Source organism: Electrona antarctica, assembly GCF_951216825.1.
Source record: "Electrona antarctica genome assembly, contig: scaffold_448, whole genome shotgun sequence".
Lineage (NCBI taxonomy): Eukaryota > Metazoa > Chordata > Actinopteri > Myctophiformes > Myctophidae > Electrona > Electrona antarctica.
In genome coordinates this window covers 1-102,158 of record NW_027638131.1, presented here as the reverse complement: position 1 = coordinate 102,158, position 102,158 = coordinate 1, and the positions used below count along the sequence as shown (strand labels likewise).

The following is a 102,158-nucleotide window of genomic DNA, read 5'->3' as shown; positions in this document are numbered from 1 at the left end:
AAAACATGTACACCACACACACACACACACACACACACACACACACACACACACACACACACACACACACACACACACACACACACACACACACACACAGGCTGTCCCAGAACATTCAGGGTTCGAATGTTCGCTCGTTAGGGTTGGCACTCAAATCTTAATTAATGGCTTGAACCATTTTTTTATTTTGTATTAAATATATTATTATTATTATTACTATTATTATTATTTTAGGGTTAGTACTATGTTCATGTTGTGTTTACAATAATTTGAAAGTCCTGCATGACAGCAGAAGACACACACACACACACACACACACACACACACACACACACACACACACACACACACACACACACACACACACACACACACACACAGCTGGCGCTTTGGCATGGGGGGTAAGATCTTAATTTTCGGGCCTGTTAAGAACTCTAGTTTTCGCCGGCTGCCGGGCGCGGCTGCACTAATAACTTTGGGGCAGGCCCGTCTAGTTGCCCGTCTAGTTGCTGGCCAATACTGATGACATCAGGGATCTCCATATATGGGCTTAATATTGATGACATCACGTGATGTCACCAGGTATGACCATTATATGGGATGTGACTGACTGACGGGAAATGCACAATTTCATAGTTAACTGCAACAAATCCACATGTATTGAACTCTGTTGTGTCCACTGGAAATATACATCTTTTTACATTGTTCAAATTAACATTATTCCATAAAGTTTACTGCAAGAGGGTTTGGTCAATCTAGAGAAGTGACGCCTCATTTTGTAAAAATGAAATACTAATAAAATAAAACAATTGAACAAAATGGGTTTAGGTTGTCTCTCACAAATCATTTCAGCATGGAAGGACTTCGCACATCTACTCACTTGAGAGTAGCCAGTCCAACAGAGAGCAGCTCCTCTCCTCCTGAGGCCCCGGGTTGGTTGAAGCTCATGTCGAGCTCTTTCATGTGGGAGAGGTTGGAACGCAGAGCTGAGGCCAGGCAAGAAAAGCCTTCCTCTGAGACCAGACAGTGGGACAACCTGCAGAGAAACAAACAGTTTAACTAATTGCTTCTGATATTCACGTAGAGATTCACACAGAGAGAAAACACCATTTTTACCTCAGAATCTCCAGTGTGCAGTTTGGGCTCTTCAGACCAACGGACAGTTGAATTATTCCATGATTCCTTAAGCCATTTGAAGATAGATCCAACTCTGTCAGACTAGAGGAGTTGGAACTGATATGTGAGGATAACTCCTTACAGCATTTCTCTGTGAGGTCAGTTTGTCTCAACCTGGGTTGGAAAAAAGGTTAGACAGACAGACATGTGGACAGGTTAAAAATGTAGGCATTTATCAGACGCTCTTAATCCAGAGTGATTTTGAGTAAGCAAGAACAACACATGGCAATACATCACATACATACAAATAGTCATCAGGAATCACAAGTAAGCTAAGAACCTAACATCCATCAAGATATGTAGAATATCTTTAGAGTGCTATGTCTACATAAAATGCTATCTAAGTTACATAAGTTGAGCCTTTGCATACGCCTGCAAGGTCATCAAGTCTAGGGAAAGTGCTACGGCAAGTTAACATTACAATAGTATTTAATACTATGCCCAAAGAAGAAGATAAAAAGAAAAACAACATATCGACAACCAATCTTTTTAGTGAACAACTAGATAAAATGCCCCTCTGGGCACAGGTCTCCACCAGGCCAGGTCAGGTTGTGGCCTCCTGGTGGCGCTATAATAGGACAGGTCTCCACCAGGCCAGGTCAGGTTGTGGCCTCCTGGTGGCGCTATAATAGGACAGGTCTCCACCAGGCCAGGTCAGGTTGTGGCCTCCTGGTGGCGCTATAATAGGACAGGTCTCCACCAGGCCAGGTCAGGTTGTGGCCTCCTGGTGGCGCTATAATAGGACAGGTCTCCACCAGGCCAGGTCAGGTTGTGGCCTCCTGGTGGCGCTATAATAGGACAGGTCTCCACCAGGCCAGGTCAGGTTGTGGCCTCCTGGTGGCGCTATAATAGGACAGGTCTCCACCAGGCCAGGTCAGGTTGTGGCCTCCTAGTGGCGCTATAATAGGACAGGTCTCCAGCAGGCCAGGTCAGGTTGTGGCCTCCTGGTGGCGCTATAATAGGCCAATGTGAAAAGGGTGCAATTTTTTCTTACGCCTTGGATGGCAATTGGATGATTTTAGTAATTTTGTTCCAAAAATGTGTTTTGCAAAAATACACCTGTTGGTGGTGCTATAACAGGCCAATGTGAAAAGGGTGGGATATATTCCTCAGGCTAGTAGGAAAGTCTGTGAAATATTTCACGTAAATTGCACGCTGCGTTCATGATTTGAGGATTTTTGTTGAAAATGGGCCAATCCTGCAAACTTTGAAAGCTAATGTTGGCAAATTAGGATTGAATATGAAATATCGGACAGATATCGTCTTGAACACATGACTATAGAGATACTGTGTAACGATTTGCAGGATGTTTGGACAGAATCTGGAGGAGTAATATCTAAAAATGTGTTTTTCAAAAGTCGTCCTCCTGTTGGTGCTATAACAGGCCGTTCTGGAACATTTGGGGCAGAGGTTCATCGCGTTAACGGTGCCGGAGATTAGCTGGTAACGGACGGACGGACGGACGGACGCACGCACGCCTTCGGCCTGGTGGAGACAATTAGTGGAATTACTGTGATTTTCTTCTACTAATTAAGGTTACTAAGGTAAGGTAAGGGGGGGGGGGGGGGGGGGGGGGGGGGTTACTTATCCATTAATGAAACAGAAGTTAATCACAGTGACAAGAACAATCATCATCACATTTCTATAGTTATAGAATAATGGAACTCAGCATCACCGCCCACAATCGTCACCATTAACACTTTAATTGCCCGGGGTTATTTAACCCATTACATTAATGCGCCCATTCGACACGGACCCCTTTTCCAGACGGACCGGCGGAAGTTGTTGATGTGTGTGTAGCAGCTAACAATAGCCACACCACTCTAGAGTCGATCGACAACAACGGGAGACAAGAATAAATCTATCGAGACTAGCGAATGGGCCGCAGGGGCGCCGTCTAACACAGGATATTTTTTCATTAAAAAAACGGGATAATTTAGATCGCGAGTTATGAACGTTTTAAGATTTTCGTTTTCATCAGCTAAACAGAGGGGTTTTTCGAGGACGTCTCACTCTTGCGCGTCACCGAGGATTGCCCAGGAGGCGCGCCTGGGCTATATGCGAGCCATGCGATCCGTTCTCATATCAATAATCTTCGTCTTTTGGACAATACTTCGTCCTGGGCAACGGGCGTTACTAATAGAAAGGACAAAGTACTTCGTCCTGGGCGATGGGAGTGTTAACTGATCAAACCTGAGTATCTTCAGTCTGCATTGTTGACTCTCAAGTCCAGGAAGTAGCTTCGCCATCCCTGCGTCGGTCAAGCTGTTGTAGCTCAAGTCCAGTTCCTGAAGACTAGAGCTGGAACAGAGAACTGAGGCCAGATGTTCACAGCAGCTCTCTGAGAGGCCACAGCGACTCAGCCTGAATGGAGACACACACACACACACACACACACACACACACACACACACACACACACACACACACACACACACACACACACACACACACACACACACACACACACACACACACACACACACACACACACACACACACACACCTTATTTGAGTGTCTTTGTTCTGAGGACTGTGTTCATGGAACTGGATCCTAAATAAATCATATTCTCATAATACTGTACTGTCACCAGCTCTGCACCCGGTCACTGGATAATGCATAATACATCCTGTTAGGTCTGTTAAGCCCCGTTCAGACCAGAAAAAGCTGGGGGAAAAAACTGAAATAATTTTGAAGCAGCTATTTTCTCAGTGGCCGTGTCCAAGGCACCCATAAGCAAACTGAACTGATGACATGTATTAAAGTGTTCATATTCTATGCTCTGTCGATTAATTGAATTCATACTGCAGGACCACAAGTGTAATCAATCAATCAAGCAAGCAAGCAATGTGCATAACAGAGATCAAAGGTGCAGATAGAGAGAGAGAGAGAGAGAGAGAGAGAGAGAGAGAGAGAGAGAGAAAGAGAGAGAGAGAGAGAGAGAGAGAGAGAGAGAGAGAGAGAGAGAGAGAGAGAGAGAGAGAGAGAGAGAGAGAGAGAGAGAGAGAGAGAGAGAGAGAGAGAGAGAACGAGAGAAAATGAGAGAGAGAACGAGAGAGAGAACGAGAGAGAGAACGAGAGAGAGAACGAGATAGAACGACAGACAGACAGTCAGACAGTCAGACAGTCAGACAGACAGACAGACAGACAGACAGACAGACAGACAGACAGACAGACAGACAGACAGACAGACAGACAGATACTGACGTCAGACTCTTCAGTATACAGTGTGGGCTCTTCATTGCATCACAGAGCCTCTTCACTGCATCTTCATCCAGGGGGGCAGACATCTCCAGATCAACCAGATAGGATGGATTAGAGCTGAGAGCTGACACCAGAACCTCACATGTTGTCTCATTGAGGGTAAAGCCACCAAGTCTGTAATTACACATTAAAATAGAACATGTGTTAATATTACAAAACAATCAGTTTATACAGCACCACACTGCCAATAACAACACTGTAATATACACTACAATTACTATAAATATTACTACTACTACTATGGAGGCATGGGTAATGAAATTATCACAATGATACATCTAATAAAGGTAAATGTTTAACTTAATTTGTGATGACACACACACACACACACACACACACACACACACACACACACACACACACACACACACACACACACACACACACACACACACACACACACACACACACACACACACACACACACACACACACACACACACGACATCTACTACATTACCCATAAGCCTCACTGAACCTGAGCGGCGGAAACGGTAAGCTACTCAAATGTTTACTTATAAGTAAAAGTATCAATACTGCAATGTATAAATACTCTGTTACAAGTCCGGGATTCAAAATCTACTTAATGTATTAAAGTAAAAGTAATCATAATGCAGAATTTAGAGTTTTCAAAATTTATAAAACATTTCGAAAATAGCAGATCTACAAGCTCACAATGCGTCGCATTAGGACGCGCTGTGAGCTCCTAGATCAACGTGAGCTACAGTATGTAGAACAACGCGTCACATTGCGAGCTTGTAGATCGGCTATTATCAAATAGACTAGAGTGGTAGGGATAGAGTATAGTGGTTAATTTATGTTTAGTAATACAAATCTAAAACATAACTAGTAACTAAAGTGTTCAAATAATTGTAGTGGATTTTCTTCTCAGAATGTAGTTTTACTCAAAGGTACATAAGTGTTGGCATCAAGTACTCATTATGCAGACTATTCCGTTTTATGTCTAAAATGTATTACAAATCTTTTGAAAATAGCTGATCTACAAGCTCACAAACGTGTTGCGATGTGACACTAGATCGCCTATATTTTCCAAATAGACAAAGTTTAAATAGGGCTGAAGTGGTTAATGTATGTTTTGTAATAATAATCAAAATCTCCAAATTAACAAGTAAATAAAGTTTTCAATAAATTGTAGTGGAGTAAAAGTACAATATTTGCCTCTGAGATGTAGTGGAGTAGAAGTAAAAGTATAGAAAATCTGAAGTATTTCAGTAAAGTTAAAGTACCTGGAATGTTGTACTTTAGTAAGTACTGGGTACTTAGTTGTACTTTCCACCACAGCCTAATATTACTAATATTACTATAGGTTATTTTTATAATCATAATAAGAATAAATGTTAAAATGTTTTACATTTAAAAGTACGTAAAGAGTTTAGTTGACTCTTTAATGCCAGCATGACTGATTGTCAACATGTTGTGACTGACTGACTGACTGACTGACTGACTGACTGACTGACTGGCTGACTGACTGCAGCTTTAGTATGATTTCCTTCATGTTGTTCAAATCCCCATGAATACTAACCGAGCCTTTCTGCAGTTCCTCACAGCTGGTAGCAGTCTCACTCTCCCGCTATATGATGTGTTGTATTTGTCCAGGTCCAACTCATCCAGAACCTCCTCTGACATCAGCAGCATGTGAGCCAGAGCTGAACATTGGGTTTCAGACAGTTGTGTCTTAGATCTGTCCCCTGACTCCAGGAACTGTTGGATCTCCTGATGAACTGAGTCGTCCTTCATCTCCATCAAACAGTGGAAGATGTTGATACATCTGTCAGGGGAAGCATCATCCCCGTCAATGCTCATCTCCTTCAGGTTGTTGATGACTCTCTGGATCTCCTCTGGACTGTTCTCTGTCTGACCCAGCAGGCCTCCTAACAGACTCTGGCTGGACTGCAGTGAGAGGCCATGAAGGAAGCGGATGAAGAGGTCCAGGTGGCCGTTCTTACTCTTCATGGCTTTAAGGATGGCTTTCTTCAGGAAGTCACCCAGGGACATGTGACTGAAGTCATCTTCATCATCATCATCATCATCATCTTCTCCCAGGAATGTCTTCAGCACCTCTGTGTTCCTCTCAGTGAAACAGTGCATCAGGTAAACTGCAGCCAGGAACTCCTGAATGCTCAGATGAACAAAGCTGTAGACCTTCCTCTCGAAGATCACACTTTCTCTTTTGAAGATCTGTGTGCACACTCCCGAGTACAGCACGGCGTCGTTCACATCAAGACCACACTCTTCCAGGTCTTCTTGGTAGAACATGACGCTGCCTTTCTTCAGATGCTGAAACGCCAGCAAGCCCAGCAGCAGAAGACCCTCCCGGTCGGTCGCCATGAGCTGCTGTTGACTCAGCTCACCTTTCTCACCATACTTAAGGTTCTTCCTACATATCTGGACCAAAATGAAGTGGGCGAACATCTCAGTGGGAGTCGTGGGCAGCTGTCCTGTCCCGTCGCTCTTCAACAGGACCTCCAGAACCGTGGCAGCGATCCAGCAGACGAGTGGGATGTGACACAGGATGTGGAAGCTCTTTGTTTTGTTGACATGTGAGATGATCCTGCTGGCCAGCTCCTCGTCATCACTGAACCTCTTCCTGAAGAACTCCTCCTTCTGGGGGGTCTGTGAACCCTCGTACTTCTGTCACCCTGTCAATGCATTGAGGAGGGATCCGATAGGCTGCCGCAGGTCTGGTGGTTATCCAGAGGAGAGCCGAGGGGAGCAGATTCCCCTTGATGAGGTTCGTCAGCAGCACGCCCACCGATGATGTCACCGTGACATCAGAGACGATGTCATTGTTGTCGAAGACGTCAGAATCAATGTCAATATTCTCGAATTTCAGCGGAAACCTGCTTTCATCGAGACCATCGAAGATGAAGACAGTCTTACAGGCAGCGAGCTGCTCTGCTGTGACCTTCTTTAACGTTGGATGGAAGTCATGGATCAGTGAGAGAAGACTGTGCCGCGTCTCTCGGACCAGGTTCAGCTCCCGGAACGACATCAGAATCACGAGATCGATGTGCTGATTGGCCACGCCCCCCGCCCAGTCCAGAGTGAACTTGTACACGGAGAAGGTTTTCCCAATGCCGGCGATGCCCTTCGTCAGAACTCTTTGGATGTCTGTCTCACCGGCTGCCAAGCGCTTGAAGACTTCAGTGCACTTCATCTGGTCAAAGAGGCTCTTCCTCATCTTGGACGCTTTCTCAAGCTGCCACACCTCATGTTGCAGATTAACCCCTTCACTGTCTCCCTTTAAGAGGTAGAGTGTTGTGTAGTTCCTGTTGAAGGAGGTTCCAGGTACTGGTCCGGTGATGTCATCTCGCTGACCTTCGATCCTCTTCATCACACCGATCACATATGGGTCTCTGACATGTTCTGGAACACAACCGTTCAATGTTATTAAACCATGTTCTGGAACACAGCCGTTCAATGTTATTAAACTAAACAATGTAAATTGAACACTGACTCTGAAACAACTCAAAAGGCAACATAAACTATTTGACTAGTATATCTAATTCTCTATTTATTTACTTACTAAATTAGTGAGCTATGATGAATTACATGTATAATACTAGAATTTCGCGGGCCTTCGGCCCGCTCATCCTAGCGCCATGCGATGCGTCACAAATGGGAAGAAGGCAATGGCAACCCATGATGTTTTCATTTATGCATTTGCTTGGAAAGCGCAAAGTTGCCAAGCTGGCTGAGTGGCCCTGTTTGGTTTTGTGTATTTGCGTATGAAAGCGAGCATGGCAAGGCGCAGGAACAGTATACTGTACTGTAAGTCTTTGTACTGTACTGTACTCATGTGTACTGTACTGTTCTCTGTACTGTTGTTATTAGTGTTGTGTTCTTATTTTTTATTATTATTATTATTACATGGATTAATATTGTGATGTGAGCTTTCTTTCTGTACTGTACTGTACTCATGTGTACTGTACTGTTATCTGTACTGTTGATATTATTGTTGTTATTAGTGTAGTGTTCTTATTTTTTATTATTATTATTATTGAAAGAGAGCATGGCAAGGCGCAGGAACAGTATACTGTACTGTACTGTAAGTATTTGTACTGTACTGTACTGTACTCATGTGCACTGTACTGTACTGTTCTCTGTACTGTTATTAGTGTTGTGTTCTTATTTATTATTATTATTATTATTATTATTATTACATGGATTAATATTCTGATGTACTGTACTGTTCTCTGTACTGTTGATATTATAGTTATTAGTGTTGTGTTCTTATTTTTTATTATTATTACATGGATTAATATTCTGATGTGAGCTTTTTTTCTGTACTGTACTCATGTGTACTGTACTGTTATCTGTACTGTTGTTGTTATTATTATTATTATTAGTGTAGTGTTCTTATTTTGTATTATTATTATTATTATTAGCGTTTTGTGGCGTGTGTGTGTGTGTGCGTGCCATTTCAGCTGCATCGCAAGGCGATCCAAACCCCCCCCCCCCCCCCCCCCCCCGCCATTGGGAAGGGGTGATGTAGTGTTGCCAGGTCCACGTATTGTAAGCGAGTGGTAGTGTGTGTAAGTATAGGCTGTAGGCTGTAGGAAGTCAGGGTTTGCGGCCTTGTTTACATAGACGTGGCAACAATGTTGGCGGCGCAGCCAATGAAAAGAGGGGAATCACGGGATGCAGTGTTGCCAGGTCCGCGAATTGTAAGCGAGTTGTAAGTAGTGTGTTGAATGGCATTTTTTCTGGGCTTGTTTTCATAGACCTGGCAACATGTGAGTGTGTGCGTGCGGAGGTGTGGGTGCTTGGGGAGATATTGTTTGTTGTGAAGAGATACAATGCCGGCGTGGGTGTGGAAGGGAGGCAACGTTGGTGTCAGTGCAATGAGTAATGTTCCGCGGGTGGTGTTGAGGGTCGGCGTTCGGCGCGATATGAGGAGATAGCGGCCGAACGACGCGGAGGGTAAGTGTGTGACGTCACTGCCGTGTGAGTGTAGTGTGTTGCAGTGTGTCAGTGACGTGTCAGTGATGTATGCAGTGTGTGACTTTGGGTCCCTTTTCCTGGGTTGGATACAACTTCTCACTTGTATATATAGATATTATTTACATCATGTCATAAATTAATGAATATCTCAGGCTTTACTTGGTAGAATGCTGGAGGGACGGTCACACACTGAACCCCTGGATGGACCCTCAGTCCCCTCTCTGTGGAGACACACACACACACACACACACACACACACACACACACACACACACACACACACACACACACACACACACACACACACACACACACACACACACACAAGCATGACGCTAGTAACTAGTGATGGACGGTAACAGACTAGTTGAGTACTAGTAGGTGAAATATTAGTAGCTTTGTGTCTTTGTAGTTGAAGTTGAAACCATCTAAACTCAACTCGTTTAAACGCTTCTAAAGAGAGGTCAGACTTTCTAGGCACTCTAGGACCTTATTCCTGAAAAATTCCCCGGCATGAAAAGTGTTAAGTGTAGCTCTGTTTCCACCACAGTCTGTGTGCAGTGGGTGCAGTCTGTCTTGTCATGGGAGCGTGCAGTGGGTGCAGTCTGTCTTGTCATGGGAGCGTGCAGTGGGTGCAGTCTGTCTTGTCATGGGAGCGTGCAGTGGGTGCAGTCTATCTTGTCATGGGAGCGTGCAGTGGGTGCAGTCTGTATTGTCATGGGAGCGTGCAGTGGGTGCAGTCTGTCTTGTCATGGGAGCGTGCAGTGGGTTCAGTCTGTCTTGTCATGGGAGCGTGCAGTGGGTGCAGTCTGTCTTGTCATGGGAGCGTGCAGTGGGTGCAGTCTGTCTTGTCATGGGAGCGTGCAGTGGGTGCAGTCTGTCTTGTCATGGGAGCGTGCAGTGGGTGCAGTCTGTCTTGTCATGGGAGCGTGCAGTGGGTGCAGTCTGTCTTGTCATGGGAGCGTGCAGTGGGTGCAGTCTGTCTTGTCATGGGAGCGTGCAGTGGGTGCAGTCTGTCTTGTCATGGGAGCGTGCAGTGGGTGCAGTCTGTCTTGTCATGGGAGCGTGCAGTGGGTGCAGTCTGTCTTGTCATGGGAGCGTGCAGTGGGTGCAGTCTGTCTTGTCATGGGAGCGTGCAGTGGGTGCAGTCTGTCTTGTCATGGGAGCGTGCAGTGGGTGCAGTCTGTCTTGTCATGGGAGCGTGCAGTGGGTGCAGTCTGTCTTGTCATGGGAGCGTGCAGTGGGTGCAGTCTGTCTTGTCATGGGAGCGTGCAGTGGGTGCAGTCTGTCTTGTCATGGGAGCGTGCAGTGGGTGCAGTCTGTCTTGTCATGGGAGTGTGCAGTGGGTGCAGTCTGTCTTGTCATGGGAGCGTGCAGTGGGTGCAGTCTGTCTTGTCATGGGAGCGTGCAGTGGGTGCAGTCTGTCTTGTCATGGGAGCGTGCAGTGGGTGCAGTCTGTCTTGTCATGGGAGCGTGCAGTGGGTGCAGTCTGTCTTGTCATGGGAGTGTGCAGTGGGTGCAGTCTGTCTTGTCATGGGAGCGTGCAGTGGGTGCAGTCTGTCTTGTCATGGGAGCGTGCAGTGGGTGCAGTCTGTCTTGTCATGGGAGCGTGCAGTGGGTGCAGTCTGTCTTGTCATGGGAGCGTGCAGTGGGTGCACAGTCTGTCTTGTCATGGGAGCGTGCAGTGGGTGCAGTCTGTCTTGTCATGGGAGCGTGCAGTGGGTGCAGTCTGTCTTGTCATGGGAGCGTGCAGTGGGTGCAGTCTGTCTTGTCATGGGAGCGTGCAGTGGGTGCAGTCTGTCTTGTCATGGGAGCGTGCAGTGGGTGCAGTCTGTCTTGTCATGGGAGCGTGCAGTGGGTGCAGTCTGTCTTGTCTTGGGAGCGTGCAGTGGGTGCAGTCTGTCTTGCCATGGGAGCGTGCAGTGGGTGCAGTCTGTCTTGCCATGGGAGCGTGCAGTGGGTGCAGTCTGTCTTGTCATGGGAGCGTGCAGTGGGTGCAGTCTGTCTTGTCATGGGAGCGTGCAGTGGGTGCAGTCTGTCTTGTCTTGGGAGCGTGCAGTGGGTGCAGTCTGTCTTGCCATGGGAGCGTGCAGTGGGTGCAGTCTGTCTTGCCATGGGAGCGTGCAGTGGGTGCAGTCTGTCTTGTCTTGGGAGCGTGCAGCTGGTGCAGTCTGTCTTGTCATGGGAGCGTGCAGTGGGTGCAGTCTGTCTTGTCATGGGAGCGTGCAGTGGGTGCAGTCTGTCTTGTCATGGGAGCGTGCAGTGGGTGCAGTCTGTCTTGTCATGGGAGCGTGCAGTGGGTGCAGTCTGTCTTGTCTTGGGAGTGTGCAGTGGGTGCAGTCTGTCTTGTCATGGGAGCGTGCAGTGGGTGCAGTCTGTCTTGTCATGGGAGCGTGCAGTGGGTGCAGTCTGTCTTGTCATGGGAGCGTGCAGTGGGTGCAGTCTGTCTTGTCATGGGAGCGTGCAGTGGGTGCAGTCTGTCTTGTCATGGGAGCGTGCAGTGGGTGCAGTCTGTCTTGTCATGGGAGCGTGCAGTGGGTGCAGTCTGTCTTGTCTTGGGAGCGTGCAGTGGGTGCAGTCTGTCTTATCATGGGAGCCTGCAGTGGGTGCAGTCTGTCTTGTCTTGGGAGCGTGCAGTGGGTGCAGTCTGTCTTGTCATGGGAGCGTGCAGTGGGTGCAGTCTGTCTTGTCATGGGAGCGTGCAGTGGGTGCAGTCTGTCTTGTCATGGGAGCGTGCAGTGGGTGCAGTCTGTCTTGTCATGGGAGCCTGCAGTGGGTGCAGTCTGTCTTGTCATGGGAGCGTGCAGTGGGTGCAGTCTGTCTTGTCTTGGGAGCGTGCAGTGGGTGCAGTCTGTCTTGTCATGGGAGCGTGCAGTGGGTGCAGTCTGTCTTGTCATGGGAGCGTGCAGTGGGTGCAGCCTGTCTTGTCATGGAGTGTGTCAGCATGTCTCTATCGCAAGGCTGTGTTCACAGAGTCTGTACCTGGTCAAGGACTGTCTTAGTTTTGGGTCAGTCACAGTGCTCAGGAATTCTGCCAGTGTGTATTCTCTGTTTAGCTTTTTTTCTGTCAACACCGTTATAACAATTCTGACTCCGACCTTTGATTGAAACCTTTATTCATTCTCGAAAAGATTAGAGTTTAAAATGATCTTACTTTGAGCGTGAAGGTCCAGGTTCATCACTGACGTCTGAAGAGAGTCTGGTAGAAGTGAGAGAGTAGATGCCACTCGTTGTGCTGCTTGGAGCCTCTGGTCTCTGACTCTGGTTGTCACCCCTGTTACCACCACAATAACAACACTGTTTCTGTCTCCTCTGTTATCATCACAATAACAACACTGTTTCTGTCTCCTCTGTTATCACAATAACAACACTGTTTCTGTCTCCTCTGTTATCATCACAATAACAACACTGTTTCTGTCTCCTCTGTTACCACCACAATAACAACACTGTTTCTGTCTCCTCTGTTATCATCACAATAACAACACTGTTTCTGTCTCCTCTGTTACCATCACAATAACAACACTGTTTCTGTCTCCTCTGTTACCACCACAATAACAACACTGTTTCTGTCTCCTCTGTTACCACCACAATAACAACACTGTTTCTGTCTCCTCTGTTATCATCACAATAACAACACTGTTTCTGTCTCCTCTGTTATCACAATAACAACACTGTTTCTGTCTCCTCTGTTATCATCACAATAACAACACTGTTTCTGTCTCCTCTGTTACCACCACAATAACAACACTGTTTCTGTCTCCTCTGTTATCATCACAATAACAACACTGTTTCTGTCTCCTCTGTTACCATCACAATAACAACACTGTTTCTGTCTCCTCTGTTACCACCACAATAACAACACTGTTTCTGTCTCCTCTGTTACCACCACAATAACAACACTGTTTCTGTCTCCTCTGTTATCATCACAATAACACTGTTTCTGTCTCCTCTGTTATCATCACAATAACAACACTGTTTCTGTCTCCTCTGTTATCATCACAATAACAACACTGTTTCTGTCTCCTCTGTTACCACCACAATAACAACACTGTTTCTGTCTCCTCTGTTACCACCACAATAACAACACTGTTTCTGTCTCCTCTGTTATCATCACAATAACAACACTGTTTCTGTCTCCTCTGTTACCACCACAATAACAACACTGTTTCTGTCTCCTCTGTTACCATCACAATAACAACACTGTTTCTGTCTCCTCTGTTATCATCACAATAACAACACTGTTTCTGTCTCCTCTGTTACCATCACAATAACAACACTGTTTCTGTCTCCTCTGTTACCACCACAATAACAACACTGTTTCTGTCTCCTCTGTTATCATCACAATAACAACACTGTTTCTGTCTCCTCTGTTACCATCACAATAACAACACTGTTTCTGTCTCCTCTGTTACCACCACAATAACAACCCTGTTTCTGTCTCCTCTGTTATCACCACAATAACAACACTGTTTCTGTCTCCTCTGTTACCATCACAATAACAACACTGTTTCTGTCTCCTCTGTTACCACCACAATAACAACCCTGTTTCTGTCTCCTCTGTTATCACCACAATAACAACACTGTTTCTGTCTCCTCTGTTACCATCACAATAACAACACTGTTTCTGTCTCCTCTGTTACCACCACAATAACAACACTGTTTCTGTCTCCTCTGTTACCATCACAATAACAACACTGTTTCTGTCTCCTCTGTTACCATCACAATAACAACACTGTTTCTGTCTCCTCTGTTACCATCACAATAACAACACTGTTTCTGTCTCCTCTGTTATCACAATAACAACACTGTTTCTGTCTCCTCTGTTACCATCACAATAACAACACTGTTTCTGTCTCCTCTGTTACCACCACAATAACAACACTGTTTCTGTCTCCTCTGTTATCATCACAATAACAACACTGTTTCTGTCTCCTCTGTTACCACCACAATAACAAAACTGTTTCTGTCTCCTCTGTTACCATCACAATAACAACACTGTTTCTGTCTCCTCTGTTATCATCACAATAACAACACTGTTTCTGTCTCCTCTGTTACCATCACAATAACAACACTGTTTCTGTCTCCTCTGTTACCATCACAATAACAACACTGTTTCTGTCTCCTCTGTTATCATCACAATAACAACACTGTTTCTGTCTCCTCTGTTACCACCACAATAACAACACTGTTTCTGTCTCCTCTGTTACCATCACAATAACAACACTGTTTCTGTCTCCTCTGTTATCATCACAATAACAACACTGTTTCTGTCTCCTCTGTTACCACCACAATAACAACACTGTTTCTGTCTCCTCTGTTACCACCACAATAACAACACTGTTTCTGTCTCCTCTGTTACCATCACAATAACAACACTGTTTCTGTCTCCTCTGTTACCATCACAATAACAACACTGTTTCTGTCTCCTCTGTTATCATCACAATAACAACACTGTTTCTGTCTCCTCTGTTATCATCACAATAACAACACTGTTTCTGTCTCCTCTGTTACCATCACAATAACAACACTGTTTCTGTCTCCTCTGTTATCATCACAATAACAACAGTTTCTGTCTCCTCTGTTATCATCACAATAACAACACTGTTTCTGTCTCCTCTGTTACCACCACAATAACAACACTGTTTCTGTCTCCTCTGTTATCATCACAATAACACTGTTTCTGTCTCCTCTGTTATCATCACAATAACAACACTGTTTCTGTCTCCTCTGTTACCATCACAATAACAACACTGTTTCTGTCTCCTCTGTTACCATCACAATAACAACACTGTTTCTGTCTCCTCTGTTACCATCACAATAACAACACTGTTTCTGTCTCCTCTGTTACCATCACAATAACAACACTGTTTCTGTCTCCTCTGTTATCATCACAATAACAACACTGTTTATGTCTCCTCTGTTACCATCACAATAACAACACTGTTTCTGTCTCCTCTGTTACCACCACAATAACAACACTGTTTCTGTCTCCTCTGTTACCACCACAATAACAACACTGTTTCTGTCTCCTCTGTTACCACCACAATAACAACACTGTTTCTGTCTCCTCTGTTACCATCACAATAACAACACTGTTTCTGTCTCCTCTGTTACCATCACAATAACAACACTGTTTCTGTCTCCTCTGTTACCACCACAATAACAACACTGTTTCTGTCTCCTCTGTTACCATCACAATAACAACACTGTTTCTGTCTCCTCTGTTACCATCACAATAACAACACTGTTTCTGTCTCCTCTGTTATCATCACAATAACAACACTGTTTCTGTCTCCTCTGTTACCATCACAATAACAACACTGTTTCTGTCTCCTCTGTTACCATCACAATAACAACACTGTTTCTGTCTCCTCTGTTATCATCACAATAACACTGTTTCTGTCTCCTCTGTTACCACCACAATAACAACACTGTTTCTGTCTCCTCTGTTACCACCACAATAACAACACTGTTTCTGTCTCCTCTGTTACCACCACAATAACAACACTGTTTCTGTCTCCTCTGTTATCATCACAATAACACTGTTTCTGTCTCCTCTGTTACCACCACAATAACAACACTGTTTCTGTCTCCTCTGTTACCACCACAATAACAACACTGTTTCTGTCTCCTCTGTTACCATCACAATAACAACACTGTTTCTGTCTCCTCTGTTACCACCACAATAACAACACTGTTTCTGTCTCCTCTGTTATCATCACAATAACAACACTGTTTCTGTCTCCTCTGTTACCACCACAATAACAACACTGTTTCTGTCTCCTCTGTTATCATCACAATAACAACACTGTTTCTGTCTCCTCTGTTATCATCACAATAACAACACTGTTTCTGTCTCCTCTGTTACCACCACAATAACAACACTGTTTCTGTCTCCTCTGTTACCAACACAATAACAACACTGTTTCTGTCTCCTCTGTTATCATCACAATAACAACACTGTTTCTGTCTCCTCTGTTACCATCACAATAACAACACTGTTTCTGTCTCCTCTGTTATCATCACAATAACAACACTGTTTCTGTCTCCTCTGTTACCATCACAATAACAACACTGTTTCTGTCTCCTCTGTTATCATCACAATAACAACACTGTTTCTGTCTCCTCTGTTACCATCACAATAACAACACTGTTTCTGTCTCCTCTGTTATCATCACAATAACAACACTGTTTCTGTCTCCTCTGTTACCATCACAATAACAACACTGTTTCTGTCTCCTCTGTTATCATCACAATAACAACACTGTTTCTGTCTCCTCTGTTACCACCACAATAACAACACTGTTTCTGTCTCCTCTGTTACCACCACAATAACAACACTGTTTCTGTCTCCTCTGTTACCATCACAATAACAACACTGTTTCTGTCTCCTCTGTTATCATCACAATAACAACACTGTTTCTGTCTCCTCTGTTACCACCACAATAACAACACTGTTTCTGTCTCCTCTGTTACCATCACAATAACAACACTGTTTCTGTCTCCTCTGTTACCACCACAATAACAACACTGTTTCTGTCTCCTCTGTTACCATCACAATAACAACACTGTTTCTGTCTCCTCTGTTACCATCACAATAACAACACTGTTTCTGTCTCCTCTGTTATCATCACAATAACAACACTGTTTACAATTTACAATTTACAATTTACAATTTAGGCATTTAGCAGACGCTCTTAATCCAGAGCGACTTACAATAGGCAAGAACAAAAAGCATGGGAATACATCACATATGTAACAAAATGCATTTATCGCGAAACATGCGTAAGCTAAGACCGTGACTAGAACATATCTATATAATGACACTATACATATAAACTATAACTAGAACATATCTATATAATGACACTATACATATAAACTACACATATGTGCTATACTATGCTGTACATATATACTATGAAGTGCTATGACTACATACAATGCACTTATTGTGCTGTCTACATGACATGCTATAAGTCTGTTTCAAATGCTATATAAGTCTAAGAAGTGCTGTCTAAGGGGGTAGGGTAAGTGCTATGGGCCATGATGGAGTCTGAAAAGGTGGGTTTTCAGACTACGGCGGAAGATCGGGAGTGATGCTGTCTCCTCTGTTACCATCACAATAACAACACTGTTTCTGTCTCCTCTGTTATCATCACAATAACAACACTGTTTCTGTCTCCTCTGTTACCACCACAATAACAACACTGTTTCTGTCTCCTCTGTTACCATCACTATCATCATTATAGTAATAAAACATGGAGATGAGTGACTGTATGTGGTGTTTATAGTCACTAAACATGGAGATGAGTGACTGTATGTGGTGTTTATAGTCATTAAACATGGAGATGAGTGACTGTATGTGGTGTTTATAGTCATTAAACATGGAGATGAGTGACTGTATGTGGTGTTTATAGTCATTAAACATGGAGATGAGTGACTGTATGTGTTGTTTATAGTCATTAAACATGGAGATGAGTGACTATGTGGTGTTTATAGTCATTAAACATGGAGATGAGTGACTGTGTGGTGTTTACAGTCATTTAAACATGGAGATGAGTGACTGTATGTGGTGTTTATAGTCATTAAACATGGAGATGAGTGACTGTATGTGGTGTTTATAGTCATTTAAACATGGAGATGAGTGACTGTATGTGGTGTTTATAGTCATTTAAACATGGAGATGAGTGACTATGTGGTGTTTATAGTCATTTAAACATGGAGATGAGTGACTGTATGTGGTGTTTACAGTAATTAAACATGGAGATGAGTGACTGTATGTGGTGTTTATAGTCATTTAAGAATGGAGATGAGTGACTGTATGTGGTGTTTATAGTCATTTAAACATGGAGATGAGTGACTGTATGTGTTGTTTATAGTCATTTAAACATGGAGATGAGTGACTGTATGTGGTGTTTATAGTCATTTAAACATGGAGATGAGTGACTGTATGTGGTGTTTATAGTCATTAAACATGGAGATGAGTGACTGTATGTGGTGTTTATAGTCATTAAACATGGAGATGAGTGACTGTATGTGGTGTTTACAGTCATTTAAACATGGAGATGAGTGACTGTATGTGGTGTTTATAGTCATTTAAACATGGAGATGAGTGACTGTATGTGGTGTTTATAGTCATTAAACATGGAGATGAGTGACTGTATGTGGTGTTTATAGTCATTCAACATGGAGATGAGTGACTGTATGTGGTGTTTACAGTCATTTAAACATGGAGATGAGTGACTGTATGTGGTGTTTATAGTCATTTAAACATGGAGATGAGTGACTGTATGTGGTGTTTATAGTAATTAAACATGGAGATGAGTGACTGTATGTGGTGTTTATAGTCATTTAAACATGGAGATGAGTGACTGTATGTGGTGTTTATAGTCATTTAAACATGGAGATGAGTGACTGTATGTGGTGTTTATAGTCATTTAAACATGTAGATGAGTGACTATGTGGTGTTTATAGTCATTTAAACATGGAGATGAGTGACTGTATGTGGTGTTTATAGTAATTAAACATGGAGATGAGTGACTGTATGTGGTGTTTATAGTCATTTAAACATGGAGATGAGTGACTGTATGTGGTGTTTATAGTCATTTAAACATGGAGATGAGTGACTGTATGTGGTATTTATAGTCATTAAACATGGAGATGAGTGACTGTATGTGGTGTTTATAGTCATTAAACATGGAGATGAGTGACTGTATGTGGTGTTTATAGTCATTAAACATGGAGATGAGTGACTGTATGTGGTGTTTATAGTCATTAAACATGGAGATGAGTGACTGTATGTGGTGTTTACAGTAATTTAAACATGGAGATGAGTGACTGTATGTGGTGTTTATAGTCATTAAACATGGATATGAGTGACTGTATGTGGTGTTTATAGTCATTAAACATGGAGATGAGTGACTGTATGTGGTGTTTATAGTCATTTAAACATGGAGATGAGTGACTGTATGTGGTGTTTATAGTCATTTAAACATGGAGATGAGTGACTGTATGTGGTGTTTATAGTCATTAAACATGGAGATGAGTGACTGTATGTGGTGTTTATAGTCACTAAACATGGAGATGAGTGACTGCATGTGGTGTTTATAGTCATTAAACATGGAGATGAGTGACTGTATGTGGTGTTTATAGTCATTAAACATGGAGATGAGTGACTATGTGGTGTTTATAGTCATTAAACATGGAGATGAGTGACTGTATGTGTTGTTTATAGTCATTACACATGGAGATGAGTGACTGTATGTGGTGTTTATAGTCATTAAACATGGAGATGAGTGACTGTATGTGGTGTTTATAGTCATTAAACATGGAGATGAGTGACTGTATGTGGTGTTTATAGTCATTTAAACATGGAGATGAGTGACTGTATGTGGTGTTTATAGTCATTTAAACATGGAGATGAGTGACTATGTGGTGTTTATAGTCATTTAAACATGGAGATGAGTGACTGTATGTGGTGTTTATAGTCATTAAACATGGATATGAGTGACTGTATGTGGTGTTTATAGTCATTAAACATGGAGATGAGTGACTGTATGTGGTGTTTACAGTCATTTAAACATGGAGATGAGTGACTGTATGTGGTGTTTATAGTCATTTAAACATGGAGATGAGTGACTGTATGTGGTGTTTATAGTCATTTAAACATGGAGATGAGTGACTGTATGTGGTGTTTATAGTCATTAAACATGGAGATGAGTGACTGTATGTGGTGTTTATAGTCACTAAACATGGAGATGAGTGACTGCATGTGGTGTTTATAGTCATTAAACATGGAGATGAGTGACTGTATGTGGTGTTTATAGTCATTAAACATGGAGATGACTGACTGTATGTGGTGTTTATAGTCATTTAAACATGGAGATGAGTGACTGTATGTGGTGTTCACAGTCATTTAAACATGGAGATGAGTGACTGTATGTGGTGTTTATAGTCATTAAACATGGAGATGAGTGACTGTATGTGGTGTTTATAGTCATTTAAACATGGAGATGAGTGACTGTATGTGGTGTTTATAGTCATTAAACATGGAGATGAGTGACTGTATGTGGTGTTTACAGTCATTTAAACATGGAGATGAGTGACTGTATGTGGTGTTTATAGTCATTTAAACATGGAGATGAGTGACTGTATGTGGTGTTTATAGTCATTTAAACATGGAGATGAGTGACTGTATGTGGTGTTTATAGTCATTAAACATGGAGATGAGTGACTGTATGTGGTGTTTATAGTCACTAAACATGGAGATGAGTGACTGCATGTGGTGTTTATAGTCATTAAACATGGAGATGAGTGACTGTATGTGGTGTTTATAGTCATTAAACATGGAGATGACTGACTGTATGTGGTGTTTATAGTCATTAAACATGGAGATGAGTGACTGTATGTGGTGTTTATAGTCATTTAAACATGGAGATGAGTGACTGTATGTGGTGTTTATAGTCATTTAAACATGGAGATGAGTGACTATGTGGTGTTTATAGTCATTTAAACATGGAGATGAGTGACTGTATGTGGTGTTTATAGTCATTAAACATGGATATGAGTGACTGTATGTGGTGTTTATAGTCATTAAACATGGAGATGAGTGACTGTATGTGGTGTTTACAGTCATTTAAACATGGAGATGAGTGACTGTATGTGGTGTTTATAGTCATTTAAACATGGAGATGAGTGACTGTATGTGGTGTTTATAGTCATTTAAACATGGAGATGAGTGACTGTATGTGGTGTTTATAGTCATTAAACATGGAGATGAGTGACTGTATGTGGTGTTTATAGTCACTAAACATGGAGATGAGTGACTGCATGTGGTGTTTATAGTCATTAAACATGGAGATGAGTGACTGTATGTGGTGTTTATAGTCATTAAACATGGAGATGAGTGACTATGTGGTGTTTATAGTCATTAAACATGGAGATGAGTGACTGTATGTGTTGTTTATAGTCATTAAACATGGAGATGAGTGACTGTATGTGGTGTTTATAGTCATTAAACATGGAGATGAGTGACTGTGTGGTGTTTACAGTCATTTAAACATGGAGATGAGTGACTGTATGTGGTGTTTATAGTCATTAAACATGGAGATGAGTGACTGTATGTGGTGTTTATAGTCATTTAAACATGGAGATGAGTGACTGTATGTGGTGTTTATAGTCATTTAAACATGGAGATGAGTGACTATGTGGTGTTTATAGTCATTTAAACATGGAGATGAGTGACTGTATGTGGTGTTTATAGTAATTAAACATGGAGATGAGTGACTGTATGTGGTGTTTATAGTCATTAAACATGGAGATGAGTGACTGTATGTGGTGTTTATAGTCATTTAAACATGGAGATGAGTGACTGTATGTGGTGTTTATAGTCATTAAACATGGAGATGAGTGACTGTATGTGGTGTTTATAGTCATTTAAACATGGATATGAGTGACTGTATGTGGTGTTTATAGTAATTAAACATGGAGATGAGTGACTGTATGTGGTGTTTATAGTCATTAAACATGGAGATGAGTGACTATGTGGTGTTTATAGTCATTTAAACATGGAGATGAGTGACTGTATGTGGTGTTTATAGTCATTAAACATGGAGATGAGTGACTATGTGGTGTTTATAGTCATTTAAACATGGAGATGAGTGACTGTATGTGGTGTTTATAGTCATTAAACATGGAGATGAGTGACTGTATGTGGTGTTTATAGTCATTAAACATGGAGATGAGTGACTGTATGTGGTGTTTATAGTCATTAAACATGGAGATGAGTGACTGTATGTGGTGTTTATAGTCACTAAACATGGAGATGAGTGACTGTATGTGGTGTTTATAGTCATTAAACATGGAGATGAGTGACTGTATGTGGTGTTTATAGTCATTAAACATGGAGATGAGTGACTGTATGTGGTGTTTATAGTCATTAAACATGGAGATGAGTGACTGTATGTGTTGTTTATAGTCATTAAACATGGAGATGAGTGACTTTGTGGTGTTTACAGTCATTTAAACATGGAGATGAGTGACTGTATGTGGTGTTTATAGTCATTAAACATGGAGATGAGTGACTGTATGTGGTGTTTATAGTCATTTAAACATGGAGATGAGTGACTGTATGTGGTGTTTATAGTCATTTAAACATGGAGATGAGTGACTATGTGGTGTTTATAGTCATTTAAACATGGAGATGAGTGACTGTATGTGGTGTTTACAGTAATTAAACATGGAGATGAGTGACTGTATGTGGTGTTTATAGTCATTTAAACATGGAGATGAGTGACTGTATGTGGTGTTTATAGTAATTCAACATGGAGATGAGTGACTGTATGTGGTGTTTATAGTCATTAAACATGGAGATGAGTGACTGTATGTGGTGTTTATAGTAATTAAACATGGAGATGAGTGACTGTATGTGGTGTTTATAGTCATTTAAACATGGAGATGAGTGACTGTATGTGGTGTTTATAGTCATTTAAACATGGAGATGAGTGACTGTATGTGGTGTTTATAGTCATTAAACATGGAGATGAGTGACTGTATGTGGTGTTTATAGTCACTAAACATGGAGATGAGTGACTGCATGTGGTGTTTATAGTCATTAAACATGGAGATGAGTGACTGTATGTGGTGTTTATAGTCATTAAACATGGAGATGAGTGACTATGTGGTGTTTATAGTCATTAAACATGGAGATGAGTGACTGTATGTGTTGTTTATAGTCATTACACATGGAGATGAGTGACTGTATGTGGTGTTTATAGTCATTAAACATGGAGATGAGTGACTGTATGTGTTGTTTATAGTCATTACACATGGAGATGAGTGACTGTATGTGGTGTTTATAGTCATTAAACATGGAGATGAGTGACTGTATGTGGTGTTTATAGTCATTAAACATGGAGATGAGTGACTGTATGTGGTGTTTACAGTCATTTAAACATGGAGATGAGTGACTGTATGTGGTGTTTATAGTCATTAAACATGGATATGAGTGACTGTATGTGGTGTTTATAGTCATTAAACATGGAGATGAGTGACTGTATGTGGTGTTTATAGTCATTTAAACATGGAGATGAGTGACTGTATGTGGTGTTTATAGTCATTTAAACATGGAGATGAGTGACTGTATGTGGTGTTTATAGTCATTAAACATGGAGATGAGTGACTGTATGTGGTGTTTATAGTCACTAAACATGGAGATGAGTGACTGCATGTGGTGTTTATAGTCATTAAACATGGAGATGAGTGACTGTATGTGGTGTTTATAGTCATTAAACATGGAGATGAGTGACTATGTGGTGTTTATAGTCATTAAACATGGAGATGAGTGACTGTATGTGTTGTTTATAGTCATTACACATGGAGATGAGTGACTGTATGTGGTGTTTATAGTCATTAAACATGGAGATGAGTGACTGTATGTGGTGTTTATAGTCATTAAACATGGAGATGAGTGACTGTATGTGGTGTTTATAGTCATTTAAACATGGAGATGAGTGACTGTATGTGGTGTTTATAGTCATTTAAACATGGAGATGAGTGACTATGTGGTGTTTATAGTCATTTAAACATGGAGATGAGTGACTGTATGTGGTGTTTATAGTCATTAAACATGGATATGAGTGACTGTATGTGGTGTTTATAGTCATTAAACATGGAGATGAGTGACTGTATGTGGTGTTTACAGTCATTTAAACATGGAGATGAGTGACTGTATGTGGTGTTTATAGTCATTTAAACATGGAGATGAGTGACTGTATGTGGTGTTTATAGTCATTTAAACATGGAGATGAGTGACTATGTGGTGTTTATAGTCATTAAACATGGAGATGAGTGACTGTATGTGGTGTTTATAGTCACTAAACATGGAGATGAGTGACTGCATGTGGTGTTTATAGTCATTAAACATGGAGATGAGTGACTGTATGTGGTGTTTATAGTCATTAAACATGGAGATGACTGACTGTATGTGGTGTTTATAGTCATTTAAACATGGAGATGAGTGACTGTATGTGGTGTTCACAGTCATTTAAACATGGAGATGAGTGACTGTATGTGGTGTTTATAGTCATTAAACATGGAGATGAGTGACTGTATGTGGTGTTTATAGTCATTTAAACATGGAGATGAGTGACTGTATGTGGTGTTTATAGTCATTAAACATGGAGATGAGTGACTGTATGTGGTGTTTACAGTCATTTAAACATGGAGATGAGTGACTGTATGTGGTGTTTATAGTCATTTAAACATGGAGATGAGTGACTGTATGTGGTGTTTATAGTCATTTAAACATGGAGATGAGTGACTGTATGTGGTGTTTATAGTCATTAAACATGGAGATGAGTGACTGTATGTGGTGTTTATAGTCACTAAACATGGAGATGAGTGACTGCATGTGGTGTTTATAGTCATTAAACATGGAGATGAGTGACTGTATGTGGTGTTTATAGTCATTAAACATGGAGATGACTGACTGTATGTGGTGTTTATAGTCATTAAACATGGAGATGAGTGACTGTATGTGGTGTTTATAGTCATTTAAACATGGAGATGAGTGACTGTATGTGGTGTTTATAGTCATTTAAACATGGAGATGAGTGACTATGTGGTGTTTATAGTCATTTAAACATGGAGATGAGTGACTGTATGTGGTGTTTATAGTCATTAAACATGGATATGAGTGACTGTATGTGGTGTTTATAGTCATTAAACATGGAGATGAGTGACTGTATGTGGTGTTTACAGTCATTTAAACATGGAGATGAGTGACTGTATGTGGTGTTTATAGTCATTTAAACATGGAGATGAGTGACTGTATGTGGTGTTTATAGTCATTTAAACATGGAGATGAGTGACTGTATGTGGTGTTTATAGTCATTAAACATGGAGATGAGTGACTGTATGTGGTGTTTATAGTCACTAAACATGGAGATGAGTGACTGCATGTGGTGTTTATAGTCATTAAACATGGAGATGAGTGACTGTATGTGGTGTTTATAGTCATTAAACATGGAGATGAGTGACTATGTGGTGTTTATAGTCATTAAACATGGAGATGAGTGACTGTATGTGTTGTTTATAGTCATTAAACATGGAGATGAGTGACTGTATGTGGTGTTTATAGTCATTAAACATGGAGATGAGTGACTGTGTGGTGTTTACAGTCATTTAAACATGGAGATGAGTGACTGTATGTGGTGTTTATAGTCATTAAACATGGAGATGAGTGACTGTATGTGGTGTTTATAGTCATTAAACATGGAGATGAGTGACTGTATGTGGTGTTTATAGTCATTAAACATGGAGATGAGTGACTGTATGTGGTGTTTATAGTCATTTAAACATGGAGATGAGTGACTGTATGTGGTGTTTATAGTCATTTAAACATGGAGATGAGTGACTATGTGGTGTTTATAGTCATTTAAACATGGAGATGAGTGACTGTATGTGGTGTTTATAGTAATTAAACATGGAGATGAGTGACTGTATGTGGTGTTTATAGTCATTTAAACATGGAGATGAGTGACTGTATGTGGTGTTTATAGTCATTTAAACATGGAGATGAGTGACTGTATGTGGTGTTCACAGTCATTTAAACATGGAGATGAGTGACTGTATGTGGTGTTTATAGTCATTAAACATGGAGATGAGTGACTGTATGTGGTGTTTATAGTCATTTAAACATGGAGATGAGTGACTGTATGTGGTGTTTATAGTCATTTAAACATGGAGATGAGTGACTGTATGTGGTGTTTATAGTCATTAAACATGGAGATGAGTGACTATGTGGTGTTTATAGTCATTTAAACATGGAGATGAGTGACTGTATGTGGTGTTTATAGTCATTAAACATGGAGATGAGTGACTATGTGGTGTTTATAGTCATTTAAACATGGAGATGAGTGACTGTATGTGGTGTTTATAGTCATTAAACATGGAGATGAGTGACTGTATGTGGTGTTTATAGTCATTAAACATGGAGATGAGTGACTGTATGTGGTGTTTATAGTCATTAAACATGGAGATGAGTGACTGTATGTGGTGTTTATAGTCATTAAACATGGAGATGAGTGACTGTATGTGGTGTTCACAGTCATTTAAACATGGAGATGAGTGACTGTATGTGGTGTTTATAGTCATTAAACATGGAGATGAGTGACTGTATGTGGTGTTTATAGTCATTTAAACATGGAGATGAGTGACTGTATGTGGTGTTTATAGTCATTAAACATGGAGATGAGTGACTGTATGTGGTGTTTATAGTCATTTAAACATGGATATGAGTGACTGTATGTGGTGTTTATAGTAATTAAACATGGAGATGAGTGACTGTATGTGGTGTTTATAGTCATTAAACATGGAGATGAGTGACTATGTGGTGTTTATAGTCATTTAAACATGGAGATGAGTGACTGTATGTGGTGTTTATAGTCATTAAACATGGAGATGAGTGACTATGTGGTGTTTATAGTCATTTAAACATGGAGATGAGTGACTGTATGTGGTGTTTATAGTCATTAAACATGGAGATGAGTGACTGTATGTGGTGTTTATAGTCATTAAACATGGAGATGAGTGACTGTATGTGGTGTTTATAGTCATTAAACATGGAGATGAGTGACTGTATGTGGTGTTTATAGTCACTAAACATGGAGATGAGTGACTGTATGTGGTGTTTATAGTCATTAAACATGGAGATGAGTGACTGTATGTGGTGTTTATAGTCATTAAACATGGAGATGAGTGACTGTATGTGGTGTTTATAGTCATTAAACATGGAGATGAGTGACTGTATGTGTTGTTTATAGTCATTAAACATGGAGATGAGTGACTTTGTGGTGTTTACAGTCATTTAAACATGGAGATGAGTGACTGTATGTGGTGTTTATAGTCATTAAACATGGAGATGAGTGACTGTATGTGGTGTTTATAGTCATTTAAACATGGAGATGAGTGACTGTATGTGGTGTTTATAGTCATTTAAACATGGAGATGAGTGACTATGTGGTGTTTATAGTCATTTAAACATGGAGATGAGTGACTGTATGTGGTGTTTACAGTAATTAAACATGGAGATGAGTGACTGTATGTGGTGTTTATAGTCATTTAAACATGGAGATGAGTGACTGTATGTGGTGTTTATAGTAATTCAACATGGAGATGAGTGACTGTATGTGGTGTTTATAGTCATTAAACATGGAGATGAGTGACTGTATGTGGTGTTTATAGTAATTAAACATGGAGATGAGTGACTGTATGTGGTGTTTATAGTCATTTAAACATGGAGATGAGTGACTGTATGTGGTGTTTATAGTCATTTAAACATGGAGATGAGTGACTGTATGTGGTGTTTATAGTCATTAAACATGGAGATGAGTGACTGTATGTGGTGTTTATAGTCACTAAACATGGAGATGAGTGACTGCATGTGGTGTTTATAGTCATTAAACATGGAGATGAGTGACTGTATGTGGTGTTTATAGTCATTAAACATGGAGATGAGTGACTATGTGGTGTTTATAGTCATTAAACATGGAGATGAGTGACTGTATGTGTTGTTTATAGTCATTACACATGGAGATGAGTGACTGTATGTGGTGTTTATAGTCATTAAACATGGAGATGAGTGACTGTATGTGGTGTTTATAGTCATTAAACATGGAGATGAGTGACTGTATGTGGTGTTTATAGTCATTTAAACATGGAGATGAGTGACTGTATGTGGTGTTTATAGTCATTTAAACATGGAGATGAGTGACTATGTGGTGTTTATAGTCATTTAAACATGGAGATGAGTGACTGTATGTGGTGTTTATAGTCATTAAACATGGATATGAGTGACTGTATGTGGTGTTTATAGTCATTAAACATGGAGATGAGTGATTGTATGTGGTGTTTACAGTCATTTAAACATGGAGATGAGTGACTGTATGTGGTGTTTATAGTCATTTAAACATGGAGATGAGTGACTGTATGTGGTGTTTATAGTCATTTAAACATGGAGATGAGTGACTGTATGTGGTGTTTATAGTCATTAAACATGGAGATGAGTGACTGTATGTGGTGTTTATAGTCACTAAACATGGAGATGAGTGACTGCATGTGGTGTTTATAGTCATTAAACATGGAGATGAGTGACTGTATGTGGTGTTTATAGTCATTAAACATGGAGATGAGTGACTGTATGTGGTGTTTATAGTCATTAAACATGGAGATGAGTGACTATGTGGTGTTTATAGTCATTAAACATGGAGATGAGTGACTGTATGTGTTGTTTATAGTCATTAAACATGGAGATGAGTGACTGTATGTGGTGTTTATAGTCATTAAACATGGAGATGAGTGACTGTGTGGTGTTTACAGTCATTTAAACATGGAGATGAGTGACTGTATGTGGTGTTTATAGTCATTAAACATGGAGATGAGTGACTGTATGTGGTGTTTATAGTCATTAAACATGGAGATGAGTGACTGTATGTGGTGTTTATAGTCATTAAACATGGAGATGAGTGACTGTATGTGGTGTTTATAGTCATTTAAACATGGAGATGAGTGACTGTATGTGGTGTTTATAGTCATTTAAACATGGAGATGAGTGACTATGTGGTGTTTATAGTCATTTAAACATGGAGATGAGTGACTGTATGTGGTGTTTATAGTAATTAAACATGGAGATGGGTGACTGTATGTGGTGTTTATAGTCATTTAAACATGGAGATGAGTGACTGTATGTGGTGTTTATAGTCATTTAAACATGGAGATGAGTGACTGTATGTGGTGTTCACAGTCATTTAAACATGGAGATGAGTGACTGTATGTGGTGTTTATAGTCATTAAACATGGAGATGAGTGACTGTATGTGGTGTTTATAGTCATTTAAACATGGAGATGAGTGACTGTATGTGGTGTTTATAGTCATTTAAACATGGAGATGAGTGACTGTATGTGGTGTTTATAGTCATTAAACATGGAGATGAGTGACTATGTGGTGTTTATAGTCATTTAAACATGGAGATGAGTGACTGTATGTGGTGTTTATAGTCATTAAACATGGAGATGAGTGACTATGTGGTGTTTATAGTCATTTAAACATGGAGATGAGTGACTGTATGTGGTGTTTATAGTCATTAAACATGGAGATGAGTGACTGTATGTGGTGTTTATAGTCATTAAACATGGAGATGAGTGACTGTATGTGGTGTTTATAGTCATTAAACATGGAGATGAGTGACTGTATGTGGTGTTTATAGTCATTAAACATGGAGATGAGTGACTGTATGTGGTGTTCACAGTCATTTAAACATGGAGATGAGTGACTGTATGTGGTGTTTATAGTCATTAAACATGGAGATGAGTGACTGTATGTGGTGTTTATAGTCATTTAAACATGGAGATGAGTGACTGTATGTGGTGTTTATAGTCATTAAACATGGAGATGAGTGACTGTATGTGGTGTTTATAGTCATTTAAACATGGATATGAGTGACTGTATGTGGTGTTTATAGTAATTAAACATGGAGATGAGTGACTGTATGTGGTGTTTATAGTCATTAAACATGGAGATGAGTGACTATGTGGTGTTTATAGTCATTTAAACATGGAGATGAGTGACTGTATGTGGTGTTTATAGTCATTAAACATGGAGATGAGTGACTGTATGTGGTGTTTATAGTCATTAAACATGGAGATGAGTGACTGTATGTGGTGTTTATAGTCATTAAACATGGAGATGAGTGACTGTATGTGGTGTTTATAGTCACTAAACATGGAGATGAGTGACTGTATGTGGTGTTTATAGTCATTAAACATGGAGATGAGTGACTGTATGTGGTGTTTATAGTCATTAAACATGGAGATGAGTGACTGTATGTGGTGTTTATAGTCATTAAACATGGAGATGAGTGACTGTATGTGTTGTTTATAGTCATTAAACATGGAGATGAGTGACTTTGTGGTGTTTACAGTCATTTAAACATGGAGATGAGTGACTGTATGTGGTGTTTATAGTCATTAAACATGGAGATGAGTGACTGTATGTGGTGTTTATAGTCATTTAAACATGGAGATGAGTGACTGTATGTGGTGTTTATAGTCATTTAAACATGGAGATGAGTGACTATGTGGTGTTTATAGTCATTTAAACATGGAGATGAGTGACTGTATGTGGTGTTTACAGTAATTAAACATGGAGATGAGTGACTGTATGTGGTGTTTATAGTCATTTAAACATGGAGATGAGTGACTGTATGTGGTGTTTATAGTAATTCAACATGGAGATGAGTGACTGTATGTGGTGTTTATAGTCATTAAACATGGAGATGAGTGACTGTATGTGGTGTTTATAGTAATTAAACATGGAGATGAGTGACTGTATGTGGTGTTTATAGTCATTTAAACATGGAGATGAGTGACTGTATGTGGTGTTTATAGTCATTTAAACATGGAGATGAGTGACTGTATGTGGTGTTTATAGTCATTAAACATGGAGATGAGTGACTGTATGTGGTGTTTATAGTCACTAAACATGGAGATGAGTGACTGCATGTGGTGTTTATAGTCATTAAACATGGAGATGAGTGACTGTATGTGGTGTTTATAGTCATTAAACATGGAGATGAGTGACTATGTGGTGTTTATAGTCATTAAACATGGAGATGAGTGACTGTATGTGTTGTTTATAGTCATTACACATGGAGATGAGTGACTGTATGTGGTGTTTATAGTCATTAAACATGGAGATGAGTGACTGTATGTGGTGTTTATAGTCATTAAACATGGAGATGAGTGACTGTATGTGGTGTTTATAGTCATTTAAACATGGAGATGAGTGACTATGTGGTGTTTATAGTCATTTAAACATGGAGATGAGTGACTGTATGTGGTGTTTATAGTCATTAAACATGGATATGAGTGACTGTATGTGGTGTTTATAGTCATTAAACATGGAGATGAGTGACTGTATGTGGTGTTTACAGTCATTTAAACATGGAGATGAGTGACTGTATGTGGTGTTTATAGTCATTTAAACATGGAGATGAGTGACTGTATGTGGTGTTTATCAGTGTTGTAGTTCTCGAGACATGGTCTTGTCTCGAGACCGGTCTCGAGACCACATTTTCGTTGTCTCGGTCTTGTCTTGGTCTCGCACTTCTTGCCTTTTTTGTCTCGCGGTCTCGTCTTGGTCTCGCCCCTCATTTGTCTCGGTCTTGTCTTGGTCTCGCACTTCTCGCCTTTTTTGTCTCGCGGTCTCGTCTTGGTCTCGCCCTCATTTGTCTCGGTCTTGTCTCGGTCTCGGACCAATTGTCTCGGGTCTCTTCCCCCACCGAGACCACTCGAGACGAGATGCAAAACGTTCTATTATCAACCCGATCGCAAGGACTGAGAGTGAGAGGAGCCCTCAGCCAACATTACGGGATATTCTCCGCCTCTCGGCCGACACGCTGTATGCCGGGCGCTGCATGCGTAAGTTACGCATGCAGCGTAAGTTACAGCGTAAGTTACGCAAGCGGCTTTTTCGTTTCAATATTGTCTTAAAAATATTTCTACGAACAGTGCAAGGCTGCAAGCTTTCCGGGTGTTTTTTATAATGTGTGTGTGTTGTGTTGTAAGTTGTTGTAACTTGTAGCCTGTAGTCGTTTTAATAAACGAGGTTGAGCGCAATGAGCGGTGATCTGAATACTGAATAGTGATCTACAACTCACAACGCGTTGCACTGCAGCGCGACCTATGCATGAAGCCTCGCCTCGGTTTATATTTCGTCATGAGAAGAACCGCCACCTACCTGACGTTACGTCCACCTTATGTGATCATGTCATGTAGGCTATAATAAAAACGATCATGTGTAAATCCTTTGTTGTATACGTGCATGCCTCATTGTTGGTTCACATTACACTACTACCGATTTATTTACTAAAAGGCTCAAACAGGCAGCAGCAACCAAAACCAACTATTGTTTTAATTTGAAGGTGAGCCATAGCCATCTGAAAGGTATTGGTCGGAAACTGTCAAACTGACAGACAGTGAGTGAGACAGGAGCCCAATTCTAAAAATGCCCTCTCAATCAATAGTTATCAAACGTTTTTTTGCCAAGGAATCAAGGTCGTCTATAATTTGGCTGTAGACCCCCCCTGAAAATATTTTGAGACAGAGAGGGAGACAAAGGGTTGGAGGGAATGAGGACAGAAAGGAGGAATGTGTACTATATGGCTCAGCAGCTCTAGAGAGTCACCATGTACTCTCAGACTCAGGTTTGAATTCAGGGCATTTGTTGTGTGAAATGATGATCCTACTGCTCACACACACAGAGAGAGAGAGAGAGATCACTAATTGTTATTTGCCAGTTCTAAACCAATGTTCTAAATCCTAATTTTTCTGAAACACTTTAAATGTTGTTTTTTTGTGGTTAACTTCAAATAAATGTTGGTTGAGAGGACAGTTGTTTTGATGCGTATTATTATGCTTGATATTTAAAATAAATATTTGAATGAATCATGCTGTGTAGACAAGTATACCTAATTTTGAGCTGTTCCAAAGTAAGTAAAATCTATTTGCAGTGTTTCAGATCAAGATTGTTATCTGTACCTATCAAATAAGAGGGAAAAATGGTCTTGGTCTCGGTCTCGGTCTCGACCTGCTAGGTCTTGGTCTTGGTCTCGGCCCCCTAGGCTCGCAGCGGTCTTGGTCTCGGTCTCGGTCTCGACCTGCTAGGTCTTGGTCTTGGTCTTGGTCTCGGCCCCCTAGGCTCGCAGCGGTCTTGGTCTCGGTATCGGTCTCGACCTGCTAGGTCTTGGTCTTGGTCTTGGTCTCGGCCCCCTAGGCTCGCAGCGGTCTTGGTCTCGGTATCGGTCTCGACCTGCTAGGTCTTGGTCTTGTCTTGGTCTCGCTTTAGGTGGTCTCGACTACAACACTAGTGTTTATAGTCATTTAAACATGGAGATGAGTGACTGTATGTGGTGTTTATAGTCATTAAACATGGAGATGAGTGACTGTATGTGGTGTTTATAGTCACTAAACATGGAGATGAGTGACTGCATGTGGTGTTTATAGTCATTAAACATGGAGATGAGTGACTGTATGTGGTGTTTATAGTCATTAAACATGGAGATGAGTGACTATGTGGTGTTTATAGTCATTTAAACATGGAGATGAGTGACTGTATGTGGTGTTTATAGTCATTAAACATGGAGATGAGTGACTGTATGTGGTGTTTATAGTCATTAAACATGGAGATGAGTGACTGTATGTGGTGTTTATAGTCATTAAACATGGAGATGAGTGACTGTATGTGGTGTTTATAGTCATTAAACATGGAGATGAGTGACTGTATGTGGTGTTTATAGTCATTAAACATGGAGATGAGTGACTGTATGTGGTGTTTACAGTCATTTAAACATGGAGATGAGTGACTGTATGTGGTGTTTATAGTCATTAAACATGGATATGAGTGACTGTATGTGGTGTTTATAGTCATTAAACATGGAGATGAGTGACTGTATGTGGTGTTTACAGTCATTTAAACATGGAGATGAGTGACTGTATGTGGTGTTTATAGTAATTCAACATGGAGATGAGTGACTGTATGTGGTGTTTATAGTCATTAAACATGGAGATGAGTGACTGTATGTGGTGTTTATAGTAATTAAACATGGAGATGAGTGACTGTATGTGGTGTTTATAGTCATTTAAACATGGAGATGAGTGACTGTATGTGGTGTTTATAGTCATTAAACATGGAGATGAGTGACTGTATGTGGTGTTTATAGTCATTTAAACATGGAGATGAGTGACTGTATGTGGTGTTTATAGTCATTAAACATGGAGATGAGTGACTGTATGTGGTGTTTATAGTCATTAAACATGGAGATGAGTGACTGTATGTGGTGTTTATAGTCATTTAAACATGGATATGAGTGACTGTATGTGGTGTTTATAGTAATTAAACATGGAGATGAGTGACTATGTGGTGTTTATAGTCATTAAACATGGAGATGAGTGACTGTATGTGGTGTTTATAGTCATTTAAACATGGAGATGAGTGGACTGTATGTGGTGTTTATAGTCATTAAACATGGAGATGAGTGGACTGTATGTGGTGTTTATAGTCATTTAAACATGGAGATGAGTGACTGTATGTGGTGTTTATAGTCATTAAACATGGAGATGAGTGACTGTATGTGGTGTTTATAGTCATTAGACATGGAGATGAGTGACTGTATGTGGTGTTTATAGTCACTAAACATGGAGATGCGTGACTGTATGTGGTGTTTATAGTCATTTAAACATGGAGATGAGTGACTGTATGTGGTGTTTATAGTAATTCAACATGGAGATGAGTGACTGTATGTGGTGTTTATAGTCATTAAACATGGAGATGAGTGACTGTATGTGGTGTTTATAGTAATTAAACATGGAGATGAGTGACTGCATGTGGTGTTTATAGTCATTTAAACATGGAGATGAGTGACTGTATGTGGTGTTTATAGTCACTAAACATGGAGATGCGTGACTGTATGTGGTGTTTATAGTCATTAAACATGGAGATGAGTGACTGTATGTGGTGTTTATAGTCACTAAACATGGAGATGAGTGACTGTATGTGGTGTTTATAGTCATTAAACATGGAGATGAGTGGACTGTATGTGGTGTTTATAGTCATTTAAACATGGAGATGAGTGACTGTATGTGGTGTTTATAGTCATTAAACATGGAGATGAGTGACTGTATGTGGTGTTTATAGTCATTAGACATGGAGATGAGTGACTGTATGTGGTGTTTATAGTCATTTAAACATGGAGATGAGTGACTGTATGTGGTGTTTATAGTCACTAAACATGGAGATGCGTGACTGTATGTGGTGTTTATAGTCATTTAAACATGGAGATGAGTGACTGTATGTGGTGTTTATAGTAATTCAAACATGGAGATGAGTGACTGTATGTGGTGTTTATAGTCATTAAACATGGAGATGAGTGACTGTATGTGGTGTTTATAGTAATTAAACATGGAGATGAGTGACTGTATGTGGTGTTTATAGTCATTTAAACATGGAGATGAGTGACTGTATGTGGTGTTTATAGTCACTAAACATGGAGATGCGTGACTGTATGTGGTGTTTATAGTCATTAAACATGGAGATGAGTGACTATGTGGTGTTTATAGTCATTTAAACATGGAGATGAGTGACTGTATGTGGTGTTTATAGTCATTAAACATGGATATGAGTGACTGTATGTGGTGTTTATAGTCATTAAACATGGAGATGAGTGACTGTATGTGGTGTTTACAGTCATTTAAACATGGAGATGAGTGACTGTATGTGGTGTTTATAGTCATTTAAACATGGAGATGAGTGACTGTATGTGGTGTTTATAGTCATTTAAACATGGAGATGAGTGACTGTATGTGGTGTTTATAGTCTTTAAACATGGAGATGAGTGACTGTATGTGGTGTTTATAGTCACTAAACATGGAGATGAGTGACTGCATGTGGTGTTTATAGTCATTAAACATGGAGATGAGTGACTGTATGTGGTGTTTATAGTCATTAAACATGGAGATGAGTGACTATGTGGTGTTTATAGTCATTAAACATGGAGATGAGTGACTGTATGTGTTGTTTATAGTCATTAAACATGGAGATGAGTGACTGTATGTGGTGTTTATAGTCATTAAACATGGAGATGAGTGACTGTGTGGTGTTTACAGTCATTTAAACATGGAGATGAGTGACTGTATGTGGTGTTTATAGTCATTAAACATGGAGATGAGTGACTGTATGTGGTGTTTATAGTCATTTAAACATGGAGATGAGTGACTGTATGTGGTGTTTATAGTCATTTAAACATGGAGATGAGTGACTATGTGGTGTTTATAGTCATTTAAACATGGAGATGAGTGACTGTATGTGGTGTTTATAGTAATTAAACATGGAGATGAGTGACTGTATGTGGTGTTTATAGTCATTTAAACATGGAGATGAGTGACTGTATGTGGTGTTTATAGTCATTTAAACATGGAGATGAGTGACTGTATGTGGTGTTCACAGTCATTTAAACATGGAGATGAGTGACTGTATGTGGTGTTTATAGTCATTAAACATGGAGATGAGTGACTGTATGTGGTGTTTATAGTCATTTAAACATGGAGATGAGTGACTGTATGTGGTGTTTATAGTCATTTAAACATGGAGATGAGTGACTGTATGTGGTGTTTATAGTCATTAAACATGGAGATGAGTGACTATGTGGTGTTTATAGTCATTTAAACATGGAGATGAGTGACTGTATGTGGTGTTTATAGTCATTAAACATGGAGATGAGTGACTATGTGGTGTTTATAGTCATTTAAACATGGAGATGAGTGACTGTATGTGGTGTTTATAGTCATTAAACATGGAGATGAGTGACTGTATGTGGTGTTTATAGTCATTAAACATGGAGATGAGTGACTGTATGTGGTGTTTATAGTCATTAAACATGGAGATGAGTGACTGTATGTGGTGTTTATAGTCATTAAACATGGAGATGAGTGACTGTATGTGGTGTTCACAGTCATTTAAACATGGAGATGAGTGACTGTATGTGGTGTTTATAGTCATTAAACATGGAGATGAGTGACTGTATGTGGTGTTTATAGTCATTTAAACATGGAGATGAGTGACTGTATGTGGTGTTTATAGTCATTAAACATGGAGATGAGTGACTGTATGTGGTGTTTATAGTCATTTAAACATGGATATGAGTGACTGTATGTGGTGTTTATAGTAATTAAACATGGAGATGAGTGACTGTATGTGGTGTTTATAGTCATTAAACATGGAGATGAGTGACTATGTGGTGTTTATAGTCATTTAAACATGGAGATGAGTGACTGTATGTGGTGTTTATAGTCATTAAACATGGAGATGAGTGACTATGTGGTGTTTATAGTCATTTAAACATGGAGATGAGTGACTGTATGTGGTGTTTATAGTCATTAAACATGGAGATGAGTGACTGTATGTGGTGTTTATAGTCATTAAACATGGAGATGAGTGACTGTATGTGGTGTTCACAGTCATTTAAACATGGAGATGAGTGACTGTATGTGGTGTTTATAGTCATTAAACATGGAGATGAGTGACTGTACATGGAGATGAGTGACTGTATGTGGTGTTTATAGTCATTAAACATGGAGATGAGTGACTGTATGTGGTGTTTATAGTCATTAAACATGGAGATGAGTGACTGTATGTGGTGTTTATAGTCATTAAACATGGAGATGAGTGACTGTATGTGGTGTTTATAGTCATTAAACATGGAGATGAGTGACTGTATGTGGTGTTTATAGTCATTAAACATGGAGATGAGTGACTGTATGTGGTGTTTACAGTCATTTAAACATGGAGATGAGTGACTGTATGTGGTGTTTATAGTCATTAAACATGGATATGAGTGACTGTATGTGGTGTTTATAGTCATTAAACATGGCGATGAGTGACTGTATGTGGTGTTTACAGTCATTTAAACATGGAGATGAGTGACTGTATGTGGTGTTTATAGTCATTTAAACATGGAGATGAGTGACTGTATGTGGTGTTTATAGTCATTTAAACATGGAGATGAGTGACTGTATGTGGTGTTTATAGTCATTAAACATGGAGATGAGTGACTGTATGTGGTGTTTATAGTCACTAAACATGGAGATGAGTGACTGTATGTGGTGTTTATAGTCATTAAACATGGAGATGAGTGACTGTATGTGGTGTTTATAGTCATTAAACATGGAGATGAGTGACTGTATGTGGTGTTTATAGTCATTAAACATGGAGATGAGTGACTGTATGTGTTGTTTATAGTCATTAAACATGGAGATGAGTGACTTTGTGGTGTTTACAGTCATTTAAACATGGAGATGAGTGACTGTATGTGGTGTTTATAGTCATTAAACATGGAGATGAGTGACTGTATGTGGTGTTTATAGTCATTTAAACATGGAGATGAGTGACTGTATGTGGTGTTTATAGTCATTTAAACATGGAGATGAGTGACTATGTGGTGTTTATAGTCATTTAAACATGGAGATGAGTGACTGTATGTGGTGTTTACAGTAATTAAACATGGAGATGAGTGACTGTATGTGGTGTTTATAGTCATTTAAACATGGAGATGAGTGACTGTATGTGGTGTTTATAGTAATTCAACATGGAGATGAGTGACTGTATGTGGTGTTTATAGTCATTAAACATGGAGATGAGTGACTGTATGTGGTGTTTATAGTAATTAAACATGGAGATGAGTGACTGTATGTGGTGTTTATAGTCATTTAAACATGGAGATGAGTGACTGTATGTGGTGTTTATAGTCATTAAACATGGAGATGAGTGACTGTATGTGGTGTTTATAGTCATTTAAACATGGAGATGAGTGACTGTATGTGGTGTTTATAGTCATTAAACATGGAGATGAGTGACTGTATGTGGTGTTTATAGTCATTAAACATGGAGATGAGTGACTGTATGTGGTGTTTATAGTCATTTAAACATGGATATGAGTGACTGTATGTGGTGTTTATAGTAATTAAACATGGAGATGAGTGACTATGTGGTGTTTATAGTCATTAAACATGGAGATGAGTGACTGTATGTGGTGTTTATAGTCATTTAAACATGGAGATGAGTGGACTGTATGTGGTGTTTATAGTCATTAAACATGGAGATGAGTGGACTGTATGTGGTGTTTATAGTCATTTAAACATGGAGATGAGTGACTGTATGTGGTGTTTATAGTCATTAAACATGGAGATGAGTGACTGTATGTGGTGTTTATAGTCATTAGACATGGAGATGAGTGACTGTATGTGGTGTTTATAGTCATTTAAACATGGAGATGAGTGACTGTATGTGGTGTTTATAGTCACTAAACATGGAGATGCGTGACTGTATGTGGTTTTTATAGTCATTTAAACATGGAGATGAGTGACTGTATGTGGTGTTTATAGTAATTCAACATGGAGATGAGTGACTGTATGTGGTGTTTATAGTCATTAAACATGGAGATGAGTGACTGTATGTGGTGTTTATAGTAATTAAACATGGAGATGAGTGACTGCATGTGGTGTTTATAGTCATTTAAACATGGAGATGAGTGACTGTATGTGGTGTTTATAGTCACTAAACATGGAGATGCGTGACTGTATGTGGTGTTTATAGTCATTAAACATGGAGATGAGTGACTGTATGTGGTGTTTATAGTCACTAAACATGGAGATGAGTGACTGTATGTGGTGTTTATAGTCATTAAACATGGAGATGAGTGGACTGTATGTGGTGTTTATAGTCATTTAAACATGGAGATGAGTGACTGTATGTGGTGTTTATAGTCATTAAACATGGAGATGAGTGACTGTATGTGGTGTTTATAGTCATTAGACATGGAGATGAGTGACTGTATGTGGTGTTTATAGTCATTTAAACATGGAGATGAGTGACTGTATGTGGTGTTTATAGTCACTAAACATGGAGATGCGTGACTGTATGTGGTGTTTATAGTCATTTAAACATGGAGATGAGTGACTGTATGTGGTGTTTATAGTAATTCAACATGGAGATGAGTGACTGTATGTGGTGTTTATAGTAATTCAACATGGAGATGAGTGACTGTATGTGGTGTTTATAGTCATTAAACATGGAGATGAGTGACTGTATGTGGTGTTTATAGTAATTAAACATGGAGATGAGTGACTGTATGTGGTGTTTATAGTCATTTAAACATGGAGATGAGTGACTGTATGTGGTGTTTATAGTCACTAAACATGGAGATGCGTGACTGTATGTGGTGTTTATAGTCATTAAACATGGAGATGAGTGACTGTATGTGGTGTTTATAGTCACTAAACATGGAGATGAGTGACTGTATGTGGTGTTTATAGTCATTAAACATGGAGATGAGTGACTGTATGTGGTGTTTATAGTCATTTAAACATGGATATGAGTGACTGTATGTGGTGTTTATAGTAATTAAACATGGAGATGAGTGACTGTATGTGGTGTTTATAGTCATTTAAACATAGAGATGAGTGACTGTATGTGGTGTTTATAGTCATTAAACATGGAGATGAGTGACTATGTGGTGTTTATAGTCATTTAAACATGGAGATGAGTGACTGTATGTGGTGTTTATAGTCATTAAACATGGAGATGAGTGACTATGTGGTGTTTATAGTCATTTAAACATGGAGATGAGTGACTGTATGTGGTGTTTATAGTCATTAAACATGGAGATGAGTGACTGTATGTGGTGTTTATAGTCATTAAACATGGAGATGAGTGACTGTATGTGGTGTTTATAGTCATTAAACATGGAGATGAGTGACTGTATGTGGTGTTTATAGTCATTAAACATGGAGATGAGTGACTGTATGTGGTGTTTATAGTCATTAAACATGGAGATGAGTGACTGTATGTGGTGTTTACAGTCATTTAAACATGGAGATGAGTGACTGTATGTGGTGTTTATAGTCATTAAACATGGATATGAGTGACTGTATGTGGTGTTTATAGTCATTAAACATGGAGATGAGTGACTGTATGTGGTGTTTACAGTCATTTAAACATGGAGATGAGTGACTGTATGTGGTGTTTATAGTCATTTAAACATGGAGATGAGTGACTGTATGTGGTGTTTATAGTCATTTAAACATGGAGATGAGTGACTGTATGTGGTGTTTATAGTCATTAAACATGGAGATGAGTGACTGTATGTGGTGTTTATAGTCATTTAAACATGGAGATGAGTGACTGTATGTGGTGTTTATAGTCATTTAAACATGGAGATGAGTGACTGTATGTGGTGTTTATAGTCACTAAACATAGAGATGAGTGACTGTATGTGGTGTTTATAGTCATTTAAACATGGAGATGAGTGACTGTATGTGGTGTTTATAGTCATTAAACATGGAGATGAGTGACTGTATGTGGTGTTTTATACTGTATATGTTATAGTGTATATTGTATAGTGTTATAGTGTATATTGTATAGTGTTAGTGTATATTGTATAGTGTTATAGTGTCTATATTGTATAGTGTTATAGTGTATATTGTATAGGGTATAGTGTATATTGTATAGTGTTATAGTGTATATTGTATAGTGTTAGTGTATATTGTATAGTGTTATAGTGTATATTGTATAGTGTTATAGTGTCTATATTGTACAGGAGAATTGACATACTGTGAATCAGGAGGTCCAGGTTCATTACTGAAGTTAGGGGGATCTCCTTTAGACCAGTCACTCTTCATAGACACACAGCTGGCTGTTGGAGACTCTGCTCTGTGGTGACTTCTGGAATCATAGAAATGTTTCTATAATTATCATGTGAATTCAATTTGTTTAATAATTGTTATTGTTAAGTCCCATTTCACATCTGCATGGATTAAAGTTCTCAGTCGCCACAACTGATTTCAGTCATTTGGAAGCACCTCACGCAACGAAAATAGCTGCTCTACAAGCTCAACAATATAGTGTTATAGTGTATATTGTATAGTGTTATAGTGTATATTGTATCGTGTTATAGTGTATATTGTATAGTGTTATAGTGTATATTGTATAGTGTTATAGTGTCTATATTGTACAGGAGAATTGACATACTGTGAATCAGGAGGTCCAGGTTCATTACTGAAGTTAGGGGGATCTCCTTTAGACCAGTCACTCTTCATAGACACACAGCTGGCTGTTGGAGACTCTGCTCTGTGGTGACTTCTGGAATCATAGAAATGTTTCTATAATTATCATGTGAATTCAATTTGTTTAATAATTGTTATTGTTAAGTCCCATTTCACATCTGCATGGATTAAAGTTCTCAGTCGCCACAACTGATTTCAGTCATTTGGAAGCACCTCACGCAGTGTTAGTGTATATTGTATAGTGTTATAGTGTAATTGTATAGTGTTATAGTGTAATTGTATAGTGTTATAGTGTATATTGTATAGTGTTATAGTGTATATTGTATAGTGTTATAGTGTAATTGTATAGTGTTATAGTGTATATTGTATAGTGTTATAGTGTATATTGTATAGTGTTATAGTGTACATCGTATAGTGTATATTGTATAGTGTTATAGTGTATATTGTATAGTGTTATAGTGTACATCGTATAGTGTATATTGTATAGTGTTATAGTGTATATTGTATAGTGTTATAGTGTATAGTGTATAGTGTTATAGTGTATATTGTATAGTGGTATAGTGTATATTGTATAGTGTTATAGTGTATATTGTATAGTGTTATAGTGTATATTGTATAGTGTTATAGTGTATATTGTATAGTGTTATAGTGTAATTGTATAGTGTTATAGTGTATAGTGTTATAGTGTATATTGTATAGTGTTATAGTGTCTATATTGTACAGGAGAATTGACATACTGTGAATCAGGAGGTCCAGGTTCATTACTGAAGTTAGGGGGATCTCCTTTAGACCAGTCACTCTTCATAGACACACAGCTGGCTGTTGGAGACTCTGCTCTGTGGTGACTTCTGGAATCATAGAAATGTTTCTATAATTATCATGTGAATTCAATTTGTTTAATAATTGTTATTGTTAAGTCCCATTTCACATCTGCATGGATTAAAGTTCTCAGTCGCCACAACTGATTTCAGTCATTTGGAAGCACCTCACGCAGTGTTAGTGTATATTGTATAGTGTTATAGTGTAATTGTATAGTGTTATAGTGTAATTGTATAGTGTTATAGTGTATATTGTATAGTGTTATAGTGTCTATATTGTACAGGAGAATTGACATACTGTGAATCAGGAGGTCCAGGTTCATTACTGAAGTTAGGGGGATCTCCTTTAGACCAGTCACTCTTCATAGACACACAGCTGGCTGTTGGAGACTTTGCTCTGTGGTGACTTCTGGAATCATAGAAATGTTTCTATAATTATCATGTGAATTCAATTTGTTTAATAATTGTTATTGTTAAGTCCCATTTCACATCTGCATGGATTAAAGTTCTCAGTCGCCACAACTGATTTCAGTCATTTGGAAGCACCTCGCGCAACGAAAATAGCTGCTCTACAAGCTCAACAATATAGTGTTATAGTGTATATTGTATAGTGTTATAGTGTATATTGTATAGTGTTATAGTGTATATTGTATAGTGTTATAGTGTATATTGTATAGTGTTATAGTGTCTATATTGTACAGGAGAATTGACATACTGTGAATCAGGAGGTCCAGGTTCATTACTGAAGTTAGGGGGATCTCCTTTAGACCAGTCACTCTTCATAGACACACAGCTGGCTGTTGGAGACTCTGCTCTGTGGTGACTTCTGGAATCATAGAAATGTTTCTATAATTATCATGTGAATTCAATTTGTTTAATAATTGTTATTGTTAAGTCCCATTTCACATCTGCATGGATTAAAGTTCTCAGTCGCCACAACTGATTTCAGTCATTTGGAAGCACCTCACGCAGTGTTAGTGTATATTGTATAGTGTTATAGTGTAATTGTATAGTGTTATAGTGTAATTGTATAGTGTTATAGTGTATATTGTATAGTGTTATAGTGTATATTGTATAGTGTTATAGTGTAATTGTATAGTGTTATAGTGTATATTGTATAGTGTTATAGTTTATATTGTATAGTGTTATAGTGTACATCGTATAGTGTATATTGTATAGTGTTATAGTGTATATTGTATAGTGTTATAGTGTACATCGTATAGTGTATATTGTATAGTGTTATAGTGTATATTGTATAGTGTTATAGTGTATAGTGTATAGTGTTATAGTGTATATTGTATAGTGTTATAGTGTATATTGTATAGTGTTATAGTGTATATTGTATAGTGTTATAGTGTATATTGTATAGTGTTATAGTGTAATTGTATAGTGTTATAGTGTATAGTGTTATAGTGTATATTGTATAGTGGTATAGTGTATATTGTATAGTGTTAGTGTATATTGTATAGTGTTATAGTGTATATTGTATAGTGGTATAGTGTATATTGTATAGTGGTATAGTGTATATTGTATAGTGTTATAGTGTATATTGTATAGTGTTATAGTGTATATTGTATAGTGGTATAGTGTATATTGTATAGTGTTATAGTGTATATTGTATAGTGGTATAGTGTCTATTGTATAGTGGTATAGTGTATATTGTATAGTGTTATAGTGTATATTGTATAGTGGTATAGTGTATATTGTATAGTGTTATAGTGTATATTGTATAGTGTTATAGTGTATATTGTATAGTGGTATAGTGTATATTGTATAGTGTTATAGTGTATATTGTATAGTGGTATAGTGTATATTGTATAGTGTTATAGTGTATATTGTATAGTGTTATAGTGTATATTGTATAGTGTTATAGTGTATATTGTATAGTGTTATAGTGTAATTGTATAGTGTTATAGTGTATAGTGTTATAGTGTATATTGTATAGTGGTATAGTGTATATTGTATAGTGTTAGTGTATATTGTATAGTGTTATAGTGTATATTGTATAGTGTTATAGTGTATATTGTATAGTGTTATAGTGTATATTGTATAGTGTTATAGTGTATATTGTATAGTGTTAATGGTCCTCATTCACAAAGGAGAAATACGTCACAGTGTAAATAATGCGGAAACAGATCGTATTGGTAGGCGTATTTATCCGTCCGCTCAACCTACGATTTGCTCCCGTCTTATTCAGGGAAGCTGGTATAATCACTTCATTTGTGCGGATCGGCGAGTGTATCCTTTTCCGCATTTTTCCCAAGCGATTCGCCTGGTGTCGCCTGGTTAAATGGAACATCCACGCCCATCCCACACCATATAAGGCAACAAGAAATATCGAAATACGTCATCATAGCCTGCACAGAGCTTTAAATGATATACAACAGCCGCAATGAGCTTGTAGAGCAGTTCATTTTGACAGGCGGGTCTCTGCACGGACAGATCTTCAAGCAAACAGCGCGAGTTATGTATATAATTATAAACGAAACTTGCCAACTTGGCACGCATTGCTTCACTCATTGTTAAATGTCAGAACGTTAATAAGTTAACTGATGTTACACACACACACACACACACACACACACACACACACACACACACACACACACACACACACACACACACACACACACACACACACACACACACACACACACACACACACACAAGCATGACGCTAGTAACTAGTGATGGACGGTAACAGACTAGTTGAGTACTAGTAGGTGAAATATTAGTAGCTTTGTGTCTTTGTAGTTGAAGTTGAAACCATCTCAACTCAACTCGTTTAAACACTTCTAAAGAGAGGTCAGACTTTCTAGGCACTCTAGGACCTTATTCCTGAAAAATTCCCCGACATGAAAAGTGTTAAGTGTAGCTCTGTTTCCACCACAGTCTGTGTGCAGTGGGTGCAGTCTGTCTTGTCATGGGAGTGTGCAGTGGGTGCAGTCTGTCTTGTCATGGGAGCGTGCAGTGGGTGCAGCCTGTCTTGTCATGGGAGCGTGCAGTGGGTGCAGTCTGTCTTGTCATGGGAGCGTGCAGTGGGTGCAGCCTGTCTTGTCATGGGAGCGTGCAGTGGGTGCAGTCTGTCTTGTCATGGGAGCGTGCAGTGGGTGCAGTCTGTCTTGTCATGGGAGCCTGCAGTGGGTGCAGTCTGTCTTGTCATGGGAGCGTGCAGTGGGTGCAGTCTGTCTTGTCATGGGAGCGTGCAGTGGGTGCACTCTGTCTTGTCATGGGAGCGTGCAGTGGGTGCACAGTCTGTCTTGTCATGGGAGCGTGCAGTGGGTGCAGTCTGTCTTGTCTTGGGAGCGTGCAGTGGGTGCAGTCTGTCTTGTCATGGGAGCGTGCAGTGGGTGCAGTCTGTCTTGTCATGGGAGCGTGCAGTGGGTGCAGTCTGTCTTGCCATGGGAGCGGGGTCTGTCTGTGTCAGCCTTTCTCTATCGCAAGGCTGTGTTCACAGAGTCTGTACCTGGTCAAGGACTGTCTTAGTTTTGTGTCAGTCACAGTGCTCAGGAATTCTGCCAGTGTGTATTCTCTGTTTAGCTTTTTTTCTGTCATCACCGTTATAACAATTCTGACTCCGACCTTTGATTGAAACCTTTATTCATTCTCGAAAAGATTAGAGTTTAAAATGATCTTACTTTGAGCGTGAAGGTCCAGGTTCATCACTGACGTCTGAAGAGAGTCCGGTAGAAGTGAGAGAGTAGATGCCACTCGTTGTGCTGCTTGGAGCCTCTGGTCTCTGACTCTGGTTGTCATCCCTGTTATCATTGTTTATGTCACCCCTGTTATCATCACATTAACAACACTGTTTCTGTCTCCTCTGTTATCATCACAATAACAACACTGTTTCTGTCTCCTCTGTTACCACCACAATAACAACACTGTTTCTGTCTCCTCTGTTATCACAATAACAACACTGTTTCTGTCTCCTCTGTTATCATCACAATAACAACACTGTTTCTGTCTCCTCTGTTACCATCACAATAACAACACTGTTTCTGTCTCCTCTGTTACCACCACAATAACAACACTGTTTCTGTCTCCTCTGTTATCATCACAATAACAACACTGTTTCTGTCTCCTCTGTTACCACCACAATAACAACACTGTTTCTGTCTCCTCTGTTATCATCACAATAACAACACTGTTTCTCTCTCCTCTGTTATCACAATAACAACACTGTTTCTGTCTCCTCTGTTACCATCACAATAACAACACTGTTTCTGTCTCCTCTGTTACCACCACAATAACAACACTGTTTCTGTCTCCTCTGTTATCATCACAATAACAACACTGTTTCTGTCTCCTCTGTTACCACCACAATAACAACACTGTTTCTGTCTCCTCTGTTACCACCACAATAACAACACTGTTTCTGTCTCCTCTGTTACCAACACAATAACAACACTGTTTCTGTCTCCTCTGTTACCATCACAATAACAACACTGTTTCTGTCTCCTCTGTTATCATCACAATAACAACACTGTTTCTGTCTCCTCTGTTATCATCACAATAACAACACTGTTTCTGTCTCCTCTGTTACCACCACAATAACAACACTGTTTCTGTCTCCTCTGTTACCATCACAATAACAACACTGTTTCTGTCTCCTCTGTTACCACCACAATAACAACACTGTTTCTGTCTCCTCTGTTACCACCACAATAACAACACTGTTTCTGTCTCCTCTGTTACCACCACAATAACAACACTGTTTCTGTCTCCTCTGTTACCACCACAATAACAACACTGTTTCTGTCTCCTCTGTTATCACAATAACAACACTGTTTCTGTCTCCTCTGTTACCACCACAATAACAACACTGTTTCTGTCTCCTCTGTTATCACCACAATAACAACACTGTTTCTGTCTCCTCTGTTATCATCACAATAACAACACTGTTTCTGTCTCCTCTGTTACCACCACAATAACAACACTGTTTCTGTCTCCTCTGTTACCACCACAATAACAACACTGTTTCTGTCTCCTCTGTTACCACCACAATAACAACACTGTTTCTGTCTCCTCTGTTATCATCACAATAACAACACTGTTTCTGTCTCCTCTGTTACCATCACAATAACAACACTGTTTCTGTCTCCTCTGTTACCATCACAATAACAACACTGTTTCTGTCTCCTCTGTTGTCACCACAATAACAACACTGTTTCTGTCTCCTCTGTTACCACCACAATAACAACACTGTTTCTGTCTCCTCTGTTACCATCACAATAACAACACTGTTTCTGTCTCCTCTGTTACCACCACAATAACAACACTGTTTCTGTCTCCTCTGTTACCATCACAATAACAACACTGTTTCTGTCTCCTCTGTTACCACCACAATAACAACACTGTTTCTGTCTCCTCTGTTATCACCACAATAACAACACTGTTTCTGTCTCCTCTGTTATCACCACAATAACAACACTGTTTCTGTCTCCTCTGTTACCACCACAATAACAACACTGTTTCTGTCTCCTCTGTTACCATCACAATAACAACACTGTTTCTGTCTCCTCTGTTATCACCACAATAACAACACTGTTTCTGTCTCCTCTGTTATCACCACAATAACAACACTGTTTCTGTCTCCTCTGTTATCACCACAATAACAACACTGTTTCTGTCTCCTCTGTTATCACCACAATAACAACACTGTTTCTGTCTCCTCTGTTATCACCACAATAACAACACTGTTTCTGTCTCCTCTGTTACCATCACAATAACAACACTGTTTCTGTCTCCTCTGTTACCATCACAATAACAACACTGTTTCTGTCTCCTCTGTTACCACCACAATAACAACACTGTTTCTGTCTCCTCTGTTATCACCACAATAACAACACTGTTTCTGTCTCCTCTGTTATCACCACAATAACAACACTGTTTCTGTCTCCTCTGTTACCACCACAATAACAACACTGTTTCTGTCTCCTCTGTTATCACCACAATAACAACACTGTTTCTGTCTCCTCTGTTACCACCACAATAACAACACTGTTTCTGTCTCCTCTGTTACCATCACAATAACAACACTGTTTCTGTCTCCTCTGTTATCACCACAATAACAACACTGTTTCTGTCTCCTCTGTTATCACCACAATAACAACACTGTTTCTGTCTCCTCTGTTATCACCACAATAACAACACTGTTTCTGTCTCCTCTGTTATCACCACAATAACAACACTGTTTCTGTCTCCTCTGTTACCACCACAATAACAACACTGTTTCTGTCTCCTCTGTTATCATCACAATAACAACACTGTTTCTGTCTCCTCTGTTACCACCACAATAACAACACTGTTTCTGTCTCCTCTGTTATCACCACAATAACAACACTGTTTCTGTCTCCTCTGTTACCATCACAATAACAACACTGTTTCTGTCTCCTCTGTTACCATCACAATAACAACACTGTTTCTGTCTCCTCTGTTATCACCACAATAACAACACTGTTTCTGTCTCCTCTGTTACCATCACAATAACAACACTGTTTCTGTCTCCTCTGTTACCATCACAATAACAACACTGTTTCTGTCTCCTCTGTTATCATCACAATAACAACACTGTTTCTGTCTCCTCTGTTATCATCACAATAACAACACTGTTTCTGTCTCCTCTGTTATCATCACAATAACAACACTGTTTCTGTCTCCTCTGTTATCATCACAATAACAACACTGTTTCTGTCTCCTCTGTTATCATCACAATAACAACACTGTTTCTGTCTCCTCTGTTATCATCACAATAACAACACTGTTTCTGTCTCCTCTGTTATCATCACAATAACAACACTGTTTCTGTCTCCTCTGTTATCATCACAATAACAACACTGTTTCTGTCTCCTCTGTTATCATCACAATAACAACACTGTTTCTGTCTCCTCTGTTATCATCACAATAACAACACTGTTTCTGTCTCCTCTGTTACCACCACAATAACAACACTGTTTCTGTCTCCTCTGTTACCACCACAATAACAACACTGTTTCTGTCTCCTCTGTTACCACCACAATAACAACACTGTTTCTGTCTCCTCTGTTATCATCACAATAACAACACTGTTTCTGTCTCCTCTGTTACCACCACAATAACAACACTGTTTCTGTCTCCTCTGTTATCACCACAATAACAACACTGTTTCTGTCTCCTCTGTTACCACCACAATAACAACACTGTTTCTGTCTCCTCTGTTATCACCACAATAACAACACTGTTTCTGTCTCCTCTGTTACCATCACAATAACAACACTGTTTCTGTCTCCTCTGTTATCACCACAATAACAACACTGTTTCTGTCTCCTCTGTTACCACCACAATAACAACACTGTTTCTGTCTCCTCTGTTACCACCACAATAACAACACTGTTTCTGTCTCCTCTGTTACCATCACAATAACAACACTGTTTCTGTCTCCTCTGTTACCATCACAATAACAACACTGTTTCTGTCTCCTCTGTTACCATCACAATAACAACACTGTTTCTGTCTCCTCTGTTACCATCACAATAACAACACTGTTTCTGTCTCCTCTGTTACCACCACAATAACAACACTGTTTCTGTCTCCTCTGTTACCATCACAATAACAACACTGTTTCTGTCTCCTCTGTTACCATCACAATAACAACACTGTTTCTGTCTCCTCTGTTATCATCACAATAACAACACTGTTTCTGTCTCCTCTGTTACCATCACAATAACAACACTGTTTCTGTCTCCTCTGTTATCATCACAATAACAACACTGTTTCTGTCTCCTCTGTTACCATCACAATAACAACACTGTTTCTGTCTCCTCTGTTACCACCACAATAACAACACTGTTTCTGTCTCCTCTGTTACCATCACAATAACAACACTGTTTCTGTCTCCTCTGTTACCATCACAATAACAACACTGTTTCTGTCTCCTCTGTTATCATCACAATAACAACACTGTTTCTGTCTCCTCTGTTACCATCACAATAACAACACTGTTTCTGTCTCCTCTGTTATCACCACAATAACAACACTGTTTCTGTCTCCTCTGTTACCATCACAATAACAACACTGTTTCTGTCTCCTCTGTTATCACCACAATAACAACACTGTTTCTGTCTCCTCTGTTACCATCACAATAACACTGTTTCTGTCTCCTCTGTTACCATCACAATAACAACACTGTTTCTGTCTCCTCTGTTATCACAATAACAACACTGTTTCTGTCTCCTCTGTTACCACCACAATAACAACACTGTTTCTGTCTCCTCTGTTACCACCACAATAACAACACTGTTTCTGTCTCCTCTGTTATCATCACAATAACAACACTGTTTCTGTCTCCTCTGTTACCACCACAATAACAACACTGTTTCTGTCTCCTCTGTTATCATCACATTAACAACACTGTTTCTGTCTCCTCTGTTACCATCACAATAACAACACTGTTTCTGTCTCCTCTGTTACCATCACAATAACAACACTGTTTCTGTCTCCTCTGTTACCATCACAATAACAACACTGTTTCTGTCTCCTCTGTTACCATCACAATAACAACACTGTTTCTGTCTCCTCTGTTATCATCACAATAACAACACTGTTTCTGTCTCCTCTGTTACCACCACAATAACAACACTGTTTCTGTCTCCTCTGTTACCATCACAATAACAACACTGTTTCTGTCTCCTCTGTTATCATCACAATAACAACACTGTTTCTGTCTCCTCTGTTACCACCACAATAACAACACTGTTTCTGTCTCCTCTGTTACCATCACAATAACAACACTGTTTCTGTCTCCTCTGTTACCATCACAATAACAACACTGTTTCTGTCTCCTCTGTTATCATCACAATAACAACACTGTTTCTGTCTCCTCTGTTACCATCACAATAACAACACTGTTTCTGTCTCCTCTGTTATCATCACAATAACAACACTGTTTCTGTCTCCTCTGTTACCATCACAATAACAACACTGTTTCTGTCTCCTCTGTTACCATCACAATAACAACACTGTTTCTGTCTCCTCTGTTACCATCACAATAACAACACTGTTTCTGTCTCCTCTGTTACCACCACAATAACAACACTGTTTCTGTCTCCTCTGTTATCATCACAAAAACAACACTGTTTCTGTCTCCTCTGTTACCATCACAATAACAACACTGTTTCTGTCTCCTCTGTTACCACCACAATAACAACACTGTTTCTGTCTCCTCTGTTACCATCACAATAACAACACTGTTTCTGTCTCCTCTGTTATCATCACAATAACAACACTGTTTCTGTCTCCTCTGTTATCATCACAATAACAACACTGTTTCTGTCTCCTCTTTTACCATCACAATAACAACACTGTTTCTGTCTCCTCTGTTACCACCACAATAACAACACTGTTTCTGTCTCCTCTGTTACCATCACAATAACAACACTGTTTCTGTCTCCTCTGTTATCATCACAATAACAACACTGTTTCTGTCTCCTCTGTTACCACCACAATAACAACACTGTTTCTGTCTCCTCTGTTATCATCACAATAACAACACTGTTTCTGTCTCCTCTGTTACCATCACAATAACACTGTTTCTGTCCCCTCTGTTACCACCACAATAACAACACTGTTTCTGTCTCCTCTGTTATCATCACAATAACAACACTGTTTCTGTCTCCTCTGTTACCATCACAATAACAACACTGTTTCTGTCTCCTCTGTTATCATCACAATAACAACACTGTTTCTGTCTCCTCTGTTACCATCACAATAACAACACTGTTTCTGTCTCCTCTGTTATCATCACAATAACAACACTGTTTCTGTCTCCTCTGTTATCACCACAATAACAACACTGTTTCTGTCTCCTCTGTTACCATCACAATAACAACACTGTTTCTGTCTCCTCTGTTACCATCACAATAACAACACTGTTTCTGTCTCCTCTGTTACCACCACAATAACAACACTGTTTCTGTCTCCTCTGTTATCACCACAATAACAACACTGTTTCTGTCTCCTCTGTTATCACCACAATAACAACACTGTTTCTGTCTCCTCTGTTACCACCACAATAACAACACTGTTTCTGTCTCCTCTGTTATCACCACAATAACAACACTGTTTCTGTCTCCTCTGTTACCACCACAATAACAACACTGTTTCTGTCTCCTCTGTTACCATCACAATAACAACACTGTTTCTGTCTCCTCTGTTATCACCACAATAACAACACTGTTTCTGTCTCCTCTGTTATCACCACAATAACAACACTGTTTCTGTCTCCTCTGTTATCACCACAATAACAACACTGTTTCTGTCTCCTCTGTTATCACCACAATAACAACACTGTTTCTGTCTCTTCTGTTACCACCACAATAACAACACTGTTTCTGTCTCCTCTGTTATCATCACAATAACAACACTGTTTCTGTCTCCTCTGTTACCACCACAATAACAACACTGTTTCTGTCTCCTCTGTTATCACCACAATAACAACACTGTTTCTGTCTCCTCTGTTACCATCACAATAACAACACTGTTTCTGTCTCCTCTGTTACCATCACAATAACAACACTGTTTCTGTCTCCTCTGTTATCACCACAATAACAACACTGTTTCTGTCTCCTCTGTTACCATCACAATAACAACACTGTTTCTGTCTCCTCTGTTACCATCACAATAACAACACTGTTTCTGTCTCCTCTGTTATCATCACAATAACAACACTGTTTCTGTCTCCTCTGTTATCATCACAATAACAACACTGTTTCTGTCTCCTCTGTTATCATCACAATAACAACACTGTTTCTGTCTCCTCTGTTATCATCACAATAACAACACTGTTTCTGTCTCCTCTGTTATCATCACAATAACAACACTGTTTCTGTCTCCTCTGTTATCATCACAATAACAACACTGTTTCTGTCTCCTCTGTTATCATCACAATAACAACACTGTTTCTGTCTCCTCTGTTATCATCACAATAACAACACTGTTTCTGTCTCCTCTGTTATCATCACAATAACAACACTGTTTCTGTCTCCTCTGTTATCATCACAATAACAACACTGTTTCTGTCTCCTCTGTTACCACCACAATAACAACACTGTTTCTGTCTCCTCTGTTACCACCACAATAACAACACTGTTTCTGTCTCCTCTGTTACCACCACAATAACAACACTGTTTCTGTCTCCTCTGTTATCATCACAATAACAACACTGTTTCTGTCTCCTCTGTTACCACCACAATAACAACACTGTTTCTGTCTCCTCTGTTATCACCACAATAACAACACTGTTTCTGTCTCCTCTGTTACCACCACAATAACAACACTGTTTCTGTCTCCTCTGTTATCACCACAATAACAACACTGTTTCTGTCTCCTCTGTTACCATCACAATAACAACACTGTTTCTGTCTCCTCTGTTATCACCACAATAACAACACTGTTTCTGTCTCCTCTGTTACCACCACAATAACAACACTGTTTCTGTCTCCTCTGTTACCACCACAATAACAACACTGTTTCTGTCTCCTCTGTTACCACCACAATAACAACACTGTTTCTGTCTCCTCTGTTATCACCACAATAACAACACTGTTTCTGTCTCCTCTGTTACCATCACAATAACAACACTGTTTCTGTCTCCTCTGTTACCATCACAATAACAACACTGTTTCTGTCTCCTCTGTTATCACCACAATAACAACACTGTTTCTGTCTCCTCTGTTACCATCACAATAACAACACTGTTTCTGTCTCCTCTGTTACCATCACAATAACAACACTGTTTCTGTCTCCTCTGTTATCATCACAATAACAACACTGTTTCTGTCTCCTCTGTTATCATCACAATAACAACACTGTTTCTGTCTCCTCTGTTATCATCACAATAACAACACTGTTTCTGTCTCCTCTGTTATCATCACAATAACAACACTGTTTCTGTCTCCTCTGTTATCATCACAATAACAACACTGTTTCTGTCTCCTCTGTTATCATCACAATAACAACACTGTTTCTGTCTCCTCTGTTATCATCACAATAACAACACTGTTTCTGTCTCCTCTGTTATCATCACAATAACAACACTGTTTCTGTCTCCTCTGTTATCATCACAATAACAACACTGTTTCTGTCTCCTCTGTTATCATCACAATAACAACACTGTTTCTGTCTCCTCTGTTACCACCACAATAACAACACTGTTTCTGTCTCCTCTGTTACCACCACAATAACAACACTGTTTCTGTCTCCTCTGTTACCACCACAATAACAACACTGTTTCTGTCTCCTCTGTTATCATCACAATAACAACACTGTTTCTGTCTCCTCTGTTACCACCACAATAACAACACTGTTTCTGTCTCCTCTGTTATCACCACAATAACAACACTGTTTCTGTCTCCTCTGTTACCACCACAATAACAACACTGTTTCTGTCTCCTCTGTTATCACCACAATAACAACACTGTTTCTGTCTCCTCTGTTACCATCACAATAACAACACTGTTTCTGTCTCCTCTGTTATCACCACAATAACAACACTGTTTCTGTCTCCTCTGTTACCACCACAATAACAACACTGTTTCTGTCTCCTCTGTTACCACCACAATAACAACACTGTTTCTGTCTCCTCTGTTACCATCACAATAACAACACTGTTTCTGTCTCCTCTGTTACCATCACAATAACAACACTGTTTCTGTCTCCTCTGTTACCATCACAATAACAACACTGTTTCTGTCTCCTCTGTTACCATCACAATAACAACACTGTTTCTGTCTCCTCTGTTACCACCACAATAACAACACTGTTTCTGTCTCCTCTGTTACCATCACAATAACAACACTGTTTCTGTCTCCTCTGTTACCATCACAATAACAACACTGTTTCTGTCTCCTCTGTTATCATCACAATAACAACACTGTTTCTGTCTCCTCTGTTACCATCACAATAACAACACTGTTTCTGTCTCCTCTGTTATCATCACAATAACAACACTGTTTCTGTCTCCTCTGTTACCATCACAATAACAACACTGTTTCTGTCTCCTCTGTTACCACCACAATAACAACACTGTTTCTGTCTCCTCTGTTACCATCACAATAACAACACTGTTTCTGTCTCCTCTGTTACCATCACAATAACAACACTGTTTCTGTCTCCTCTGTTATCATCACAATAACAACACTGTTTCTGTCTCCTCTGTTACCATCACAATAACAACACTGTTTCTGTCTCCTCTGTTATCACCACAATAACAACACTGTTTCTGTCTCCTCTGTTACCATCACAATAACAACACTGTTTCTGTCTCCTCTGTTATCACCACAATAACAACACTGTTTCTGTCTCCTCTGTTACCATCACAATAACACTGTTTCTGTCTCCTCTGTTACCATCACAATAACAACACTGTTTCTGTCTCCTCTGTTATCACAATAACAACACTGTTTCTGTCTCCTCTGTTACCACCACAATAACAACACTGTTTCTGTCTCCTCTGTTACCACCACAATAACAACACTGTTTCTGTCTCCTCTGTTATCATCACAATAACAACACTGTTTCTGTCTCCTCTGTTACCACCACAATAACAACACTGTTTCTGTCTCCTCTGTTATCATCACATTAACAACACTGTTTCTGTCTCCTCTGTTACCATCACAATAACAACACTGTTTCTGTCTCCTCTGTTACCATCACAATAACAACACTGTTTCTGTCTCCTCTGTTACCATCACAATAACAACACTGTTTCTGTCTCCTCTGTTACCATCACAATAACAACACTGTTTCTGTCTCCTCTGTTATCATCACAATAACAACACTGTTTCTGTCTCCTCTGTTACCACCACAATAACAACACTGTTTCTGTCTCCTCTGTTACCATCACAATAACAACACTGTTTCTGTCTCCTCTGTTATCATCACAATAACAACACTGTTTCTGTCTCCTCTGTTACCACCACAATAACAACACTGTTTCTGTCTCCTCTGTTACCATCACAATAACAACACTGTTTCTGTCTCCTCTGTTACCATCACAATAACAACACTGTTTCTGTCTCCTCTGTTATCATCACAATAACAACACTGTTTCTGTCTCCTCTGTTACCATCACAATAACAACACTGTTTCTGTCTCCTCTGTTATCATCACAATAACAACACTGTTTCTGTCTCCTCTGTTACCATCACAATAACAACACTGTTTCTGTCTCCTCTGTTACCATCACAATAACAACACTGTTTCTGTCTCCTCTGTTACCATCACAATAACAACACTGTTTCTGTCTCCTCTGTTACCACCACAATAACAACACTGTTTCTGTCTCCTCTGTTATCATCACAAAAACAACACTGTTTCTGTCTCCTCTGTTACCATCACAATAACAACACTGTTTCTGTCTCCTCTGTTACCACCACAATAACAACACTGTTTCTGTCTCCTCTGTTACCATCACAATAACAACACTGTTTCTGTCTCCTCTGTTACCACCACAATAACAACACTGTTTCTGTCTCCTCTGTTACCACCACAATAACAACACTGTTTCTGTCTCCTCTGTTATCATCACAATAACAACACTGTTTCTGTCTCCTCTGTTATCATCACAATAACAACACTGTTTCTGTCTCCTCTGTTACCATCACAATAACAACACTGTTTCTGTCTCCTCTGTTACCACCACAATAACAACACTGTTTCTGTCTCCTCTGTTACCATCACAATAACAACACTGTTTCTGTCTCCTCTGTTATCATCACAATAACAACACTGTTTCTGTCTCCTCTGTTACCACCACAATAACAACACTGTTTCTGTCTCCTCTGTTATCATCACAATAACAACACTGTTTCTGTCTCCTCTGTTACCATCACAATAACACTGTTTCTGTCTCCTCTGTTACCACCACAATAACAACACTGTTTCTGTCTCCTCTGTTATCATCACAATAACAACACTGTTTCTGTCTCCTCTGTTACCATCACAATAACAACACTGTTTCTGTCTCCTCTGTTATCATCACAATAACAACACTGTTTCTGTCTCCTCTGTTACCATCACAATAACAACACTGTTTCTGTCTCCTCTGTTATCATCACAATAACAACACTGTTTCTGTCTCCTCTGTTATCATCACAATAACAACACTGTTTCTGTCTCCTCTGTTACCACCACAATAACAACACTGTTTCTGTCTCCTCTGTTACCACCACAATAACAACACTGTTTCTGTCTCCTCTGTTACCACCACAATAACAACACTGTTTCTGTCTCCTCTGTTATCATCACAATAACAACACTGTTTCTGTCTCCTCTGTTATCATCACAATAACAACACTGTTTCTGTCTCCTCTGTTATCATCACAATAACAACACTGTTTCTGTCTCCTCTGTTATCATCACAATAACAACACTGTTTCTGTCTCCTCTGTTACCACCACAATAACAACACTGTTTCTGTCTCCTCTGTTACCACCACAATAACAACACTGTTTCTGTCTCCTCTGTTATCATCACAATAACAACACTGTTTCTGTCTCCTCTGTTACCATCACAATAACAACACTGTTTCTGTCTCCTCTGTTACCACCACAATAACAACACTGTTTCTGTCTCCTCTGTTACCACCACAATGACAACACTGTTTCTGTCTCCTCTGTTATCATCACAATAACAACACTGTTTCTGTCTCCTCTGTTACCACCACAATAACAACACTGTTTCTGTCTCCTCTGTTACCATCACAATAACAACACTGTTTCTGTCTCCTCTGTTACCATCACAATAACAACACTGTTTCTGTCTCCTCTGTTATCATCACAATAACAACACTGTTTCTGTCTCCTCTGTTACCACCACAATAACAACACTGTTTCTGTCTCCTCTGTTACCATCACAATAACAACACTGTTTCTGTCTCCTCTGTTATCACCACAATAACAACACTGTTTCTGTCTCCTCTGTTATCATCACAATAACAACACTGTTTCTGTCTCCTCTGTTACCACCACAATAACAACACTGTTTCTGTCTCCTCTGTTACCACCACAATAACAACACTGTTTCTGTCTCCTCTGTTACCATCACAATAACAACACTGTTTCTGTCTCCTCTGTTATCACAATAACAACACTGTTTCTGTCTCCTCTGTTATCATCACAATAACAACACTGTTTCTGTCTCCTCTGTTACCACCACAATAACAACACTGTTTCTGTCTCCTCTGTTACCATCACAATAACAACACTGTTTCTGTCTCCTCTGTTACCACCACAATAACAACACTGTTTCTGTCTCCTCTGTTACCATCACAATAACAACACTGTTTCTGTCTCCTCTGTTATCACAATAACAACACTGTTTCTGTCTCCTCTGTTATCATCACAATAACAACACTGTTTCTGTCTCCTCTGTTACCACCACAATAACAACACTGTTTCTGTCTCCTCTGTTACCATCACAATAACAACACTGTTTCTGTCTCCTCTGTTACCATCACAATAACAACACTGTTTCTGTCTCCTCTGTTACCATCACAATAACAACACTGTTTCTGTCTCCTCTGTTACCATCACAATAACAACACTGTTTCTGTCTCCTCTGTTACCACCACAATAACAACACTGTTTCTGTCTCCTCTGTTACCACCACAATAACAACACTGTTTCTGTCTCCTCTGTTACCACCACAATAACAACACTGTTTCTGTCTCCTCTGTTACCACCACAATAACAACACTGTTTCTGTCTCCTCTGTTACCATCACAATAACAACACTGTTTCTGTCTCCTCTGTTATCACCACAATAACAACACTGTTTCTGTCTCCTCTGTTATCATCACAATAACAACACTGTTTCTGTCTCCTCTGTTACCACCACAATAACAACACTGTTTCTGTCTCCTCTGTTACCACCACAATAACAACACTGTTTCTGTCTCCTCTGTTACCATCACAATAACAACACTGTTTCTGTCTCCTCTGTTATCACAATAACAACACTGTTTCTGTCTCCTCTGTTATCATCACAATAACAACACTGTTTCTGTCTCCTCTGTTACCACCACAATAACAACACTGTTTCTGTCTCCTCTGTTACCATCACAATAACAACACTGTTTCTGTCTCCTCTGTTACCACCACAATAACAACACTGTTTCTGTCTCCTCTGTTACCATCACAATAACAACACTGTTTCTGTCTCCTCTGTTATCACAATAACAACACTGTTTCTGTCTCCTCTGTTATCATCACAATAACAACACTGTTTCTGTCTCCTCTGTTACCACCACAATAACAACACTGTTTCTGTCTCCTCTGTTACCATCACAATAACAACACTGTTTCTGTCTCCTCTGTTACCATCACAATAACAACACTGTTTCTGTCTCCTCTGTTACCATCACAATAACAACACTGTTTCTGTCTCCTCTGTTACCATCACAATAACAACACTGTTTCTGTCTCCTCTGTTACCACCACAATAACAACACTGTTTCTGTCTCCTCTGTTACCACCACAATAACAACACTGTTTCTGTCTCCTCTGTTACCACCACAATAACAACACTGTTTCTGTCTCCTCTGTTACCACCACAATAACAACACTGTTTCTGTCTCCTCTGTTATCATCACAATAACAACACTGTTTCTGTCTCCTCTGTTATCATCACAATAACAACACTGTTTCTGTCTCCTCTGTTACCACCACAATAACAACACTGTTTCTGTCTCCTCTGTTACCATCACAATAACAACACTGTTTCTGTCTCCTCTGTTACCACCACAATAACAACACTGTTTCTGTCTCCTCTGTTACCATCACAATAACAACACTGTTTCTGTCTCCTCTGTTACCACCACAATAACAACACTGTTTCTGTCTCCTCTGTTACCACCACAATAACAACACTGTTTCTGTCTCCTCTGTTATCATCACAATAACAACACTGTTTCTGTCTCCTCTGTTATCACAATAACAACACTGTTTCTGTCTCCTCTGTTACCATCACAATAACAACACTGTTTCTGTCTCCTCTGTTACCACCACAATAACAACACTGTTTCTGTCTCCTCTGTTACCATCACTATCATCATTATAGTAATAAAACATGGAGATGAGTGACTGTATGTGGTGTTTATAGTCATTTAAACATGGAGATGAGTGACTGTATGTGGTGTTTATAGTCATTTAAACATGGAGATGAGTGACTATGTGGTGTTTATAGTAATTAAACATGGAGATGAGTGACTGTATGTGGTGTTTATAGTCATTTAAACATGGAGATGAGTGACTGTATGTGGTGTTTACAGTCATTTAAACATGGAGATGAGTGACTGTATGTGGTGTTTATAGTCATTAAACATGGATATGAGTGACTGTATGTGGTGTTTATAGTCATTAAACATGGAGATGAGTGACTGTATGTGGTGTTTACAGTCATTTAAACATGGAGATGAGTGACTGTATGTGGTGTTTATAGTCATTTAAACATGGAGATGAGTGACTGTATGTGGTGTTTATAGTCATTTAAACATGGAGATGAGTGACTGTATGTGGTGTTTATAGTCATTAAACATGGAGATGAGTGACTGTATGTGGTGTTTATAGTCACTAAACATGGAGATGAGTGACTGTATGTGGTGTTTATAGTCATTAAACATGGAGATGAGTGACTGTATGTGGTGTTTATAGTCATTAAACATGGAGATGAGTGACTGTATGTGGTGTTTATAGTCATTAAACATGGAGATGAGTGACTGTATGTGTTGTTTATAGTCATTAAACATGGAGATGAGTGACTATGTGGTGTTTATAGTCATTAAACATGGAGATGAGTGACTGTGTGGTGTTTACAGTCATTTAAACATGGAGATGAGTGACTGTATGTGGTGTTTATAGTCATTAAACATGGAGATGAGTGACTGTATGTGGTGTTTATAGTCATTTAAACATGGAGATGAGTGACTGTATGTGGTGTTTATAGTCATTTAAACATGGAGATGAGTGACTATGTGGTGTTTATAGTCATTTAAACATGGAGATGAGTGACTGTATGTGGTGTTTACAGTAATTAAACATGGAGATGAGTGACTGTATGTGGTGTTTATAGTCATTTAAGAATGGAGATGAGTGACTGTATGTGGTGTTTATAGTCATTTAAACATGGAGATGAGTGACTGTATGTGTTGTTTATAGTCATTTAAACATGGAGATGAGTGACTGTATGTGGTGTTTATAGTCATTTAAACATGGAGATGAGTGACTGTATGTGGTGTTTATAGTCATTAAACATGGAGATGAGTGACTGTATGTGGTGTTTATAGTCATTAAACATGGAGATGAGTGACTGTATGTGGTGTTTACAGTCATTTAAACATGGAGATGAGTGACTGTATGTGGTGTTTATAGTCATTTAAACATGGAGATGAGTGACTGTATGTGGTGTTTATAGTCATTTAAACATGTAGATGAGTGACTATGTGGTGTTTATAGTCATTTAAACATGGAGATGAGTGACTGTATGTGGTGTTTATAGTAATTAAACATGGAGATGAGTGACTGTATGTGGTGTTTATAGTCATTTAAACATGGAGATGAGTGACTGTATGTGGTGTTTATAGTCATTTAAACATGGAGATGAGTGACTGTATGTGGTATTTATAGTCATTAAACATGGAGATGAGTGACTGTATGTGGTGTTTATAGTCATTAAACATGGAGATGAGTGACTGTATGTGGTGTTTATAGTCATTAAACATGGAGATGAGTGACTGTATGTGGTGTTTATAGTCATTAAACATGGAGATGAGTGACTGTATGTGGTGTTTACAGTCATTTAAACATGGAGATGAGTGACTGTATGTGGTGTTTATAGTCATTAAACATGGATATGAGTGACTGTATGTGGTGTTTATAGTCATTAAACATGGAGATGAGTGACTGTATGTGGTGTTTATAGTCATTTAAACATGGAGATGAGTGACTGTATGTGGTGTTTATAGTCATTTAAACATGGAGATGAGTGACTGTATGTGGTGTTTATAGTCATTAAACATGGAGATGAGTGACTGTATTTGGTGTTTATAGTCACTAAACATGGAGATGAGTGACTGCATGTGGTGTTTATAGTCATTAAACATGGAGATGAGTGACTGTATGTGGTGTTTATAGTCATTAAACATGGAGATGAGTGACTATGTGGTGTTTATAGTCATTAAACATGGAGATGAGTGACTGTATGTGTTGTTTATAGTCATTACACATGGAGATGAGTGACTGTATGTGGTGTTTATAGTCATTAAACATGGAGATGAGTGACTGTATGTGGTGTTTATAGTCATTAAACATGGAGATGAGTGACTGTATGTGGTGTTTATAGTCATTTAAACATGGAGATGAGTGACTGTATGTGGTGTTTATAGTCATTTAAACATGGAGATGAGTGACTATGTGGTGTTTATAGTCATTTAAACATGGAGATGAGTGACTGTATGTGGTTTTTATAGTCATTAAACATGGATATGAGTGACTGTATGTGGTGTTTATAGTCATTAAACATGGAGATGAGTGACTGTATGTGGTGTTTACAGTCATTTAAACATGGAGATGAGTGACTGTATGTGGTGTTTATAGTCATTTAAACATGGAGATGAGTGACTGTATGTGGTGTTTATAGTCATTTAAACATGGAGATGAGTGACTGTATGTGGTGTTTATAGTCATTAAACATGGAGATGAGTGACTGTATGTGGTGTTTATAGTCACTAAACATGGAGATGAGTGACTGCATGTGGTGTTTATAGTCATTAAACATGGAGATGAGTGACTGTATGTGGTGTTTATAGTCATTAAACATGGAGATGACTGACTGTATGTGGTGTTTATAGTCATTTAAACATGGAGATGAGTGACTGTATGTGGTGTTCACAGTCATTTAAACATGGAGATGAGTGACTGTATGTGGTGTTTATAGTCATTAAACATGGAGATGAGTGACTGTATGTGGTGTTTATAGTCATTTAAACATGGAGATGAGTGACTGTATGTGGTGTTTATAGTCATTAAACATGGAGATGAGTGACTGTATGTGGTGTTTACAGTCATTTAAACATGGAGATGAGTGACTGTATGTGGTGTTTATAGTCATTTAAACATGGAGATGAGTGACTGTATGTGGTGTTTATAGTCATTTAAACATGGAGATGAGTGACTGTATGTGGTGTTTATAGTCATTAAACATGGAGATGAGTGACTGTATGTGGTGTTTATAGTCACTAAACATGGAGATGAGTGACTGCATGTGGTGTTTATAGTCATTAAACATGGAGATGAGTGACTGTATGTGGTGTTTATAGTCATTAAACATGGAGATGACTGACTGTATGTGGTGTTTATAGTCATTAAACATGGAGATGAGTGACTGTATGTGGTGTTTATAGTCATTTAAACATGGAGATGAGTGACTGTATGTGGTGTTTATAGTCATTTAAACATGGAGATGAGTGACTATGTGGTGTTTATAGTCATTTAAACATGGAGATGAGTGACTGTATGTGGTGTTTATAGTCATTAAACATGGATATGAGTGACTGTATGTGGTGTTTATAGTCATTAAACATGGAGATGAGTGACTGTATGTGGTGTTTACAGTCATTTAAACATGGAGATGAGTGACTGTATGTGGTGTTTATAGTCATTTAAACATGGAGATGAGTGACTGTATGTGGTGTTTATAGTCATTTAAACATGGAGATGAGTGACTGTATGTGGTGTTTATAGTCATTAAACATGGAGATGAGTGACTGTATGTGGTGTTTATAGTCACTAAACATGGAGATGAGTGACTGCATGTGGTGTTTATAGTCATTAAACATGGAGATGAGTGACTGTATGTGGTGTTTATAGTCATTAAACATGGAGATGAGTGACTATGTGGTGTTTATAGTCATTAAACATGGAGATGAGTGACTGTATGTGTTGTTTATAGTCATTAAACATGGAGATGAGTGACTGTATGTGGTGTTTATAGTCATTAAACATGGAGATGAGTGACTGTGTGGTGTTTACAGTCATTTAAACATGGAGATGAGTGACTGTATGTGGTGTTTATAGTCATTAAACATGGAGATGAGTGACTGTATGTGGTGTTTATAGTCATTTAAACATGGAGATGAGTGACTGTATGTGGTGTTTATAGTCATTTAAACATGGAGATGAGTGACTATGTGGTGTTTATAGTCATTTAAACATGGAGATGAGTGACTGTATGTGGTGTTTATAGTAATTAAACATGGAGATGAGTGACTGTATGTGGTGTTTATAGTCATTTAAACATGGAGATGAGTGACTGTATGTGGTGTTTATAGTCATTTAAACATGGAGATGAGTGACTGTATGTGGTGTTCACAGTCATTTAAACATGGAGATGAGTGACTGTATGTGGTGTTTATAGTCATTAAACATGGAGATGAGTGACTGTATGTGGTGTTTATAGTCATTTAAACATGGAGATGAGTGACTGTATGTGGTGTTTATAGTCATTTAAACATGGAGATGAGTGACTGTATGTGGTGTTTATAGTCATTAAACATGGAGATGAGTGACTATGTGGTGTTTATAGTCATTTAAACATGGAGATGAGTGACTGTATGTGGTGTTTATAGTCATTAAACATGGAGATGAGTGACTATGTGGTGTTTATAGTCATTTAAACATGGAGATGAGTGACTGTATGTGGTGTTTATAGTCATTAAACATGGAGATGAGTGACTGTATGTGGTGTTTATAGTCATTAAACATGGAGATGAGTGACTGTATGTGGTGTTTATAGTCATTAAACATGGAGATGAGTGACTGTATGTGGTGTTTATAGTCATTAAACATGGAGATGAGTGACTGTATGTGGTGTTCACAGTCATTTAAACATGGAGATGAGTGACTGTATGTGGTGTTTATAGTCATTTAAACATGGAGATGAGTGACTGTATGTGGTATTTATAGTCATTAAACATGGAGATGAGTGACTGTATGTGGTGTTTATAGTCATTAAACATGGAGATGAGTGACTGTATGTGGTGTTTATAGTCATTAAACATGGAGATGAGTGACTGTATGTGGTGTTTATAGTCATTAAACATGGAGATGAGTGACTGTATGTGGTGTTTACAGTCATTTAAACATGGAGATGAGTGACTGTATGTGGTGTTTATAGTCATTAAACATGGATATGAGTGACTGTATGTGGTGTTTATAGTCATTAAACATGGAGATGAGTGACTGTATGTGGTGTTTATAGTCATTTAAACATGGAGATGAGTGACTGTATGTGGTGTTTATAGTCATTTAAACATGGAGATGAGTGACTGTATGTGGTGTTTATAGTCATTAAACATGGAGATGAGTGACTGTATTTGGTGTTTATAGTCACTAAACATGGAGATGAGTGACTGCATGTGGTGTTTATAGTCATTAAACATGGAGATGAGTGACTGTATGTGGTGTTTATAGTCATTAAACATGGAGATGAGTGACTATGTGGTGTTTATAGTCATTAAACATGGAGATGAGTGACTGTATGTGTTGTTTATAGTCATTACACATGGAGATGAGTGACTGTATGTGGTGTTTATAGTCATTAAACATGGAGATGAGTGACTGTATGTGGTGTTTATAGTCATTAAACATGGAGATGAGTGACTGTATGTGGTGTTTATAGTCATTTAAACATGGAGATGAGTGACTGTATGTGGTGTTTATAGTCATTTAAACATGGAGATGAGTGACTATGTGGTGTTTATAGTCATTTAAACATGGAGATGAGTGACTGTATGTGGTTTTTATAGTCATTAAACATGGATATGAGTGACTGTATGTGGTGTTTATAGTCATTAAACATGGAGATGAGTGACTGTATGTGGTGTTTACAGTCATTTAAACATGGAGATGAGTGACTGTATGTGGTGTTTATAGTCATTTAAACATGGAGATGAGTGACTGTATGTGGTGTTTATAGTCATTTAAACATGGAGATGAGTGACTGTATGTGGTGTTTATAGTCATTAAACATGGAGATGAGTGACTGTATGTGGTGTTTATAGTCACTAAACATGGAGATGAGTGACTGCATGTGGTGTTTATAGTCATTAAACATGGAGATGAGTGACTGTATGTGGTGTTTATAGTCATTAAACATGGAGATGACTGACTGTATGTGGTGTTTATAGTCATTTAAACATGGAGATGAGTGACTGTATGTGGTGTTCACAGTCATTTAAACATGGAGATGAGTGACTGTATGTGGTGTTTATAGTCATTAAACATGGAGATGAGTGACTGTATGTGGTGTTTATAGTCATTTAAACATGGAGATGAGTGACTGTATGTGGTGTTTATAGTCATTAAACATGGAGATGAGTGACTGTATGTGGTGTTTACAGTCATTTAAACATGGAGATGAGTGACTGTATGTGGTGTTTATAGTCATTTAAACATGGAGATGAGTGACTGTATGTGGTGTTTATAGTCATTTAAACATGGAGATGAGTGACTGTATGTGGTGTTTATAGTCATTAAACATGGAGATGAGTGACTGTATGTGGTGTTTATAGTCACTAAACATGGAGATGAGTGACTGCATGTGGTGTTTATAGTCATTAAACATGGAGATGAGTGACTGTATGTGGTGTTTATAGTCATTAAACATGGAGATGACTGACTGTATGTGGTGTTTATAGTCATTAAACATGGAGATGAGTGACTGTATGTGGTGTTTATAGTCATTTAAACATGGAGATGAGTGACTGTATGTGGTGTTTATAGTCATTTAAACATGGAGATGAGTGACTATGTGGTGTTTATAGTCATTTAAACATGGAGATGAGTGACTGTATGTGGTGTTTATAGTCATTAAACATGGATATGAGTGACTGTATGTGGTGTTTATAGTCATTAAACATGGAGATGAGTGACTGTATGTGGTGTTTACAGTCATTTAAACATGGAGATGAGTGACTGTATGTGGTGTTTATAGTCATTTAAACATGGAGATGAGTGACTGTATGTGGTGTTTATAGTCATTTAAACATGGAGATGAGTGACTGTATGTGGTGTTTATAGTCATTAAACATGGAGATGAGTGACTGTATGTGGTGTTTATAGTCACTAAACATGGAGATGAGTGACTGCATGTGGTGTTTATAGTCATTAAACATGGAGATGAGTGACTGTATGTGGTGTTTATAGTCATTAAACATGGAGATGAGTGACTATGTGGTGTTTATAGTCATTAAACATGGAGATGAGTGACTGTATGTGTTGTTTATAGTCATTAAACATGGAGATGAGTGACTGTATGTGGTGTTTATAGTCATTAAACATGGAGATGAGTGACTGTGTGGTGTTTACAGTCATTTAAACATGGAGATGAGTGACTGTATGTGGTGTTTATAGTCATTAAACATGGAGATGAGTGACTGTATGTGGTGTTTATAGTCATTTAAACATGGAGATGAGTGACTGTATGTGGTGTTTATAGTCATTTAAACATGGAGATGAGTGACTATGTGGTGTTTATAGTCATTTAAACATGGAGATGAGTGACTGTATGTGGTGTTTATAGTAATTAAACATGGAGATGAGTGACTGTATGTGGTGTTTATAGTCATTTAAACATGGAGATGAGTGACTGTATGTGGTGTTTATAGTCATTTAAACATGGAGATGAGTGACTGTATGTGGTGTTCACAGTCATTTAAACATGGAGATGAGTGACTGTATGTGGTGTTTATAGTCATTAAACATGGAGATGAGTGACTGTATGTGGTGTTTATAGTCATTTAAACATGGAGATGAGTGACTGTATGTGGTGTTTATAGTCATTTAAACATGGAGATGAGTGACTGTATGTGGTGTTTATAGTCATTAAACATGGAGATGAGTGACTATGTGGTGTTTATAGTCATTTAAACATGGAGATGAGTGACTGTATGTGGTGTTTATAGTCATTAAACATGGAGATGAGTGACTATGTGGTGTTTATAGTCATTTAAACATGGAGATGAGTGACTGTATGTGGTGTTTATAGTCATTAAACATGGAGATGAGTGACTGTATGTGGTGTTTATAGTCATTAAACATGGAGATGAGTGACTGTATGTGGTGTTTATAGTCATTAAACATGGAGATGAGTGACTGTATGTGGTGTTTATAGTCATTAAACATGGAGATGAGTGACTGTATGTGGTGTTCACAGTCATTTAAACATGGAGATGAGTGACTGTATGTGGTGTTTATAGTCATTAAACATGGAGATGAGTGACTGTATGTGGTGTTTATAGTCATTTAAACATGGAGATGAGTGACTGTATGTGGTGTTTATAGTCATTAAACATGGAGATGAGTGACTGTATGTGGTGTTTATAGTCATTTAAACATGGATATGAGTGACTGTATGTGGTGTTTATAGTAATTAAACATGGAGATGAGTGACTGTATGTGGTGTTTATAGTCATTAAACATGGAGATGAGTGACTATGTGGTGTTTATAGTCATTTAAACATGGAGATGAGTGACTGTATGTGGTGTTTATAGTCATTAAACATGGAGATGAGTGACTATGTGGTGTTTATAGTCATTTAAACATGGAGATGAGTGACTGTATGTGGTGTTTATAGTCATTAAACATGGAGATGAGTGACTGTATGTGGTGTTTATAGTCATTAAACATGGAGATGAGTGACTGTATGTGGTGTTTATAGTCATTAAACATGGAGATGAGTGACTGTATGTGGTGTTTATAGTCATTAAACATGGAGATGAGTGACTGTATGTGGTGTTTATAGTCATTAAACATGGAGATGAGTGACTGTATGTGGTGTTTACAGTCATTTAAACATGGAGATGAGTGACTGTATGTGGTGTTTATAGTCATTAAACATGGATATGAGTGACTGTATGTGGTGTTTATAGTCATTAAACATGGAGATGAGTGACTGTATGTGGTGTTTACAGTCATTTAAACATGGAGATGAGTGACTGTATGTGGTGTTTATAGTCATTTAAACATGGAGATGAGTGACTGTATGTGGTGTTTATAGTCATTTAAACATGGAGATGAGTGACTGTATGTGGTGTTTATAGTCACTAAACATGGAGATGAGTGACTGTATGTGGTGTTTATAGTCATTAAACATGGAGATGAGTGACTGTATGTGGTGTTTATAGTCATTAAACATGGAGATGAGTGACTGTATGTGGTGTTTATAGTCATTAAACATGGAGATGAGTGACTGTATGTGTTGTTTATAGTCATTAAACATGGAGATGAGTGACTTTGTGGTGTTTACAGTCATTTAAACATGGAGATGAGTGACTGTATGTGGTGTTTATAGTCATTAAACATGGAGATGAGTGACTGTATGTGGTGTTTATAGTCATTTAAACATGGAGATGAGTGACTGTATGTGGTGTTTATAGTCATTTAAACATGGAGATGAGTGACTATGTGGTGTTTATAGTCATTTAAACATGGAGATGAGTGACTGTATGTGGTGTTTACAGTAATTAAACATGGAGATGAGTGACTGTATGTGGTGTTTATAGTCATTTAAACATGGAGATGAGTGACTGTATGTGGTGTTTATAGTCATTTAAACATGGAGATGAGTGACTATGTGGTGTTTATAGTCATTTAAACATGGAGATGAGTGACTGTATGTGGTGTTTACAGTAATTAAACATGGAGATGAGTGACTGTATGTGGTGTTTATAGTCATTTAAACATGGAGATGAGTGACTGTATGTGGTGTTTATAGTAATTCAACATGGAGATGAGTGACTGTATGTGGTGTTTATAGTCATTAAACATGGAGATGAGTGACTGTATGTGGTGTTTATAGTAATTAAACATGGAGATGAGTGACTGTATGTGGTGTTTATAGTCATTTAAACATGGAGATGAGTGACTGTATGTGGTGTTTATAGTCATTTAAACATGGAGATGAGTGACTGTATGTGGTGTTTATAGTCATTAAACATGGAGATGAGTGACTGTATGTGGTGTTTATAGTCACTAAACATGGAGATGAGTGACTGCATGTGGTGTTTATAGTCATTAAACATGGAGATGAGTGACTGTATGTGGTGTTTATAGTCATTAAACATGGAGATGAGTGACTATGTGGTGTTTATAGTCATTAAACATGGAGATGAGTGACTGTATGTGTTGTTTATAGTCATTACACATGGAGATGAGTGACTGTATGTGGTGTTTATAGTCATTAAACATGGAGATGAGTGACTGTATGTGGTGTTTATAGTCATTAAACATGGAGATGAGTGACTGTATGTGGTGTTTATAGTCATTTAAACATGGAGATGAGTGACTGTATGTGGTGTTTATAGTCATTTAAACATGGAGATGAGTGACTATGTGGTGTTTATAGTCATTTAAACATGGAGATGAGTGACTGTATGTGGTGTTTATAGTCATTAAACATGGATATGAGTGACTGTATGTGGTGTTTATAGTCATTAAACATGGAGATGAGTGACTGTATGTGGTGTTTACAGTCATTTAAACATGGAGATGAGTGACTGTATGTGGTGTTTATAGTCATTTAAACATGGAGATGAGTGACTGTATGTGGTGTTTATAGTCATTTAAACATGGAGATGAGTGACTGTATGTGGTGTTTATAGTCATTAAACATGGAGATGAGTGACTGTATGTGGTGTTTATAGTCACTAAACATGGAGATGAGTGACTGCATGTGGTGTTTATAGTCATTAAACATGGAGATGAGTGACTGTATGTGGTGTTTATAGTCATTAAACATGGAGATGACTGACTGTATGTGGTGTTTATAGTCATTAAACATGGAGATGAGTGACTGTATGTGGTGTTTATAGTCATTTAAACATGGAGATGAGTGACTGTATGTGGTGTTTATAGTCATTTAAACATGGAGATGAGTGACTATGTGGTGTTTATAGTCATTTAAACATGGAGATGAGTGACTGTATGTGGTGTTTATAGTCATTAAACATGGATATGAGTGACTGTATGTGGTGTTTATAGTCATTAAACATGGAGATGAGTGACTGTATGTGGTGTTTACAGTCATTTAAACATGGAGATGAGTGACTGTATGTGGTGTTTATAGTCATTTAAACATGGAGATGAGTGACTGTATGTGGTGTTTATAGTCATTTAAACATGGAGATGAGTGACTGTATGTGGTGTTTATAGTCATTAAACATGGAGATGAGTGACTGTATGTGGTGTTTATAGTCACTAAACATGGAGATGAGTGACTGCATGTGGTGTTTATAGTCATTAAACATGGAGATGAGTGACTGTATGTGGTGTTTATAGTCATTAAACATGGAGATGAGTGACTATGTGGTGTTTATAGTCATTAAACATGGAGATGAGTGACTGTATGTGTTGTTTATAGTCATTAAACATGGAGATGAGTGACTGTATGTGGTGTTTATAGTCATTAAACATGGAGATGAGTGACTGTGTGGTGTTTACAGTCATTTAAACATGGAGATGAGTGACTGTATGTGGTGTTTATAGTCATTAAACATGGAGATGAGTGACTGTATGTGGTGTTTATAGTCATTTAAACATGGAGATGAGTGACTGTATGTGGTGTTTATAGTCATTTAAACATGGAGATGAGTGACTATGTGGTGTTTATAGTCATTTAAACATGGAGATGAGTGACTGTATGTGGTGTTTATAGTAATTAAACATGGAGATGAGTGACTGTATGTGGTGTTTATAGTCATTTAAACATGGAGATGAGTGACTGTATGTGGTGTTTATAGTCATTTAAACATGGAGATGAGTGACTGTATGTGGTGTTCACAGTCATTTAAACATGGAGATGAGTGACTGTATGTGGTGTTTATAGTCATTAAACATGGAGATGAGTGACTGTATGTGGTGTTTATAGTCATTTAAACATGGAGATGAGTGACTGTATGTGGTGTTTATAGTCATTTAAACATGGAGATGAGTGACTGTATGTGGTGTTTATAGTCATTAAACATGGAGATGAGTGACTATGTGGTGTTTATAGTCATTTAAACATGGAGATGAGTGACTGTATGTGGTGTTTATAGTCATTAAACATGGAGATGAGTGACTATGTGGTGTTTATAGTCATTTAAACATGGAGATGAGTGACTGTATGTGGTGTTTATAGTCATTAAACATGGAGATGAGTGACTGTATGTGGTGTTTATAGTCATTAAACATGGAGATGAGTGACTGTATGTGGTGTTTATAGTCATTAAACATGGAGATGAGTGACTGTATGTGGTGTTTATAGTCATTAAACATGGAGATGAGTGACTGTATGTGGTGTTCACAGTCATTTAAACATGGAGATGAGTGACTGTATGTGGTGTTTATAGTCATTAAACATGGAGATGAGTGACTGTATGTGGTGTTTATAGTCATTTAAACATGGAGATGAGTGACTGTATGTGGTGTTTATAGTCATTAAACATGGAGATGAGTGACTGTATGTGGTGTTTATAGTCATTTAAACATGGATATGAGTTACTGTATGTGGTGTTTATAGTAATTAAACATGGAGATGAGTGACTGTATGTGGTGTTTATAGTCATTAAACATGGAGATGAGTGACTATGTGGTGTTTATAGTCATTTAAACATGGAGATGAGTGACTGTATGTGGTGTTTATAGTCATTAAACATGGAGATGAGTGACTATGTGGTGTTTATAGTCATTTAAACATGGAGATGAGTGACTGTATGTGGTGTTTATAGTCATTAAACATGGAGATGAGTGACTGTATGTGGTGTTTATAGTCATTAAACATGGAGATGAGTGACTGTATGTGGTGTTTATAGTCATTAAACATGGAGATGAGTGACTGTATGTGGTGTTTATAGTCATTAAACATGGAGATGAGTGACTGTATGTGGTGTTTATAGTCATTAAACATGGAGATGAGTGACTGTATGTGGTGTTTATAGTCATTAAACATGGAGATGAGTGACTGTATGTGGTGTTTACAGTCATTTAAACATGGAGATGAGTGACTGTATGTGGTGTTTATAGTCATTAAACATGGATATGAGTGACTGTATGTGGTGTTTATAGTCATTAAACATGGAGATGAGTGACTGTATGTGGTGTTTATAGTCATTTAAACATGGAGATGAGTGACTGTATGTGGTGTTTATAGTCATTTAAACATGGAGATGAGTGACTGTATGTGGTGTTTACAGTCATTTAAACATGGAGATGAGTGACTGTATGTGGTGTTTATAGTCATTTAAACATGGAGATGAGTGACTGTATGTGGTGTTTATAGTCATTTAAACATGGAGATGAGTGACTGTATGTGGTGTTTATAGTCATTAAACATGGAGATGAGTGACTGTATGTGGTGTTTATTGCGAACGCAGTGAGCATTTACTATGAGACCCAGCAGATCACGTCTGTGTGTGTGTGTGTCTGTGTGTGTGTCTGTGTGTGTGTCACGCTGTAACACCACCCGCCCACCACCAGAGGGCGCAGCTGTATCACACACAAAAACACACACACACATGCACGCGCACACACACGCACGCACGCACGCACGCACGCACGCACGCACGCACGCACGCACACACACACACACAAAAAACTTAACTTAAAAAAAAACTTAACTTAAAAAAAAACTTAACTTAAAAAAAAAACGTAAAAAGGAAAAACGCACACACACAAAAAACTTAACTTAAAAAAAAACTTAACTTAAAAAAAAAAAAAAACTTAAAAAGGAAAAGCTTTAAGGAAAAACTTAAAAAAAAACTTAACTTAAAAAAAAAACTTAACTTAAAAAAAAAAAAAAACTTAAAAAGGAAAAGCTTTAAGGAAAAACTTAAAACAAACTTAACTTAAAAAAAAACTTAACTTAAGAAAAATCTTAAACACAAAAAAAAGAGAACTTAAAAAAACCTTAAAAAATTACGTAATTTATTCTAATTGTTGTTTTTGCAATTCACGAGCTGCGTTCGCTTCCCGCGTTCGCGCGTCTTACTTGTAGTCACTAAACATGGAGATGAGTGACTGTATGTGGTGTTTATAGTCATTAAACATGGAGATGAGTGACTGTATGTGGTGTTTATAGTCATTTAAACATGGAGATGAGTGACTATGTGGTGTTTATAGTCATTTAAACATGGAGATGAGTGACTGTATGTGGTGTTTATAGTCATTAAACATGGATATGAGTGACTGTATGTGGTGTTTATAGTCATTAAACATGGAGATGAGTGACTGTATGTGGTGTTTACAGTCATTTAAACATGGAGATGAGTGACTGTATGTGGTGTTTATAGTCATTTAAACATGGAGATGAGTGACTGTATGTGGTGTTTATAGTCATTTAAACATGGAGATGAGTGACTGTATGTGGTGTTTATAGTCATTAAACATGGAGATGAGTGACTGTATGTGGTGTTTATAGTCACTAGACATGGAGATGAGTGACTGCATGTGGTGTTTATAGTCATTAAACATGGAGATGAGTGACTGTATGTGGTGTTTATAGTCATTAAACATGGAGATGACTGACTGTATGTGGTGTTTATAGTCATTAAACATGGAGATGAGTGACTGTATGTGGTGTTTATAGTCATTTAAACATGGAGATGAGTGACTGTATGTGGTGTTTATAGTCATTTAAACATGGAGATGAGTGACTATGTGGTGTTTATAGTCATTTAAACATGGAGATGAGTGACTGTATGTGGTGTTTATAGTCATTAAACATGGATATGAGTGACTGTATGTGGTGTTTATAGTCATTAAACATGGAGATGAGTGACTGTATGTGGTGTTTACAGTCATTTAAACATGGAGATGAGTGACTGTATGTGGTGTTTATAGTCATTTAAACATGGAGATGAGTGACTGTATGTGGTGTTTATAGTCATTTAAACATGGAGATGAGTGACTGTATGTGGTGTTTATAGTCATTAAACATGGAGATGAGTGACTGTATGTGGTGTTTATAGTCACTAAACATGGAGATGAGTGACTGCATGTGGTGTTTATAGTCATTAAACATGGAGATGAGTGACTGTATGTGGTGTTTATAGTCATTAAACATGGAGATGAGTGACTATGTGGTGTTTATAGTCATTAAACATGGAGATGAGTGACTGTATGTGTTGTTTATAGTCATTAAACATGGAGATGAGTGACTGTATGTGGTGTTTATAGTCATTAAACATGGAGATGAGTGACTGTGTGGTGTTTACAGTCATTTAAACATGGAGATGAGTGACTGTATGTGGTGTTTATAGTCATTAAACATGGAGATGAGTGACTGTATGTGGTGTTTATAGTCATTTAAACATGGAGATGAGTGACTGTATGTGGTGTTTATAGTCATTTAAACATGGAGATGAGTGACTATGTGGTGTTTATAGTCATTTAAACATGGAGATGAGTGACTGTATGTGGTGTTTATAGTAATTAAACATGGAGATGAGTGACTGTATGTGGTGTTTATAGTCATTTAAACATGGAGATGAGTGACTGTATGTGGTGTTTATAGTCATTTAAACATGGAGATGAGTGACTGTATGTGGTGTTCACAGTCATTTAAACATGGAGATGAGTGACTGTATGTGGTGTTTATAGTCATTAAACATGGAGATGAGTGACTGTATGTGGTGTTTATAGTCATTTAAACATGGAGATGAGTGACTGTATGTGGTGTTTATAGTCATTTAAACATGGAGATGAGTGACTGTATGTGGTGTTTATAGTCATTAAACATGGAGATGAGTGACTATGTGGTGTTTATAGTCATTTAAACATGGAGATGAGTGACTGTATGTGGTGTTTATAGTCATTAAACATGGAGATGAGTGACTATGTGGTGTTTATAGTCATTTAAACATGGAGATGAGTGACTGTATGTGGTGTTTATAGTCATTAAACATGGAGATGAGTGACTGTATGTGGTGTTTATAGTCATTAAACATGGAGATGAGTGACTGTATGTGGTGTTTATAGTCATTAAACATGGAGATGAGTGACTGTATGTGGTGTTTATAGTCATTAAACATGGAGATGAGTGACTGTATGTGGTGTTCACAGTCATTTAAACATGGAGATGAGTGACTGTATGTGGTGTTTATAGTCATTAAACATGGAGATGAGTGACTGTATGTGGTGTTTATAGTCATTTAAACATGGAGATGAGTGACTGTATGTGGTGTTTATAGTCATTAAACATGGAGATGAGTGACTGTATGTGGTGTTTATAGTCATTTAAACATGGATATGAGTTACTGTATGTGGTGTTTATAGTAATTAAACATGGAGATGAGTGACTGTATGTGGTGTTTATAGTCATTAAACATGGAGATGAGTGACTATGTGGTGTTTATAGTCATTTAAACATGGAGATGAGTGACTGTATGTGGTGTTTATAGTCATTAAACATGGAGATGAGTGACTATGTGGTGTTTATAGTCATTTAAACATGGAGATGAGTGACTGTATGTGGTGTTTATAGTCATTAAACATGGAGATGAGTGACTGTATGTGGTGTTTATAGTCATTAAACATGGAGATGAGTGACTGTATGTGGTGTTTATAGTCATTAAACATGGAGATGAGTGACTGTATGTGGTGTTTATAGTCATTAAACATGGAGATGAGTGACTGTATGTGGTGTTTATAGTCATTAAACATGGAGATGAGTGACTGTATGTGGTGTTTATAGTCATTAAACATGGAGATGAGTGACTGTATGTGGTGTTTACAGTCATTTAAACATGGAGATGAGTGACTGTATGTGGTGTTTATAGTCATTAAACATGGATATGAGTGACTGTATGTGGTGTTTATAGTCATTAAACATGGAGATGAGTGACTGTATGTGGTGTTTATAGTCATTTAAACATGGAGATGAGTGACTGTATGTGGTGTTTATAGTCATTTAAACATGGAGATGAGTGACTGTATGTGGTGTTTACAGTCATTTAAACATGGAGATGAGTGACTGTATGTGGTGTTTATAGTCATTTAAACATGGAGATGAGTGACTGTATGTGGTGTTTATAGTCATTTAAACATGGAGATGAGTGACTGTATGTGGTGTTTATAGTCATTAAACATGGAGATGAGTGACTGTATGTGGTGTTTATTGCGAACGCAGTGAGCATTTACTATGAGACCCAGCAGATCACGTCTGTGTGTGTGTGTGTCTGTGTGTGTGTCTGTGTGTGTGTCACGCTGTAACACCACCCGCCCACCACCAGAGGGCGCAGCTGTATCACACACAAAAACACACACACACATGCACGCGCACACACACGCACGCACGCACGCACGCACGCACGCACGCACACACACACACACAAAAAACTTAACTTAAAAAAAAACTTAACTTAAAAAAAAACTTAACTTAAAAAAAAAACGTAAAAAGGAAAAACGCACACACACAAAAAACTTAACTTAAAAAAAAACTTAACTTAAAAAAAAAAAAAAAACTTAAAAAGGAAAAGCTTTAAGGAAAAACTTAAAAAAAAACTTAACTTAAAAAAAAAACTTAACTTAAAAAAAAAAAAAAACTTAAAAAGGAAAAGCTTTAAGGAAAAACTTAAAACAAACTTAACTTAAAAAAAAACTTAACTTAAGAAAAATCTTAAACACAAAAAAAAGAGAACTTAAAAAAACCTTAAAAAATTACGTAATTTATTCTAATTGTTGTTTTTGCAATTCACGAGCTGCGTTCGCTTCCCGCGTTCGCGCGTCTTACTTGTAGTCACTAAACATGGAGATGAGTGACTGTATGTGGTGTTTATAGTCATTAAACATGGAGATGAGTGACTGTATGTGGTGTTTATAGTCATTAAACATGGAGATGAGTGACTGTATGTGGTGTTTATAGTCATTAAACATGGAGATGAGTGACTGTATGTGTTGTTTATAGTCATTATACATGGAGATGAGTGACTTTGTGGTGTTTACAGTCATTTAAACATGGAGATGAGTGACTGTATGTGGTGTTTATAGTCATTAAACATGGAGATGAGTGACTGTATGTGGTGTTTATAGTCATTTAAACATGGAGATGAGTGACTGTATGTGGTGTTTATAGTCATTTAAACATGGAGATGAGTGACTATGTGGTGTTTATAGTCATTTAAACATGGAGATGAGTGACTGTATGTGGTGTTTACAGTAATTAAACATGGAGATGAGTGACTGTATGTGGTGTTTATAGTCATTTAAACATGGAGATGAGTGACTGTATGTGGTGTTTATAGTAATTCAACATGGAGATGAGTGACTGTATGTGGTGTTTATAGTCATTAAACATGGAGATGAGTGACTGTATGTGGTGTTTATAGTAATTAAACATGGAGATGAGTGACTGTATGTGGTGTTTATAGTCATTTAAACATGGAGATGAGTGACTGTATGTGGTGTTTATAGTCATTAAACATGGAGATGAGTGACTGTATGTGGTGTTTATAGTCATTTAAACATGGAGATGAGTGACTGTATGTGGTGTTTATAGTCATTAAACATGGAGATGAGTGACTGTATGTGGTGTTTATAGTCATTAAACATGGAGATGAGTGACTGTATGTGGTGTTTATAGTCATTTAAACATGGATATGAGTGACTGTATGTGGTGTTTATAGTAATTAAACATGGAGATGAGTGACTATGTGGTGTTTATAGTCATTAAACATGGAGATGAGTGACTGTATGTGGTGTTTATAGTCATTTAAACATGGAGATGAGTGGACTGTATGTGGTGTTTATAGTCATTAAACATGGAGATGAGTGGACTGTATGTGGTGTTTATAGTCATTTAAACATGGAGATGAGTGACTGTATGTGGTGTTTATAGTCATTAAACATGGAGATGAGTGACTGTATGTGGTGTTTATAGTCATTAGACATGGAGATGAGTGACTGTATGTGGTGTTTATAGTCATTTAAACATGGAGATGAGTGACTGTATGTGGTGTTTATAGTCACTAAACATGGAGATGCGTGACTGTATGTGGTGTTTATAGTCATTTAAACATGGAGATGAGTGACTGTATGTGGTGTTTATAGTAATTCAACATGGAGATGAGTGACTGTATGTGGTGTTTATAGTCATTAAACATGGAGATGAGTGACTGTATGTGGTGTTTATAGTCATTTAAACATGGAGATGAGTGACTGTATGTGGTGTTTATAGTCATTAAACATGGAGATGAGTGACTGTATGTGGTGTTTATTGCGAACGCAGTGAGCATTTACTATGAGACCCAGCAGATCACGTCTGTGTGTGTGTGTGTCTGTGTGTGTGTCTGTGTGTGTGTCACGCTGTAACACCACCCGCCCACCACCAGAGGGCGCAGCTGTATCACACACAAAAACACACACACACATGCACGCGCACACACACGCACGCACGCACGCACGCACGCACGCACGCACACACACACACACAAAAAACTTAACTTAAAAAAAAACTTAACTTAAAAAAAAACTTAACTTAAAAAAAAAACGTAAAAAGGAAAAACGCACACACACAAAAAACTTAACTTAAAAAAAAACTTAACTTAAAAAAAAAAAAAAAACTTAAAAAGGAAAAGCTTTAAGGAAAAACTTAAAAAAAAACTTAACTTAAAAAAAAAACTTAACTTAAAAAAAAAAAAAAACTTAAAAAGGAAAAGCTTTAAGGAAAAACTTAAAACAAACTTAACTTAAAAAAAAACTTAACTTAAGAAAAATCTTAAACACAAAAAAAAGAGAACTTAAAAAAACCTTAAAAAATTACGTAATTTATTCTAATTGTTGTTTTTGCAATTCACGAGCTGCGTTCGCTTCCCGCGTTCGCGCGTCTTACTTGTAGTCACTAAACATGGAGATGAGTGACTGTATGTGGTGTTTATAGTCATTAAACATGGAGATGAGTGACTGTATGTGGTGTTTATAGTCATTAAACATGGAGATGAGTGACTGTATGTGGTGTTTATAGTCATTAAACATGGAGATGAGTGACTGTATGTGTTGTTTATAGTCATTATACATGGAGATGAGTGACTTTGTGGTGTTTACAGTCATTTAAACATGGAGATGAGTGACTGTATGTGGTGTTTATAGTCATTAAACATGGAGATGAGTGACTGTATGTGGTGTTTATAGTCATTTAAACATGGAGATGAGTGACTGTATGTGGTGTTTATAGTCATTTAAACATGGAGATGAGTGACTATGTGGTGTTTATAGTCATTTAAACATGGAGATGAGTGACTGTATGTGGTGTTTACAGTAATTAAACATGGAGATGAGTGACTGTATGTGGTGTTTATAGTCATTTAAACATGGAGATGAGTGACTGTATGTGGTGTTTATAGTAATTCAACATGGAGATGAGTGACTGTATGTGGTGTTTATAGTCATTAAACATGGAGATGAGTGACTGTATGTGGTGTTTATAGTAATTAAACATGGAGATGAGTGACTGTATGTGGTGTTTATAGTCATTTAAACATGGAGATGAGTGACTGTATGTGGTGTTTATAGTCATTAAACATGGAGATGAGTGACTGTATGTGGTGTTTATAGTCATTTAAACATGGAGATGAGTGACTGTATGTGGTGTTTATAGTCATTAAACATGGAGATGAGTGACTGTATGTGGTGTTTATAGTCATTAAACATGGAGATGAGTGACTGTATGTGGTGTTTATAGTCATTTAAACATGGATATGAGTGACTGTATGTGGTGTTTATAGTAATTAAACATGGAGATGAGTGACTATGTGGTGTTTATAGTCATTAAACATGGAGATGAGTGACTGTATGTGGTGTTTATAGTCATTTAAACATGGAGATGAGTGGACTGTATGTGGTGTTTATAGTCATTAAACATGGAGATGAGTGGACTGTATGTGGTGTTTATAGTCATTTAAACATGGAGATGAGTGACTGTATGTGGTGTTTATAGTCATTAAACATGGAGATGAGTGACTGTATGTGGTGTTTATAGTCATTAGACATGGAGATGAGTGACTGTATGTGGTGTTTATAGTCATTTAAACATGGAGATGAGTGACTGTATGTGGTGTTTATAGTCACTAAACATGGAGATGCGTGACTGTATGTGGTGTTTATAGTCATTTAAACATGGAGATGAGTGACTGTATGTGGTGTTTATAGTAATTCAACATGGAGATGAGTGACTGTATGTGGTGTTTATAGTCATTAAACATGGAGATGAGTGACTGTATGTGGTGTTTATAGTCATTTAAACATGGAGATGAGTGACTGTATGTGGTGTTTATAGTCATTAAACATGGAGATGAGTGACTGTATGTGGTGTTTATTGCGAATGCAGTGAGCATTTACTATGAGACCCAGCAGATCACGTCTGTGTGTGTGTGTGTCTGTGTGTGTGTCTGTGTGTGTGTCACGCTGTAACACCACCCGCCCACCACCAGAGGGCGCAGCTGTATCACACACAAAAACACACACACACATGCACGCGCACACACACGCACGCACGCACGCACGCACGCACGCACGCACACACACACACACAAAAAACTTAACTTAAAAAAAAACTTAACTTAAAAAAAAACTTAACTTAAAAAAAAAACGTAAAAAGGAAAAACGCACACACACAAAAAACTTAACTTAAAAAAAAACTTAACTTAAAAAAAAAAAAAAAACTTAAAAAGGAAAAGCTTTAAGGAAAAACTTAAAAAAAAACTTAACTTAAAAAAAAAACTTAACTTAAAAAAAAAAAAAAACTTAAAAAGGAAAGCTTTAAGGAAAAACTTAAAACAAACTTAACTTAAAAAAAAACTTAACTTAAGAAAAATCTTAAACACAAAAAAAAGAGAACTTAAAAAAACCTTAAAAAATTACGTAATTTATTCTAATTGTTGTTTTTGCAATTCACGAGCTGCGTTCGTTTCCCGCGTTCGCGCGTCTTACTTGTAGTCACTAAACATGGAGATGAGTGACTGTATGTGGTGTTTATAGTCATTAAACATGGAGATGAGTGACTGTATGTGGTGTTTATAGTCATTAAACATGGAGATGAGTGACTGTATGTGGTGTTTATAGTCATTAAACATGGAGATGAGTGACTGTATGTGTTGTTTATAGTCATTATACATGGAGATGAGTGACTTTGTGGTGTTTACAGTCATTTAAACATGGAGATGAGTGACTGTATGTGGTGTTTATAGTCATTAAACATGGAGATGAGTGACTGTATGTGGTGTTTATAGTCATTTAAACATGGAGATGAGTGACTGTATGTGGTGTTTATAGTCATTTAAACATGGAGATGAGTGACTATGTGGTGTTTATAGTCATTTAAACATGGAGATGAGTGACTGTATGTGGTGTTTACAGTAATTAAACATGGAGATGAGTGACTGTATGTGGTGTTTATAGTCATTTAAACATGGAGATGAGTGACTGTATGTGGTGTTTATAGTAATTCAACATGGAGATGAGTGACTGTATGTGGTGTTTATAGTCATTAAACATGGAGATGAGTGACTGTATGTGGTGTTTATAGTAATTAAACATGGAGATGAGTGACTGTATGTGGTGTTTATAGTCATTTAAACATGGAGATGAGTGACTGTATGTGGTGTTTATAGTCATTAAACATGGAGATGAGTGACTGTATGTGGTGTTTATAGTCATTTAAACATGGAGATGAGTGACTGTATGTGGTGTTTATAGTCATTAAACATGGAGATGAGTGACTGTATGTGGTGTTTATAGTCATTAAACATGGAGATGAGTGACTGTATGTGGTGTTTATAGTCATTTAAACATGGATATGAGTGACTGTATGTGGTGTTTATAGTAATTCAACATGGAGATGAGTGACTGTATGTGGTGTTTATAGTCATTAAACATGGAGATGAGTGACTGTATGTGGTGTTTATAGTAATTAAACATGGAGATGAGTGACTGTATGTGGTGTTTATAGTCATTTAAACATGGAGATGAGTGACTGTATGTGGTGTTTATAGTCATTAAACATGGAGATGAGTGACTGTATGTGGTGTTTATAGTCATTTAAACATGGAGATGAGTGACTGTATGTGGTGTTTATAGTCATTAAACATGGAGATGAGTGACTGTATGTGGTGTTTATAGTCATTAAACATGGAGATGAGTGACTGTATGTGGTGTTTATAGTCATTTAAACATGGATATGAGTGACTGTATGTGGTGTTTATAGTAATTAAACATGGAGATGAGTGACTATGTGGTGTTTATAGTCATTAAACATGGAGATGAGTGACTGTATGTGGTGTTTATAGTCATTTAAACATGGAGATGAGTGGACTGTATGTGGTGTTTATAGTCATTAAACATGGAGATGAGTGGACTGTATGTGGTGTTTATAGTCATTTAAACATGGAGATGAGTGACTGTATGTGGTGTTTATAGTCATTAAACATGGAGATGAGTGACTGTATGTGGTGTTTATAGTCATTAGACATGGAGATGAGTGACTGTATGTGGTGTTTATAGTCATTTAAACATGGAGATGAGTGACTGTATGTGGTGTTTATAGTCACTAAACATGGAGATGCGTGACTGTATGTGGTGTTTATAGTCATTTAAACATGGAGATGAGTGACTGTATGTGGTGTTTATAGTAATTCAACATGGAGATGAGTGACTGTATGTGGTGTTTATAGTCATTAAACATGGAGATGAGTGACTGTATGTGGTGTTTATAGTCATTTAAACATGGAGATGAGTGACTGTATGTGGTGTTTATAGTCATTAAACATGGAGATGAGTGACTGTATGTGGTGTTTATTGCGAACGCAGTGAGCATTTACTATGAGACCCAGCAGATCACGTCTGTGTGTGTGTGTGTCTGTGTGTGTGTCTGTGTGTGTGTCACGCTGTAACACCACCCGCCCACCACCAGAGGGCGCAGCTGTATCACACACAAAAACACACACACACATGCACGCGCACACACACGCACGCACGCACGCACGCACGCACGCACGCACACACACACACACACAAAAAACTTAACTTAAAAAAAAACTTAACTTAAAAAAAAAACGTAAAAAGGAAAAACGCACACACACAAAAAACTTAACTTAAAAAAAAACTTAACTTAAAAAAAAAAAAAAAACTTAAAAAGGAAAAGCTTTAAGGAAAAACTTAAAAAAAAACTTAACTTAAAAAAAAAAAAAAACTTAAAAAAAAAAAAAAACTTAAAAAGGAAAAGCTTTAAGGAAAAACTTAAAACAAACTTAACTTAAAAAAAAACTTAACTTAAGAAAAATCTTAAACACAAAAAAAAGAGAACTTAAAAAAACCTTAAAAAATTACGTAATTTATTCTAATTGTTGTTTTTGCAATTCACGAGCTGCGTTCGCTTCCCGCGTTCGCGCGTCTTACTTGTAGTCACTAAACATGGAGATGAGTGACTGTATGTGGTGTTTATAGTCATTAAACATGGAGATGAGTGACTGTATGTGGTGTTTATAGTCATTAAACATGGAGATGAGTGACTGTATGTGGTGTTTATAGTCATTAAACATGGAGATGAGTGACTGTATGTGTTGTTTATAGTCATTATACATGGAGATGAGTGACTTTGTGGTGTTTACAGTCATTTAAACATGGAGATGAGTGACTGTATGTGGTGTTTATAGTCATTAAACATGGAGATGAGTGACTGTATGTGGTGTTTATAGTCATTTAAACATGGAGATGAGTGACTGTATGTGGTGTTTATAGTCATTTAAACATGGAGATGAGTGACTATGTGGTGTTTATAGTCATTTAAACATGGAGATGAGTGACTGTATGTGGTGTTTACAGTAATTAAACATGGAGATGAGTGACTGTATGTGGTGTTTATAGTCATTTAAACATGGAGATGAGTGACTGTATGTGGTGTTTATAGTAATTCAACATGGAGATGAGTGACTGTATGTGGTGTTTATAGTCATTAAACATGGAGATGAGTGACTGTATGTGGTGTTTATAGTAATTAAACATGGAGATGAGTGACTGTATGTGGTGTTTATAGTCATTTAAACATGGAGATGAGTGACTGTATGTGGTGTTTATAGTCATTAAACATGGAGATGAGTGACTGTATGTGGTGTTTATAGTCATTTAAACATGGAGATGAGTGACTGTATGTGGTGTTTATAGTCATTAAACATGGAGATGAGTGACTGTATGTGGTGTTTATAGTCATTAAACATGGAGATGAGTGACTGTATGTGGTGTTTATAGTCATTTAAACATGGATATGAGTGACTGTATGTGGTGTTTATAGTAATTAAACATGGAGATGAGTGACTATGTGGTGTTTATAGTCATTAAACATGGAGATGAGTGACTGTATGTGGTGTTTATAGTCATTTAAACATGGAGATGAGTGGACTGTATGTGGTGTTTATAGTCATTAAACATGGAGATGAGTGGACTGTATGTGGTGTTTATAGTCATTTAAACATGGAGATGAGTGACTGTATGTGGTGTTTATAGTCATTAAACATGGAGATGAGTGACTGTATGTGGTGTTTATAGTCATTAGACATGGAGATGAGTGACTGTATGTGGTGTTTATAGTCATTTAAACATGGAGATGAGTGACTGTATGTGGTGTTTATAGTCACTAAACATGGAGATGCGTGACTGTATGTGGTGTTTATAGTCATTTAAACATGGAGATGAGTGACTGTATGTGGTGTTTATAGTAATTCAACATGGAGATGAGTGACTGTATGTGGTGTTTATAGTCATTAAACATGGAGATGAGTGACTGTATGTGGTGTTTATAGTCATTTAAACATGGAGATGAGTGACTGTATGTGGTGTTTATAGTCATTAAACATGGAGATGAGTGACTGTATGTGGTGTTTATTGCGAACGCAGTGAGCATTTACTATGAGACCCAGCAGATCACGTCTGTGTGTGTGTGTGTCTGTGTGTGTGTCTGTGTGTGTGTCACGCTGTAACACCACCCGCCCACCACCAGAGGGCGCAGCTGTATCACACACAAAAACACACACACACATGCACGCGCACACACACGCACGCACGCACGCACGCACGCACGCACGCACGCACACACACACACACAAAAAACTTAACTTAAAAAAAAACTTAACTTAAAAAAAAACTTAACTTAAAAAAAAAACGTAAAAAGGAAAAACGCACACACACAAAAAACTTAACTTAAAAAAAAACTTAACTTAAAAAAAAAAAAAAAACTTAAAAAGGAAAAGCTTTAAGGAAAAACTTAAAAAAAAACTTAACTTAAAAAAAAAACTTAACTTAAAAAAAAAAAAAAACTTAAAAAGGAAAAGCTTTAAGGAAAAACTTAAAACAAACTTAACTTAAAAAAAAACTTAACTTAAGAAAAATCTTAAACACAAAAAAAAGAGAACTTAAAAAAACCTTAAAAAATTACGTAATTTATTCTAATTGTTGTTTTTGCAATTCACGAGCTGCGTTCGCTTCCCGCGTTCGCGCGTCTTACTTGTAGTCACTAAACATGGAGATGAGTGACTGTATGTGGTGTTTATAGTCATTAAACATGGAGATGAGTGACTGTATGTGGTGTTTATAGTCATTAAACATGGAGATGAGTGACTGTATGTGGTGTTTATAGTCATTAAACATGGAGATGAGTGACTGTATGTGTTGTTTATAGTCATTATACATGGAGATGAGTGACTTTGTGGTGTTTACAGTCATTTAAACATGGAGATGAGTGACTGTATGTGGTGTTTATAGTCATTAAACATGGAGATGAGTGACTGTATGTGGTGTTTATAGTCATTTAAACATGGAGATGAGTGACTGTATGTGGTGTTTATAGTCATTTAAACATGGAGATGAGTGACTATGTGGTGTTTATAGTCATTTAAACATGGAGATGAGTGACTGTATGTGGTGTTTACAGTAATTAAACATGGAGATGAGTGACTGTATGTGGTGTTTATAGTCATTTAAACATGGAGATGAGTGACTGTATGTGGTGTTTATAGTAATTCAACATGGAGATGAGTGACTGTATGTGGTGTTTATAGTCATTAAACATGGAGATGAGTGACTGTATGTGGTGTTTATAGTAATTAAACATGGAGATGAGTGACTGTATGTGGTGTTTATAGTCATTTAAACATGGAGATGAGTGACTGTATGTGGTGTTTATAGTCATTAAACATGGAGATGAGTGACTGTATGTGGTGTTTATAGTCATTTAAACATGGAGATGAGTGACTGTATGTGGTGTTTATAGTCATTAAACATGGAGATGAGTGACTGTATGTGGTGTTTATAGTCATTAAACATGGAGATGAGTGACTGTATGTGGTGTTTATAGTCATTTAAACATGGATATGAGTGACTGTATGTGGTGTTTATAGTAATTAAACATGGAGATGAGTGACTATGTGGTGTTTATAGTCATTAAACATGGAGATGAGTGACTGTATGTGGTGTTTATAGTCATTTAAACATGGAGATGAGTGGACTGTATGTGGTGTTTATAGTCATTAAACATGGAGATGAGTGGACTGTATGTGGTGTTTATAGTCATTTAAACATGGAGATGAGTGACTGTATGTGGTGTTTATAGTCATTAAACATGGAGATGAGTGACTGTATGTGGTGTTTATAGTCATTAGACATGGAGATGAGTGACTGTATGTGGTGTTTATAGTCATTTAAACATGGAGATGAGTGACTGTATGTGGTGTTTATAGTCACTAAACATGGAGATGCGTGACTGTATGTGGTGTTTATAGTCATTTAAACATGGAGATGAGTGACTGTATGTGGTGTTTATAGTAATTCAACATGGAGATGAGTGACTGTATGTGGTGTTTATAGTCATTAAACATGGAGATGAGTGACTGTATGTGGTGTTTATAGTAATTAAACATGGAGATGAGTGACTGCATGTGGTGTTTATAGTCATTTAAACATGGAGATGAGTGACTGTATGTGGTGTTTATAGTCACTAAACATGGAGATGCGTGACTGTATGTGGTGTTTATAGTCATTAAACATGGAGATGAGTGACTGTATGTGGTGTTTATAGTCACTAAACATGGAGATGAGTGACTGTATGTGGTGTTTATAGTCATTAAACATGGAGATGAGTGACTGTATGTGGTGTTTATAGTCATTTAAACATGGATATGAGTGACTGTATGTGGTGTTTATAGTAATTAAACATGGAGATGAGTGACTGTATGTGGTGTTTATAGTCATTTAAACATAGAGATGAGTGACTGTATGTGGTGTTTATAGTCATTAAACATGGAGATGAGTGACTATGTGGTGTTTATAGTCATTTAAACATGGAGATGAGTGACTGTATGTGGTGTTTATAGTCATTAAACATGGAGATGAGTGACTATGTGGTGTTTATAGTCATTTAAACATGGAGATGAGTGACTGTATGTGGTGTTTATAGTCATTAAACATGGAGATGAGTGACTGTATGTGGTGTTTATAGTCATTAAACATGGAGATGAGTGACTGTATGTGGTGTTTATAGTCATTAAACATGGAGATGAGTGACTGTATGTGGTGTTTATAGTCATTAAACATGGAGATGAGTGACTGTATGTGGTGTTTATAGTCATTAAACATGGAGATGAGTGACTGTATGTGGTGTTTACAGTCATTTAAACATGGAGATGAGTGACTGTATGTGGTGTTTATAGTCATTAAACATGGATATGAGTGACTGTATGTGGTGTTTATAGTCATTAAACATGGAGATGAGTGACTGTATGTGGTGTTTACAGTCATTTAAACATGGAGATGAGTGACTGTATGTGGTGTTTATAGTCATTTAAACATGGAGATGAGTGACTGTATGTGGTGTTTATAGTCATTTAAACATGGAGATGAGTGACTGTATGTGGTGTTTATAGTCATTAAACATGGAGATGAGTGACTGTATGTGGTGTTTATAGTCATTTAAACATGGAGATGAGTGACTGTATGTGGTGTTTATAGTCATTTAAACATGGAGATGAGTGACTGTATGTGGTGTTTATAGTCACTAAACATAGAGATGAGTGACTGTATGTGGTGTTTATAGTCATTTAAACATGGAGATGAGTGACTGTATGTGGTGTTTATAGTCATTAAACATGGAGATGAGTGACTGTATGTGGTGTTTTATACTGTATATGTTATAGTGTATATTGTATAGTGTTATAGTGTATATTGTATAGTGTTAGTGTATATTGTATAGTGTTATAGTGTCTATATTGTATAGTGTTATAGTGTATATTGTATAGGGTATAGTGTATATTGTATAGTGTTATAGTGTATATTGTATAGTGTTAGTGTATATTGTATAGTGTTATAGTGTATATTGTATAGTGTTATAGTGTCTATATTGTACAGGAGAATTGACATACTGTGAATCAGGAGGTCCAGGTTCATTACTGAAGTTAGGGGGATCTCCTTTAGACCAGTCACTCTTCATAGACACACAGCTGGCTGTTGGAGACTCTGCTCTGTGGTGACTTCTGGAATCATAGAAATGTTTCTATAATTATCATGTGAATTCAATTTGTTTAATAATTGTTATTGTTAAGTCCCATTTCACATCTGCATGGATTAAAGTTCTCAGTCGCCACAACTGATTTCAGTCATTTGGAAGCACCTCGCGCAACGAAAATAGCTGCTCTACAAGCTCAACAATATAGTGTTATAGTGTATATTGTATAGTGTTATAGTGTATATTGTATCGTGTTATAGTGTATATTGTATAGTGTTATAGTGTATATTGTATAGTGTTATAGTGTCTATATTGTACAGGAGAATTGACATACTGTGAATCAGGAGGTCCAGGTTCATTACTGAAGTTAGGGGGATCTCCTTTAGACCAGTCACTCTTCATAGACACACAGCTGGCTGTTGGAGACTCTGCTCTGTGGTGACTTCTGGAATCATAGAAATGTTTCTATAATTATCATGTGAATTCAATTTGTTTAATAATTGTTATTGTTAAGTCCCATTTCACATCTGCATGGATTAAAGTTCTCAGTCGCCACAACTGATTTCAGTCATTTGGAAGCACCTCACGCAGTGTTAGTGTATATTGTATAGTGTTATAGTGTAATTGTATAGTGTTATAGTGTAATTGTATAGTGTTATAGTGTATATTGTATAGTGTTATAGTGTATATTGTATAGTGTTATAGTGTAATTGTATAGTGTTATAGTGTATATTGTATAGTGTTATAGTGTATATTGTATAGTGTTATAGTGTACATCGTATAGTGTATATTGTATAGTGTTATAGTGTATATTGTATAGTGTTATAGTGTACATCGTATAGTGTATATTGTATAGTGTTATAGTGTATATTGTATAGTGTTATAGTGTATAGTGTTATAGTGTATATTGTATAGTGTTATAGTGTATATTGTATAGTGTTATAGTGTATATTGTATAGTGTTATAGTGTATATTGTATAGTGTTATAGTGTAATTGTATAGTGTTATAGTGTATAGTGTTATAGTGTATATTGTATAGTGGTATAGTGTATATTGTATAGTGTTAGTGTATATTGTATAGTGTTATAGTGTATATTGTATAGTGGTATAGTGTATATTGTATAGTGGTATAGTGTATATTGTATAGTGTTATAGTGTATATTGTATAGTGTTATAGTGTATATTGTATAGTGGTATAGTGTATATTGTATAGTGTTATAGTGTATATTGTATAGTGGTATAGTGTCTATTGTATAGTGGTATAGTGTATATTGTATAGTGTTATAGTGTATATTGTATAGTGGTATAGTGTATATTGTATAGTGTTATAGTGTATATTGTATAGTGTTATAGTGTATATTGTATAGTGGTATAGTGTATATTGTATAGTGTTATAGTGTATATTGTATAGTGGTATAGTGTATATTGTATAGTGTTATAGTGTATATTGTATAGTGTTATAGTGTATATTGTATAGTGTTATAGTGTATATTGTATAGTGTTATAGTGTAATTGTATAGTGTTATAGTGTATAGTGTTATAGTGTATATTGTATAGTGGTATAGTGTATATTGTATGGTGTTAGTGTATATTGTATAGTGTTATAGTGTATATTGTATAGTGTTATAGTGTATATTGTATAGTGTTATAGTGTATATTGTATAGTGTTATAGTGTATATTGTATAGTGTTAATGGTCCTCATTCACAAAGGAGAAATACGTCACAGTGTAAATAATGCGGAAACAGATCGTATTGGTAGGCGTATTTATCCGTCCGCTCAACCTACGATTTGCTCCCGTCTTATTCAGGGAAGCTGGTATAATCACTTCATTTGTGCGGATCGGCGAGTGTATCCTTTTCCGCATTTTTCCCAAGCGATTCGCCTGGTGTCGCCTGGTTAAATGGAACATCCACGCCCATCCCACACCATATAAGGCAACAAGAAATATCGAAATACGTCATCATAGCCTGCACAGAGCTTTAAATGATATACAACAGCCGCAATGAGCTTGTAGAGCAGTTCATTTTGACAGGCGGGTCTCTGCACGGACAGATCTTCAAGCAAACAGCGCGAGTTATGTATATAATTATAAACGAAACTTGCCAACTTGGCACGCATTGCTTCACTCATTGTTAAATGTCAGAACGTTAATAAGTTAACTGATGTTACACACACACACACACACACACACACACACACACACACACACACACACACACACACACACACACACACACACACACACACACACACACACACACACACACACACACACACACACACACACACACACACACACACACACACACACACACACAAGCATGACGCTAGTAACTAGTGATGGACGGTAACAGACTAGTTGAGTACTAGTAGGTGAAATATTAGTAGCTTTGTGTCTTTGTAGTTGAAGTTGAAACCATCTCAACTCAACTCGTTTAAACACTTCTAAAGAGAGGTCAGACTTTCTAGGCACTCTAGGACCTTATTCCTGAAAAATTCCCCGACATGAAAAGTGTTAAGTGTAGCTCTGTTTCCACCACAGTCTGTGTGCAGTGGGTGCAGTCTGTCTTGTCATGGGAGCGTGCAGTGGGTGCAGTCTGTCTTGTCATGGGAGCGTGCAGTGGGTGCAGCCTGTCTTGTCATGGGAGCGTGCAGTGGGTGCAGTCTGTCTTGTCATGGGAGCGTGCAGTGGGTGCAGTCTGTCTTGTCATGGGAGCGTGCAGTGGGTGCAGTCTGTCTTGTCATGGGAGCCTGCAGTGGGTGCAGTCTGTCTTGTCATGGGAGCGTGCAGTGGGTGAAGTCTGTCTTGTCATGGGAGCGTGCAGTGGGTGCACTCTGTCTTGTCATGGGAGCGTGCAGTGGGTGCACAGTCTGTCTTGTCATGGGAGCGTGCAGTGGGTGCAGTCTGTCTTGTCTTGGGAGCGTGCAGTGGGTGCAGTCTGTCTTGTCATGGAAGCGTGCAGTGGGTGCAGTCTGTCTTGTCATGGGAGCGTGCAGTGGGTGCAGTCTGTCTTGCCATGGGAGCGGGGTCTGTCTGTGTCAGCCTTTCTCTATCGCAAGGCTGTGTTCACAGAGTCTGTACCTGGTCAAGGACTGTCTTAGTTTTGTGTCAGTCACAGTGCTCAGGAATTCTGCCAGTGTGTATTCTCTGTTTAGCTTTTTTTCTGTCATCACCGTTATAACAATTCTGACTCCGACCTTTGATTGAAACCTTTATTCATTCTCGAAAAGATTAGAGTTTAAAATGATCTTACTTTGAGCGTGAAGGTCCAGGTTCATCACTGACGTCTGAAGAGAGTCCGGTAGAAGTGAGAGAGTAGATGCCACTCGTTGTGCTGCTTGGAGCCTCTGGTCTCTGACTCTGGTTGTCATCCCTGTTATCATTGTTTATGTCACCCCTGTTATCATCACATTAACAACACTGTTTCTGTCTCCTCTGTTATCATCACAATAACAACACTGTTTCTGTCTCCTCTGTTACCACCACAATAACAACACTGTTTCTGTCTCCTCTGTTATCACAATAACAACACTGTTTCTGTCTCCTCTGTTATCATCACAATAACAACACTGTTTCTGTCTCCTCTGTTACCACCACAATAACAACACTGTTTCTGTCTCCTCTGTTATCACAATAACAACACTGTTTCTGTCTCCTCTGTTATCATCACAATAACAACACTGTTTCTGTCTCCTCTGTTATCACAATAACAACACTGTTCCTGTCTCCTCTGTTACCACCACAATAACAACACTGTTTCTGTCTCCTCTGTTACCATCACAATAACAACACTGTTTCTGTCTCCTCTGTTATCATCACAATAACAACACTGTTTCTGTCTCCTCTGTTATCACCACAATAACAACACTGTTTCTGTCTCCTCTGTTATCATCACAATAACAACACTGTTTCTGTCTCCTCTGTTACCACCACAATAACAACACTGTTTCTGTCTCCTCTGTTACCATCACAATAACAACACTGTTTCTGTCTCCTCTGTTACCACCACAATAACAACACTGTTTCTGTCTCCTCTGTTACCATCACAATAACAACACTGTTTCTGTCTCCTCTGTTACCATCACAATAACAACACTGTTTCTGTCTCCTCTGTTATCACAATAACAACACTGTTTCTGTCTCCTCTGTTACCACCACAATAACAACACTGTTTCTGTCTCCTCTGTTATCATCACAATAACAACACTGTTTCCGTCTCCTCTGTTATCATCACAATAACAACACTGTTTCTGTCTCCTCTGTTATCACAATAACAACACTGTTTCTGTCTCCTCTGTTACCACCACAATACCAACACTGTTTCTGTCTCCTCTGTTATCACAATAACAACACTGTTTCTGTCTCCTCTGTTACCATCACAATAACAACACTGTTTCTGTCTCCTCTGTTACCACCACAATAACAACACTGTTTCTGTCTCCTCTGTTACCATCACAATAACAACACTGTTTCTGTCTCCTCTGTTACCACCACAATAACAACACTGTTTCTGTCTCCTCTGTTATCACAATAACAACACTGTTTCTGTCTCCTCTGTTACCACCACAATACCAACACTGTTTCTGTCTCCTCTGTTATCATCACAATAACAACACTGTTTCTGTCTCCTCTGTTATCATCACAATAACAACACTGTTTCTGTCTCCTCTGTTACCACCACAATAACACTGTTTCTGTCTCCTCTGTTATCATCACAATAACAACACTGTTTCTGTCTCCTCTGTTACCATCACAATAACAACACTGTTTCTGTCTCCTCTGTTATCATCACAATAACAACACTGTCTCTGTCTCCTCTGTTACCATCACAATAACAACACTGTTTCTGTCTCCTCTGTTATCATCACAATAACAACACTGTTTCTGTCTCCTCTGTTACCATCACAATAACAACACTGTTTCTGTCTCCTCTGTTACCACCACAATAACAACACTGTTTCTGTCTCCTCTGTTACCATCACAATAACAACACTGTTTCTGTCTCCTCTGTTACCACCACAATAACAACACTGTTTCTGTCTCCTCTGTTACCATCACAATAACAACACTGTTTCTGTCTCCTCTGTTACCACCACAATAACAACACTGTTTCTGTCTCCTCTGTTATCATCACAATAACAACACTGTTTCTGTCTCCTCTGTTACCATCACAATAACAACACTGTTTCTGTCTCCTCTGTTATCATCACAATAACAACACTGTTTCTGTCTCCTCTGTTACCATCACAATAACAACACTGTTTCTGTCTCCTCTGTTACCATCACAATAACAACACTGTTTCTGTCTCCTCTGTTACCATCACAATAACAACACTGTTTCTGTCTCCTCTGTTACCATCACAATAACAACACTGTTTCTGTCTCCTCTGTTACCATCACAATAACAACACTGTTTCTGTCTCCTCTGTTACCACCACAATAACAACACTGTTTCTGTCTCCTCTGTTATCACCACAATAACAACACTGTTTCTGTCTCCTCTGTTACCATCACAATAACAACACTGTTTCTGTCTCCTCTGTTACCATCACAATAACAACACTGTTTCTGTCTCCTCTGTTACCACCACAATAACAACACTGTTTCTGTCTCCTCTGTTATCATCACAATAACAACACTGTTTCTGTCTCCTCTGTTACCATCACAATAACAACACTGTTTCTGTCTCCTCTGTTATCATCACAATAACAACACTGTTTCTGTCTCCTCTGTTACCACCACAATAACAACACTGTTTCTGTCTCCTCTGTTACCACCACAATAACAACACTGTTTCTGTCTCCTCTGTTACCATCACAATAACAACACTGTTTCTGTCTCCTCTGTTACCATCACAATAACAACACTGTTTCTGTCTCCTCTGTTATCATCACAATAACAACACTGTTTCTGTCTCCTCTGTTACCATCACAATAACAACACTGTTTCTGTCTCCTCTGTTACCACCACAATAACAACACTGTTTCTGTCTCCTCTGTTACCACCACAATAACAACACTGTTTCTGTCTCCTCTGTTACCATCACAATAACAACACTGTTTCTGTCTCCTCTGTTACCACCACAATAACAACACTGTTTCTGTCTCCTCTGTTACCATCACAATAACAACACTGTTTCTGTCTCCTCTGTTATCACAATAACAACACTGTTTCTGTCTCCTCTGTTACCACCACAATAACAACACTGTTTCTGTCTCCTCTGTTATCATCACAATAACAACACTGTTTCTGTCTCCTCTGTTACCACCACAATAACAACACTGTTTATGTCTCCTCTGTTACCATCACAATAACAACACTGTTTCTGTCTCCTCTGTTACCACCACAATGACAACACTGTTTCTGTCTCCTCTGTTACCATCACAATAACAACACTGTTTCTGTCTCCTCTGTTATCACAATAACAACACTGTTTCTGTCTCCTCTGTTACCACCACAATAACAACACTGTTTCTGTCTCCTCTGTTATCATCACAATAACAACACTGTTTCTGTCTCCTCTGTTATCATCACAATAACAACACTGTTTCTGTCTCCTCTGTTACCACCACAATAACAACACTGTTTCTGTCTCCTCTGTTACCATCACAATAACAACACTGTTTCTGTCTCCTCTGTTACCATCACAATAACAACACTGTTTCTGTCTCCTCTGTTATCATCACAATAACAACACTGTTTCTGTCTCCTCTGTTATCATCACAATAACAACACTGTTTCTGTCTCTTCTGTTACCACCACAATAACAACACTGTTTCTGTCTCCTCTGTTACCATCACAATAACAACACTGTTTCTGTCTCCTCTGTTATCATCACAATAACAACACTGTTTCTGTCTCCTCTGTTACCATCACAATAACAACACTGTTTCTGTCTCCTCTGTTATCATCACAATAACAACACTGTTTCTGTCTCCTCTGTTATCATCACAATAACAACACTGTTTCTGTCTCCTCTGTTATCACCACAATAACAACACTGTTTCTGTCTCCTCTGTTACCACCACAATAACAACACTGTTTCTGTCTCCTCTGTTACCATCACAATAACAACACTGTTTCTGTCTCCTCTGTTACCACCACAATAACAACACTGTTTCTGTCTCCTCTGTTACCATCACAATAACAACACTGTTTCTGTCTCCTCTGTTACCATCACAATAACAACACTGTTTCTGTCTCCTCTGTTACCATCACAATAACAACACTGTTTCTGTCTCCTCTGTTACCATCACAATAACAACACTGTTTCTGTCTCCTCTGTTACCACCACAATAACAACACTGTTTCTGTCTTCTCTGTTACCATCACAATAACAACACTGTTTCTGTCTCCTCTGTTACCATCACAATAACAACACTGTTTCTGTCTCCTCTGTTATCACAATAACAACACTGTTTCTGTCTCCTCTGTTACCATCACAATAACAACACTGTTTCTGTCTCCTCTGTTACCACCACAATAACAACACTGTTTCTGTCTCCTCTGTTACCATCACAATAACAACACTGTTTCTGTCTTCTCTGTTACCATCACAATAACAACACTGTTTATGTCTCCTCTGTTATCATCACAATAACAACACTGTTTCTGTCTCCTCTGTTATCATCACAATAACAACACTGTTTCTGTCTCCTCTGTTACCATCACAATAACAACACTGTTTCTGTCTCCTCTGTTACCACCACAATAACAACACTGTTTCTGTCTCCTCTGTTATCACAATAACAACACTGTTTCTGTCTCCTCTGTTACCACCACAATAACAACACTGTTTCTGTCTCCTCTGTTACCACCACAATAACAACACTGTTTCTGTCTTCTCTGTTACCATCACAATAACAACACTGTTTCTGTCTCCTCTGTTACCATCACAATAACAACACTGTTTCTGTCTCCTCTGTTACCATCACAATAACAACAATGTTTCTGTCTCCTCTGTTACCATCACAATAACAACACTGTTTATGTCTCCTCTGTTACCATCACAATAACAACACTGTTTCTGTCTCCTCTGTTACCACCACAATAACAACACTGTTTCTGTCTCCTCTGTTACCACCACAATAACAACACTGTTTCTGTCTCCTCTGTTATCATCACAATAACAACACTGTTTCTGTCTCCTCTGTTACCATTCTGTCTAGTGATGTGACCAGTTAACCATCATTCTGTCTAGTGATGTGACCAGTTAACCATCATTCTGTCTAGTGATGTGACCAGTTAACCACCATTCTGTCTAGTGATGTGACCAGTTAACCACCATTCTGTCTAGTGTGTGACATCCAAGCTGGAGTTAAAACTTACAGCTTTCTGGATGCTGGAGGCTCCTCCCCCACGGTGTCTGGTGGTTGGTCTTCATGTCTGGATGATGGAGGCTCCTCCCCCACGGTGTCTGGTGGTTGGTCTTCATGTCTGGATGATGGAGGCTCCTCCCCCACGGTGTCTGGTGGTTGGTCTTCATGTCTGGATGCTGGAGGCTCCTCCCCCACGGTGTCTGGTGGTTGGTCTTCATGTCTGGATGCTGGAGGCTCCTCCCCCACGGTGTCCCCAGAGTCACTCATCTTCTAGACTTTAACACATCTATGATGAACAACACAAAGAAGGGTATTTATTATTTAAACACTAACGTCCCAAATCCTAAAATCTACCTAACCTAAAGTGTCTGTTATTAAAGGAGCATTCAGTGATTTGGAAACAGTCACATGGTACACCCCGGTAACCAGATGTGCACATGCACGCTCTACAGTGGGCATGCAACAGGCCAACAGCACACACACACCGAGGCCCGCCCCCGCTCGATCATGATTGGCGGAAGGCCCCTCTCTATCCTGATTGGATGAAGGCTGGGCCACCTAGCCAAAAATGAAACCTAAGGTTTTTTGACCCCCAGGGGTTAACTGGAGACAGGGAGGAACTCCTTATATGGTCAGCACACTCTATAGTAGGGAGGATTATCACAACAAAACAAAAAAATAAGTGATATTTGAATTAAAGGGGGAATGACACGCCCCTCGGGAGATAAGAACGGCTATGTGTTATGCTAATCTTGATGATGACGTCAGAGTGCCGATGAGCTTTCCCCATTGTCTTCTATGCGGGCTTGGTGGCAGTAGTAGCATAGCAACTTATGCTACTCTTTTGGTGTCACATTTAGCTTCATACTAGGTGAAAGTCTCATTCAAAAAAAAATGTTCTCTCTCGAAAGTCTTAGTTACAGTGACATTGAGTTAAGGTCTTTTTTTAGGGTAAAGGTCCCCACACACCGAGCGCGTTTTTTGGATTTTCAGCAGCGTTTCTCCATCGTTTTTCCGAAAAAACGCGTCCAGTGTGCAACCACCTTAAAACCTCTTGAGCCCCATTGCCCCCGCTGGCGGGGGCAGCGGCTGTCCACCTCTGAACAGCGCTCAGCGGGTCAATGGAGACTCAATTGGTCTCCGGTTCCAACTCCGATGTTGCGGATTTTCCCCCTGGATCCCCCTGGGGTTTAAGAGGTTAACTGTTTCATAATCGCAATTATAAAATGTATATTCCTCTTCAAATACCTTAGTTACCACAACATTGTTCAAGTGAACTAGTGTGTTTATGTTTATTCATTGTAATAATCAATGTCACTATGATGATTTGTTGTCCGAGCCGTTCCGCGGAGTTGAAGCACACGGACACAGGTATTCATGCAGAGCCAGGCTGGGCCAGGCTGCTCTGCTCTCATGTCGTGAGCACTAGTAACCTGACACTCACTCACTCACACACACACACACTCACACACTCACACACTCACACACACAAATCCGTTGCTACAACATTCAAAACAACACATTCTGCAAGTGCGTATGCATGTGCATTTTATCTGTGGCACTGATGCGTGCGTGTGTGTGCTCGTGCGTACGTGCACGTGTGTGTGTGTGTGTGTGTGCGTGTGCTCATGCGTGCGTGCCAGAGGGTTGTAAAAAGAGAAGTGAGAAGTAGGCCCACAACACAAACTGTCACCACAAATGTTTTGCGTCATCACATTTGGAAGACCGGTGTTTGCGATGCTTGCAATGTATTCAGAATCATGAAAAAACCCGTAGCCTAACATGCTACTCAAAGCAGAATTAAATGTTGTACATTTTGCCTTCTTAGGCCATATAGGTTGTTAATGGTAGCCCAACTTTCAGCAGCTGCATTGAGGTGACAGTAGACACCTTTATGAAGCATTCATTTAGCAGATTAAGGGCCCTATTAAGCAAGTGGAATCTAATTACATATAATTTTACAGTTTTTAAGACGTGGGGGCGTGTGCAATGTCATATTACAATTATGGGCCAGGTAAGAAGCGCTTTCGACACCCCGTGGTGTGAGCAAAACGGCCTTGAATTAGTCATGGGAGTGTTTCAGGGAGTTTTGAGGCTTACCCAATGAACATGTCCGTATTATTCTCTTTACGACACCAGCTGATGTCCTCATGGAATGCGCCCTTTTCGGCAAGTGGTATTACATTTCTGCAGACTGGCACCATAGACATGACATGACTTTGTCACATTTGGGTTAATTATTCCTATTGCACTGCATGCTGTCACCTTTATGCCTCAAAAGAACAGATCCACAAGCTGTCACAGCCATGATGTGCATAGCTTGTAGGCCTATGTCTCTATTTTGTTAAGTAACTTGCAGTGTTCATTGGAAAGTCATTACAGCGGCGCAGCCATATGCTAAGGGAGGGAGATATACGCACATCATCACTTCATTTGTTTCTGTTCTAAGCATGAAAAACAGCTGTAAAAATCTTTATTCTAGTTCATTTGATTCATAAATGAATAACTAAGCCTTTGAAATGGCACCTACCTATACCTTTCAGATCGGAATGGAACTGCGAGTAGATACGCAGCATTGGCTGGCAAATTGGCAATCCATGCGTAATGTTCCCAGAATCGTCTAACCCCCGAACATACAAGTTCGTTTGATATTGTTTAATTCGATAAAAATAGAACCATATACCATACAGCGAATGAAAGCAAGATTCCTAAGGAATGTGGGGATTTTTACATTTTAAAAAACGGCTGAGAAATGAGAGAACCATGAGTGTTTATAATATCAAATATTATAAGAATAATATGAAAGACAAACGGGCTGTGAAGAGCTCAGCTCACCATCCCGACAAGGAGGAAATATAGCCTATAGTGCATGCACGTATATGCACTGACTGTTGCACACACGCTCTTTATTTGTTTCTATTGAAAAACACCAGTAAAATAACGTTTATTTTATTTTATTTCATTCGAGTCACGATGAAGGAATGAGTTGAAATGCCATATGTGCGCCATGCGTATTGCTGCGGCCCCAATGTTATGGTCTTCGCTCGTAGCTCGCTTGGTCTTCAACCAGCCAAAATTCTCACATGTCTCCCCCCTGCTCCGCTCCCTGCACTGGCTCCCGGTCGCTGCCCGCACAGAATACAAAACTCTGATGTTGGCATTTAAAGCAACCAAAGGTATGGCTCCCCCATATCTTGCCAGCATGATTGAACCCTACAAACCCTCCCGCGCACTCAGATCAGCCAACGCAGGGAAGCTGGAAGTACCCTCACTAAAAACGCCGGGACAACGCTCCACACGTCCCAAACTCTTCTCCCTTCTGGCCCCAAAACTGTGGAATGCACTTCCCGTTGCAATCAGAACTGCAGCATCACTCCCGATCTTCCGCCGTAGTC

At 38.4% G+C, this 102,158-nt stretch overlaps 1 protein-coding gene and 1 pseudogene across 2 annotated transcripts; both read right to left on the bottom strand.

Moving 5' to 3' along the window:
- Nucleotides 1-880: 880 nt before the first annotated feature.
- Nucleotides 881-12,664, bottom strand: LOC306918375 (NACHT, LRR and PYD domains-containing protein 3-like; annotated as a pseudogene). Its single transcript, XR_013792518.1, has 7 exons — nucleotides 12,561-12,664; nucleotides 9,566-9,627; nucleotides 5,985-7,828; nucleotides 4,385-4,555; nucleotides 3,370-3,540; nucleotides 1,117-1,290; nucleotides 881-1,036 (listed from the first exon to the last, which is right to left on the bottom strand). The product of XR_013792518.1 is annotated as an NACHT, LRR and PYD domains-containing protein 3-like (transcript).
- Nucleotides 12,665-46,531: 33,867 nt separating this feature from the next.
- On the bottom strand, nucleotides 46,532-99,040 carry LOC306918374 (uncharacterized protein; the record flags this gene model as incomplete). Its single annotated transcript, XM_079531274.1, has 3 exons — nucleotides 98,774-99,040; nucleotides 93,699-93,842; nucleotides 46,532-46,655 (listed from the first exon to the last, which is right to left on the bottom strand). The coding sequence occupies exons 1-3, from the start codon at nucleotides 99,028-99,030 to the stop codon at nucleotides 46,532-46,534; spliced, it is 525 nt and encodes a 174-aa protein (XP_079387400.1). The 5' UTR covers nucleotides 99,031-99,040.
- Between the last annotated feature and the right edge of the window lie 3,118 nt (nucleotides 99,041-102,158).